Source organism: Myripristis murdjan, chromosome 9, assembly GCF_902150065.1.
Source record: "Myripristis murdjan chromosome 9, fMyrMur1.1, whole genome shotgun sequence".
In the NCBI taxonomy this organism is placed as follows: Eukaryota; Metazoa; Chordata; class Actinopteri; order Holocentriformes; family Holocentridae; genus Myripristis; species Myripristis murdjan.
In genome coordinates, this window is record NC_043988.1 from 30,266,197 (window position 1) to 30,393,794 (window position 127,598).

The following is a 127,598-nucleotide window of genomic DNA, read 5'->3' on the forward strand; positions in this document are numbered from 1 at the left end:
GACTCTTTTCATCTAAATAAACAAACTGCAAACTACTTTTTGATCAAATAGTTCTATAACAACCACATATTTATCCAGTAACATACAGTATATAGTCTTGAATCCTTTGCTTTCGTTCTGGCAGGGGAAAAAAAAAAGTCCTTTATTTTGATAGATATAACCGGAAGTCAGTCTAAACAGCGTTTTAACGGTTTCCTTTTACTGCGATAGCCGGAAGTCCTTGTTGTTTGTGATTCTGGCCAGCTTAACCAAGCCGTAGCAGGAAGACGGTTTATTTTACTAACATCTTTTAAGCCAAAGATGCGCTATTTAATCACAATGGACGTTTGCCACCGTGTGCAAAGGTGAATAATGGCTGAATCACTTCGTCCGCAGTGAAATATTTCGTGGACTTTATCGTCGACGGAGGAGAAATGGGGACGTTAAGGGGAAGAGGAGCGATATTAGGCGAATCCTCCCCCTAAAGTTCCAAAGGTAACGGTTTTTATATTGTTTTCAGACCACAGAACAGGCTGATAACGTCGCCTGTGATGATAAATGAATAAAACTGTTAGCAAATAGCTTAACAACCACTGCTAATAGTCTACGTTAATGTTATTCTGACGCATGTAGGTGTAAGGTAGCGTAGTGTTAATTAAGGCAGGTGTAGCCCTCTATAAAGGATGTAACGTTAGGATGGACGGCGATAAGATCACAGAAGTTTCCAAAGGTGATAAATAATAAAACAGCATCTAAACCGAGGGGGGTTATCAAGGTTGGCAACAGTGTCAGCCCACTTGAAATGATTATCTCAACAGGGTCGTTTTGATATGTAGGCCTGTTCTGGAAGAGAAAATTGAGAATCATCTCATGACCCCTCTGATCATTTGTGCATATCTGTGTTGCCACGCTAGGACACGCCTCCGAGGAGAACAAGACCCTATCAGAGACGGTTATGGAGGAAGATGGATGCCTCCACAGCGAATCAGAGTCAAACACCCTGTCAGCAATGGGCGGGCCAGAACGGCTGGTCCTCTGCATCAGCTCCAGGACCCCCATGCAATCCTGTACCCAGGTTTCAGCATCTCGGCCTGGGCTTGCCTGCTGACCAGAGGCCCTCCTATGTTGACCTTGAGCCGACCAATCGGAGCTACCAGAGCAACTCATTGTCCACGAACCAAACTCATCATGGTGCTCACCAAAGCCCTTACATTTCATCCATGGTTCCTGTTGCGAGCCATGGAAAAAATATACCTCCATCCTCTCTTCCTGTAACAAATCACCCACCACTGCCGGATGGACCTCAACACATGTCACCATGCTCCCCCCATGGCCATTACGAAGCAATACCCCCTCCTTTTCAGCCTCCATACTCACCCCAGGGTTTAATGAATGGACTTCAGTCAACATATCAAAAAGATCTGCCTATTAGCCCACCATCAGTTGGACAATGTGTAACCCAGGGGCCACAGACCACACGACAGCCTGCTTATGGGAGCCCAAATGTGCAGTCTCCTCCTCTTCCTGCTCCTCCTCTGGCTGGTGGTCCTGGATACACACCCAGCCATGTCTCACCCACCTCGCCTATCCAACAACAACCTCAGTGGACACTTCCACCGCACTACAGGGGTAAGCTTTAAGCTAATTTTAAATACCTGCCTAGGAAAAAAAAAATACATTAACAGATTCCATCCGAAGTCATTTGCACCGACAATCAGAGGGATTGGGTAACAGGACAGCTGATAAACGGCTGTCAGAGAAACCACAGCATGTTACCATCCATAAATGAACACCATCATACAAAGCATCTCATGTTAATAGCACAAGTGATGCAAGGCTAAAACAGAGGGGCCACATGCATAAAACTAAAAAAAAAAAAAAAAAAAAAATTACACAATCAGTGCAGCTGGTTCTCAGCCTAAACAAATGACCAATATTTCACAAAAGAATTCCATCTCTCACCATATATTTTGTCTCCACCTCATCACAGCACCATCAGATTGCTCATGCAGTCTAAATACTGCATGAAATGGCATATGCATGGTTTTTGCACGTACTCATTGTTTATGCATGTTAACAGGGCAGCAACTAACAAATATGAAAACACAGTCAGTTAGTGTGTTGATTATTTGTGAATTGACTAATCGTCTATGAAATGTCAAAAATAGTTTTAAATGGCTGTCACCATTACCAGAGACCAGATTTAATTGTGTATTTTTCATTTTATGATGATATAAAATGGAAAAGGGCAAACAAAAATAAGAATTTGTGAAGCTGTAGCTAATAACGATTATGTGTTCTTCACTTATAAATGACAAAAACATTCTGATTATAGTCTAACGTCCTCTTCTCTTCCTCAGGAACCATTTATGAGCCAGTACCTGACGCAGATGCCCATGGTTACAGGGAGCCATCCCAGGACGGGAGCATCATGCCGCCGGTGGGCAAAATAACAGCGGCAAAAGTGGCAGTGTACCTTGCACTATCTGGGAAATGTAGGAGGTTACTAACTCAAGCAGAAATAAATGAAGTTGAAGGGAAAGTGGGTACACCACAAAAGGAAATTCTAGCACTTTAATTCTAGGACTTTAAATCCTTAACTTATTACATGGACTTACACCGTGTATGCATCATTTTGGTTATGAATAATCATGCTTTTTCATACAACGCCACCTTTTCATTCTAGAAAAACAAAATCTCAGTCGGGAAGGAAATGTTTAGGTGTGTTGGCGTACAAATAAGTTGTGCTGTTTTCTCTCTGCAGTCCCCCAGCTCTGAGTCTCGCTACGGCCTGGACCCTAAGCTCCTACCCAGCGCTGTAAGCCCTCCTTTCATTCTTATTCTTCACTTTTTGTTTTGATCATCTGCTGTTAGGTTCCTTTTTCTCAAATTCTCTGAAACTGCATACACTGTGCCTGCCTTCTCTGATGCTGTACCATGAGATGAAGCGTTAAATTTCCCGAAATGGGCAGAGTGTTAATTTACTTCCAAAAAATCTAAATTAAAAAGGTGAGACAAAGAGTGATAGCATCAGATACACACCAGGGTTATTATTGTTAACGAAAACAAAATAACGGAAACTAGGAATGAAAGAACATTTTCATCAACTAAAATAAAAATAAAAGCAAGGCTATACAAAAAACAATAACTAACTGAAACTGTATAGTGACTTTACAATACTAACAAATAAACTAAAACTATTGAGAAAATATCTTTAGTTTTCATCTTTGTCAGTTTATTTCATACAGAAGCCTAGTACTTTTGGTGGATACAAAATCTATCCCCCAATTTTTTTTAGGTGTGCCAGTTTTATACCAGCAGATGGCTGATATATTTGTGTCACACAAGCAAGACCTTTTGGAATCTCACCCCTGACGAATTCCTCATATTTCAAAAAAAGTATAATACTAACATTGAAACTAATAAAAACTGAACTAAAACTAAGCAATTTCAACAAATAAAAACCCAACTAAACTAGCACACACACTTTAAAAATAATTCAAACTAAACTGAAAAAAAAAAAAAAAAAAACTAATGAAAAATGTAAAAGTATAATAACCTTGATACACACAACACTTCTTGGTTCTGGCTACTGACTACAGGCTGTTTGAGACCTGAGGCTTGTATCTCGAAGCAGGATTCAGGTTTTAGTGAGATAACTTCAGGCTCCACTCAAGATTTTCACCTCATCTGGATAGGAAACTATCCTACATAAAGCACCACCCCCTGGCCAATCAGCTGTTTGCCAAAACGTGGCTTGCCCAATCATTGAGAATCCCATTGAAGAAGGAGCCCAAATAGTTAGGAGAGCATTACGGCGTGAAAGGATTTTCCTGAACTGAAGCAGCTCACTTTAGCCACAGCTGCCTGCTATACAGAGCTGGCACAGGCATTTCACAACATTTTAGGGACATTTAAAATGGCAAAGTTAATTAGCTCTAACTGGTTTTGGGGGGCAAATTATTCCTGGGTAAGAGAATGGGCGTAATTGACAGTTTGCTGATGCAAATGTGAAAAAGGATCATTTCTACCCTTCATTCAAGAGGGCGAGTCGGCCTTTATATTTGCCTTTTGTTCCTGCTAAGTTCTAATGCAGCTCAATATATGATTTTATTCAGGCTATCAACTTGATGTACTGATGTGATTGAACTGTAGCGTCAGCTTATAGATTTAATATAGCTTGTATAACGTAATGACATGAAAAAGGCAAACTTACCAAATGCAATGATGTTCATTCATTCATTCATCTTCTAAACCGCTTATCCTCACTAGGGTCGCGGGGGGTTGCTGGAGCCTATCCCAGCGCTCATAGGGCGAAGGCAGTGAAACACCCTGGACAGGTCGCCAGTCCATCGCAGGGCAGACAGACAAACACTGACATTCATACACACACTCACACCTAGGGGCAATTTAGCTTCTCCAATTCACCTAACCTGCATGTCTTTGGATGGTGGGAGGAAACCGGAGTGCCCGGAGGAAACCCACGCAGACACGGGGAGAACATGCAAACTCCACACAGAAAGGACCCCGGGTGGGAATCGAACCCAGGACCTTCTTATTGTGAGGCGACAGTGCTAACCACTGCACCACCGTGCCGATGATGTTCTTGTGTTTAATTTTTACTTGTTCCCACGTCTTTTTAACCCCTGAGGGGTCACACCTGGAGGAATTCAACTATACCTGTCATACACGCAACACATCTGTGCAGTGCAGTGAGTTCATGGGTTTCAGTGTAAGGTGTGGACTACTTGAGCCACTGATGTGTAACTTAAGCATTTATGCAGTCGGCAATTCGTTGCCAAGCATTCTTTCTTCTCTTCGCGGCAGCCACGGTGTAAATTTTGTTTTTCCTCCTCATACTTTTCCAGGACAATACACTGCTCCTCCGCCGTGAAACACGCTGTTGTTTTTCCTTGTCACTCATGTTTGTGATTGGTTTGCTGCCTCGGAACCTGCCCCTTATACGTGTGTGTTCACGGCTCTTGATGAGGCAAACCTGGATCGAGTGAGCGAGTTGATAACCGGCGTTGTGATACCGCTTATCCATGATCACCATGATCTCAATTAGTGTAGCTGGATAGGTCTGAGAAATCCAGGGAAAACTGAGCTTGCTTCGTGATACAGGCCTTTGGTATTCACTTTCAGTACATATTGATAATGCTGCACCTCTCTGTTTCTCTCTCTGTCTGTCTGTCTCCCTCTCCCTCTCTCTCTCTCTCTCTCTCTCTCTCCCCCTCTCTCTCAGGTGAAGGTGATGGCCGAGGACAGGGTGGAGTGGGAGAGCAAAGTCTTTGTGTCGGAGCCCAATTCCCCTCTTCCTCCTCTGGCAACCACTTCCTGTATCATAGAGGATAGGGGTAAACACACACACACACACCCGCACATGCACATGAAACTTGTTTGTTTAATCCAGATTTACTCATCAGCATGTTTCTATTAACGTGATGCTTCCCTCCATGAACTGTATCCCTTCCCTGAATGAACTGTAGGTAACGCAAGTCCCCGGGCCATCCGCTGCACCTCGTACTGCGTGCCCTGCGAAGGCCAGATCGCCCTGCTGAGCCGCCTGCCCCTGGGAGCCCTGGTCACGCCTCTGGCAAGACAAACCAATGGAGAGGTTGGTATTTTGTTTTGTAGCCTCACTCTTAAATCATATGTGCGAACAAATTTATGGCCAAACCCGGCTACAAAATGAGTTCTATTGATTTCATGCTGGATTTGCACAGTGGCCAGCCAGAGTTTTCTCCAAGACCCAGGTCAGCAAACACTGATTTTTAGTGGGCCATGACAAAAAAAAAAAATGACCCGATTTTTTTTTGCCCAATACCTGAGAGGCGTCATTTGAGTGTTTTTTGGTGGATTTTTCTTCATTTGTTTCCGTTAAGAACTGACAAGAAAAACTGTGTCAAGTTTGCTGTAAGTCATGTTAAATTTTTCATGTTTTTTCATGTTTCATGTTTCATGTTTTCCAGATTTTCCAGCTGTGTGCATGAAAGGGGGAGTAGTAAACCAAAAGTTTATTTTAAAGGACCAATTTGACTAAACCATGTGGTTTTGTATGCTACATGTAATCAGTCCATTCAGAGCAAAGGTTTCTATGAAGGTTAGTTTGGCTTTCTTAATACGTAACATTTTGTGTGTGCGTACCTGTGTGTTCATGTTTGTGTGTGTGTGTATGTTTGTCCCCCCCAGCATCCCCTGCCGATATGCAGTGAGTCGGAGTGTGTGAGCGGTTGTGGATTCTGTGGAGCCTCCATGTGCCCCGCCATGAGCTGGCAGGACTGTGGCCAGAGGTTTTACTGCCCCTTCTGTGGTAAACTCAGCGAAGGTAGGATGCACATCGCTGCTTTTGGACAAAACACTGGCATGTTTACAAAGCACAACTGCATTTTTACTTTTACCTCACAGTTTTTTAAGAGTTAATTAAAGGATAGCAACAACAGTTCTTGTGACGTTTTACCTACAGAGTGTAGTTTTCAGCTGAAAAGTTACCCACAGTACTCTTTCATGGGCCTTGTTTCCAGAATGAAATTTTGGGCATCATGGCACATAGCTCATAGAGGAATGTGTACACTTAAAATTGAACTTACAAACTGTAGTCAAGTCATGATCATTGCGTATTTCTCTTCCACTGATCAAAGTTGCTAGTTGTTCTGAAAAATTCAAGAACCATTTTTATTATCAATCAAACTGTTTTTCAATATAGCAGCTTTGCAGTTGCACCTCACATCTCCTGGCATCATAACTGGCACTATTGCAGAGGCACTTTGGAGAGGCGGCTGTGAACAAATAATGGCTAAATTTATATATAAATAAATAAATTAAAAAAAAAAAAACATTTAATAGTAACAGCCAGGCAAAAAAGTGGTTACACCTGAAAAGACTGCTCTGCTGTGGGAGCTGGTCCATTCAGTAATGGCAGAAGTGTGTGTTCGAATATGGTAGATCTGTTTTCAGACACAAGTGACTCATACATAGGAAACAATCTTCTTTCTAAACTTAGCACTTTGTTTCTACTCCACTCTTCACCACTCTGTTGTAGCTGAGAAGCCACTTCAATAAACAGTTAACAACGTTTAGCTTTGTTGCAGTTTCTTAACAAAGCAAATTATGTTTATATTAAAATACACCTACTAATAACTACTAATGTTTGCAACCAGCTACCCAACGCTGCCTGTTCTGCAAATCTGCTGTGGTTAGCCAGATAAGTAGATGATGTTATCCAAGCAAAAAAAATTATCAATTTGAAATGATCAGTTCCAAGTTAAAAATGGCGCAGAAATGACACTTGTTTCATTCTGCTGAGACAGCCAAAATCTAAGATAAGAAATTTTCCACTATGTCCCTTGAAATCCATGTGTAGAAAAGAGACTGCATAGGTTACTGCCAGTGTTAGAGCAGACAAATGTACCAGCCACAATCAAACTTCAAAAGCCCAAAGCTCATGGCTGGTGTTAATTCGCCACCCTGGTGTAGATTCTCTTTCACGCAGCAGCAGTGATCTGTGTTTCCTCGCATCTCAGTGCCGTGGCAACACTACCAGCCCACCAAAGGAGTGGAAGGCGTTCGAGTCGACCGAGACAAGAGGCCTGAACTCAGTTTGGGATCCTATGAGATACTCAACTCTCAGAAGGTAAGACTGTCTCTCTGCTCTCACCAGTCGTGTGTATATGTGTATGTCTGCCTGTGCTGCTACAGATGACCTGCTCTTGTGTATGTGCATTGGACATCTGTCTGGTACAAAGTGTGTTGGATTGTTCAGACGGGTACATAAACGTTTTTATGCTCAGACCCAACAGACTCCCACTGATAACAATTTATTTTGGAGACCCCCCTGATTTTCCAAAATTAGTAAAATAATAGCAAAATTTAGCATAGTTTAATTACCCTGAGAATAATCTGGGAGCCTCTCAAGGACCCCTTGTAGTCCCGGAGCTCCAACAGGGCCCATCCCAAACATTTTGGTACCCTAAACCAGGGGTTTTCAAACTTTCAGGTTCTGGACCACCAAGCTGACTTTTAATTTAAGTATTATATGTGTTCAGATACTATTCACAAGCATTAAAACACAAGAAATCTGATGTCGATCTAGCATCTGATCTGACATTTGAATATTTAATTTTAATATAGTTTTCTTGTCATTTTAAAAATGATATTAAATAATTATCTCTCCCATTTTCTCTGTTGACCACCTCCAATAAACTAAATTCAAATAAATATGCATGAATAGTAAATAATCATTAACTTTAACAAAACCCAGTGGAACGACCACTTTTCAGGGATGCTTACGATGACACTATGTACAAAATCAACAAAGCATACATATACACTATCACATAGCAACACAGCACACACACACATTGGAAGCAAAAATGTTGGGGGGGGATGTGAACAGATCATAGCAGCAGTAACACAGGAGTAAAAATACACCTGAGAGTTGTACATCAGCTGCCATGACACAAAATAGAGGAGGGAGAGGAAGATGAAGAGTGAGAGATTCCAGAAAAACAAAGTGTGGGGAGCAGGGGTGCAAAGCTTTATTTATATATATAATAAGTGATTACTTCAGGACAGAAAACGATAGAAGGGCAATCAGAGGGTGTCCTTGATACATGTTTTGTACTGTTTCTTGTTTATTTTTACTAATAATTTTTTAAATAAATTGGGATGACACTCTCTGGGATGGTACGCCATAGCCCTGACAGCTAATTGGCCGTGTTTTTGTGTGTGGTTGTTTTGTCCCAGGGCGAGTCTGCTGCACTGCTCCTAGCCATAGATGTGTCTGCCTCCGCGCTGAGAGGAGGACATTTGGACTTCGTAACACAACAAATACACACTCTGCTCACCTCTCTGAATAGGTACATCTCACACACATGTACACACACACTCTCTCTTTCACAGGACAGTTCACCTTAAATACAAAAAAGATATTTTCCAACCTTAGAAAGATCTTTAGGCAGACTGGAAACCTCACCCAGTGACATCTGGATAGATAAACTGCACTGCGAGTAAGTGGGAAAAGATGTTTTTGTGTTGTGAACTGGGTGAACTGTTCCTTTAATGGTCTTCCTATGCTGCAAAGTATGGATGGTATCATTTTCTGGATTTCTGCATTTGTACAAATAGTCATGAGAAGCCAAGGATTTGGTGGACAGTCTAGTGGTAGAAATAAACAAACTATTTATCATTTATCAAGTATGAAAATGGTGGATGAAGAAGTTTTTATTTTTTATTTTTTTGCTGTATCCTTTTACTGTTTTCTACTGCAACAACAACATGACATGATGTCTTTTCTGATTCGTTGGAGGGAGGATGGTGCTGCCCACTCAGACGTTCGGGTTGGCTTGATGACGTATGACAGCAGGATCCACCTGTATGACCTCAGCCCCTCACTGTCCCGCCCACACATGCTGGTCATCATGGAGATGGAGGACCTGCAGCTTCCTGTGAGGGAGGGGCTTCTGGTGTCCCTCAGAGACTGTTTACACAGCATTGAAAGGTAACGGGCGGATCGACTGGCAGCTTTGACAGGTGACAAATCTGTTTTTTAAATGTTGGGGCTGAACTGCCATGGTGGAAATACTTTATTTTAATCATAAATTCAACCCCTCTGTCTTGTTATATCTCACCATAATAAGTATTAGTTTTAAGGTAATCTTTTACCTAAAACAAAAATGCAGCATTGTGCTAAATTTTTATGTAAAAATACACGTTTTGAATCTAAATCATAGCGTTGGGCTGCAAGAGACGAGAGCGTCCCATCCCTTTTAGTAGAGACGCCATAAATTTGCCTGCTTGCCCAAATAAAGTTCAGGTTGTCAGCTAAGGTCACTGGCAGAAACTTTTCTCTGTCCACATGAACTGATCGAAATCAAAATTTAAGAGAGAAATACAAACTTTGTTGAATGAAAAAGAAAACACCTTCTAACATTTAAAGTAACGGCAGTAGAGGATCTAAGAGGCCATGAAGAATTATAAAATGAGTAACATTGCCTCTGTGCAGTAGTTGCACAGTGCATTTTTAAGTATTCCTCAGTATGACTGTTTGCTTTGTGTGTGTGTGTGTGTGTGTGTGTGTGTGTGTGTGTGTGTGTGTGTGTGTGTGTGTGTGTGTGTGTCCAGTGTATTGCAGCTTCTTCCTCAGTTCAGTCCAGAGGGTGATGACTCCAGTGGAGTTCCCATGGAGCTGCCTGTCAAAGCAGCTCTGGCCATACTGCAGGTAGGTACCGAGGCTGCACTCACTCAAGATGTCGTGATCTCAGCTGTTCCTCTCTAGGATTTGTGAGCGAAAAGTCATTTTACCGCAATGTTTGCATCCTCTGTCAGCATCTTGACTCTTATCAGTGACAGTGTGGATCTATCTATCTATCTATCTATCTATATATATATATATATATACACTATATTACCAAAAGTATTCGCTCACCCATTCAAATGATCAGAATCAGGTGTCCTAATCACTTGGCCTGGCCACAGGTGTATAAAATCAAGCACTCAGGCATGCAGACTGTGAAACAAGACATTTGTGAAAGAATGGGCCGCTCTCAGGAGCTCAGTGAATTCCAGCATGGAACTGTCATAGGATGCCACCTGTGCAACAAATCCAGTCGTGAAATTTCCTCGCTCCTAAATATTCCACAGTCAACTGTCAGCTCTATTATAACAAAATGGAAGCGTTTGGGAACAACAGCAACTCAGCCACGAAGTGGTAGGACACGTAAAGTGACGGAGAGGGGTCAGCGGATGCTGACGCGCATAGTGCAAAGAGGTCGCCGACTTTCTGCACAGTCAATTGCTACAGAGCTACAAACTTCATGTGACCTTCAGATTAGCCCAAGTACAGTAAGCAGAGAGCTTCATGGAATGGGTTTCCATGGCCAAGCAGCTGCAGCCAAGCCACACATCACCAAGTGCAATGCAAAGCGTCGGATGCAATGGTGTAAAGCACGCCGCCACTGGCCTCTAGAGCAGTGGAGACGCATTCTCTGGAGTGATGAATCACGCTTTTCCATCTGGCAATCTGATGGACGAGTCTGGGATTGGAGGTTGCCAGGAGAACGGTACATTTCAGACTGCATTGTGCCGACTGTGAAATTTGGTGGAGGAGGAATTATGGTGTGGGGTTGTTTTTCAGGAGCTGGGCTTGGCCCCTTAGTTCCAGTGAAAGGAACTTTGAATGCTTCAGGATACCAAAACATTTTGGACAATTCCATGCTCCCAACCTTGTGGGAACAGTTTGGAGCGGGCCCCTTCCTCTTCCAACATGACTGTGCACCAGTGCACAAAGCAAGGTCCATAAAGACATGGATGACAGAGTCTGGTGTGGATGAACTTGACTGGCCTGCACAGAGTCCTGACCTGAACCCGATAGAACACCTTTGGGATGAATTAGAGCGGAGACTGAGAGCCAGGCCTTCTCGACCAACTATTTATCTATATAGATAGATAAATAGATATATATATATATATATATATATATAGATAGATAGATAGATGTCGATATATAAAATAAACACCAGCTGCTGAATATTTTTATTGCTGACTAATATAGTTTTGTGTTTTTCATCAGTTTTTATTTTTATTTTGTTTTTAATTTTTGTTTTCCTCAGTTTAGTTTCAGTTAGTTTCCAGAGTGTGTTTGCTTGTTTCAGTTTAGTTTTTATTGTTCAAAAATGTCAGTTGGGTTGTTATTGGTTTCAGTACTGGTTTTAGTTTTTAAATTATTATCCTAACAGGTTGTGCTCACACATATGACCACACTGACAAAGACTAAAACTAAAGACATTTTCTGTGTTTTTATTTTATTTTATTTATTTTTTATTTTATTTTGGTTAGTTTCATAAGTGCACAATATGATTTCAGTTAGTTTGAGTTTTTGTCTAAAGTCTAAGTCTGACTAAAATGTTGCTTCACAGCTATTTTTAGTTTTTAGTGTAGTTTTAGTTAACCTGGGCCTGGTCAGCAGCCAAAAAACAAACAAACACAAAGTAATTTTATGTCTTACCATCTTAATGAAACTGTTATCAGCAAACATTCAGGATTTGTATTTGATGACTGAAATGACTGAAACAATTGATGATCATAATCATAACAGATTGAATTTCTGTTGATTGACTTATTGAATAATTAACTAATTGTTTCAGCACTAGAAAATAATTATATTTTAGATTTGATTATACAATTTTGAAGGCCTGGTATGCATTATTTGGCCCTGTGATACACAAAATGTTGTAGAAGCGTCCATTCTGCACTTTATATTTCCGTAAATAATTTTGTTCATGCTGTTGATGTTTCTGATGGTTTCCTGTCACAGCAGGCCGTGCAAAGAAAACGATCATGATCATTTGTGCTTTGTTGAAGTGAGAATCTCAAGGCTTTCATGTGCTGGTTTCCAGGTGATGAACTGTCCAGGCAAACTGCTGATCTTCCATTCTGCTCCTCTGACAGAGAGGGGACACACACACTCCTCCTCAGGGTTCTTTGGCTCCAACAAACCAAAGGTAGCACATACACACACAGACATACACACACACACACACACACATAAATATATATGTATACACACACACACACAGAAACAGGTGAAAAGAGACCTTCCTTTACAAGAAACATTGGTGTGTCATAATTTATTTATTTATTATTCATATATTTATTTTTTTCCACAGTCCATCTTCCAGCCATCAGAACTAGCTCTCTCATTGGCCAAGGAGTGCATCAGTCAGGGCTGTGGTGTGCACTTGTTTGTCCTCTCCCAGCAGGATGTGGGCGGGGCCTGGCCGGGCCACGTTCCATATCTAACAGGTGGCGCTCTCCTCACCTACAACCACCTCCAGGTACAGCAGCCGCTCTGCCTAACAGTGGAGTCAGTCACACATGCACCTCTGAACTGGTATTACATGTCAGCATGTTAGTCTGTCTGAAAGCAAGTATTGTATGTTCAACTGACAATCATTTATTGGTATAAATACATCTGTAACAATACAGGCAGACCAGTTACTCAGCCAAAAGTCAGTTTCACACCAAAGCTGAAGATGTCACACAAAAGGAAAAACTAACTGAGCAACTCTGAAGTGACAGTCTTATAATAAAAGGTGTTGCTATAATAAGAGAGAAGGAATCGCTCATTCTTTTTTGACAAGAAAAGCCAGTAGGGGGCAGATGACTTGACTTAAAATCACACAATTCATGCAGTGGGTGGGGGGGCTGATGTACATAAAGTTGTCAAGGAATAGGATTGTTTGCCTGCTAATATTTGTTTAATACAAGGAAAGAGTGCAGTGAAACAGTCCCTCCACCAGAGAAAATAGTACCCAGGGAAATGTTTGTTTTACACAGCCAATCACCACTTCTGCGGTCAATGAATGTTGACCAGTTTGTTAGCTACAGAAGCAGAACAATGCAAGGAGTTTTTTTTTTTTTTAATTAAAATTAAAAAATCAATGGGTTTTGATTCTGTGTTGTGAAATCTTTAATACCGCTGTATGATTTGCAAACTGGTTTGTTGCAATGTAAAATGTGGGGAAATTGTGGTAAATTGTCCAGCCATTCAAAATCACTGATATGGTCCTTTAAGAATAATTCTTAAATAATCATAAATTATTTTCTCAGTCTTTCCCCTTAATCAAAAGTGAAAGTTCTGTGCAGTTTACTGACATCGTATCACAAGATTTGTGGGTATTGAAGTCCTCCAAAAACAAACAATTTATTGTTTCACAACAGGGGGAACTGGACCGGGAGCGTTTCAGCACCGATCTGAGGAGGACAGTGGAGACGGAGACGGCCTACAAGGCTCAGCTCAGGATTCATGTCAGCAAAGGTGACAGAGACAGACGGAAAATATTTTGTTGATTTTTCAGCTGATATTCCTTCAAAATCCCTGTGATGATAATACAGTTTCCTGTGTCCCCAGACTTGCGTGTGTCTGGCTGTTATGGACTGTTCATCCCCGGGCCAAGCCCCAGTCAGGTTGCCATGGCAACCCTTGATTGCCAGACAACGCTGGCTGTTGAACTCACACACACCAGAGCCCTTGATGAGAAGAGGGGTGCAGCCATACAGGTGGGTACAGTTGAATTTGGATCAGAGTATTGGATGCTGTCTTTATTTCAGTCTGTACCCCACATTAGTTTTCATCATAAGTGTGTCGGATTTACAAACTGGGACTTCTGATAGAACTTTTATTTTTTAACAGTGAAACAATGTCATGCTTTCAAACTGAGATATCCACTCATATTTATTTACTATGATTGAAGATAGATCCATGTTTGACATGTAATAAAATTTTACAGACTCTGTGCTCTCCGTATTTTTATGGATTAATTTGGTAATGAACTTCAAATGAGGATATTCATTGTTTTGGAAGATGAGTTCAGTTGCCATTTTATCACTGAATACAGACGTAGGTAGGTTACCACCATATAAACCCTCCTCCTTCCTCCTTGTGTCCCAGGTTGTCTTGTCCTACAGCACCCAGACAGGAGACAGGAGGACCCGCGTTCACACTCTGACCCTGCGGTGCTCACGCCACCTGCTGGACACCTTCCGCAACTGCCAGGCTCAAACACTGCTCACCTTTTACTGCAAGAAGAGTAAGGAAATCATGCTATAGACTAATGACTTAAAAAGAAGTAAAATCTATGCCAATAATGACATCAGCATTATCGTTTTGAAATTTCTGTCTGAAAACACTGTATAAATATTTTACTACACAAACATGGGAAAAAATGCACGCTTTGAAATTAATAGCTTTGCATCTGAAAGTTTTGCATACATAAATATACATACACGATGTATTAATATCAAGCATGCAGAATACATTCACAAGTATGCAACCTGCTTGAAACTTTAAAGGAATACTCGTTTACGTTTTGGGCAAAATATTTTTTTTCCAACTTACCCAGACCAAGACAAGATGTTGGGTACCATTTTCACCTCTGTGTGTCCGGTGGTTCAGTCTGTGGGTAGCATTTCCTGTTAACTTGATAAATACTTGAAGTCTATGGGAGCTGTTAGCTTGGCTTGATCAAAGTGGAAAAAAAAATAAACCTTACAGCAACTCCGAAGCTGTCTGATATACAGAACAAGGTAAAAATGGGGTCAAATGTAATAAAATAAAGCCACATTCTCAAATTTTACAAAATACAGCAAGTAGTACAGATACATCATTAAAGGTAGTATGTATGGAATTATTAAGCATCCATGCATTGTAGTCAAATTAGTAAAACTATGTTATGATGTATGTAAACAAATAAGACCACGATCAGAAAGGATGGTAACCTCTGTGTCATGTCAGCGGTGTTGTTAGAGCTGGTGTTTCTCAAAATTAAGATGTTAAGGATTAAGGATTTTGTGCTCGAGGTGAATGCTCAGGAGATAATAATAAATTCGCAAACGATGCCAGTTTCTAATTATGTAAAAGCGTACGTTTTATTTCCATATTTTTTTGACTTATTGTTTGTATCGACTACTGAATTTCTGGTATCATGACAGCCCTACCTTCCTCCATCTGCTGCTGCGAGAAGCTGAAAGCTTTAACTAAGTTTGTGCTTATAGAACAGCACCTTCTCCCTGTTTGTTTTGTACCATAAAGCAATCCAGCAGATTTAGTGCCGAATCCAACCCAGTAACACAACATGAAATGTAGTGTACTCAGTGTGGCAGCAGGCAATGTGCTACCAGTCTTGGTAGTCATGGTCCTGTTTATTTATGATAATCATTCTTAACTCTGATGTTAGCCTAGTAAGGCTACATTAATTTGTTTTTTGTCTATGCAGTGTACTGTGCAGCACTGGAGCGCCCTCTACCGGAGCTGAGGGGGGAGCTGCAGACGGACGTGACAGAGGCTTTGGCTTCCTACCGTAAACACTGCAGCTCTGCCTCAGTGTCTACAGGACAGGTCATCCATCCAAAATATCCATTCTAGTAAACTTTTTATACTGTCATTTAAAATATTTTTCAACACTTAATCTGCACATAATCTTCATTTTACTCCTGGCTGTTAAAATGATTTTGCAGTGTTGACTGCCTTTCAAAGCACATTTTACATCATCTACCATCAGATATATCAATAATTATGATAATGTAAATGTTGTTTTAGCATGAAAATGCATGTGTAAAAAATGTTTTAGCAGGTTAGATGCTTTGATATGTTTTTCACTTCTATCCTTTATTATATTCTTGCTCTCTGTTACCCACCCACATCTCTTTTCTTTGCTGCTGTAATGACTTTACTCCCAATCAAGTTCATCCTATTTTATCTTTCAGTATCTTCACCTCGAAGCCAAACTTAACTAGGCCACGAGTTTAATTTTGACATCAAGTGTGTGTGTGTGTGTGTGTGTGTGTGTGTGTGTGTGTGTGTGTGTCCTAGCTGGTCCTCCCTCAGCACCTGCGAGCCCTTCCAGTCTACATCAACAGTCTGAGGAAGAGTGAGGTGCTGCTGCCCGGCATGCGGAGCTCCGTCCACCAGCGGCTGCAGCAGCGCTGCCAGATCCTCAGCATGGACGCCAGCAGCACTGCCACGCACTTCTACCCCCTGCTGCGGCTGCTGGTCAGTGTCAAAATGTATACACAGTTGTCCTCATTAGAGCCACACCGATATATCAGGCTGATATTCTGCCCTATGAAGCTCAAGGGCAGCAACTGCAAATTTGATGTTGGCTCTTCAGTGTTGATATATGGAAATACTTAGTGATCTCAAGTTAAAAAAAAAAAAAAGTCAGATGTCAAAAAATCAAAGTAAGTAGTACATTTTAAGACACATAATGAAGTAAAGCTGCTTTTGCCTCTTTTCATTCTTTTTACAAACTATAAATGATGCTGAGATGTTGGAGTGGCTCCAGTCGCTAATTTAGATTTTGCTTGCAGCCGCTGTCAGCTGATGGCTCTGGTGACGTTTGCCCTCCCAGCCTGGAGGAGGCGCTACGCTGCAGTGCCACCAGCCTGGAGCCCAGGGGTGTGTATTTGGTCCACGGGCCCCTTGTCTTGCTGCTGTGGGTGGGCAGCCATGTCCCAGCATGCACCCTGGTGCAGCTCTTCAACACCAGCTGCTTCTCATCCCTGCCATCTGGAGAGGTGAGAGATTAGATTACATTAGATTAGATTAGGTCAGGGGGTGGAGAGTCAAGTCAAAATTCAAGATAAATTTATTTACAGATTAACTAATAAATAAAAACAATAAAATCACAAGTGGGGGCGAGCTCACAGCTTTGATCCCATGTCTGCCAGCGTGTGAGCGTTTGGACATGGAATGGAATAAAATAAAGTCACCACCACCACCACCTTTCAAAACAGAGTTTACACAGTGCTTTGACAGACGCAACAAAAGCAAAATAACAACAGAAAGCTGTACAGAGAAGGCCAAACAAGAGCAACACAAAATGAAGGTAAAATCAAGACGAAGATTTAAACAGGAAAACAAACGATGCAAAATACAGGAGAGGGAGAAAACAGAAGGATGTTGAAAGATAGAAACGGTAAAAGATTTTTAAAATAAGCAGTAGAAACATAAGAATGAATATAAATTGATAAGTAGAACCACAAAAATAAAAGCAATAATAAATGAATAAATAAAATTAAAAGGTCGTCTGTTAAGAACAGCAAGAAGCCGAGCCGCTGCGCTCTGAACCGGTTGGAGGCGAGATACTTTTGGTTTACGTCAGAAAGGAGGGAGAAAATAAAAGTGGGATGACTTTCTCCAGGTGAGAGTGTGAGAACTCCTTATCTGAAGGCAGCAGGTCTGTGCATCCTGCAGCGCTCAGGAACGGCCTCGTCGTGTTCCCTACATCGGCACGGCGGCATGAACACCAGCTTCTGACAGAAACAGAACGGTGGATGGGTTTGTTTTTTTTTAGAGTTTTGAAATGCACCCTGAATGTTTTTTTTTTTTTTTTTTTTTTTATTGTGCATTTGTATATTTTTGTGCTCTTCCAGACCAAACTGCCTGCGCTGGACAATCCCCTGTCCAGCAGTGTTCGATCCCTCATCGACTCGCTGAGCTCCCAGGCGCCCTGCACCCGCAAGGTGAGCCCCCGACTGTCCCGACACTAGTGAAGGCAAAACCATTTCAGCAGCAAACAGCACAGATTAGTACCAGACTAGCTGACAGAGCGGTCTCTGTGATTGCCCAGCACTTGCTCCACATCGTAGTGGATTTAGCAAAAACACAAATGGCAGATTGAAAAAAAAACATCTTTGCCATCCTCCGATAATGATAACTGCAAGTGCACGTTGGCTTTTTGTGGGCTCTGATATCTTCCACTTGGTGTTACAAATAGTAGAAGTGTGTCAACATGGGTAGCAAACTAGTGCTGAAATGTTATCGATTAGCCAGTCAACAGAAAATTTTGCATAATTTTGATTCATTTGTCAAATAAAAAAGTCAAACATTTTATCAGTTTCACCAAGATCGCTGAGATGCTGTAGTCGTCTTCCTTTTCTGTTTATATCATTACAAAATGAATCCTTTTGGTGTTTTTGGCTGCTGGTCAGACTAAGGAAAACATTTGAAGACATAGCTTTGGGTTCTGCTTACCTCCCATGTAAATAATGAAAATAATCATTAGTTACAACCTTAATCAGGACTGTAATGGCCTAGCGATCTATGCCGCAGCTCAGTTACCCAAAAAGAGAAGCGATGTTCGCTGTTTGCTTACATGCAGTGGTAGACAGGAGTGGCAGGTGAGCAGAGGGACGTGTGTCAGGGCCGATGGAGCCATCACACCCACCTGTCCGTCACTCACACCTCCTCCTCCGCCTGCCCTGTCACCTCCTCTTCACACAGCGCTTGACGTTCAGACTTGCCCCGTGTCAGGATAAATGAAATAAAGCATTTCCTGACAGCTGATGCCACCGCCTTTTGCCCCTGACACGGCTGTGTGTGTGTGTGTGTGTGTGTGTGTGTGTGCGTGCACGCGTGTATCTGTATGACAGTGTGTCTCCAGGACCTTTATCAAAAGTCTGAAAACATCTTAAATGGTAGAAATTCAAGGTCTTAAAAATATTTAAATGTTGTAAAAGCACTTACAGTTTTAAATTTTTCTCTGTGTGACGACTAATACAGAACAGAGTTTGTAGTAAGAATCAGATCTAGGATTACACATTAGGCTATGCATAAGCATCACATAATATATATATGCATATTTTGCATCACTTCTGCTTCACTAAAAACAACTGGACTTGATGTCCCTTAAAGGAACAGTTCACCCAAAATACAGAAAAAGACATTTTACTACTTACTCAATTATAAATGAATTCATCAGACTGGAAACTTTGTCAAATCACACAAACTCTCTGGATGGATAGATTGCACTCGAGGTAAGTGTAAAAATATCTTGTTTTGTATTTTAGGTGAACTGAACTTTTAACAATTAACCCACTTTTGTCCTTTTTTCTTTCCCTTTCATAATCTTAGTTACATGTCTTCACTTTCATCACTTTCGCCAGCTTTATTGGCACATGAGACGGCAAATTCCCATGACTGCATTTGAGTGTTGTTCATATGCGTGTGTGTGTGTCTGTTTCCCCAGCTGTATGTAGTGAAGCAGGGTGACAGCTGCGAGGAGACCCTGCAGCGCCACCTGGTGGAGGACAAGAGTCCCAACGGGGGAGCGTCCTATGCCGACTTCCTCTACCATCTGCACGTCAACTCTGTCAGGCTGCTGCAGTGACCAGACATGCACACACACACGCACACACACACACACACACACACACACACACACACACACACACACACACACACACAAAACCCATCAATATTATCCTTATTATAACTGGAAAGATCCAGGCCACAGCTGCCCAGTTATCAGAGCATAAGCAATGCATGGAGAGATTTTAAGCAATACAGAGTTTTACAGTATTTATTTCACTGATTACAGAATGAATACTTCCTCTCTGTGTGTGTGTGTGTGTGTGTGTGTGTGTGTGTGTGTGTGTGTGTGTGTGTGTGTGTGTGTGTGTGTGTGTGTGTGTGTGTGTGCGTGTGTGTGCGTGCGCGCGCGCGTGCGTGCGTGTGTGCGCGTGTGTGTGCCCGTTTGTGTGTGCTTAGTTAGGTGTCTGGTAGGTCTGGTAAAGGCCTGAAAATGTGTTCATGATGTTAATTTATTCCACTGTAATGACAACTCTCTGATCCTTGCCTGAGGTGCGTGTGTGTGTGTGTGTGTGTGTGATTCCTGTTTACTGCTGTGTACGTATAACTACTGTCATCTACTGGAAAAAATAAAGACAAACTTCAACTTAACCATCACTTCTGTATGTTTAGTTCTGAGTGAGAATATTATTTGTTAAAAGTGCGTCTGACGTACAGTAATCTGTGTCGGGGGAGGAGGAGAGCGCTTTGCAGTGTTTCATTAACAAGGATTGTAACTGTTTTCTAATTAATGGTGGGAGCGGTGAACCCAGAGGTCATGTAATCCTGCAGCTGCAGACTTAAGAGGCGAGGATGGCTGCTGCCTATTGAGTCCTAGTGGCTAATAAAGTTAATTGGAAGCAATTATGTTGCATCAGTCGTGGCTGTGAGGCTTTTTATTCAGCGACAGGACGGGAGAGGAATCAGTCAAACATGGAGGGTAAACCCCTTGTAAACTCAGAAAACACTCCTTTTTTTATTGGTGGATTTAGTGAACACCTTTGCAGCTTCACACTAATTTTCATAAGTGCAGTTCATGGCAGGCATCATAACAAAAAGGGTCCAACTGACGTAAATTGCACTACAAGGGGGTCTTTAATTTAAATAACAAGCACACAATAATAATCTCTGAAGGTATGACTGTTTTTGATGTCATGATGCACTGCAGGATGAACATCTGTCCAGGTCACCCCTGCCACACCATCAGCTGTGGCCATTTCACTGTGAATTCATGTCTCCTTTAAACATTTTGGGTCACACTAATGAGATTTGGACTGTCAAACCGCAAGCCTGTCTTTAATTCTGAAGCCAAGTGAGGAAACTCTAAGGTATTTTTTTGTTATTAAAAAAAAATGGGAGAAATGTCAGTGGGTCAGAGTTGGTGTGTTTATTAAGAAAGAAGCTGTTTAATTTCCAGATACACCCACATGACGCTTCCCGCGTGTGATGCCTGTAAAAAGAAAGTGCTGCGATGACATTTAGCGGAATTATGCAACGCTCCCGAGTCAGTGATAGTATTTCTATATCGATTCATAATTTCTCAACGGTGGAGCATTTGCTGAAACTTTACTCTGTGGTATTATTATTATTATTATTTTTAATTTCCTATGATATCTCCATAATGCTTTTTATATTTTTGCTGTGGTCACTCTTTTTTGGCTGTGCTCGTTGTGCAATTCGTTAGAGTATTTCTGAAGCTCTGTTTGGTTAAATTTCGAAGATAAACCATAGATACTCGATACGTGATGAATGAATCCACACAAACACGTGCACATACAACACGCATGGCGCACATTTTGAAAGCACGAGCCACCTCACGCTCATATTTGCCCCTATTTGGAAGTGCGCACTGTGCCGGCGGGAGGTGTGTGTGTGTGAGATTACTTTGCCCGCGCCTGCAGTTGCGCACTTTGTCCGGCAGAGGGCGGCAGAGAGCGCTACCGCGGCCAAGCTGCAGTCCCAAAACGCGGACTGCGTCAAGCTAGCCGTACTTAACTAGCATGACACCGGAAACGTGGTGATTTTGTCCTTCAAAATAAATCTTAAAAAAAAAAATCAGGTTGATTGCCATGAAGGTTGAAGAACATACAAAGAATTTGTCTTGGTATGTTAGTGCAAGAGAAGATGTAGAGATTGACATAAATAGTAAAGATAAATGGGAAAAGAATATAACGAAAAGAAAATAAGATGTAAAAATGGTAAAAAAAAATAAAATAAATAATAATAATAATAATAATAATAATAAAATATGTTTACAAAATATTCAGCCAGAGAACCAAGAGCTTATTTACAAGTATTGCTGGCTTCATGCATAGTGTTCATGTACAGACTGCACGGTGATCAACAAAAGGCAAATAATGACCAATGTAAAAAAAAAAAAAAAGATAATAAATTAAAATAGATGTGTAATTTCAGGAAACGATTACGTTTTCCTCCACTTGCATAGGTTCGATGTTACTTATTGTCATGTGTGCTATTAATATCTACCAAACAGAAGAAAAGCATCAACCTAAAAGTGTGCTTGGACACTTGTGAAAATGAAAATATGAGTAAACTGAGTTCAGGTGGTTTATCATGCACTCCAGCGCTGGTATTTGGGGTGTGCAGAGCACCCAAAATTTAACCAATGTACTCATTATTATATTAACTTATTATTTAGCAAGGTTCATTCCTTTGAGACTGAGACAAACATAAAAGACAAAACAGCATGGGAAATAATGGACTGTAAATACTCATTTTTTATGTAAAGTAAACACATTTTAACTCATTAATTTGCAGTTTCGTCAGTATATTCTCTCATTGTAACTGCTTTTGCTTTCTCTTCACTGCTCTGCATTAGTCCTATTTTTTTTTTTTTTTTTTTTTTTTTTTTTTTTAAGCTGTGATGGCCCAGTTTCTCCACAAAAGATCAAGCTTCATCCAACCTCGGGTGTCATTTGGGTTGAGAGAGATATTGCTCTCTCCACACCTTACACCAACACAGTTAACATTTGATCTTCAACATTACAATGGAGAGCAAAAATTCTCTGCAGTGTATAGGAGTAAATAACTAAATAAATACATAAATCCTTCTAAGATTGCAGTTTGGTGACCTATGAGCCTAATAAGTCATCAAATGATGTTCAGATAATATAGTTTTAAATAAGATGAAACATGAAAAAATGTAAAAATAAAAGATAGTGATCCTCATGAGGAAATTTTGTCTAATCACCCACAAGTAATAGGATACAAATTTCATTATTGATTCCCATAGTCGTGGAGCTGAACTGAACCCCTGACCGCTTCTGATGGGCAGCTGTGCACTTCGCCATCAGACAGTGTGTGAATGAGTGTGTGAATGGGTGAATGTGAGGCTAACACTGTAAAGCACCTTTGAGTGGTCAGTGTATTAGAAAAGCACTATAGAATTGCTGTCGATTTAACCAAAAAGCTCTTTTTTTCATTCATACGGTACAAAAGCATATATTTTGTAATTATCAATAGTTTGTGATGATAAGAAACAGAGAAAATCCAGCAAATCTACACATTTGTAAAGCTGCAAAAAGAAAATATTGTGTTTTTTGCAACATGATTCACAGACAACCTTCACTGTTGGTCTGGATCTCTGTGTGTGTGTGTCAAGCTAGAAAAAAAAAAAAAGTACTTCGTCTACTTCGTCAAATGTGCATTGAGTGTAAATTCCTGGGAATTTCACATTTCAGAGTGACAATTATAAGGTCCTTGCCTAGGTTTTCCAATTGCATCATCCAAATCAGCTCTAAGACAGACATTTGGACCTGAACTTTGTTTGAACCGGGACTTAAACGACTGATAACTAAATTTTAAGCACAGCTCTGAGCCACAGATTTCTCTCAAGTCAGTTCTTAGCAGTGTAATTCTGAGAAACTTGATAAATACGAGGCCCTGTTCCCGTCCAATTCAACTCCCGTGGTCGAATCTAATCGATTGATTCGCTGTCAGATGATACGAGGGAGGCCGGGCGTGGCTCTTATTCTGAAAGCTAGAACCGGACGTTAGCGTTGTCATGCCGACGAACTTGACGGCGGTCAGTCGAGCACGGCGGCGGATAGATAGCGGAAAGAGAGAGAGAGAGAGAGAGAGAGAGAGAGAGAGAGAGAGAGAGAGAGAGAGAGACACCCACCCTGGCCGCTGTGCTCCTCCAGCTAATATCAGACCCTCCTTCACCGCCTCGCCAAAACATTTCCCGTCTAGCTGCTAGGCGGACCCGCTTTTAGACGCACACACACACATACACACACTCACACACACACACACGAAACACAACACACACGGTATTTGGAGGGGAAGAAGAGGGAGCAGCAGCAGAAGAAGAGGAAGAAGAGGTAGAAGAAGAAGAAGAGGGAGACATCTGTTTATTTTTACATCTCCAACTGACGAGAGAGAGACAGACAGACAGAGAGACAGGCAGAGAGAGAGAGAGACATGGCCACGACAACCTGTACGCGATTCACGGACGAATATCAGCTGTACGAGGAGCTGGGGAAGTGAGTGGAGCCCGCTGTTTGTTTGTTTGTTTGTTTGTTTGTTTGTTTGTTGTTGTTGTGTGCAGTATTGTTGTTTAATTGTTTGAAGTGTCAGTTGGACGCAGCGTACAGTAGCGAGCTATTTGTAGGCAGAGCGGCGCGAGCCTGCAGGCCAGCAGCACTGTGTGTGTGTGTGTGTGTGTGTGTGTGTGTGTGTGTGTGTGTGTGTGTGTGTGTGTGTGTGTGGTGACGCTCAGGGCTTTTTCAGGGTGACAGCTCTCAAAATACGCTGCTCTCTCTCTCTCTCTCTCTCTCTCTCTCTCTCTCTCCCAGTTCAGTTCAGTTCGACTGGCTTTATTAGCATTAAATCATGAAAAAAAAAAAAGCTCACTAAAATCAAAAGTAGCTGTCTGAATAATGTAGGGCTGCAACTAATCATTCATTTCTGTGTCACTTATTTATTTTTTTAAATAAGCGATCAGTCACTTTGTCTCTAAAATGTTAAAAATTGTGACTAATTCCTGTCACAAGTTACCACAGCTAAAGACAGCATTGCAAAATTACCTATACTTACTAAAAACACCCCAAAGTATTCATTTCTTGATGATATGAAGTGGAAATTAGTTCTGTGGATCAATCAGTCATTCATTAACTAATTGTTGCACATGGAATAAAGGGTGATAATAGTGCAGGTGGTGATCATATGCAAAATAAAGACTAGGTGGAATATAGTAGATAATGCACAGTGCAACAGGAAATAGAGTAGAAGGTGTGAAATGAGAGAAAATGTCATAGTGGAGTATGCTCATGCATGATATTTTTTTTCCCGTGGATTTTCCTCTATGTAACACGTGCTCATGTGTTGAGATAGTTTTCGTTATATATTCAAAAACTGACCTAAAAAATGAATTTGGGTCAGTGACATCATGTGCGCTTTTTTGTGTCCCCAAATAAACACGTGCACATATATATATATAATAAACACATATGTCAAATTATTCTAAAATACTGCATGTTAGACCGCTGTCATTTTGTTGAAATGTGAGTTGTTGTTTTTTTTTTAAATGTGAGTCCAAAAACGTCCAGTAGTGCAACTGTTCAGATCAAAGCTGTAATGAAGATGCTTATTTTTTCATTATAATTCCTAATCATATGTTTTTTGTTTTTTTCTTTTGTTTTTTTTTTTGGACACTATAATCATTAAGGTTTGCAGGTTTTCAATAGTAATGCTTGAGGTGGAAGTGCATTGTTGAAACTGTTGGCTTGCACCGCTTGTGGTAAGGTCACAAAGGTTAGAAAATGAATTGAGGTCATCCTAAATGCTGTATCACAAATGTGAAAAGAAAAAAAAAAAAAAAAACGTATGCAAGCACAATTCTGGCCAGCCCTCCCGCCTGTTGAGCCAACTGCATATGAGAAACATGTTTTCATATGAATACAAGCAGTCTGCCGTGCTGACAGCTGATTGGACGTGCGGTGAGGAAGTCATGCTTCTGTCTTCCACGGGAGGCTTTTTGCAGCGTTGTGGTGGCAGATAACACAAGATAAGACTTCCCAAGCTGGCAAAAGGCAAAAATGAAACCCCATCTCACTCTGTCAAGCCTGTCCCTCAAGCCAGCGTGTTTTCTTCAAGGGCCCACATGAGTTGAAGATTTGACTAAGCAGAGCCTCAATAACACAACAGATTTTAGAGGGATAACAGACAGATATCACAGTTAAACATCACATGTACCACTGAAAATCCTACAGTAATATCATAAGAGAGAGGAAAAAAAATGGAATTAGTACAACAAGGTCACCATGAACTTATAGTGTACCACTGCCAGACCGTCAGTCCTCGTGTTAATACAGACACTCCTTTTTGGGTGTTTTATTGGAATATTATAATACTGACACAAGAGGTGAAAAAATATCATGACCCTTTGAATCCCAGGAGCTTGTGGCAGGGCGTTTATTTTGAAAGATTGTATTTAACCCCTTGAACAAAATTAACTTTTTTTTTCTTGGTAGTTTTCATTTGAAAAGGATTATTATTGTTATTTATATCTATATCTATTATCTGTTTTTTGCTAAATTTGCTAGGTTTATGGTAATTTAATTTTAATTATATAAGAAAAAATTAGGTAATTTGTTTTGCTAATTTTCTTTTATTTTTTGCAATTTTTTTTCAACAAATTCTTATGCTAATCTTCTGGTAGTTTTTAATTTTTTTATTATTATTTTTTTGAGGGGGGGGGCATTTCTGATTTATTGGTCAGTCACAGAGGAGACAGACAGCTAGCGAAAGGCAACTTTTTTGGATAATTTTTGGATAATTTCTCACTAATTTGTTAATCACTTTTTTTCCCTCGTGTTTTTGAAAGAAATCAAGTGGTATAACATATATAATCACCATAGCCTCACTCTTGAGCACCACAGACACACTTAAAGTCCCTGTAGTCGCACCATGAGAAATATAAAATAGCATAAAGGTCAGTAAGGTCACTAAATTGACTGCTGGACATGTGATACACACCGTAAGTCTGTCTGTTTTCTCTTAGCGCCGTGGCTGTGAGGGAAGTGATGAAGAAATCACTCATCATTAGCTGTATGTTGTTTACATTGCTGCTGCAGAGCGTCATGCATCTCGCCGGGGTTGTCTGATTATCATGCATATCACTGGATATTCACTGATAGCTTGATTGGTTGCACGCAGAGGAACCATAACTGTGATGATAACTGTGCAAAAAAAAAATAATAATAAAAAAGTCTGGGTTTTATTTCATGGAGTAGAGGCGATTGTATGATTTCATGTTGAGAAACAGCTGGAGAGACATTTTAATATTTCCTCTAAGTTCTTATGGTATGTGTGTGATACTCAGTGGAGAGTTTATAGTGACATTATTGTACTTGATGGGATTTTCTCTCCTTTTCTAAGTGTATATTCTTCCTGCGGACTTAGGGTTTGTTTCTGGTGCTTGATAGTGAGGTTGAAGTGGCCTTAATGTACTTGATGGTTGTTGTTTTTTTTTTCGTTGTGACCTAATATCAGCGTGTGAGCCCACACTGATATTTCGATAAGCCCCAGTGTCATCTCTCGCTGTTAAATAACAATGACCCTGATTGTGAATCAATGAATAGCAATGATAAAGGTTATGAATAATGCAAGGGGCACCTTATGAAGCTCGTGTCTCCCTGCAGGGCTATTAGCATGTCGTTTTGCTGTCATCTGTGGCTCGGCTTTGAAAGTAAATGAACCGGCTTTTGTCGGGGCACAACCGGGTGCAGCACTCACACTCGCTGACTTGTCGCTCCTTGTCAGGGCAGGTTATTAAAGGAAACAGTCATCGTTCTATCTGCGATTTTCAGTGCTTTTCAAGAGTTAATTTTCTGTTGCAGGAACTTCCCCTGGGACTAGGAACCTTTTGAGGAACTCATTGTGTTTCCACTGCAGGGACCAGGGTCTAAATTAAGTTCTCGGTACATTATTTTTACCCCAAAAATCTGTGCTCGAGGAATGTTTTTTTCAAAAGTACAGGAACTTTTGGGGTGGGGCTTGCAGTGCTGAACATTTCTGATTGGTTGAGTCCTTGCAGCATTTTATTTGCATTGCCATTTTCCTGCAGCCGCAAACCAGAATGAATTCCTTGAGCATATAAATATAGCTAGCTGCACTGTATTGTGTCCAAGGTCACTATATCACTGTGTCCTTTGCTCAGAATGCAAAATATCCTGTAGTTGTATTGCATTCTGGGTTATTGAGGCTAGTGTCAGTGAAGGAATTGGTATTATTGTTTATATCGATTAAATATTTTTTGTTGTTAAATATCTCAGTATTTATGTCACGTCATCTATGTGGGATGACATGTAGGAATAAAAAGAAAAATCTCCACCAAAAAATGCAAGTAAGAAAGAAATGTGGGACACATCACACTTATCTGTATTTTAGTATTTTAGTGAGATTCAGGATTTTTCCTCTAACATTTTCTATCCACTGGCTGCAGTGGCTGATGGATTTCAAAGTTAAGCATCTGTCAAATTTAATGCTCCTGTGATATGGGTTTTTGAAAGCCCATACCATTATTGTTGGATTAAAGCTGCCAATATAAAATATTTTATGGCAGTTTTCGCTGTTTAAAAGTGATTTATTTCCATTTGATAGTTTTTATGCCCAAACTAGTACTCAGTGTTCCCCCCAATTCCATCAACCATCACGGGACACTAAAACTGTCCTCTGAAGCCCAGACTAATTAATTTGTTTTAGGGTTAGCAGCTCTTTAAGGCGGGGTGACCCACCACACCTGTTCAGTGGCAGGTGAAACTCTCCCGCTGCCTCTAAAGGAAGAACTAGGTTACAGAAAACATTACTTAACAGTTAAATGAATAAAATTCAAAAAGAACAACATGTTCCATTGCAGGTTTTACAAACTGTTGCTCTGTAGCTGTCGTCAGGGAGGAATCTCCAGCATATTTGGCTGCAGTCTAATTAAAGCCCAATATTAGCTTGTTATGTCGGTCAGCCTGTAATAGTTGGTCATCTGCCAAAGTGGACAATCTGACCTGCCAAATTTACAAGCTTTAACTTCCCTCATCCCGTTCCTTCCATCCCATATCTACTAAATTGTGAACAGGACAAGGTTTTTCCTGCCTCAACCCCATATATCTCTAATCCAGTGAGTGTTCCCGGCACTCGGTTAAAAAAATCACATTGGTGAGAAACGCATCTGATTATCCTTTAGGTGTTTTGTGCTTAGGTTGTGCATATTTCTCAGCCTCTATACAAAGCAAATGGCTTTGAACTGCTCATGCATTGGCACAAAAAAAGAAAAAAAAAGAAAAAAAAAACCTCGTGGACGGATCTTATTATCCACACACTTACATTGAGCTGAGAGGACGGAGCACAGGTGTGAATGATTTGGCATCCGTGCGATAACGCTTTTTGTAACATGGTAATACTAAGCCAGCGTCTAAGACGAGGTAGTCGTTGAGCTCTTACTCTCCCTTTTCTCTCTCTGTCTGTCTCTTTTTCTGTCACTTCCTTAGTTGAGCTTCTGGCATTAAAATGACTTAATTGTTCATTTGACGTCTTTGTGCCAACTTTTTATATCAGGGCGCCCACATTTGCTAAAGTAAATTCGCTCCCAGTTCACTTTGACTTTGTGCAACATTACATCAGGCACTATTTAGAAAAATATAGTTTTTCATATGCCCCTATCAACATGATGATATTCAATATATTACTATCATTGTGTAGTTAGTGTAGGATAGCTAACTAATGTGGAGGACTTTATTACGGTGATGGAATACCAAACCAATGGTTGGACAAAAGGAAGGAAAACATTATATCAGCATTCTAGAAGATGATTCCTTGCTTTGGGAAAATATTAACAGAAACATGAAGTATATACATTTTGTAGATGGGGAAATTATGTTGCTATGATTTTGATTTAAACAAACTGAACAATAGTTTAAGTAGTCAAATGGGCTGAATTTGTAGCTTAGACATAAATTTAAATAATGCCTGCCAAAGACACATCCATCTTTCACACAAACACCAAAAGGAAACCTGTACTTAGATTGACCTTGTCAGATATTTATTTTCCACCTCACTTTTGTGACATCATTCTCAGTTGGACTGTAATTTTTATGGTATGAATTTACAAATCCTACAGCACTTTATTGGTCCACATTACAGGAACCATGCAAAGCTCCAACAGCATGCCAAAAATTTGACTTATCCGGTTACAAGAGGCCCCAGTTTACCCCCTAAATAATTTGGGGACCCATTTGAATTTCTCCATGTTCAAGTTCTGGGTGCCAAACCAGACATTTAAAAGCGCTGAATGATTGCCTGTCACTCTGTCTAATAGAGTGTGTGTGTATGTGTGTGTGTGTGTGGTTTAGCATATTTAGCCTTGACAATAGATACTACCTCACCTCATCGAGTGTGAACTTTCCAGGCACAGCTGTGGGGTTTGGTGTCACTGACATGTATACGTGTGTGTGTGTGTTTGTGTGTGTGTAAAAGTAACTTCATGAATGTGTGTGAGAGTGTATGTGTGTGTGCGTGTGTGTGCAGTTGATTTAGCTCATGCAGTCCATGTCCACAACTGTTTATCAGTGTGTCCCGTCATATCGAGTTTACATGCAGCTCGCTGGTGTGTGTGTGTGTGTGTGTCCGTCTTATTTCCCAGTAGCCTCCTGCCATGCCAGCTATGTGGGGCGAGGTTTATCGGGGGTGGGGGTGGGGGTATGGCCCACTCTGCCCCCCTCAGTCAATTGACATGGAGTCTGGGGAGGGAAAGGTGGAGTTATGTGACTATAAATCACTTAAAACGTCTCTAGAGAGGCTCGCTAGGCGGACACGGCCACTAATGAAAAGCACTTTGTTAACACATTGATTCCTCACCGCTGGGCAAAGCAGACAGGCCAGACGCCAGGATCTGGCGCTTCAGGCTGCTCTGATACAAGCGTGATCTCAATGCCGGTCTTTAGGACGATGCTGAAATTGCCCTACGATGCCTTGATTTGTTTTTGTGTTTTTTTTTCTTTTTTTCTTTTTTCTTTTTTTTTATACAAAGCTGCTTCCCAGTCCTTGTTCCTTTAAGTCTTTGGTCAGCCGGACACATGGCTGTCACCTTTGACCCTGACCTTGTCGTTAGTCTATATTCACTCTGTCTCTGTGTGGAAACAGATCAGTGGCACCAGTCAGCCTTAAGAGGCGGTCTCACTTGTCTTTCGGTGATCCATTAATTTAAAGCTGAGCAACGACACAAGGACAGGAAAAAATACTTAGGCTATATCCTTCTGCAGAGAAATACAAATCTTCAACGTTACTGAAACCCTCGGCTGAAGTTCAAACAAGAAGGAGGATCTAATTTCAGCAGTTTTCCACCATCCAGATCTGTACACCCATATTTGTTGAGGCAAACAGATTTTTTTTTTTTTTTTAATGAATCAAACGTAATGCCACTGACTCCTCACACTGTTAATGAGACTGGGGCTGATCAAAACCAGCATGGCCAGAAAGCTGCTGTGCCTTTGAAGCCAGTTTAATATAGAGCAAGGAAACAGTGATATTGATTTCTGAAGGCCAATACAGACATTTTTTTGTACAAGTTCCTGATAATGTAGTCAAATTTGACCTTCTTTATGCCCATAAAATTCCAAGTATTCAGTGTTTCTCCCCAGAACTGTATCCTTATCAGAATGGAAAATCCTGTTTTAGTGTCCCATGATCAAACCCTATAAAACTGTCCCCTGAAACCCAGTCAAATTGAATTAATTTAGGGTCAGCAGCTCCTTAGAGTGACCCTGCACATTTAGTCAATGGTAGGAAGACTCTGCGATATGAAAAATAATGAGCAATTAAATGAAAAAAAAAAGTACCAAGATGAAATTTCATTGCAGCCTTTACAGACTGTTTTCATGGCAAACTGATATTTTGGGCAAAACCTACTTGCATCACTGGCCAAACCCAATAATAATGAAAACTCAAAGCTTGTGAAAGCATAAATGAGGGATTTCATAACATAACACAACAGAGGATAAAAGCTAAAACTCATTTTTACTGCTGATCAAGAATATATGCATAGACACATCATATACATCATCAACACATCACCAATTTTATGTACAGTACATACATGTCCTGTTTTGGGAGTTTTTTTTTTTTTTTTACTGTCCCAGTTAAATAATCTGTGGACGGTGTTCAATCCTGACCTGCCGTCCTGCATCTGCACCACGGCAGCCAAACTGGGACTGATAGCCATTTCAATTTATTACTTCTGATAGGTGGAGCTGACTATGGGCTTGATGCAAGTGTTACACTATCTCTGATGGGTGGTGCTGAATACAGGCTCCTTACTCTTGTACTCAAAATGTCAGCGATGCAGGGAAGGGCCACGGCCACGCAGCAGCAGTGATGAAACTTGGCTGTTGGACCAAGCAACGGGGGCTGCATTTACAATATGTTTCTCTAAACGTGAATCAGTGTTTCCTCTGCAATTTTAAACTGCTGTGGACTTTTGAGTGATAATATTTTTTAGTCATAATATGGGTATACCAGTATTCATTACTTCCAAAACAATTAGACTACACTTATTTTAGATAATTGGCAAATTGGCTAATGTTTATTTTACTTTTCTGTTGTAGTGGTGGTGCATCACAGCTTAATGAATACACAGGAAACACCGTGTGGAGCATAGTCTAGCCCTTACAGCCATTACAATGTCTTTCCCTCTGTAGTTTTTCATTGTTTTGTGCTGCATTTAACTTTTGTAGGCCTGGCGAACATGTTTGTGTATCATGACAGGTTTATTAAGGTTATGCCCAACTCACTGCAGCCTGGGTTAAATGTCTTCCAGAGCCCTTTCCCTATATTTTAGCTCTCTATCTCACATGCCACGTGTCTTCACGCCATTTAGAATGTGCTGACTGCGTTTTGGGAGCCTCATGGGAGCCTATTAAGCAGACAAACCATGGCAGCGTAGTCTATTAATGTAGCCGTAGCCACACTTTAGCGTGTGAGCAAGTGACATCGAGTCTGTTCTGTGTCAGGCCGGCAGAAACGCCAGCTGTGCAGAATTGTCCCCAGAAAAAAAAAAAAAAAAAAACTTAGACTTTATGCTAGCAGAGATCCTTCACCACTCTAATTGTTATTCCTCTAGAAACTGCAGGTGTACCAGTGATGGCTTTCCATTAAATGATGTGTGAGGCAATTAGAGAAACCATAAAAGCCACCTGGCCTCCAGAGAAACCATAAAGTATTATTTACACCCCAGCTTCAGAGGGGAACCTGTTTGACTTTGGCTTAAAGCACTGAGAGCTGTGCGTTTTAGCGCTGAACCAGAGCTTAGTGAACCTTTTTGTCTTTGTGTCTGTGTTCACAGGGGAGCCTTTTCAGTGGTGCGCAGATGTGTGAAGCTGTGCACAGGACAGGAGTATGCTGCCAAAATAATCAACACCAAAAAGTTATCTGCAAGAGGTAAGCACAAGCACATTCAACCTTTGTTGTTGTCAAACTATATTTAATGTATTTGAAATCAACATGCTACAGCCAAGGGGTTTGTAAAGTCTGGCCTGGGGACCATCAGGGGTCCTTGAAGAGGTCTCAGGGGGTCTCAAACAGAAGCAGGTAGAGTTTAATTTCACTGCTATTTCACTTACTAGAAGAACAATTAGAGACTGTACAAGAATGACTAATTTGTTCATAGTTTCACTGTCCCAGTTGTTACCTCCCCGCCTACAGTGTAGACAGTTATATAATCCTGCATCTAAGCCATATCTAATAACACAGTCCTCTCAGATGGCCTCCCTGAGGACCAGGTTTCCTGTGAAATTGCCCAGGTTCACCTTTCACACTGCTCTCATTGTGAGTTATATTAATCAGTAAACTGATGTCATAATGGATTAACTGACTTTCTTTCAGTGTAAAGGTGCAAAGACTGTGTGGGTTTTTTTTTTTTTTTTAAGACACATCTTCATACCACAGTGCAAAAAAACTCAGATGTCACAGTAGCTTGCAGTTTTCCATTGAGGCTTCACAAATAACATTTGCCACATGAAGTCTCAAGTCTTTCATAACCACCTAAACAAAAGAATCAAGCGGAAATAGAAATGCCTTTGCTACAACACTCATCACATTAATCACAGAAGTAAATAAAGAACTATTCAGTTTTCTCTCAGATTTCCCTCATGTTTCTCCTTCTTGTCTATGTGGTTAAAGGTAACAGAGCTGACCTTAACTGTGCACAGAAACACTTTTCACTTGTGGACAAATATGCTTCTGTCATACAGCCATCAGTAAAAAAAAAAAAAAAAAAAAACTTTTTTATCTCTTTTTTTTTAAATCTCTTTTTAAAATTTTTTTTTTTCACTCTTACACAATCACTTCAAGGTCACAGGAATATTGTAAAGGCGCTAAGGCCCTTAGCTTTGCGCTCCTTAATATCAGTTGTTTTATCTAGGAATTGAAGCTTCGCTCTGGATGAGTGGGTCAGCTCGGTGCCTAAAACATTAAAATGTAAAATAATGTTCTTAGTAGCATAGTCCCCTGTTTGCTTTGGTTTTTACCAGAGATCAATGTGCCATTTTTCCTCATGAATTAGAACCTCTTTTTTTTTAACACCCTAACTAGTGTCACACGCTGTCCACCCAGTAACGGTTTTAGCCAGAGCCAAGGCCAAATGCCGCAGCAGTTAGGTCCAAGCCGGCTCCACAATGGCCGCCGTGGCTCGTCACACCACCAGTTGCCCAGTGTAAATCTCCTGCTGCCCCTACAGCCTCGTAACTGGAGCCCCGCCGCCGAGGCTCTGCCAGGTGGCACCGCGCTGACACTTGACTGTCACCCTGCCTTCACGCACGCACACACACACACACACACACACACACACACACACACACAGAGACCACACTGCCTGTGTGTGTTGACTGTGGTGAGCAGGCATTTTAACAGGCATTAGCAGAGGGCATCAACCTAGAATGTCAAAGTCTGGTTGGATCTGTTTGTCTCATTGTGCGACACGATTACAGCTACAACTTTAAATCACCTGATCATTTTAATGCACTTTTAATTAATGCATTAGAATTCTACATTTTGACTATTTCCAAGTATGGCAGGTAATTTGACATAAAATGCTACACTGAGAAAACAGCTTTGGAGTTGTATAGTTTGTCGGTGTGCACAGTGCGCTGTGTCTTAAAATTCAAATATTTTGCTCCATACACAAAAGAGAGAGGAAGGATTACATGGAGGAGACACAACTAGAAACAGGCACTAGGTCACAACGTTAAATTAGTGTGGCAGGAAGTAAACGTGTGGAGGTGGGTTGCATTATATTTCATTCTGATGACCTGGGTACAATTCATGCCAAGAGGTTTCCGCTTTGAAAAGTTTTTCGCATACAGCCAAAACCAAAACCTATTGCTGTGTTAACCCCAACCTCAACCAAAGTTTTAGTTACATAATCAGAATCCCCAGCCTTAATCAGAGCTGTTTCCATGGTAGAGGAACATAATCTGTACTGTTTTGTCCACATGATCTATGTTGAGAGTTTGGGTTCATTTCATACAAGTGTTTTAGACTGTGTTGTAAAATGACAATGTTTTACATTTGTACATGAGTTGTAGAAATTAATACTGCAATTTATGGTTATGGTTAGCTTTAGGGTCTTATTCCGTTTGACTTCAAAAGTGTTTTAAACAATTTACAATTTTGAAAAATAGCCACACCACCACCCCACTGAATTAACAGGCTCCACACTTTCTCGACCTCGGAGCTCAGGGCAGACTGATTTTTACCTGATTTTACCTCCCAGTGTTTCTCCAGCCATAGAATGACAAATCAAAGCTGAAGAGTAATAAAATATAGAAACAAAGAGCTAAAACCAACAGCAACAAAGTGTGATGATTAAAAACAGAAAGATGGGATGCAATTACTTCTTTGCATAAGGGAGATTAAAAAAAGCTCAGGGGTGGCTTATAATAGAATTTTACTTCAAAACAAAAAACAAAACAAGAAAAAAAACAAGAAAAAAAAACAAGATGACAAGCAAAATCATATTTAGTTTGGATATGTAGAATCTGAATGACAGTCTGGTGGAAAATGGTACAACAACAATAAAAACATCAGAACTGACTTGGATTAGTCCGCTGATGAAAATTAGAGAAAAAAAAATCATCTTGTGTCTCATGTAGGCTGTATCCCATCATCCCCTGCAACAGTTATGTCACTCCTGTCATGTTGTGACTCCGTGTCAGTGCAGCGAGCAGCTTTTAATGAGATTAGCTCCATCACCAGATTATCCTGCTGCTATTAGCGTGAGACTAACAGTTAATCCCAGCGATTGGCCAGATGAGACTGTATACAACACACCGTGCACACACGCACACACGCACACACACACACATACACACACACAAAACAAAATTCTCCCATAGGTTACACTATAGGTAGGTCTATACGTTTCCCAGCTTTCCTCCACGTTTCCGACTCTTATCTCCCTGTTTCAGTATCGGGCCTGACTGAGCGCTGTGTGAGGCTCGTGCTGCGCTCCTTACTAATGGATGAACCGTGTCCCATGAAACAGCGGAGCGATGTTAGAGCCGGCAGAGCTGCTGCATACTACTTCTACTCCAGCTCCTATTTATAGCTGCATGACCTATCTGACATAGGCTGCAAGCGCCGGGTTTTATGGCAGCTCCGACTCGCTGCCCCACTTTAGAGGTAGAGTTTGGTTTAAGGCAGGGGTTTTCAAATGTTTTTATGATCTGGACCCCGAATTCGACTCTCATTAAGTCGCAGAAGGGATTTTTGCCAAGGGTCTCTGACATGAAAAGGTATTTTAATTGGTTTGAGTTTCTTATGGATTTGCCTCATTATCATCCTTGTCAAATACGTTCAAAGTGGTAATTATCACTAATACATATTTTTGTGTTGTATCCAGTGACTGGTGAATTAAACCTTTGAAACCTGAGCAAATTCACTTGATTTTGTTTCCAAAACATACAAACATAGAAAATTAAAAAAAAAAAAAATACCGGTACATTAGCCGAAAATTAAAGAAAAAAAAATTAAAGAAAGAAAACTATACAATTATTAAAATTATATATTTAAGCATCAGATCAGTGTTGCTAGATTGACGTCAAAATTCTTGTCTTTAAATGCTTCTGAAAGACATTTGAACGCAGCCTCACGCTGCATTTTAAATATAATGAAATTGGTCTCTTCCTCATTTTGCTGCAGACTCTCTGGACCCTCTTGAAAAGCACTAGTTTAGGGGACACTGCGTCTCAGATGATGTTTGTTGGCTGACAGGTAGGGCTGGAGAGCGCACGACTTCAGAGGAGCGTTTTTGTTCAGGATGGCCAGATGGAGACGGTAGCAGAGAGGGGCGGGAGGGGTCAGGCGAGAGAAGGCACCCCAGGCACTTGGCAGCTGAGGGCCACGCTCCTGTACGCCTACATGCCTTTAGCACGGGACTCTCATCTGACTCTCTCTTGCGCACACACACACACACACATATACAAAGACCCACACACATACACACACAGAGCAGAGCAGCTAAGGCGGTGATCCATGGCTGCTAGATGAACTCACTTCCCTGTTACCACAAGAAATGACAAAGGATTTCGTTTTATATTCTGGGATGAACGCTAAAAACTTTTCACCGCTGGCAGTCTCAGTGATTCACTCGCTCAAATGTGGCATATACTTGGTTATGATAGTAGACGGACCAGTGTTTAGCTAATAATAGTATTAGCCGACCAGTTGTAGTCAAGGTGTGAGTAGAAGCGAGACAGTCATAGATACTATGAGAAAAAGACTGCAAAAAGACTGCACATACCATAACTTACGACACACACACACACAGCCTGACTCCTCACTGTAATAGCAGATGACTGGTAGCCTGAATCCCCCCTCCCTCCAGTAGCCAAACGTTTAATACCGTCCGCCACATGTCAACAGGAAATGTGGGGCGGGTCTGTTGGGCACGGCTTCCAGCCAATCACAGAGCGTGTTTATCAGCGGGGTACGCTGGACAGGGGTTGCCAGAGGTTGCTGTGTGGCTCTGCAGTATACCATGGTCAGCTGTGTGTAAATGTGTGTGTGTGTGTGTGTGTGTATGTGTGTGTCTGGTGTTTGAGATTCACCTGCAATGCAGCAGCAGTGATCTGACCTGGTTTTGGCCGGCCAGCTTTATGTCATTGGGCAGCGCAGCACTGGACTAGGTCAATGTCAAACAACCAGGACAAGCTGGAATAACCTCAGTTTCTACATATTGAGAGCTGTGTTATACAACATCATCTTAGCTTGAACCATTATGTGTCCATTTGTGGAAGTCAACCATGCTTTTCTCATGTCTCCTACCAACATACAGTCTAATCAATGTATTGAAAGTGTAAATAGCATATCGATATCATCATGTAAAAACCTTGTAACTCCAGCTTTGTTCATTGCCATGTTTTTACTTAAAGGTGACCGATGAAAACAGAAGTACACAGGTTTCCAGTTCCGTGTAATCTGGATCCTTCTTGTGGCAGTAAATTAAATGCTGCTTGAAATGTAGGCCTACACTTCTGAGCGGATTCCAGTCTTCACATACAAAGAAAAACAGGACAAACAAAATGTTCACAGAATCATGGAATTGTCACCACAGACAACTGGCTTTGTAATGTTCACAATAATGCAGGGAGTTTTGTCGGTGGACATGTAGGTTTAATCAACATTGTGTGAGCTCATTTGGCATTAGCTAGAGCATGACGAATGTTCGTCTATATTTAAAAGTTTGGTGCTAGCATAAATACTTTGAAATTGCCACTAGCATTTTGCTCAGTTGAAAATCTTGTAACTCTAATTTTGTTTACTTTGAAGCTTTAATTTCAGTCAAAGGATTAAATGCTTCTCTATGGGACCAGAAAATCCTACCACCTTTGGTCAATGGATCCCTTTCAAAACATACAGAATTAGCTCAGAAATATGAGGTGGTGAAGCTGAAAACAAGGCTGCATTTCTTAGCTCTCAAAAGGTTGGCGTTTCAGAAATGCAAGGCCTTCACTCTGTCCTTATATAGCATTTGTCTTTTTCTTAGCTGAATCCTACTTTTGCTGCTTCAGTGACCTATTTCCCCCATGTGATCAATCAGCTTTCATCTTATTAGACTCTGAAATGGTTCAGAAACCATCTTTGCTGGCATTACTATAGCTTAACACGTAAGAGACAAAACATTGAATCTCCAATCGTGACTGAGATTTTTAAAGATGGCAACCTTGTGGATTATTTTTTTCTGTCCTCCCCGACAGCAGTGCAATCCGCGCTCAGCATTTCCCAGCTGGCCAGCTGCTTATGTTTTGATGTTGGGGCTGGGAGGGTGATGGTGTTAAATCTGGAGGTGGCCGTCTTTCTACATGTGCTCCCCTCTTGAGACTTCCCTCCTCATTGGTGTGGATTAACCTAAATGTAGGCTATTACTGTCCTCTCCTCGTCTCCTCTCCTTGCACCAGCTAGAAAAGTAGTTAATATTGGAAAAACTTGCAAAACTCAGTAACTAACAGTTGCCAACAAACACACTTCAGTCGGCTCCAGTGAATCCTGTGCTTGGGTTTTCTCACTAAGTGAGCGTATCGCTTGTGCTCTTCCCTACCATCTATCGTCTTCTCCTCCTCTCTCTACCTCTTCTTCATCCCCTCAGGACCACTCCTCATCCTCCTGTCCTTCCCTCATCTCTTATTTACCATGCTGCATCACAGAAAAGCCAAACATGGAAGTTTTATTATTACTGACTGGCTGGCTGTATACCTGCACTGGTACTGTTAGGCTACTGCTGCACTGAATGTTTAAGCAGAAATAATCAAGTTAAGAAGAATGCTTCAAAACAATGGCAAGTAGGAAGCCAAAGTGAACTTCCTCTTAGTGTTTTGAGCAGATGAAAATAACAAAAAATAAGGGGAAACAAATGAAGCAAGTAAGGATTTGTAATTTTATTTGAACAAATGCAGACCACTGGGTTTGAAAGGATATCCATACTGTAAGTAGCGCTGCATGAAGCGAAAAGCTATACAAGCTGAATATAATGTGAGATTTATGCTCAGAGCAAATATTGTGTACGTCATGACAGTGCTGAAAATTGCTTGTTCATACATGCAAGCATTTAGCATTTAGTAATAAGTTATTTATTTTTTTCTGGGCGTCAGACATGAACGCTTGAGTTTTGTAGATTTGCTTTAGAAACCCAACATGTGAAGACATTTTGCTCTGTTTCTGTAAACACATGCAGAGTTTCTTTTTGCTGCATTTTATGGCACTCAACCCAACAATTTATTCATCCAACTATTCATTCAACCATCCATCCCTCCATCTATCATCATCCATTCAGCCAGTCAACTACTACTGTGTCAATCATCAATCCATCCATCCATATATTCATCCTATCAACTACTCAGCCCATCTATCTATCCATCCATCCTTCTATCCATCCAACCAATCATTGAATTACCCAGCCAGCCAATTATTCTTCAATCCATCAGCACCTTCTTTGTCCTTGGCCTGTATAGAAGCTAAAACAAGCATTATTCATTATTCAGCTGACTCGCTGTGCAGAAAAACACCTGTAGTGGTACCATCATTTACTGTCGAACAGGATCTGTATTGTCTCGACAGTTTGTCCCTGTCATGTGTCCACATCAGTTTCCTGTACGCTCCCTCCCCCCTTGGGCTACCACACACAGACCATATGGACAGTTGTGTTTCTTTATATGCAGAGCTCAGCAGTAGCGGCCATTACAAAACCTTTACATGAGCGAGCTGCCATCGGCCTCCCATCTGTCGTTCACAGTGTTAGCTGTAGGTTTATCTCCCATTGATCCAGCAAGGCCGGGGGATAAAGAACTCCAGTAGCAACCTTTCCTGTGGCAGAGGAGGTTGTATATCTCATCTTAAGTCAATCTCCAGCTGTTAATCCCAAGACACCAGTTTTCTGTGACTGATAAAGTTTCCTCCAAGGAAGAAAGAAGTATAGCTGTGGAAATCTCAATTTTAGTTTTAACAGTCAATTACAGAATATTAGTATTTTAGCAGTATGGAATCATTTAATTTAACTTATAATGCAAGTTTAAGTGATAACTCCATATGAAGAAGAAGAAGTTCAAAATGAAGCTTTTTTTTAATTAAAAAAGCTTTTTTTTAATTATTAAATCATCATTGCTAAGAATCATGATTAATAATTATTATCACTGCATCTAGAAAAGTAATCAGGATTTTTGCTTTAGCCATGTTCTTGCAGTGCTACAAAGAAGTGTGGATAATAAAGACTCAACCTGGCCATCTGTTAAGGCTAAACTAAGATGAACCATAGTGCTTACTTAAAGCCATTTCCCTACTTGCACACTGTAGAGCCTTGATGCCAGCAGAAGCTACACAGTGTGACAGAATGAAATGCGATGCATCTGCCTAGGACATGTTCGACACCATTTGACATTGTAGCATGCTGTGGAACTTGTTTGTGAGTGTTGAACACAAGGCGACAGTTGGATATATTAAAAAAAAAGAAGGACAAAGCCAGTTTGGCCAAAGTGAGAGCGTGTAAAAAGGAGAGATGCATGCTCTTGACAAAAGTTGTTTTCCAAAATGTTCACTTTTTTATACTGAGTTGTGTTTAAAAGTGCATTTGCTTTTTTAACATGTTGATCTATTGGATTTGCGCCCAGTTGTATTCTCATTAAGAATAATTTCTTGTGTTAGCGATGCTCTTTTTTCAAGTTAGAGAGGAAACTGTAAAAATGTGATCCCCACAAATTATATAGTCCTAAATCTGATTTATGGCTTAATTAATGTGATAATGTGACCTCTGGACTAATCAGTTACAGATATGTCACCTTGCTTTGACCTGCGGTTGTGGTGCCACCTAATCGTAAAGAAGGTTGAACAGAGTGGTGAGATGCATCACCCTCTCAAGTTTTGTCAAAATTCGATCTGTCTGAAGCGTTGCCAGTGATAAATAGAGGCACAAATGAACAGTGTGGCGCCCCTGGCAGGCTATTCATCGTAATACTGAAAGTGTATGAGACGCCTCAGTCTTCTAAATTTTGCCAAAATGTAATCAGCTCCGATATTGTTTGTAACAGACAAACCAACAAATGAACAAACAAATGAAATAGAACGAAGAGACCTGTGTACCACCACCCACTCTCACACCCACACGCGCACTCACGCACACAATAGGAATCTTGATAACAAATGAATGCAGAGAGACAAACACCGGGGGGTGGGGGGGCTTTTGACAGGCAAATGGATCAGTTGAAAGGGAAGTGAAAAAGTGCAAAAGAGGAGACGAGGACAGAGGAAAAGAAAGAGTCAGAGGCGAGAAGATGAACAGGCGGTGGTAGGAGGGACGACAGCAGCAATCAGTGGCGTCTTTCTGCTTCGACAGCAGCCGGGCTTTGTGTTGTTTAATCGCCCCTGCCTTCCCCCTCACCTCCCCTCCTCCATCCCCTCTTCCTCCTCTGTTCCCCCTGCACTCCTCCACTTCTTCCACCGCCTCGCTCCGCTCATCTTCTAAGACTATAATCACTAGGTGCTCACTTCACTGTCACTCCTCAGTGTGCACCAGCATGCACGCTTGTGTGTTTGCACGTCTGTTTATGTGCTTGCATACATATATGCACACGTGTGTGTGTTTTCTGCTTTTGCATACGAATATGCGTGGGCAAACATGCATTGTTGTGATACGTGCTGTCCATTTTCGTGCTCTGCATGTATGCACATATGTGGTAGTACATCCTCTAGTGTGTGTGTGTGTGTGTGTGTGTGTGTGGGCTGATATGCCTGCTTGCTTGACAGCCATGGAATCCAGGTTGGCTAGCATTATTACTCCATTACATAAGCACACACATATACACACACACACACACATCTAAATATATACATATGTATTTTTCTCGTCAGTCGCTTGGTTTATTCTAACAGTATTCTATGTGCATGACTATGCATGTAATTACATATATAATGGTATATAGCTATATAACTAAGTAAAGCTGTATTCTGTGTTCTAATGCAAGAGGAGAGAAATAATATGATTGTGTTTTTTTTATTTTTCTTCAAACCAAAGCAGTGGCATTCTCTTTGTCTGTGTCTGAGAAATCCAACAATCCGTACAAGCTACCTAAATTAGCTTTAGAAACAAAATATGAAGTTACAGGTCGGTCTGTTTCTTTAACCCTCCTGTTATGTTCAAATTTTACTAACACCCCTTATGTTTGGGGTCAATTTGACCCCAGCAGTTTAAACCTCAACAAAATTATTATAATTAAAATTTTTACCAAAGTTTTTGTGTCAGGTACTTTAGGTTTCTTTGTTGACTACCTAAATAGTCCTTTAAATAAAACATAACTCCCCCCCACCCCCACTTATACATCCAGTATTCCTATTACGCGACTATAGAAAAATATGCAAATCACCATAAAATCTCACTGATTGACCTAAAATTGGAAAGAAATATATTTTTGGTGTTTTAATGGCTTAATAATATTTCTAAGAACAGATTTCTGTTATTTGTAACATTTGGAAAGAAATCAATTTCTATTATCAAGGATAGTAACATGTCTTATGTTCGGGGTCAATTTGACCCCAGGAAAAAGAAACACAACTTCTGAGTGAGTAACCCAATGTAGGCCTGCAAATGGGTCACATCCAAGTCTTTCCAACTGTCCCCACACACACACCTCCCCTCTAAGTTTGTCATCACAAGTATTTCCTTTCCAACTTATGGTGTTACAAAGAGCTCAAATGCTGATTTTATGTCTTGGACATGGCTGACAGCATATCTGCTGGGCCCTGGAACCATTTTGATGACATTAGCAGCACTAAGTCTACCCTGTTGTTCATGTGGGGAGAGGGACCATGATAAATCTCCATTTTTGGAAGGTAACGTGTCTGCTGGTGGTTGAGAGACAACAGGAGGGTCAGAACTGAGGGTTTCATTCTCATCAGAGGATGCCTCATAACCAGGGTCCTCCTCAACATGATCCTCTGTCTCAGACACATTCTCCTCTGTGTCACTTCACTGTCAAAGAGCTGTGACAAAACCTCACTGGCAGAAAACCTTTGCTTAGTGCTCATATTCAACTGAGAGAGAGCATAAAGTGAGATTACACAGAGCAACAAGAGAAATGATTTAGAAGGCTGCTGTGCAAGCATTTATATGTTTGCTCCTCCCCCATGTGGTGGGAACTATCCTCATGTCCTCATGGGAACCATATTTCCCCACCCTCACAGCATGGGAAATATCGAAGTTCTTGTAGGTATTATGTTTCCCCTCCCCAATATCTCCCCCCATATCCACCCATGTCAGTGGTTCCCGTACTACTTCAGGTATGGTTATGTTAGGTTAGGGCCCTAAAGCAGAGGGAACTTTTATGAAGAATATCAAATTGCATGTTATAGTGACCTCAGTATCATCAAAAAAACCAAAACAAATGTGTGTAAAATGGTGTTTTTACACCTAAAACAGCCTGGGGTCAAATTGACCCCAAACACCACCGATGCGTACAAAATGCGTACAGGACACTGAAAACATATCATCATGTGAATTTCATGATTACAAGATAGTATCCATTAAATTAGGAAAAGTCATAAAATATGAAGCAAAAAAAAAGATGTTAAGCATTTATTTAGAGACGTTAAACATTGATTGGGGTCAAATTGACCCCAAACATAATAGGAGGGTTAAATCCCTGCACATTTTTATGGAGTTCCTGGTTACTGCATTTCATGGCCTTCCAATTGCAAATTAGATTTTGTGAAGCACACGCATGCCTTGGATGTTTTGTGCAGGTTTTTGTACGGTGCATTTCAGTAATCTGATCTTCTCATGAATCCAGACTTCCGCCGGTCCCAAATGGGCTTGTTTTTAGCCGGATTTTACCGTATTTTCTTGCTCACACACAAGCCAAGTTGTTGTCCCCCATAATGAAATCAGGGCGACAACTATGGACTGCACTCCTTCTGTTTGTTCATTTTTTTGTCAGTACTTGTTTGTCGCTTTTCATCCACATGCGCTATCCCAGACACTGCTGATAGGATTTTGACAAACCTTGGGAGAAAGATGCACCTCACTGCTGTGTCTCAGCATTCTCAAAATTACACTGATTGCCCCAGGGCTCAGTGGTACAATCACATTGCGACATAAGATGACATATTTGTTACTGATTGGCCATGAGATGGGCTGCATCTTTTACGGCATGCTTACCGTTCAGTTTATCAATTCAGACAGTCATTCAAGGATAACTCCTCTCTCCCTTCCCTCTTTCTCTCTCTCTCTTTCTGTATCTCTGCCTGTCTCTCTCTATCTTTCTCTATCAGATCACCAGAAGCTGGAGCGAGAGGCTCGGATTTGTCGTCTACTGAAGCACTCCAATATCGGTGAGGGCCTGTCTTTCTCTTTTAGTACTTTTTCCTCCAGAACTTCCTGTAAGACCCATGTCGTCACTAAAAAAATATGCCCATGGATTACAACGTAAGACAGAATAAAGCCTGTTAACAACCTGCCTCAAAGAAAGAACAGTTTCTTACTATGTGCTAGAAAGTATGGCCCATTAAGCAGTCTTTACTAAAGTAAGGCCATTTATTACTACTTTCTGAAAAGTAGATACATGTTTTACTGTTACTATCTGTTACTTCTAATTACAAAGTAAGATCCATATATAAGACCAATTTATTCCCAGAATCCCCCACCTCAGAAGTGGCCTTGAATTCAGATTTCACACTGAGGATTTAGCCTACTGTGATTATATATGATTCAAGAAGCAATTATTGTGGCTCCCTGTGGTTTCTACACCCCTTTATGTCACTATACCTCTCTCTCCTGTTCTCCTCTCTCTCTTCCCCTGTCTCTCTCTGGCCCTCATTTCAGGGCAGCCTCTTTACCGTCTTTTTATTAGAAACCGTCTTGCCGAAGCGATGTGCATTTTAAAAAAAAAAACAATAAACAACAGATCATATGTTCCAACCATGATGAGACGATGAATTAATAATAATCAAAGCTAAAATAATAATAAATACATTAATAAGTAAGCACTTCTCTCTCTCTTTCTCTCTCTCTCTCCGCTCTCTCTCTTACAGTTCGTCTTCATGACAGTATATCAGAGGAGGGTTTCCACTACCTCCTGTTTGACTTGTAAGTCATCCATCTCTCTCTTCTTCTTCATCTTCTTCTTTATCTTCTTCTTCTTCCTCTTCTTTTTCTTCTTCTTCTCTTTCCTTCTCTTCCATCCCCTCTTCTCTTGTCCCTTCCCAGCTTCATGCCATCCATCTTCTTCCTCTTCCTCCTCCTCTTCTTTTCCATGCCTTTCCCCACATATGCAATTACATAACTCTCTCCTATATTTCCCCACCACCGCCCCCGACCCTGCACATCCATCTCTCGGCAGTTCCCTCTTGTTTCCATAGTAACGGTGTTGAAAAGGGAGGAGGTGAGGATGGGGGTGGAAGGGGGAGCGGGTTGCCGCGGGAAACAAGAAACAAGCAGGGAGTCCTTGCTTCATAGCTTGAGCAGCCCCGCCCCCTTTCTACTCTATCCAGTGATTGACTTAACCCAATACTAATGTGTGTGTGTGTGTGTGTGTGTGTGTGTGTTTGTGTGTGTGTGTGTGTGCACGCGCAGGGTGACTGGAGGTGAGCTGTTTGAGGACATCGTAGCCAGAGAGTATTACAGCGAGGCCGACGCCAGGTAGGAACGCAGCATTCACCCCTGTATGTCTGGAAGGGCTTTTCTCGTCCTTTTATGGTCTGTGTCTTCCTCTGTTGTCTGCTCTTGTCTTCTTCTCTCCTCTTAATTTATCTTTTCTAAATCTTCTCTCAGCTTTTAGTCTCTTCTTTTCTATTATTCTCTTCTTTTCTCTCCACGTTTTGCCTATTCTTTTCACTTTTCTTTGCTTATTTGCTTTTCTCTTATCTGTTCTCTTTTCTCTTTTAATCCATTTACTACTCTACATTTTTCCCTCTCATCTCTCTTCTCTACTTTTATCTGAACTTTAGCTTTTCCTTGTTTTTTCTTCACTTTTCTTTCTCTACTCTTCTCTTCTCTTCTCCTCTTCTCTGTGTCAATTTCAGCCTCTTTTCCCTCTCGTTCTCTCTCTCTGCCTATTTTCATTGCCATATTACTCATCCCCTTCCTCCCTTCTGTCATTGCCCTCCTTTTCTTGTTCCTCTCTCTCCCTCCCTCTGTCATCCTTTGCTTCCTTCCTTATATCACTGCTACAGTAGTTCACCACTGACACCAACACCAGGACAGATCTCTGTCTATTAGAATTTGAGCAAAACACGTTCAATACCAGTGCCCCTATTTTGATTGAAAGTGTTGCTATCGATTGTGGCAAAATACATTTTATCATCCTCCATCACCAGCAAAATCAGCCTATACAAAGTTTATGAAAATTTTGATGACATTCTCAACGATTGTTGCCTGGTAGGTCTTTCCTGGAAAAAAAAATCCTCTGGCGCACAAAACATGATGCGCTTTACGTCCAGTAGCAGCAACACCAGTTGAATTGGAATAAATCGAAGAAGAACTGAGTCATTAGCGTAGGTATCAGACCAAGAAAAGAGCGCCACCTGCAGAAACTCAAACTCCATCAACAGAAAATAAATAAATAAATAAAAGTAAAAAATGAGGCTCTTGAAGGATACTAATTTAAATCTGTCCATGCAAAAAGCATCAGGTATTCAGTGTTGGCATTTAAGCATGGGACAGTGACACATTGAAACCCATGGCATTAAAAACAATAATAATGATCATACTAAATGGCATCATATTGGTGCCGGCACAGGGTGAATCCCAGTTTCCTTCCTTTCCTTCATTCTCCTCTTCTGTTTTCACTTACTCGAACAGCAGCAGAAATAAAAATGTAAGCACAACAGAGAAGAAGTTGCCCTGCCCACTCACCTGTAGGGTGTGTGTGCGTGTGTGCATGTGTGTATACATGCGTGAGAGATGTTTGTCCCACTTTTTCTTTCCTCTCTTGCCCTCTCTCTCTTCTTTTCATCATCATTTTTTCTTCAGTTCTCTTTCTTTTTTTTTCTCTCCTCACCATCAACACCCTTGTTGCTGTGTATCTCACTCCCACCACTCATGCTGACTCATCCACAAACACAGTGTACTTCAGCTGATGATGGAGAAGGATGTGTGTGTGTGTGTGTGTGTGTGTGTGTGTGTGTTGGGTAGGGGAGTTGAGGGGTGGACAGACAAAAGGCTGGAGGATGAGACAGATAAAAGATAGTTGTGGTGTGGGTGTTGGTCCATTCAGTAACGTTTTAAGTACAAGTCAACAGTTTTAGAAAGAGTTTTTTTTTTTTTTCTTAACTTGGACACAGTGAGCTATCTCGTCCTCAGTCTCAGTCTCTGCTCCAAAACACCTGTAGCTTGAGAGGAGTCAGCTCAGTTAAACTGAACTATTATCATTAGTCAAGCATGCAATTATAACTACAGCATACAAATACCAGCCACTGTTCAATCTAGCTTTGAATAGATAGATAAGCTAGTGTGCAAATCCGATTTGTTTAAAACATGATTGTGATGGTCAACTGACTAGATAATTAGTGCCCGATCAATACAGGACTTTTGAGGCCAATACCGTTTTTAGCTGGAAAAAATGCACTGATTACCAGTATGGCCGATATAGTGAATTTTTGAGTTGGAATGAAATTAGACATTTTCTATGTGGATAGTGCACTGATTTTGCATTAATATTCCTTTGCAAAGGTACTCAGAAGGCCGCTCTCTTAAAGAAATAAATTGAATAAAGATCATTCAGCATTATTATACATTGCCAAACATTCCAGAAATGAACCCTGAGAAAATTAAGAATAAATAAATAGCTTAATAAACATCAGTATCAGTCAATTGCCGATAACTTAAATAAATAGATTTATGTGTATATATTTTAAAATGGTCTCACTACGGAGAAGTGGCTACAATGGGGGCTGACATCATCAAACATGAATAAAATTGGGCTCAAGAGTCTCAGCTTTCCAGTCAAACGCAATTTATGCAACTCCAAGACTGTTATGCCCCAGTATGCAGAAATACACTATTCTAGAATAGCATTTCTAATGCATGCAGTGGTTTGCATTGAATTAGCCATGTCATGTCAAAACCATGTCAAATATCATTCGGCACCAAGGATAGCAAACAACAGACTCTGCTGGCGATCCCTTCACATCCCTTTGTACATACTTAAAAAAAAAAAAAAAAAATTGGAATTTCCCCTTGTGGGGTTAATAAAGTGTACTTACTTACTTACTGATTTACTTTAGTTCAGGCTTATTTTGTACAGGAAAAGAGTTCAGAAAAAGGCCCACAATAAGTTAAAAAAGCTTCCCAACCAAGTTGGCGCTCTGCTGGGTTAGACTGAATATAGAATAAGTTTTATAGGAAGCTTTAAAAGGAAAACAGATTCTGATTCTGATTATTTTAAACATCATAATTCATAATTAATTTAGTTATCTCCATTTGTGGTGAATTGCACCTTATTTTAGGGAGACCAGTTGTGTTGCTGATTCTACATACTGATATGAAAGTTAAAAAATCTGCAAAAATATGCTATCATTCATCACCTTCCCTCCAGTATGCACTTGTGTAAATCAACGGCATTCCTCTTAATTTGTTGGGTGAAACAGGCATATATGGATCACCTTTGCCTACTTTACCATGAAGACAGAGCGGTTGTTGATAGGCTGAATCCTGCTGGGAAATTTAATGGTGCCAGCGTGTCTGAGCCAGCCATGGAGAGATGTACAATATAGAAATCTGATTTTCCATCATTGAGTTTCTGTTCTGTCAGGTGACTCAAACTGATTAAAAAATAGAAAAATGACAGCCCTACATCCTGCGGCATAGCAGAAGCAGACACATTTACACACACATGCACCCACACTCACCCACACACACACACACACACACACAGACACTGTCTTTTTGGAGTGCCCTTCGCACAGTATGCGCTGTATCTGTGCTGCTCAATCTGATTTTTTTTTTTATATTACTCAATGTATTTCAGGCTTCATACAGTAGTACAGTTATTTTATATATAATGCCAAATCATGTACAAAAATATGACAAAAAAAGGAAAAATATGTCAGTAAACTTTGAAAGTCTAGTAACAAGTTTTTCATTATGTAATATACATTAGATATCTCTTATTAATTAATAATCAACAGATTAAAGAATTACAAGATGTTCGTCTGTTATGCTGTCAGTTAATTTCCCACTGATGTTGAAGATCCCCAGTGTCTCTGGCCGTGAAATAAGGTGTTTGCCACACACATTTCAATCTCACTGTTTGAGTTATTGAATTCGCATACTGCAAAAATGTAATTTAAAAAGGTCTTTATTGCATATATTCACAGGAGACATTATGTTCCTTCACACTGAGATACAGTTAATTCTGTTCCTACGTTTATTTTGACATTCAGTTCCATATTTTTTCCACTCTGTTGCAGTATAATCGCTAATATGCCAAAGCCAGTATGCACACACATCTGCCCTATTGTTGCTGTGAACCCGGCAAAGGCCAATGCAGGCGAAACTCAATAGTTTTTAATATTTAAGCTTTTGCAATTGATCTCCAGGAGTATCACTTTGCTTGATTCATGCACCTTGGAGGAGCTAGAATCTTGCAGCAGATTTTTTTACCCTTTGCATTTGGTTGATTAAATTCCAACAAAGGTGTTAGATGAAAGGCATGACTTGATCACAAACAAATAAGGCCAACTTATTCTGTTTTTGACACTGTCAACAGCATGTTTGTTAATTTTTAAAAAATTTTGCTGTAAGTTAAAGGATTTAAGTGTGCTAATTATCTCTGATTTCGCCTGTTCATCTCCTGTTCCCCTAAGAAGGCCACTTTTTTTGTCCAAACTGCAGATTTATCCATCCCTGACAACTGCCAGCACATGCCTTGATGAGCTTTTTTGGCCTCCGTCCACTTTTAGACAGTTTTGCCAGCTAATAGAGACTGAATAGGTGACACATAATTTAAGCGTGTTTGATGCAGAAATGTAATGGCTTTGTTCTCACTTTGGTCACTTCAAAAATGCTATTAGGTCTTGATGTGACAAATTACCAGAGCTGAGTTTTGACTTCAACACTTTTTCATACACAAGAAGTTCTATAACATTTATGGAAAAGGAGGTCATGTATGTCAATGTCAGTGCACAGAGAGTTCAGTTACTTTGTGTGTGTGTGTGTGTGTGTGTGTGTGTGTGTGGTGGTGTGCATTTGCAGGCTCACTCCCATGTATCAACAGTATGTTACAGTACTAATGACTGCCTATCCAAAGCCCCTAGTGATTACTGTCTTCACCACCCACCTTGTAACCCCTACAGTGCTCCGCCCTGGCACACACACTCACACACACACTTGCGCACATGCACACTTTCCCCTCTGTGCTGAATGTCAGTCATCCAGGCCAAGCCTGCCCCCCCCCACCCCTCCTGCTCCCTTGGAGACCAGCAAGAAGTGGGACTTTAATTAGCTCCGATAATTAGTTGCACACACAGGCACGCATGCAGACCCCAAACTGTGCCACATCACACCTTGTCTTGTCTTGTCAGAATCTGTCAGAGTTTCTGTTCTATTGTGTTTGAATGGAGGGAGGACATTATCAGGAGGACTTTGGAGTCAATTACACACAATTTTGAATTCAGCACATTGATGCACTGCCATGACGTACGCTTTTGTTGCCATGGCAAAGCAGCAAAAAGGACTAGGGGATTTTTTTTGTGCACACTTGTATTTTTTATCCTGAATCATTTTCTACTGCAGTGATTCCACGTTGGTAACAGTGCAGGAATGGTGGAATATTTGCCATTTTGACCCCGGAAATATTTTGACATTACGCACAAGCTATAAAATGTCTCTCTTCAGTGTAGTACACTTTCAGTACTGAAAGCACATGTAGCTGAGTATGAGGGAGTGAATTAGTGCCCTCTCTTGACACACAGACTGGCTCTGTGGTTGATTTTTCGGTCCTGCAGAGAACAGTGGGGCATTGTGGCTCAAAGTGCTGAGCCAATCACATTTTTTGGCTGGTGCAAATGGGGCAACTGCGCTTCTTATCTCTCTTTGCCTCAGCGGGAGTCCATAAACAGATGAGTGCATTGGAATGACATTATGGTTTTGAAGAGGGAGGGAGAGACAATGAGATATGAGGCAGACACAGTTAGACAAATGAGACAGAGGTGCTTTGTTATTTCCAAGCACCATACTCAGAGCTACTGTAGGGTCAAGCAATGTGTGTCCATATATTCACTTTCCTTCCTCTTAAATGTCTTAGGCCCGTGGGTGTGTACATTATACATACCCGTCACCGTGTCTCACAGAGCAGAGGCTGGCTCAAACAGCAGCACAGGAAAGTGTGACAGTAACTGAGCACAGGGTCGGTCTTGGTGAGGAAATGGAGCAGAAAAGTGGGTCTTTCTCTGTGGCTGTTAGTCTCTTATCTGACTGAGTCTGAGCCACAAGCTGCCGGAAAGAAGATGGGGGGAAAAAACAGGGACTGGACCCTATTGTCACTTTCGATGTTTGACCAACATGGAGAAAAAATGACCTAAACCGACAAAAGTGCCCACTGTGACTGTTTTGCACATGCATTCCTGTTTCCCTTCGATGTCACCATCAGCTATGACTACGGCTCGGTCCCTCCCTGTCATTTTCTGCTCATTCATCCAACACGCACAATATCTAGAGATGCTGATGATTAAATTTTGGCAAATCCTAGAGCAATGATGCATTTCCCTAGTGCATTTCGGCATTTTAAAAGTAGGCCCAAGGTGGGATATGCATTGTATGCATCTTACCATTGCTTTTCGGCGTCTTTTAAATAACACTGACTTAGCCAACAGGGGGCGCCACAGGTATAGATCAATACAAGGTAACTTTTTTGTTATATCGGCCCGGGGGGGGGGGGGGGGGGGGGGGGGGCGTCGTTTGTGGAGCACGGCGTGTTCATTGTCTTTTAAAAATGTATTTCCTCCAAACAGCCAATGCATTTGCTGAGGTGGCTGTTGCTGCTTGTTGGCCCAGCTCCAATTCTCAGCCTTCGTGTCAAATACATGAGTTCAGTTCTTCTTCCACTGCTGAGTGACGACCAGGCGCTTTCTGTCGTTCACTGGGTCTGTGCAAGGCTCTCGCTTTTGTGCCGTTTTGATCAGTTCTCTTGCTTAGCCTGGTCTTAAATCTCTGGCACTGCTCTTGGACTACAGAATGGAGCTGTTAATACAGTGAAGAAGGAGGTAGCTCTTCACTTTGGTCAGTGTGTGTGTGTGTGTGTGTGTGTGTGTGAGAGAGAGAGAGAGAGAGAGAGAGAGAGAGAGAGAGAGAGAGAGAGAGTTCTTGTAGTTCTGTCCTTGTGAAAACAGATCTGAGTTTTAGATTTTCAAGGTGAGGACTTTTATATTCAGGGAAACCCAACAAATGACCCCTTATGAACAACAAAGGCAAGAGTTGTGCAGGAACCAACAGGGAAAAAGACAATTGTGTTTTTGGCCGGTCTCCACCTCAAGTTTAGGGTTAGAAATTAGGACTAAAGTTACAGTTAGAGTTCAGATCTAGGTTAGGGTTCAAGTTAAGGTTCAGGATAAGAGTTTGGGTTAGGGGTTGGGGTCAGCATCAGCAGTCAGTTAGCTTATTAACAATTTATTAAAATAAAAATGGTAGCACCATCTGACTGCTGACTGTCTCCATGCAATGTTTTTTTTTTTTTTTTTTTTTTGTCTAAGACTGTGCTATTTTTTAAATGTACAGCATATCTTGAATCTGATTGGATGTGCTTCAAAAGGTGGCAGGCAACCGGGGTCAAAGTTGAAATATATTGAACTTTTAGCGCAGTCAAAGTGGAAAATCCAAGCTGTTCATGCTGCCACAGGTTTGGGTGACACCATAGGAAAATAATGGCACAGAGCGGTTTTACCACTGATAATGTGTAGGCAGCTCTGTATGTGTATAGCAGAGTGTGTGTGTGTGTGTGTGTGTGTGTGTGTGTGTGTGTGTGTGTGTGTGTCAGCATGCACATGTGTGTGCATATATCTCTCTCTTATTCTATCTCAGTCCTCCTACTCAGTAGACACTGCGTGGGTGTGTATCCTGCAGGCCGCCTGTCTCCATGCTCCTGCTATTAGTCACATATTCTGCACATTACACTCTCTCGCTGCACCAAGCCTACACACACACACACACACACACGCACACACACACACACAAACACACAAGAGGTTGATATATATTTAACTCTTTCAGTCCACACACTTACATATTTTCCCCTTTCAACAGTGGAAAAATAACCTGGCATCAGCCCACTGCTCCTCTGTGATTCAGTTCCTTCCTATAACTAATTGCTCCATTACTTTTGTCTGTTATCTTTTCATTGCATCTCATAGTTCACCATCTTCCACCCCTCTATCATATACTTTTCCTTTCCTTTATCCCTTTTCTTTCCTTTCCTGTCTCTCATTTTCACATGTTCTCTCGCTTTCTCTCACTTTTTCTTTTTTTTCTTCTGTTTGCTTTGTCACCCTTTGCTTTCTGTTGTTTATCCTATCCTTCCGCTGCATTTGTTTTCCTTTCCCTCTTTGATTTTTTCTCCCTCTTTCCTTTCCATTCCGTTTTGACTTCCTTGTTCTGTCTTCTTTACTTCCACTTTCTTGCCTCGTTCCTTTTTCTTTGCCTCTTTTACCTTCATTTTCTTTCCTTACTCGTCTCCTCTCCTCTCCTCTCCTCTCCTCTCCTCTCCTCTCCTCTCCTCTCTTGTCAGTGTTGTTGTGATGTTGTCTGGCAGGTTGTTGCTGCTGTGGCCAGTCTTGTCTCCCATCATGTTTTAAAAACCAAAAAAACGTTTCTGTCTCCTCCACCTGCACTTCACCCATCCATCCCTCCCTCCCTTGTACATCTCTATCTGCATACCTCAATCTTCCTCCTCCTCCTTTTCCTCCATTGCTGTCACTCTGCTCTCCTTAACCCCATATTTCCCCATTTTAAAAAATAAAAATCTCCTGCACCTCATTCATGTCTCATCGGGATCCACCCTGCCTGTCACTCTGTTCACCTGCCATCCTCTCTCCTCCACCCTTCACCCCCCCCAAACTCCCTCCCTGCCTCCCCTCCACATACACCACCCCTCCTCTCTCTGTTTTGTCTTCACAGTCACTGTATCCATCAGATTCTAGACAGTGTCCATCACATTCACCAACATGACATAGTGCACAGGGACCTGAAGGTTAGTATATGTAGAGGAGCATCTGTACCCCCCCCAACCCTCCCTCCCACACCTTGCCTGCTCCCCTCCCCTCTTTCCCCTTCCCTCCTTCCTCCCTTCCTTCCTACTTTCCTTCCTTCCTTCCTTCCTTCCTTCCTTCCTTCCTTCCCTCCTTTCTCCTCCGTCTCTCGTCTGTCTGTGTCGTCTGTCTGTTGATGCTCTGTCCGCCTGTCCGACTTGTCTCTTGGTATGCTCTTATGATTTTTTTTTTCCATAATCAGAGGCCTGCCTCCCCACACCCCCTCTCACCCCCTAAATCCCTTCCCCACCTCACCTCGCCCCTCCCCTCCCTAATCATCCTTAAAAGAAAAAAAAAAAGAAAAAAAAAAAATCAAACGCTCCTGTTGCACTGACTGACAGCCGGATCGATCACCCAACTGGCCTACCTCACCCTGCTCATACACTCCCCATCCAATTACAACCCCCCCGACCCCCGTTCACCCTCGCCGACTCCTACCGTCTCTCTCTTACACAACACACACACACACACACATACACCCACACTTACACACACCACCAGCAAATTTACCCTAATGGGCTAGTTCAAAAAAAAAAACAGTTTTGTTTACCGTGATGTGCATTGATTTTTTTTTTACTGCTCCTCCTCCCTCTCCGTCTTTTAGTCACTGATTTATTTCGCGATCGATCCCTCATCTCTGAATTACCAAGACAGCCTCACTCTTGTTTAACAACAACAACAATGCATTTAGATAGTATTTTTAGAGCCTGGGGAGAAAAAATGCAGCATAAGAGCCGCATTGGGCTTAAAACAACAATAATTTGTTTTTATGAATTATCAGTGATTCTTTCTGGCATCTCCTTGGCTGGTGGTTTGTGTATGGAGTTTTTTTTTTTTTTTTTTTTTTTTTTAAATCTGCAGCTGTATTAGCAGTGTCATGGTAAACCCTTAGGGCAACTACACAGGATGCTTTAGTCTCTCCAGTATACATTACATAGTTGTGCAGGGAAGAACCCCCTGAACTCAGTTTACCCACGTTTTTATCCTGACACAGATCTTTCAGTTGCAAATTCACAGGATGCAGCTTTGCAAGTAAGGTCAAACTGAAGTAATTTATGGGTAAGGGAGCTTTGAAGGGGAAATGACGTATAAATGAATACCCTGTGTTGTGAAAATTGAATTGATTTTTTTCAATAACAATGATGGCTTTCCTTATGATAATCACCAGGTGTCCTTAGTTCAGCAACTTTTTTCTAAGTTAAACTACATGCTTGGTGTTAACATACAGACTAGTGTTGAAACAGCAGCCTCTCTATTAGTATTTTGTGGGAAGAGCAATTTGTACTCATACAGTGACTGGTGTGATCATTAGTTCTCCCAGTGAAAAATCAGGGAAAAATCAGTTCATAATGGTATAGACGTCATATCATGCAAGACCCAGTGATGCTTAGAGGTAAAAACACAAGGATAGATCTTATGTACCAAAATAAAGTTTTGATTCTTACTTAATTGTCATTAGAATCACAATAAAAATGCTAAAATAACGTCACAGGGATTAGTAGTACTAGAAGCAGTGGAAATAGTTAGTAAGTACTATTGTTTTGTTTTGGATATATACTTAGATATTTCTAGATTGTTGGTTATACTTGAGAATATAATCTGAAAAATGCAGATCCAGTTTGCTTTCAAGCCATACTTCAATAATAATTCATTGTACTTATAATACACTTTTAATTTAACGCAAATATCATGCGCTGCAAGAAGACTTAAATTAAAAAAAAAAAAAAAAGCAGCTGTTCAGCAGCTCACAGAAAATGACGTCCTCAAAATTAACCATTTACAAAACTGGTTAAACACCTATTTTTTCGTCACATATGGTCTGTCCTTTCACTGTTATCCTGAATCAGCTTGAGTAAAAACCAAGTTCACGTCCTGTTCAGTCCATTGGTGCATTTGTGACGGTGACCTACTCTGTGACCTAATTATTAATTATCTGCCTTTGTGGTTGCCTTCATCTCGTCTGTGGAGAATACAGTAATGTAAGGCTGACTTGGCTTGCTAGTTAATATTTGCAACTGAACCGTTAACCGTTAAAACATATTGTGTAGTGAATTAATTAAATGATAATGATGATGATGTCTCTTCATTCTGGCAGGAAATTTATGTTGTATATCATCGATATCTGGCAGTGTGGAGATAATACATGTGCTTTATTACAAAGTGCGAATATATTTGTTGTCTTAAGCTGTATCTCACATAAAACAGCTATATCTATAACTGTTTAGCTGCAGTCCAAGCAAACTAGAAGCAAGAAGTAAGTTTTCCTGTCCTGTGGTGTCGTCCAAATCTATTTGCAGATGATTACATAAGATTTAAATTGCAGATAAGCTAGGAAGATTTACAGTTAAAGTTCAGTTTTCACAACAATGCAGGTTGTACTTTGCTGAATTAATTATATACTGCTCAATAAAGAACACAGCTGATTTGTACAAGGTGTTTTTACCACACCAGGATGACATTTGATACTGTGATTCAGAGATGGAGGAGGTAAATTTGTCAGTTACCCTTGCTGAATTTTGCTCTGGAAGAAAAAAGTGTTTTCAGTGTAATTAAAAAAGGAAAACAAGACAGGTGAGGGAATACTACGGATTGGGCCTTTAAAATACAGAAAACACTAGGTGTGATATCCAAGGTATGGCCATCTGCATCTGCTAACTAATACAGGAACGCTTGGGATGATCTCCCTCCTCCACACAAATGCACACACACACACAAACACACACACACACACACACACACACACAGGATTTGCAGCGGCGAGTCACAGAGCAACAGCTGACAATGGTGGAGGGGATGGGTACACATGCACACAGCCACACACACACACACACACACACACACACAGAAGTGTGTGCATACATACCCACATGTAGTCGTTACACTTAAACACACACTGGTATGTGAATGACTGTGCAGGCGCTTGTGCGCGCGCGCGCACACTTACACACACACACACACACAGACATGCACATTTCCTAAGTGGAAGTAGTTTTGGCCTCAGCCATGCACCCGCATGATCTTGTTGGCTCTCAGTAATCACTCAACACATGCGCACACACACAAACCCACCCACACGCACCCACCAACACACACACACACACACACACACACACACACACACACACATAGCTCTTAGCATTTGGGTGGTGGATGTGACCTGCCCAGTATTTATTCATTGGGAGACCTTTAGAAACAAGACACAGGATTCTAATTTATAGCCCTGAACTTTACAGCCATGCCAGTCCATCACTCTCTCTCTCTCTCTCTCTCTCTCTCTCTCTCTCTCTCTCTCTCTCTCTCTCTCTCTCTCTCTCTCTCTCTCTCTCTCTCTCTGTCTTCTCTGGCTCGTTGTTATAATACCACACAGGCCAGTCTGCCTCTTGCTTTATTACAAGCTGTGAAGTAAGTGTTTTGAGGCAATGTATGTGTTTTTGATTTAAATTGTGGTTCGCCACACCCTATTTAGAGCTTAATAAATGCCATTATAACAAGTTGGATACCCTGTGTTTGGTAACACAACAGTATTTTCTTGAGCATAATTTTACTAGCTCAAATTATACATTTTGTGACTATTATTTATAGGTTAAGTTTGTCAGGAACTATAGACCAATTTTATTTCCTTTACATCTTTCCCGTCTATTAAAAGAAAAATACACCCTTTGATTCTGTTACCCAGTTACATATCATCAAACTGTGATTTTCGGTGAATTCAGTTACTTTGTGATATATTTTTTTGGTGTACCCACTTTACCTCAACTTGCCTTCTCTGCCTCCACATCAGTTAGTGATTTTCTGCGTTTCCCAGAATTCCTTTTGACAACCCCAGAAAACTCTGTGGAACTTGAATTATTCAGTACAAAAAAAAAAAAAAAAAAAAAAAAAGCATAGTAAGAACAAGTGAGAATGAGAAAAAGGGAACAGTTAAGTCAGAACACATTGCTGCATTGCATTATGGTCTGTTGAGGCTACTGTTGATGGAGAAGTTGGTGTCTCTGCCTTTTCTAAAATGGATTTCCCCCTTGGGTCTGGTGAGTCTAGAACGAAGCTCTTGCACTTTGATCCTGAGTCAGTGACAGTAAAACTTGATGTTTACCATTGCTGTTTTAGCTAGATGAAAGATTTTCTACTTTTATCCAGTTATCTAGAAGAATACCAGAGGAAGACTTCTAAAAAAAAACCCGTATGGCTTTTTTCTTCCGCACTGCTGTCCTGTGTTTTCTGTTTGATTCCAATTTTTTTTTTTTTTTTTTTTTTTTTTTTTTTTTTTTGTATTTTGAACAAATAAATTAAATCAAATCATCTCAAATTAAAAAAAAAAAATGGCTGCAGAAATACAAGGTACATTGCCAATGGCAGTTAAAGCATTTAAGGGTGGATTTTTTCCTTTAACTTTATTTAAAAAACTGGCTTTTAACACACACACACACACACACACACACACACACACAGACATTTATCTCTGAACCCCGCTATTGTCAGTGCACAGGCAGCACACATGCATGCTTAAGCACTTACCCGCTCACACACACACCGCCGCATCCCCTACAATGTAGGTGCTTATGTGTGTGTGTGTATGCAGCACCGCACCAGTCTACAGCACCTCCCACAGCTGGACCCAGGCAATGTACATGGCCCTACACACACATGTACATATTGTCTCTCTTATAATATATCTATCTCTTTCCACCTCACAGATATATGACCTAGGCTGTGCAAAGACTGTCATCTCTTTCACCCCTTCAGCGTCCCTCTCACAGTTTTTGACTTTTGGGTTTTTATTATTGGTGTCTGGTGGCTAACAGACATCAGAGTGACAGCTCCAGCAGAGGCTGGCTGGGCTGGCAGTAGAGATGGCGTTGATCCCAGACACATGTTTTAAATGTTATTAATTGTACAATGACTCACTCCTTCCCTAACTTCCTTCACCCCCGCCCTCCTTCCCCTCCCACCCCCCCATGGACAGCCATTTCCTCACGCACTCTCTCATCACCTGCCGACCTGCTGGCTAAAACACGGGAGGGGGTAACGCAGAATCCACCTGCAGCCAACTGGAGAGTAAAGTGCTCTAATTGACAATGGTGTCGCCCTAGATGAGTACTGAGTACATCTGTTAGTTGGAGAACATAATGACCCAAAGGAATCTACTTTGCAAAGGACCCACAGCTTTGCCTTTCCAGACTGGCCTCGTCCAAATCATGGCTACAGCAGAGTCCAAAAAACTCCACTAATGAAGGCCACCGACAACCTCAGCTGCTGTACTTTCTGTTCCATAGACCTTCTTGTCATGGTGGCCATTTTGAACTAAGGTCACTTTCCATGCTGGAAACCCCACTTGGAAAAGCAGTAGCAGTCCAGTTATGTCTCACTGCTGTGTATCAAGCCTGCCACTCTCACATCATACAAACAGTAAGAATTTTGCAAACATTTGTCATTTCACATATTGCTGTATTAGTATTAAACCGATCGCAAGAACCCAGAGCGGTGTAGGTTCACATTTTAAGTAAATATATTTGGCCTGCTGTGGTTTGCTACAGGAATGTAGCCTAGGTAGCTCACACTGTGTTAATTTCAAATTGTTGGAACTCCTCAAAAATGAGATCCTTTTTGTGGGGAAAAAAAACAAACATCCAACTTGGAACTACAAATTAGAAATTCAGGTTTCATTTCAGAGCTCTAGTTTCTCTGATTTCAGTGATGCCAGAGCACACAAAATGGCCGTTTGTTGTTTCCAGTGAGAACTGAATCAGTATAACTGTGTTTATTTATAACCTCAGCAATATTGCTGCATACACTTAAGGCATTCCCCAAGGAGGAAAATGAAGCGTTTATTGTTGAAATGCATGAATGCAGTGTTGTCACAGTTTTGGAAAATTCTGAGTTCTGAGTTGAAATGAATGCAAAATAACCATCCAGGAAGCCAGCTTACAGCCCAGCTAAATACAAGCAATCAGGTTCTGGCCATGAGATCTCTCCCTAAGTTAATACAGTACCTGCTAGTTAGGAGTTTAATAGTTCATTCATTGTATCAATGCATCAATTATATATTGTGCTGATTCAGCTGAATCAATCGGCCAAAAGCAATGAATAGAATAATAAAAAATAAAATAAAATTAATAATGTTAAAGTAATTCTGTTGCCTGATTTCTTTACATTTCAGAAGAACAAAGAAAGTCTTATATTATTGCACATTTGTTAATGGATTAGAATTTTGGCTTAAAGTGCTGGATTGAAATGTTGACTCAGATTGCATTTTACAAACTCGAAAAATGTATCGAATGGTTCCAAAAAGAAAAATCATTCAATCAGATCTCCTGCTTTCCATCTTTACTGTTAGACCTGTCTAACAGTAAGTCCTAACTTAGTTGTTTATTGTTGGTTTCAAATACTCATCTAACAGGAAGACCTTCCCATCCTGAGTGAGACAGAAGTTCAAAATGATGGCTGTGTGAGGAAGGTCAGTGATGGACATCCTTGTCTAGAGATTTAGCTAATAAAGCAAATCCCGACCTGCTGCCTCTTGGTAATCCTGGGTGTAGGGTTAGCCATGGGTCAGGTGAGGCCAGTGAAAGGCAAAAGTTGTGAGGTCTGGCGACAGAGGAGGCCTTTAAACCAAACCCTACCCCTTCACACCCACACTCCTCTTCCACCATACCACTCCCCTTCCCCTCCACTCCTCTCCCTCTCCCCACTTCCCTTCCCTACCCTCCCTTCTGGCCTGTGCACGGGATTGTGGCACTGCTCAGACTAACATGCGCCCCCCCCCTTCCCTGGTGTTTGCATGCAGTCATTGCATCCAGCAGATCCTGGAGGCGGTGCTTCACTGCCATCAAATGGGCGTGGTGCACCGGGACCTGAAGGTGAGTGATGGCTATCACCTTGCTGTCCCTTAAAAGTGTGCTTGTATAGGTGTATTTATGTTTGTGTGTGTGTGTGTGTGTGTGTGTGTGTGTGTTCTTTGTGCAGTTGTGTACAGTGTAAGTCTGATAAGTTTATGAGAAACTGTCTCTCTGTGCCTTTTGCGGATGTATTTTCCCTTACAACCTCTGTAGTCAGGCAGGGCTTTGAAACATTTCCCATGAATGGACAGCTCCTGAAATAAATACAATAGCTCTTTTGCTGACCTTGCACTGTGTAGGCTTACACCACAGCTGGTTGTACAGAAAGACAGCCACTCTGAATCAGTTTAGGCAGGCAAGCAGGCCTTATCTCCACTACCCAGTCAAAATTTAATCAAACTCTGTGGCTTTGTGTGGAGCACACAATTACACTGTCCAATACCACCTTTGACCTTTCTCTGGGTCTGCCCCGCCAAATGCAGCCTCCGGCTCTCTGTGGTCACCTCCGTCCTTGTTGTCTAAACACCACTTCCCCCTGTCTGTGGAGATATCAGGCATGCAACACTGGTCATGCTAGCTGACTAATGCCTCAGCTATGTAAGTTCCTTGGAACAGGATCTCGATTTCAACTCCTCTGCGACTGAGCAGCCCTTGTTTAGTCGATAAGAGGACATCCATCAGGGCTGGCCTCGGACGATTATTAAACTGACCTCTGTCTCATTTACCTGTCAGTAAGAGTTGTTAGCTATTGATTAACAGAAGCCCTGTGTCATTTTGATTACCCTCATACATCAGTTAATGGGCCTCAGTGCCGCTAAGGTGACAGCTCATTTTCCGTAAATGGCCTTCAATTGAGTCTTAATGTCATATCATTTGTTTGTATTGGCCAGAACACTTTGCAGTGATTGGCTGGCAGGGCAGTCCTTTTTAGGGTTGCAAACCAAGAACCAGTTCCAAGTTTATTAGCACTGTGGTCTTGATTGAAAATCTATTCTGCTTATGGAGATCTAATAGCATAATTCAAATGCACTTGTCATATGGCTTATTTGAGCAGTTATCTTGCTCTGTAGAATTTCTTTACCGTGTTTGGATTGTATTTTCAGCTAAATTGTCTTACAAGCAGTGATGACAGCACCTAAATCAATACTGCTATATTTGCAAAGCTCAATAGAGTCATTGATGACTGACCGGACTGACTGACAACTGCCGTAAAGTTTGTTCTAGCTTTGCAGTGGTTGAAATTGGTTAAATGCATTACCTATAGAAAACTGCAAAGAAAGCAACACCACGAACATGAGCAGAGGCTGATCTTAACTGATACAATTCAAACAATCCCTAGTCCTCATGTCCTGTCTCGTCCAGTGGTAATGTTTGTCTGTGTGCATGCCTGTACATTGCATCTTGTTTTGCATGATGCTGTTTATAAAGTAGGCTCTATGCAAATGTCAGTCCCAGCATTCCAGCCAAGGCGTGCTGTGTTTATCAGAACTGTTGTGGCTATTTCTTTATTTAGCCGACACGTCTATCCGGTTTCACACCCAAGCATCGGGGGGCATTTCATGCAATAGGTCATAGTGTGATGACTGAGGACAGCCTCTGTGCCAAGATCCCTTAAATTAGGAATTGGGTTATGGCAAATGAAATGACAACACAGTGAACATGTATATGTGTGCCAAAAGAACAGACACAACCAAACTGGCATATACAGTATGTGCACATGATACACTGCTTTTTGTCATGTGTGAAATCAAAATAACATGTATATCAGTTTCAAAGTTGTTATTTTTAGTTACACATAACTTGTGGGTGTAATTCAGTTTCCATCAGTTGAAACAAATAATATAAAACAAATCCCCTACCATAGACACAGATATTATCCAGGTGATGTAACTTCTTCAACCTCTGTCTTTATAAGGGTAAATTGACGTAGAGACTGGTTCTGGTTTCACACTACAGCCATCTGCTTAAATTGGAGTGCCCTTTTAATGTAGGCCTGCGTCTCCTGCACTTCCTGTGAAGGAATTTGAGCAGAAGCTTGACAGGAATGCCGCAGCAGCTCCCTATCTCCATGAGAGAGAGGGAAGGAGAGAGAGAGATGGAAAGGGAGAGAAAGAGAAGGAGATGGAAGTCATTCCATCTGAAACACCCACACATGACCTGCTCTGAAGCACAGCTTTCTCTCACTTCCCTTTCCATCCCTGTCTCCCTCTCTCTCTCACTAAATCACTTGCTAGTCATCAGTGTGCTTTGCTATGTGCACACAGCTTTTTGTACTTGTGTGTGAGAAAGACACAAAAGAGATGGGGAGGGAGGGAGCGTTTGTGTCAAAAAGTGATAGAAATTGCTGCTGTTATGTGTGAACATGTGGCCTGGATGCTGTGCATTGCCTCCATGCACCTTTTTGATGAAAGCTCATGCTTCATCAGAATTTCCGCCCACAACCGTTTTCACGGATTATCTTACTGCTGCAGTGTTGGCAAGTTCTAACTCCCCCGTTTACAAAAGAGTAAAGCCTAACCAAGTGGTAGAGCAGGGAGAATATGATGACACGAGGTAGGCAGAGCGCCTCAGGATTACTCGCTCACTCATTCCTGGTGTCTCTTTCTCTGAGTCTCTCTCTCTTTCCTGCTCCCTCTCCTCTACTTATGAGCTCAAAGCTTAGCCTTTGCTGCTTTAAGTATCTATGCCTTAAATATGAAGTATTCCTACGCCTCTAAACAAATTAGGAAGGGAGCGAGAGAGTAGGTGGAGAGAGAGGGGGGGAGGCCCAGAGTGGGTGTTGTGAGGAAAGAGAGGGAAAACCAGTGGATGCAAAAGACCCAAGCTGCTGCAATGCAGGGGAGGCAGCGACAGAGAAGCAGTCTAAATATAATGTCCCTACTCCCCCAATAGGTGCGAGTTTTTTTCTATGTTCATGGTGGTGTATTTCAGGACACAAGTGCACAAGGTGAGCAGCAGGGAAGGGATATTTGATCAAGTGATATTGTCGAGGCTCTCCTAAGTTACCCAGAGACACAGAGCAAGGTCCCACCTGGGATATGGGCATGCTAAATCCACCTAAAATGAGGTTGCACAATTATAGCATCACACTTTGTGTTTACTAAATACAACCAATGTGTGTAGATGTAGCAGTTTGAAGTTTTATTTATAGAAACACTTCTCGGAGGGAGAGCTACTCTGGATGCAGAAATAATCTCTTCGGTTGCATTAAACCTCAGTGGGCAGAGCCAGAGAATCTCAGGTTTTCTGGCTAAGTAATGCAAGACTGGAGCCCAGTGGAAAATGCAAAGCGTAATACAGGAGTGAGCAAATATTAAGCCTACTGCTCTTGCTACTAAAAAAAATCATTGTTGGCTACTCAGTTTAAGTTACTTAGATTATTATAGTTAGCCATGCCATTGTCATGAATGAGTCAGCTAAGGAAGCTAATCATATTTTATTTCAGTTTTGAAAAGAGTTCCCTCTTTGCCGTACCAAAAATCTCTTTGGTTGTGCCCATAGAGATCATTTCAGCCCCCAGAGCAGCTCTGCCTCTGAGAAATGTTCGTATAACTGAATCTCCAATCCGAGCAGATGTAGACCAGGCGGCAGATACCAGAGCAGAAGCCGGCTCAGTATAGCAGTTTCACCGTGCCAATGAAGAAGAGAGTGAGAGAGATGTAGAAAGACAGAGTGAGAGAGAGCCGGGGCCAGTGGGGATAGCAGCCCATTATTAGAGGCCTCCTCTGACAGAGAATAATGAGGTTGGCTGCCTTATCTGGGCCACAGAGATGAAGCCTATAGACCACAGCACACCACAGGGGGCTAGGACAAAAAGGCACAGACTGTTCTATTGGAGGGTTTAACACTCTGTGGATATTTTTATGTGTACATGTAAGTTTCCAAATGAGGTGCGTTTATGTGTGTGTGTGTGTTTCATATGTTGATAACAATGTGGATCAGGAGCACCTGCAGCCTGAGTTAAAGCATATCCTATATGAAGCCCATCCCAAGCTATGTGTATGCACAGTTCACCACCTCAAATTCTCCCTCCTGCCAGGAGTGTGTGTTTGTTTTCTAGCCCCTGCCTGCCTTTCATTTCAAAGAGTTTGGTAACCTCAGCTCCCTCCTGCTCCCTTCTCTAGCCAGAGAACCTGCTCCTGGCAAGCAAATGCAAGAATGCGGCAGTGAAGCTGGCCGACTTTGGCCTGGCCATCGAGGTGCAGGGCGATCAGCAGGCCTGGTTCGGTATGTACTGCAACCTCTGTCCATGGGTAGCAAGTTAGGGCCCTTTTCCACTGCACAACAAGAAACAAGAACTAGACTAAATGGGCGCAAACAGGAATTGGTGCTAGGTCTAGTTATTGTTTTTGTTTCAAGCATCCTCAGAGGAAACAGTAAAATGTAGTGATGACAGGAAAGAGGTTACTGGCATAGTAGATAGTAAATAACCTCTTTCTATAGTTACTCATTTTTTATTTACATGTTTTTAAAATGTTTGCATCATTATTTTTATCCAACATTGGTCAGGATCATGCTCATAGCCCAGCTCCTTCAAACACAGAAATACTTCCTCCTCTTTTCTTTTCATTCCAACAAGCTCCCAACGAATCTCCTCCTCTGAGCAAATGACTATGAGCTTGGGCCTTGTTGTGTTTTTGTCCATTTGACTACCTGCCAAATGCTCATCAGCAAACAATAAAATGCTTTTATTTTACCAATTTTTTTTCTTTGTATTTGTTGTTTTCGTTGGCTATTGGCTCTCTCTCTTAGTTGCTTAAATGATGCACAAGTGTGTAAACAGCAATAAACAATGCAGTAGTCCTTGGCAAATGGAAAAACCAAAGTTGTCTCTTTTTTTGTGCCAAAGAGGTTCCATTGCAGTGGAAAAGGGCCCTTAGTCATATTTTATATTTTGTATTTTAAGTGTGTAGCTGATGGTGTTGTCCAAAGTGGCTGTCAGTGAGTACAGCAGTAGAATATGCATGCATTATTATATCACTGTAATTACAAGCAATGGTACAACAGTCAGAGCTCCACAGTGTCCAGGCAATATTGTTGTGAACCTGGAACAGTAATGCAATATGGAAATGTTAGGTAAAAAAAAGAAGAGAAAAAGTTAAAACTGAGCTTGTTGAGGTTGCTGGGTATTTTAGGAATTAATCAATAAATTGGAAAAGAGTGACCCACACTTGTCAGGTTTTCATCCACATGAATCACAAATTTAAAATGAATTTTCAGAAAATCAGCAAAAGAAAAAGCGAATGAAAGCAGGCTTCCGGTTTATGCCTTTTAACCTGAAAATGAATGAATGACCTTGTTGCTATGGGACGAGTAGTTTGCTGCTGTCGCGATCAGATGCAATCCTCTGTATATGCTAAGTAGTTTGCCCCCTTTCCTCCTGCCACAGAATTCAATTCAGTTTAACTCAGTTTTATTTGTATAGCGTCAAATCATAACAGAAGTTGTCTTAAGTCACTTTACAGAGACCTAACAAATTTTGATTATCCCATGAACTAAAATTTCCCCCACGACCAAGCACTTGACGACAGTGGCAAGGAAATTTGTGAGAAGTGGTGAGATGGTGACATGTAGTATTTGAAAAAAAAAAAAAAAATTAGCTTACGATGGAAGATGTGGAGTGCTTTAGCTCTTAAGTCGCACTTCCCGTAGGTCACCTGAATCTGCTGCATATATCTGTGCCAGTCAGTCGTAGGATTTGTGCTTTTCCTCAAGAGAGAAATTTGCCAGCCCTTCTTCACAGTCAACAGGTCTTAAGCCCTCAAATCTGTCCTTAAGATCTCAGACCACTGTGTGGACAAATAAACCCCAGCTCACCAAAGATTATCTTGCTTTCCGTACAAGCTGATCTAAGGATAGCAGTTACACAATCTGGAGCCAAAGTAATTTGATTTACTTAGCTTAGAGTATGCCAGTCAATTGTGTGTGTGTGTGTGTGTGTGTGTGTGTGTGTGTGTGTGTGTGTGTGTGTGTGTGTGTGTGTGTGTGTGTGTGTGTGTGTGTGTGTGTTTTTCCTGCAGGATTTGCCGGCACACCGGGGTACCTGTCCCCTGAAGTACTGAGGAAGGAGGCATATGGCAAACCTGTGGACATCTGGGCCTGCGGTGAGAAGTGGAGAAGGACACACACTCTTTTGCACGTTTCTCCACAAAATTGTGGAAATATGCTGAAATACACACTCTTACAAGAAGTCTGTATGTGTGTGTCTCAGGGGTGATCCTGTACATCCTGCTGGTGGGTTACCCTCCTTTCTGGGACGAGGACCAGCACAAGCTGTACCAGCAGATCAAAGCTGGAGCTTACGATGTGAGTCTCCTCTCCTCTCCTCTCCTCTCCTCTCCTCTCCTCTCCTCACCTCTCCTCTCCTCTCTTCTTCTTTTCTTCCACTCCTCTTCCTCTCCTCTTCTGCCCCCTTTTCTCTCATGTGTTCCCTCCTGCTGTGATGCCCTCCCCTCTCTTCCCTCTGCCCTCGTTCCGTTTTGGAAGCGACGCTTACGTAACTCAGTCACCTCATTCATATTTCAGGGGGTGCAAGAGAGGGAACCTAACCTTAGATCACATTCAACTGCATGAGACACACACACACACACACACACACACACACACACACACACACACACACACACAGAGAGAGAGCGAGAGAGAGAGAGAGAGAGACACTATGACTGCCTGGTAGTGATTCAAGGCTCAGAGGACACAGACCTCAACATTTATGCCCAAACACAACATGGGCGATGGGTACAGAGACTCACTAAACAGCTTGGGGTTGCATTAAAATGCTATCCAAACTTTACTTTTCAAAAACTATTTATAATGTAGCGTTAGCAGATCATGATCATCATCAGAAATTTGAAGGTTTTGCAGGCAGCCTGAGCCCCTCCAAATGTCAGAACCGTTAGCAGGGTCTTGGTTAGCACTGGAGGAAGGTTTTTTGCCCACTGGCCCCCGAGGCCAGCCCTTTTCACTGTTCCATCAGCAAAGTAGGATTTTTATACTTGAAAGAACCACAGGATAATGGTTAGAGTAGAAAAAAGGTAACAAACATGGTCACAATTTACGACTACTTAGTTTGTGGTTGATGCCAGGCTCATATTTTCTGCCAAGCTGCTAATGGGGCTTGATACTGAAGGAGAACACCATAGCAGTTTTTAATATTAGTCTTACTTAAAGCATTAAAGTGCATTAGTCATCTCCAAAGTTTACATTTTTCTCGAATTTGATTTCATTTCTGGTTTGATTAGCAACAGCATGGAAAAAGGTAACATTGGGGGAAAATGGCCATATCCTTAGAGGATGTATTCCATGTTTTCATTAAACATCAAAAGGTTTTGGAAAATATATGTGCTTTGGTATTAAAAAATTTACAGCACCACCTGGGTCTAGTTCACTGCTGTGAGCCAAGAGGGCAGATTGTACAACAAGAGTGTCAACTGGGATTTTTTTTTTAATGGTTTGTTGTATTTGCACAACAATGAGCAAAGAAGTGATAACTGATTAAAAACAGAACAGATGCAAATTACTAATTTGTGCAAGTGAGATAGTAAAACCCTCACAGGGCTTATAAGGACATCTCACCTCAAACAAACACAAAAAATGAGAGACACAAACAGAGCAAAGCAACAATAAAAATTCCAGATGACAGAATCAGAAGACAACAGATGGAAACTTGTCACACATTATCCATGAAATTACGAGGGAAATGACGTCTTATAATAAAGTAGACCAAAATGAAAACCCTGGAGAAGTGTGACAGTGGGTTCGGGTGTGAGAGTGCGACATTGAGTGTCCAACAACCCCGTCTGTTGCTGAAAGCTAGCATTGTGCATTGTTAAGCTGAAAGCTTGAGTAGTGCAGAAATTATCTACGTTGGGTTATCAGTTTGACATGCAGGTGGATGTGCAGCACAGAGAATAGTTAGTAGAAATAAAGCAACTACAACTGAAAAAGTTCCACTCCAAATTACACCGGACTGGCAGATTTTTGGAAACAAACAAACAAATAAATCACTTTTGCCACTTATGGGAAAAAGAGTTGAGAACACCTGTAGTTTTCTAGACCTGAGTTTGGGTTACAGTGGATCACTTGTGTTACATTAGTTGGTGCAAGCAGAGAATGAGACATGTATAAGAAAAAGAGTTACATTACTTCTTTAAATGTTGCTGAAACCTGCAGATATCTTGGTTTCTTGTCACTGTAGTTAAATGCCCATTTGTCACCCACCAGTTCCCGTCCCCGGAGTGGGACACAGTGACCCCTGAAGCGAAAAACTTGATCAACCAGATGCTGACCATCAACCCAGCTAAGAGGATCACCGCCCAGGAAGCTCTCAAGCACCCTTGGGTCTGCGTAAGTGTCCCCTGCCTTCAGATAGACGGACAGGCCGACCTATATTTACTGCCGGCCTGAAAGCACACACACGTTTGTATCATAAGTTACACACATGAATGAATATGCACACATCTGTTGGCTCAGAAACACACACATACACACACACTCACTCACTAATACAGGGAGACACATAATTAAATCAGTTTTCATGCATGCAGCATCACACGCACACACTCACACAACGGAAGTCTCACTCATATTAACAAGTACAGTGCTTGAATTGAGATTTCATTGTCTGTTCTGTTACAATGAATACAATTATCTTGAATAACTTTGAATTTCTTTCCTATTCCTCACACCCCTCTTCTCTCCCTCTCTTTCATCTTTCTCCCCCTCCTATTTCTCATCATCTCCACTCTTCCTCCCTCTCCTCTTCCTCCTCCAGCAACGGTCCACAGTGGCTTCTATGATGCACAGACAGGAGACTGTGGAGTGTCTGAAGAAATTCAATGCCAGGAGGAAACTAAAGGTTTGCACGTATAAATACCCCCTCCTGTATCTTCCTCGCTTCCTTTTCTGTTAAGCTGTTACCTTGAATAAGAAATCAGTTCTGTGCTGACCTTAGCTCCTGTTTCTCTTGTTTGTTCTCCGAGTATTTTTCTTTCACAGTCATCCTAGGGTCACAAAAACATTTCTCGGGGCACTGTGGAGCTGGCCTTTGTACTCCTTAGCATTGTTAGCTTGAAGTATTAAAGATGTAGGAATTGAAAAGTATTTCACAGTTGCATTCACTGTTAGTCAGTGTGGATAAGATTGTCAGCTAAATGGCCTAAAGTGCAAAAAGTAAAATGTGATTCATGCAGATGGCATGCACACCAGTGACCTTCCTCCTGTCTGTGGCGCTGGGAATTATATGAACAAACCCAAAGATTTAGATCCAAAGAAAAGAAAGTTATCCTCCACACCCAGATACTCTTTACACTGATTTTATTGCTGACGTTCTTGGTCAATGTGTGTGAATACAATAGCCGTTGGAGCACATCACTGTTACCCTGCTGCTTTTGGCCAGTCAAGGCATGGCTCAAATATCAGCGCAGCAGGAACTGGAAGACCAATGTGGGTGGTTGCAGACAAATGTTGGACCATTCAACCAATGTGCTGCCAGCATGAACCAATCGCTTCTGGCCTTTCACTTTTGAAAAGAAACGCTAGAAATTCAATTCAGCTCCAAGCAACAAAAGACGAAACAAAAACACAATAAAAACACAGAGAAAATAACACAGCTATACAATGTAGACAGTTAATGGTTAAAAGCAACCAGCAGGTCAGTAGTTCAATTAAGTGCTTGCTTGCAATTAAGTGAGATGAGACATTATATCATTATTTATGCAAATGAAGCAGTTTAATCTAATATTGAAATATACTGCATGAAATAATCAGGCCAAACTAATCTTTAGCATACCAAGTACTGTGCATTGTTTCCTCTTAAATTATTCATTTTGATCTTGGTGTTTGACAGTTGAAGGGGAATAAACCAAACTTTTTTAATAGTATTTGAAGACTACAGTATTTACAGTATATGTTTTGTGTGTTAATTTTAAATCTCTCTTAAAACTTAAATATTGTTTTAAGAAAAAAAAAAAAAAGCTGTCTCTGATGAACCTTACATTCCTGGGTGTATGTTTTGTTGTTTGTGGTGTATTTTTCTTGTTCCCATTCAGTGGGAACAACGTGGATAAACGTAATATAAGGTATATCCAGTACAGCTAAGCTTGTTGTCAGGATATTCTTCAGCTATGTTTCACATAGCTGAAGCTGAAACATAGCTGATCATATTTTAGTGTCAGCCCCTCACAATCAAAGAGCAAGAGTTTCTTGCTAAACTCACCATTTCTCAAATAACTCCTAGAGTCCACTGATCATCACAAACAGATATATAATAGTGTCAGACCATGTGAGAGTGGATATTTCCTTAAATCAGCTCACAGTCTCTAGCTGCTATCACTGTAGAGTTGACTTTAGTCGCGTCATCGCTGCATTGCCGGAATGCCAATTTGTCTAATTTGTTTCACAGTCTGCAGACAAAACTAACAAGTACAAGAATATATGAGGACTTTTGTTCCAAAATGAGACATCAACAAGTGATGACGCCATTGGAAAAAATTGACACCTACTCTTGTCAGCTCCACGAAAAGCATTTTTTTCCATTTCAGCCATTACTTTTCTGGCTGTGCTGGCTCTACTTATGGAGTTATGGAGCCGTGGTACCACCTCCTCAGTCTTTGAGATATTAAGTGTAATATCAGCCTCCACAGCTCTTGAATCCCATGGCCTACTTGCAATCTAATATCATTTTTATAGCCCTCGTAACATTATCACCTCTGTTTGCAAATTATCTGTTCTGGGAAAAAGTGTCAGGATTAGCTGCTTTACTCAGATCTGTCGCTCTCGTTCCCTTTCTCTTTTTCTCTCTCTCACTTCAACTCTTGCACTTTGTCTCTCTTTCTTCCCCCCCTTCTCTTTTCTTGCAAGTTGAACCATTTCTGATCCTGACCTGACTTATACTTTGCTTTGAATGGCGGTCCTGCATGTTTCGCAAACTCATCCCTTTCTCGGCTGACACGTTAAATTTGATTGATGTTTTTAATTCCTTTTTGATACACACTGTAGAATAGTGTAGGGTTGAGCTGAGGAATAGGGATGATGGTGGGGGTATCCATATTATACAACATAAATATTACACATAAATATTATGTGCAAGTCCACATCACACTTAAATTGAGTGAAATTCTCAAACACAAGAACCCAAGATGCCATTGTTTTGTGGCTGCAGCATTACATCAGAAAGAAAAAATCTGCATCATTTTACGCACATTTTCATATAATTCAGCAGGTCATATTTGGTATCTTTGGAAATTTAAGGATCTCCACTAGAGTTTAAAACAAATATTTATGGGTTTGAAAGAAACTCAGCTCCACAGCAGTGACCACCCCACCGATGGAAGCAGCAAAGTTTCTCTTTGCCGTTGACCCTGTTAAATGTTGGGTAGTTAAATCTTAGGAAATTTGACTGTTTATGAAATTTGTTACATGTTTACACGAAGGTAAGGCTGTGCAGTCACCATAATGTAAATATGTATGACACAAAGGATCTCAGTAAATTACTTTTTTATTTTGGGATTCTCCAGGGCCATATCCTCTGTATTGGAATGTCCACTGTGTTTAACAGTGCTGACATACAGTGTGCCGAATAAAATCAGTATCAACATAACAGAGAACATCACTGTTGACTATGGCATTTTAATCACAGCTATTTGCACTCTGCCTGAGAATGGCTTTCATGCCTCCCCTGTGGTTATATTTTTTGAAATCTTTTGTCTGTACTGCTTTTTTTCCCTGGTCTTACGCTACATCTCATTATATTTCGTTAATGAACATTGTTGTTGGATTGCATGCTGCGTAAAATCACAATCACAGTGCGACCTTGACCAGTTTTATATCCGATTTTGAAGATCTGATAACCACATGAGCAGGAAAAAAATCATCACCTCCGGACGGGTAACTATTTGTGTCTGATGTTGTGGGATGATAAGTCACAGTGAAAGGACAAGTGTAGCCTTTGTGATTGAAATAGAAAAACGGTATTACAGTCATTTTCTCAAAGTGAAACATTATTGCCCCAAACACTGGAAGTGATAATTGACGCTTGCCCTTTGATGCTCTTAATTTGAAGCCTCCATGGCGCTCTGCAGGCTGGATTTTGAAGCATGAGCAGCACTGACATTTGTATTTCACCACTGTGATGGTGTGATGGATAACATCATTAGATATTTTCCTGTAAAGTGACATATAAGATACTTCACTACTGTCAGCTTCTTGTCTTTTTAGACTTCAGTTAGTAGGCCAGTGTTAGGACAAAAAATATTATTTTTACTTGCTTAGTGTTCAGGCATTGGTTTCAGAAATGTTACATTTTCATTGTTTCAGGGTTCCATTTTCATTGCTCTGTTACCTTGATCTCACATTGTCCCAGGTCGGAGGTCACTACATTTTAATTTGGTGCTATGTTGTAGTTTCGAAATCCAACTAGTTGAAGTAGATGGTGTTCAGATAGGTATCACTTAACATTTTTCATTCCCATTGGACTATTCAAAAGAACAGTCATCTCTGAGAGCACAACTGTTGCTTCCAGTGTATCTCTGGTTTAAAGTGATAATCCGGTACATCCTCGATTGTTTGCTTTATTTTTTTTGTCGATGAAATTTGAGTTTATGTTGTTGTTTTGTTTTGTTTTTTTGGTCTGTTCAGCCACAGTGGTTCATGCTAAATACCCAGTTCTTCTTTTGATAATTCCAAGCAAAATACTGTTTCTACTTCTGGAAATGTCAAACAAATCTCTTCCTGTGCTCCAGGGGATATTTCCCTGAAAGACTAACCGGACACGGCCTTGCTACATGTTGAATGACTATTATAGTATGTCAGTTGGCACTTCCCTGATCTAGATTGTTCTCAGTTTGGACTTGAACACCTCTCACCCCTTTTTTCTTCTCCTTTCAGGGGGCCATTCTCACCACCATGCTGGTTTCACGAAACTTCTCTGGTAAGTGTTTCCACACTAAGCATAAATACTTCTTTCCTTCATTACTGTAAGCCTAACTATTCATGCCAATGGTGCATCATCAATCAGTATATCTGTAAACATGCTAAGGGCAGGAATTTCAGTGCATGGCTTCAGATGGCTGTGTTGAAAATGGACTAATATGTTTGATAAATGGAGGTCTGTCACTATGTGTTTGGAGCACAGTGACTAATGATTATGTGGAACATGCCGCCATGTTGGATGAGACTTTTTCCTACTTTGAATTTTGATTTAACCCCTTACCATTCCTCTGCTTCCTTGAGACACATTTTAAGGGGGTGGACTGGGGGGGAGGGGCATAAAGGTCAGCATTGTGTGTAAAGTTATTATAATCATGAATATGGCATTGTGTTTTGCTTAGGCACCTATTTTTTTTTTTTTTTTTTTTTTAGTGTATAATAGTTAGAACATCATGATGGATGTATATAATGACCACTACCGTGCTCAATTATGTGTCATAAGTGCAGCTATTTCTGGGTTGACACCATTTGTTATAAAGATAGGGTGCAAAATATAACCATTTGAGACCACTCAAGAATTGACAAACATGGTCAAAAATCCCCCCCCAGAATAGACATCAAGACCTTGAGGAACACAATAGAAAAATAAATGCTGTGATTTGGTGTCAAAAATTTTAACGTTTGGAGATTTTTGTAAGAATCACTTTTTTGGCAACTGGATGGTAAACACTCTGTTTTGGAAACTGCTCAGAAATTCCCTCTTTTTGTCAATATACCAAGGGAAGCCATTCATCCTCTGAGTGCCCTAGGTCTCTAGTCTGTGGTTGTAAAGTTTCATGAAGCTTTGATTATCCTGAAGGTCTCAATAGGCCGTTTTATCAAGTTTCAAAAAAATGGTCTCAGGAAATTATTTAGCTTTATTGGTCTCAGGGCAATGTTTAGCCCCTTTGCTGACAACATAGCATGACATACTTGGTATCAGTTAATTCCTTAGGTTGTCTAGTTTCATATGATTTAAAGCTATCTTTAAAACTGAGGCTGCTACAGCCTCTAAAGACAGTATGTTTTTTAAGCTTGCCGACAGGCTGTCGTTAAGGGATTAAACACCCTGCCACCACACTGGAATGTGACATTTTATCATTATTGCCTGGAAGTAAAAAGTGATTTGTTTGCAGTTTTGCTGTCAGTCGTCCAGCATGATGGCATGTGCCTCGTAAACACTGCTAAGTACTCTAAACATTCAGCGGCAGGCCTCTTTTGGTCAAAGAAACTGGTGTAAAGAACAATGAAACTAATGGATAGTCAAAAGCAAAATCATCCATTCTCATGTCACTTTGATGCCAGTTTGCACAAAAAGCTGTTTATGTGTATCTGTGTGTGTACATGTGTATGTCTTTGTATCTGTGTATGCCCTAGCTGCATTTTTATTATTGAGATCCAAAGTTGTGTTAAAATCTCCATCACACTTTAAGCTGGAAAATTAGTGTTGATATAGTAGAGTACATTTATCCACATGCCTCCCCTGCCCTCACTGATGCTGCCTTTTCGCGAGTTCCACTAATTTTCTTTAGTGTCAAGAATTTAAACTTTTTTTCCTTGATCAAAAAATTCCAGTGTTTCTCAGCAAATGTGTCATGGGTTGTTATTTAGTCTTCTGTCCTCAGCACTGTTGTGGTCAGTGAAGTTACATTGCCAGTGAATGATTTTATTGTTTTCTAACATGCAACAAGAAGGCAGATTTTGTTGACACTTTATATAAGACATTGGATGAAGACAGTTTTTTTTTTAGGTGTCTATGGATTGTAAAAATTCAGAGCGGCTCCTTGTGGATAATGCTGTCATTTTAGATTTTTTTTTTTTTTTTTTTTAGTATATATACATAGTGCAAATGACAACAGTGTGCATTTGTGTATGTGCACATGTTGCAAATACGTGTGTGTGTTTGTTTGTGTGTGTGTGTGTGTGTGTGTGTGTGTGTGTGTGTGTGTGTCTGGGTGGCGTTCATGCATTTGTGTGTATGTAAGTGTGCACACACCTGCTGCTTTGCTGAACATGACTCACAGCAGCCATTCCGACACTGCAAGCTTGGTAATGGGAAATGGTCTGAACATCCACTGGTGAACATCCACCTCAGCTCCATGTCTCCCACACACAGACACAAACACACACATACACACATGTTCACACACACACACACCAGCACAGGGGCATTGGCCGCTAGCCCTGGCTGTGTCACCACTCTCCAACACCTTTCTCTCTGTCTCTCTCTCTCTGTGTCTCTCTCTTTCCTCCTCTTAGGAAGTGGCACTCCATTATTCGAGTGAGGTCATCCAGGGAATGAGTCAGAGAGAGAGAGAGAGAGAGAGAGAGAGAGAGAGAGAGAGAGAGTAGCAGAAAAAAGATGAAATAGAAAGATAGTGTGGAGAGGAACATTACATCAACACAGCAGCCAAAAATCAGTGCTTAATGCAATGGATCAGCGTATGATTCTTGCCTATTCTCTTCATGTATTATGAATCATGTATAATCTAGACCAGTGTATCAGTGTTTCTGTGCTAACATGCAGGTTGATCTGTTTTCCTTTACTTGTCGATGCAGTGTCTTTTGGTAGTTAATCGCATTGAAAAGATGAACTTCCGGCTTAAGTTTCAATCATCTGGAATTATGGAACAGTATTTTCCCCTGTATATTTAGAAAAGCTAGAGGTACTTTAAAGGAACATACCAGTGATTTTGAATGTTTGTCCAATTCACCACAGTTTATCCAGATTTTACAGTGCAACAAACCATTTTGCTAATAATGTGGAGGCAAATCTCTCGGTTTTCAAAGATTAATATAATGTATAATATTATATTATGATGTTCTGCTTCTGTGGCTAACAAAGTCGTGGTCACTCATAATCCATTGTAACTAATAATTTGCTGTATAAAGCAAATGTTTCCCCTGGGACTGTTTTGCAGCAGAGGGACCGTTTCACTCTGCCCAAAATACAGTACAGTTGCTTTTGGGAAATGTAACTTTTATTCATGATGATGATGATGATGATGATGATGGAAAAGATTAGCATAAATACATCAATACATTTTGTAGATATTGCACTGAACATGCAAAATCATGGGAAATAAATCCTTTAAATAAATGATAATATATTAGTACCATATGTATAGATGTAGTCATTGTGGATGTCACACTTTTTTACAGCATGTTTGCTGAACTCTTGTTGCATTTTCTTACAGTAAGCAAGACAATGGAGTGTTGCTTTGAAATTGCGTCAAATTTTGCTTTTTCATTCAAGAATTAACTTGTCATTGCCAATAATGCAGACCTGATATAGTGCAAATTCATAAAGGGGGACCTCTACAATGGCTACCACTGTACCATGTCATATATAGTGAATTTCCAACAATGCTGGTATACATGCATTGTATTACAGTATTCTGTATGGGCAGTAAGCTCAAAGAACGTTGGCAAACTAACATACCCATGTGCACTCATCACAATACCATTTCTCTGAGAATGTATCTATAAAATACAAGCATAAATGACAAGGAGCTTCACATGAGAGTTGAGATTCATGTCTGTCACTGACATTTTCTTCTGGTGACTGTTGTATTAGAGCAGCTGGTACATACAGAAAATGACAGGTTTTTGACAGTGGTCTGTATGTGTTTATTAATTCCTCCTCTTCTCTAAACTAATGAGCATTGTCTGTTTCCGCCTTCTTTTCTTCTTTTTCCCTCCCTCACCTTCTTTTTTTCCCCACCCTCTCTACCTCCTGACACGTCTCTGACTCACCCCCCCCCTCACTTCTGTTACCTTTCCCTTTGTTCTTTCTAAATGTCACTCTCCCTCCTTTTCTATCTTTACCCTCCACCTTCCTTGCCCCTCTCTTTCTCTCCTCCCTCCTTCCTTGCCTTGTACCTCTCTCCATGTTGTGACTGGGTATTGGACACTAACAGTGGGCAGCAGGCAGACCACCGCTCCAGCCTCTGTCACTGCGGCCGCCGCAGCAGTGGCTGCAGCCGCCGGCACCACCGCAGGGCTGGTGGAACAAGGTAGCACCGTGGCTCGCCCAGGGCATGCCACACTTTCTCCCCCACTCTCCCCCTCTCTCTTCTTCTCCTCCTTCCTCTTCTTCTTCTTAGTCTTTTTCTTCTTCTTCTCCTGCTTCCTCTTCTTCTTCTTATCTCTATTTCTCCTCTTTCATTCCTCTCTGCCTCCTCCCTCCACCCTCAGCATGGGAGCTCAGAGCATGATGGCTGACCACATTACTGGCCACATCTCCCATCGGCTCATCAGCACCAGCAGCATTAGCTACGTTTCCATCCAACTGTCAAGCTAATTTTATGCAACCTTTTGAAATGTCACAAAAATAACAGTGGGGTTGAAGAGAATAACAAGGCTTCCTGAATGTAAAAGTACATATCCATAAAGAGTTTTTTAAATTAGTTATTCAGTTGTGGGTAGAGGTGTAACAATATATCCTATCACAATGCAAAAATGTGGCGGTATGCATTGTCAGATGTTACCATGCACATTGAAGAGCTGAACTCAGTTTAATAAACCATCTAATAAAATTAACAAATGGCATAACAATTCAAACTACAGGTTATACTAATGGGGGCAAGCCCTGATCATTATTTGGAGAGAATAATTTATCTACAGTACCTTGAATGCCTAGTTTGCACAGTTTAACAAACAACATCCTGGTGACGGGAAAATGGTCTCCTCACAATGGCTACCCTGCAGAAGTGGCCGGAGGAGGTGGCTTTTCTCCCACAGGCAGAACGAGGGAGGACACCCACTGCTTGTAGGAGAAAAATGCTGTAAAAAGTGTCAGAGGTTGATATACTGGAACTTCAGCTGAATACTGAGAGTGTTTTTTCAATTGTACCTTATGTCCATTTAACTTCTCTAATTGGATACATCAGAAATCAAAAAGCACTCGGATGGAAATCCAGCTGCTGTTGTCCTTTCCACATCGGCACGTCTGGCACATCCTGTCTTGAATCTGATAGGGTGGCTGCAGCGCCCATCATTGCCTCATGATCGACACTAACCCACCTTCATCCTCTCATCTTCATTATCATCTCTCAGCAAAGCCAACGGAGCATGGCCGTGACCCCGTCAGAGCCCTGTCCTATCCCCCTCTTTCTCTTGTTTTCTTCTTCAGTCTTTCCTTCCCACCTCACCTCTCATATCACTCCATTTTTCCCCATTCCTTGTCTTGTATTCTCTCATCCTTACCTCTATGATCATTTTATGCTCTCCCCTCTACCATTTCACCATCATCACTCTATCTTTCTCATATTTCTATTAGCACATTTTCATTTTCTTCCTGTCTCCTTCCTCCTCTTTCCCTGTCTTTTCTTTTCTCTGTCTGAGAATGACACTGGAAAGTTCACCCCTGTCACTTAAAGGATGGAACTGCCTGAGAGCTGTTGGCGAATGCTGCATGGGGCACTGGACTGGTGCATGCGCTGCAACACGGGTGCATGGTAAACACTGTAGAAGATGCAAGGCTGGGCGGGTTCCCGAGAAAATTACGTTATAATCTTTTGCGGTGGTTGCTTGCCTCTTTTAAAAATGTAATCTGTGAGCCAGTTGTGGGACGTTGTAAAAGCTATATCCAGGAAAGCTACAGGTACCAGTATCTTGCATAGGAGATGATCTGCAAATCACAATTATTGACACACATAGTCATGGTGTTCTGTGTTATTGCAATACTTTTAAGATGTGCTGAAATGATTAATTACAAATACACACTGAAACAATTTCATCATGTTTTGTATCGAAAAACACAACTTTATTTATGAGCATTTTGAAATGCCTGCATGAAAATAATAACAGTGCCATACGTGAACAAATGAAATACACAACATAAGCATGTTAAAACAATTGGATTTTTTAACTGATTAGTGTCATCGTCATGAGAGGTATGCACCTTTTGCACATGGCTTATAAGGAGATTTGATTAGCTGATACTCTGGTTGATGCAAGGCAGTATCTATAGTAAAAAAAACATGACTTTTTAAAATTGCAGTAATTGAAAGTGAGTATCATGCCAATTAAAATTTGATAGAGTATATCTCACTGTTGAATATTTTATCATGCTTTATACTAAAACTGGTAACCGTTCCATCCCCGTCTTCCACTGAGGATAATTCCTCAGAGTGTATAAGAGTTCACGTGCAGTGAATTTTCACTGTGACTGGTATTTATACAAATGATTTCAATGGACAGTAAGCTCAGTACACATAATCAAACGGATGCCCGGTAGAGTCCATTTTAAATACATGTGTACCCAACATAATGTCCTTGTTCTTGGTACGCAGAGAAGAAATGCAGGCATAAACGACAAAGAGGCTCACATGACAGTCTAGCGTTGAGTCAAGGAGACAGAAGTAGTGGCAGTGTCCTTGTTTCTGTGGCCCACTGGGACCCCGCAGTCCTCTCTGTGTCCCTCAGCCTCCACTAGGCTCCAATCAAATATTTATAGTGGGCTGCCTCCCCCTATCAGCCTCACTCTGCCTCACTGGCTTTCTGGAGGCCACGCTCTATCTCCCATACACGCACACACACACACACACACACACACACACACACATATATACATATATACACCCCCTAGTAGACATCACCCACCCCTCACCAGGGAGTAGGGTAAATGTATCTTTTAGTGTCTCTTGGCATTCGGTGTGCTGTGTGTAGGAAAATGTCTAGAGGCACTCTGGCACCTGAGTGGGTTCCCTGAATAGCCAATCAGTATTCTATCTTGCAAAAAAATGTCAGCAGTGTGATTACGAATGAGTGAATGAAATTTTTACGTTGTGCTGCCAGTTGATCATTCATGTGAATCCATGCCCATCCTTGCCTCTGTCCTGCAGTCGTGCATCTCGCAACTGTTTTAACCAAGTATATTTCAGTGGTACCTTTCTTTTAATCTCTCCCTCCTCTCTCTTCTTGCTTCATGTGTAATTTGTGGCAAGGTAAGGAGCGTCCCTTGGTTTCCCACCCTGGGTTTAAACTAAGCTACCTCTGACCTCACAGGTTTCCACAGAGAGCTCCTCTTCCTTGCCGGAATCCAAGTCATAATTTTATTTTTTTTTTTTTTCTTTAGAACATTCTGTTTGCCACTATATTAGAACAATCTTGTTGGGAAAAACAAACCAGAGTACCCTCCTTCTCTTCTTCTCTCCTTTCCTGTCTTCTCATCTCTTCCTTCTTTCCTGTCCGTTCCTATCCTTTCTTTCCAAGCCATCAGAGAGTAATAGAAGGTGGACTTGACACTGCTCTGACTCCGTTTTTTCTCCTCAGTAACAACAAGCGTTTGGAAGGGGGACTGAGGAGCAACAGCACAACAATCAACCATACACAAACTCTGACAACCCTTTCGATAACAATAGCAGCCTTCTTATCACTGCCTACTGCTCCTTTCTCAAATGCTGAATACGCACCTCTTGGCTTCAGAGTGAGATACTGTATCAGCCAAGGCAGAAAGGAAAGGAGATAAAGGAAGGAAGAAGGCTAGGGCAAGAACTGTCAGTGATGCATTCTCCTACACTCCTTTTCTCTCCTACACCTCTCTTTCTTTGTCAATGTGCCTCCTTCGCCATATTAGCGCTTAATAGAGTGCACTTCTTCTCATCACTGGGCCTCAATTGCACTTTGAACCAACCTTCCAGTGATTGAAACTCTCACTCCTAATTGCCCCCAGAAATAACTCTTGTGGCAATCAGTCCACAAAATTCACAATAGTTGGTTTGGCATGTTAGACATGGGAAGCAGGAAGAGCAAGCGAATAGAGCAATAGATACAGAGGGTGAGAAGAGTGAGGCAGAGAGAAAAGGAAAAAAAAGCCCAGACTGCCAGAAATAGTGTTTTATGTAACATGGCTGGCTGCTGATGTGATTGGATCTGATTAGACTTGAAATTGCACTCAGCCCCTTTAAAAAGTCCCAGTAAGGATTACGTCGATGGGAATAAGAGGAACAGGATGAGGGGATCAGAACCCATCGGACTTACCGATGTTTCTCAAAGTTGCTTCTAGGGACCTCCTGGGGTCCTTGATGCAGGTGCCCCGGGGGGTCCTCAGAAAAATGAGGAACCCTTTAATTTGGTTATACTCCCCAGCAGAATCAGCATACCAGAAATGTCATTCTCCCCACTGTGGCTACTAGCCCACATGCAGTATCGGCAGGTTTGTAGGTCTATACTAAATCATAAACAACAGAAATCCTCTCACATAGGACAACTTAGGACAAAAGCTTTTCAGATGGAGTCTGCAATCTAATCTGCATCTATTTGTGGATGAAAAAGTTTGATAATCCCTTCCATATTTAACCCTGATTGACATGATGGGAGGATGAAGCCCCTGAAGAACTGGTCAGGATGATTAGTCCCCTCCGTTTCTTTATCATCTCCTCATTAACCAATTAACCAGCTCCCCTTAATGAGTTTTTTCTGTTGCTATTGGTTACCCTGATTGACAGTCCCCAGGCCTCCTCCACCAAAGCGAGTGGGTGTAGATTCAACCCAAGAATCTATAGATATATGAGTGTTATATGTGCTTGTATTGCTATACTTAGAAGGATCAGTGTTTACATAAAAAAGGTCATCATTTGCTTTTACTGGTTGGGTTAGGTTTTAAAGTTGATCAAGTTAGTCAAAATCAGTCAATCACTTCTTAATGGAGTTTGAGTTTCTGTAGGTGGCTCTCTTGTCTTTGACTGCTCAGTCGTGGATGCAGTTGCTGCTCACGCTAACTAGTTCTCAGTGGATTATCTTTTTGGCTACCGTGTTGGGGTCAGTAATCTGAGAATTGTGTTTTTGTAGGCCAGCCGTTTACATGATGTAATTTGAAGAGAAAAGCGCCGAAATCAATGGAAATGATGCAGTGGTATCTCCTAATAAGAACATTAAATGCTGCTGTGCCTTGTTTATTTTTACCTTTACCCTCCACAGACCGCTTAATAAATGTTTCAGCAACTAACTGATTAATTTCCTTTCCAGTGATTGATTCCTGGAATCCAATATAGAAGCTGTATATCAAAATTCCCAGTAATGTAATCTGGATGATAGTTTGAATCTGCAATCAATATTTATGTGATAGCTGAGCTTTCTAGAGACTGTGCTTTGACACATGGACTGCGCAGGTTTCTGTCTTTCTTTTTCTTATTTTTAAGTGCAGGAAATGGTAACCTTCCAGTGTTCACGTTTTACTGCAGTCAGAAGGCAGCACATCATAAGAAATGAAAGGACCTACAGCATTATTCATAATATGATAGCCAAACAGATAATGCAGGTACATCAGAAGTGTAAGATGCATCACTTCCTATGCACCAGTGGTTTGACCTTTCAAAATTCAGGTGTTCAGAGCAGCAAATGTAAAAAAAAAAAAAAAAAAAAAAAAAAGACAGGCTGTTGGTTGAATTCCTGTTACTGTTATTGAATTACTGTTATCATTGATGGAGAGTTATAAAACAGGCACATAAAAACATTAGCGAGTAAAGCATCAACATGGAAAAGCCTAGTTTAGGATTAGAGAGAAGGTGCAATCAGTAGAAGAACCTCACAAGTATAGTGATACATTACTCCCTCTGTGTGTGTGTATGTGTGTGTGTGTGTGTGTGTGTGTGTGTGTCAGCGTGAGTGCACACAGTACAGTATGTTCACGGAGGGCGCAGCAGTAAATATTCACATGCTGGTACATCCACTCTCATCACCATCTAGCAAGTGTACATCCACACAGACTCTCCCACAGACTCCGCCAGTGCTGACAGACACACACACACACACACACACACACACACATCCCTGCTCTTATTGATTTGCTCCTGCGGTTGCACATGTTTTTACCTACCACATCCGGACCACCACGATGTCGAAGCTTGAGCAATGCAATCTTCGTACAGTATACACCCTGTGGGCCATCTACGTCGTCAGCTCGTAGTTTCCACTGTTGTGAGGGATTATGGGTATTATGCTAATCAGAGGACTGGGTCTACAGTATCAGTCTTCCTTTCCTAGCCTCCCTCCCCTCTCTCATTACCCTTCATTAGAGAGCAGACTGAAGACTAATCCTCCTTAAGGCCCCCGAAGAGTTCTTTAAGGCAGGGCTTAATGTTGGGTTTAGGCCTCACATGGCAGCCATCTTTGTTTCAGCTCTCTCATGGACACCCAGGGACATTGGCAGGCATATGAATTGATATGAAACAAAGAAACAGACCACATTTTCATTTCAGTGACAACAGTGTCTTTGTGTTTTTGCGAGGCAATGCATTGACTTCAAATCCCGTACCATGTAGCTGTTTTCGAGAGTGGCAGGGAAATTAAATACAGAGATGAATGCAGGGCGGAGGGATGGATGCTACACCAGAGATGTGGTGCGATTGGATAAAGATGTCTAGAAACCCTAGTCTACGTGACAAGCTTTGGCCATTAGCGTTGAACACTCTCGAAGAAGCCTTTCTGTCAACCACCTTGGAAATGCTGCAGGTGGCAGGGAGGACTGGTGGATAGAGAGACTGTCCTGCAGCTGCTGCCTTGGATTCCCAAAAGAAAGATGAGATTGTTTGGAAGCTTTCACAGCAGCAGTGTACAGAATGGATGTGACGCGTGTCTCGTAAAAGCACAAGTACAATGCTAGGGCTAAAGTGTTAACTTGCTGTTTCAACATTAATGTTGTGCAGAAGTTAGAGCAACATAACCTTAGAGTTTCAGTTCCCTGCAATCAAAGATCAAGTAAAGGACATTTCCTAGATTTACACGTTAGGGAAGCTTATGTTGGAGCTCAGAGAAGCGCCCCCAGTTTTCAAATAGGAATTACAAATTGGTGTGCCGTTTTCGGAAGTAGGCAAATAATCCCAGTTGCTAGTAGTCATTAATGCAGCATGAGCCCTGTGTCAGCAAGTATTTGTCCTGCTGAACTGCCCTTACACAAGCTATTAAAGCAATTTCAACTCCAGGGAAAGTATTCTGCTGCAGAGGCTTTGTTTTTGCAAATAGAGAGTTCCCCTACAGTGATGATTAAAGAAACACACAATTACATCATGGTGCCAGATGAACATTGGGGTAGCTACATACGGAGGCCAATGCATGAGCCCTGTTCCTCTTGGTTTAATTTGGACAAGCGCCATGAGTACAGCTCACCAAGTGTAGAATGTAGACCCAGCAGGTGTTTGGGGCTGCTGCTGGGCTGGTAATTCGGTGAATCTTCATCTCTGACAGTTTCCCTCTCTCTCTGTGTGTTTGTCATTGCAGCAGCCAAGAGCTTGCTCAACAAGAAGGCAGATGTTAAGGTAAGGGTCCTCACACACCATTTTCCTTCCCCCTCCTGTGCTCTTCACTCTCCGTTGCGTAGTTTCCCTGGGCTCCTCTTCTTCTCTTCTGTGTTTCTCTCTTCTGTTTCTTCTTTTCCTCTTTCCTAATCTGGCCACTCTCTCTCTCTGGCTAATCTTTTCCATGCCTAGCTCACTTGTCTTTATATAACTCGAACGTGTTTCTCCCTCATTGACTTTGTGTGCCATGTCGTGTGTGTGTTTGTGTTTTACTGTCCCGTCAGATGTGTCATTTGTCATTAGAGGCGATAGCTGTGTGTGGAGATGATGCTTTTGTTTTCAGATATTGTACTGATTGTCATGTTTGTGTGTGTGTGTGTGCTGGGGCTGTTATGTTTTTTCTATTGATTTTGGGCTAAAAAAAAAACAAACAAACAAACAAACAAACAAACAAACAAAAAACAATTTGTCCAGATAATTTTTTTTTTTTTTTTTGAAAAAGCAGCAGCCATAGTGTGTATAAATGTCTGTAGATTTATGTGTGTGTTTGTGCGTGTGTGTGTGTGTGTGTGTGTGTGTGTGTGTGTGTGTGTGTGTGTGTGTGCTTTTGTGCTTGTGTGCCAGCCTGTGTGTGCACCTGCCAGTGCATGAGCCTGAAGTAGCACATCCTCCTGAAAGTACTCTTTATGATTTGGCATTATTCAGCTCATTGCCACCTCTCCATCATTATTAAATGTAGCCATCTGTCAGCCCTCCCCATTTTTTTGTGCTCATCACTTCCACTCCCTCTCATCTCTCCATTTCTGCCTCTTCCTCCTCCATCAGCACTTCCTTTTCCTGCTCACCCCATCTGGTCTTTAACCCCACATTCCTGCTCATCCTTAATGAAGATCTCTCACCATCCCACATTCGCACACACACTGCAGTGACACATCCCACACACAGCTTCCATGATTGTCTGTGTGTGTGTGTGTGTGCTGCGTGCATGCATGATAGTGTGCGACATAGCTTGGAACAAGATGTACAATGCAAGCAAATGTGTTTGCTTTTGAGCATTGTACATTATGTTAATTAGAGCTTGCACCCATGCATGCGAAGATACAGGTGTGTGTGTGTGTGTGTGTGTGTGTGTGTGTGTGTGTGTGTGTGTGTGTGTTTCACGTCACATTTGCTTGTCAGATTGCAGAGAAACTGAACGCACAAATGTGGGTGTGCGCATGCTTGCAGTGTGCGTAAGCGTGGGCGTCCGCATGTGTGATTCGCTCGTGTAAGTTCATGTGCAATGATGTGTGTGTGTGTGTGTGTGTGCATGCTCCCCTCCCCCTCCCCCTTTCTCCCTGCTCGGTTCAGCAGGGAATGTGACTCCGGTTCCAGGAATAGCTGCCAGTCTGGACCCTGGAAACTCAGACGACAGAAATAGACGCTTACTTCCCCTGCGCTGCGCTCATCGCCTAGCAACAGGCTCCCCACACACTTGCCCCAAACCATTTCCAAAGACTTCTCATTCGTTTGGTGCCGTCCTCCCTTTCCTCCTTCCCTTCTCCTCATCTCTCGGTTCTCCTCGTTTTGCTTTGCTCCTCATGTCCTTCAGTTCTCTCAGCGGCTCTGACCTCCTCTCCTCGGCCTCTGTCCTCCTTCTCTTTCTCTCTTCCTCGCTGGTTCTTTAATACGTAACGGCACCTGACATTTTCCAGTCCTAGCACCTGCTCAGTGCAGGCAGGCAGTCTTTCTCACCGTCAGCCTCCCATGCTGCCGGCTCCTGCTCAAAAAACAGCTCCATTCAGTGATTCATGCAGCGCTCTTACTATGATAACACGTCCTGTGTGTTCAGCATGACTCTCAAAAAAAAAACAGCCCTCTCCATGTCTTTGCTTTTTGAAGGTGTTACATGTAGCCTTCTTAAACATCAGTGCATGACTGTAACATTAATAATGTTGCATTGATTTGATTTCTGTAAACAAATGCTCAAGTTGTACAGTAGACTCTATCCTCTGCTATTGGTTTTGTTATTGGAAGTGTGTCAAAATTAAGACCACATTTCCAAAAACTCCCTGTGTTCCTGTCACAATGAGGATATCGCTACTTGCTTTGTTTGCGTCCTCTTGGAAGGTTAACACCCTTCTCCCGTCCCTTTTTGCTGTCAAGCACTGCAACAGATTTTCCACCAAATCAAAAATCAAAAATACAGAGGAAAGGTCATTTGAGGCTACCAGTCTTGATGATGTGATGGTCTCATTTGTTGATGTCATTATCTGAATTTATTGATGTTTCAAGTGTTAGCATCTTCATCATTATTGGATTTTGAATTCAAAATAAGGACTGGACGACTGCTTCAGTTACTCAGCCTAAATAAATCAAAGTTTCCTCTTCTTTTCTTGCAAACCCTGTCATTCCCACTCCTTCCTTCTTGTTACCTTAAGCATTGTCTGTTGACAGAAGAACAGTGGACAGCGGCTTTGCAGTCTGCACAATTCCTGATCTGCTCCCTATTCTTGTTGCCCTTCCTGATGATTTCCACTTTATTCGCCACACCTTGTCCTCTGCTTGCTCTTCTGTCCTCCCTCTTTTCTTGGGAATCCTTCAAATCCCATTTTGATGAAAGAAACACTTTTCCTGGTGCTTCCCCCTCCCTGCTGGCTGCACAACAAACTTTCTTAGTTCTGTGCTCATCCAGGATCAAAACCCCCGGTGCCATCAAGGTGTACAAATTTTGGTTTGCTTCGACATGCTCTCTCTTGTAGTTTCTACCAGTGCATTCACCTGTTGTCATTGGTTCTCTCTCTTCCCCCTTCTTCTGCCATCCATCCATATATTCGTCCATCCATCCATCAATCTGTCCATCCATCCATCGCCTGGGGACAGAAACGCAAGTCCAGCTCTACTGTCCAGTACATGGTGAGCATGCTATTTATGCAGTTGCCCACTTGTTCCCCCACTGCACCTCTATAGTGTTAATTCCCCTTTTCACCTCTGTCCTCTCTTTCCTCCAGAGTCAAATCTCTGACAGTTCACTTCAATTCAATTCAAAGTAATAATCATTTTCATAGATAAATGTCTGTTTTGCCACGTTTATGATTATTATGAACATTTCTACATTTGTTGCTTTAAGCATTCGGTGGCTAGTAGGTCTTACCCTGGAAAAATCCTCTGCTGCACAGGAAGTGATGTTTTATACTTGCATGGCAGCAGTAACTGAGGTTCCTTTGGGATAAATAGAAGAAGAATTAGGTAATTAGCATGAAAAGTGGTAGCATAAGTCATTTAATGCCATTCATGACTGTCATATTAGTGTTCATTTCAGCATTTATTTCCTACATTTTCATCAAGCAAACGACTGGCTTATTAAAACATAATTCTCAGGCAAACCATTTGGTTCTGAACAGATAATCTACCAACACCTGCAGCAGCAGCATTTTATTTCAGATGATTAGAAGGAAAACAGGGCCATTAACGTGACTTAACTTAATTAACAGAAAATCCAGTCAGAGCCGTGTGCACCACTGGACACAGTTGGATTCACAAGTGATATGTGGAAAATTCTGTGCAAAAACAATACTGCAGTAAGAATTCAGGAACAAAGACAATGTTGGAATAAATAAAATGATAATAATCATAATAAAAATAATAATTATAAAATTAAAAAAAACATAAAATCTGACAGAAATTCAGAATTCAGAGTTTTCACATTAAAGAACCATCCTGGAGTTTTTGAATGTTTTAGTCCTTTTACTAAAATTCACATGTAATATTCATTACTACTGAACATTTTCTAAGGCAAATTGTACTTCTTTACATGTTTGTTTTCTGCCCTGCAGACAGATGTTAATTTCCATTTATTTCAGTGTGATGTGAAAACCAACTTGCACATATTTCTGGTTTCCACCAGAAATATGGTCCCTCTTAAAACAGACATGGCATGCTTTAGAAAATGGTCAGTAATGATGCGGAGCATATGTGCAGTGTAATAAATGGTTTGAAAGATGCACAAACATCAGTAAGGTCATTTAGATTTAGATTTAGATTCAGAAAAGCCTCATTGTCCATTAAATTTAGCACACATTTACCATTAAATTGAGATTTACCTTTGGCACAGCCATATTGTAAACATATAGCCTCAATAAGACAAAAACAACAAAAACACATTACAGATAAATAAGTGTTAAAAACAGATAAATATATGATACAAATCAGATGAGATAGCTTCACAATAACCTGAACCAAAAAAGGACTGTTTAATAGAAGCAGATTTCTGTTTTCTGTTTGAGCTCATTGAATTGTAAGGGAATTTGACTCCTAACCCCCCACCTACACCACCCCCCACCCCCAACCCTCATCTTCTGCCTTGTTCTCCTCTCCACAGCGCCACCTTCGTCCTCCCCTCTCCATACAGTGTTATACCTCTGCTCCACCTCCTCCCCCTCCATTCTCCCTGTGCACTTCTTCTTTCACCACCTGGGGGGATCGCCCCCCAAATGGTTTTTACCCACTTTCCCTCTTCCTTCTTGTTGATAACAATGCAAAATGGTATTGACTGTGAGAAGATGAAGTGTGATCTCATCCCAGAGTTTGACCTTTGATGACGTGCAGTGATCCATTGTCTGTGCTGCAATGCGAGCTGAATTGTATTGCCACGGTTCTGCTTTCAGTAATAAAGGCTAATGGATCAGCTGTTCAGCTCTGGGCTTCAACAGTTTTCTCCGCCATTGGAGAACCTTTAGTCGGGGCTGCTGCCTTCATGCCGGTTCTTTGAGTGTCCTCTAGGGATGTAAGGGGTTTCCTCGCCACACACAACACAGATGCTAAGACCCTAACTTGATATTGCAGACAGGCTTTGACTGAGACAGCTTGGACCCTCTAAACGTGGCTTTGACGAGGAAAGCGCCGCTCTGTTGCTTCCTCCCCGCGGAGGCAGCAGCGTGATGGCTGACGATGGCTGTTTTGGTTTGTGTGTGTGTGTGTGTGTGTGTGTGTGTGTGAGCAGTGTCTGTATGTCAGCTTATTGTCAGCTTACATCAGCTTTTACTTCATGGCAGTTTTTTGTGTGTGTAAATTGTGTTGTATCCCTGTATTTGTGTATGAGCTCTTGTTCGTTCTCTCTCTCTCTCTCTCTCTCTCTCTCTCTCTCTCTCTCTCTCTCTCTCTCTCTCTCTGCTTCCCCTTTCCTGCCATCCTTCCTCCTCTTCTTTACTTTACTTCTCTTCTTATCCTCTCTGTGTGAGCCCAGCGGCTTACATATGGTGAACACACACACACACACACACACACACACACACACACACACACACACACACACACACACACACTTTGGGGCATCTCTAGGCCCTCCAACACTGACCTGCTCTGTAACCCTGATTCAGCATCACTGGATAACAACAATAGCACTGCTATCCCACACCACTCTGAGATATTATGCACGGCAAAATCTCTCTTAAGTCATTTTTATCTTAAATTCAGTCTTTTGCCCTCAAATAAGTGGACACATACTGTAGTGTGAAAAAAGTGCACCCTTTTCCAAGACAATGGCCCGTATTCATAAAACTTGGCAGTAACAGCTTGCCGCTTGTGTGGTAATTTGAGGTGATTCCTAAAGTTTCTGTGGTGCTGATTAGCACAGCGGAGTCACTTTACTGTGGCGTTATTGGCAGGTCTATCCCAGGCGATAACCAGTGAGAGTCAGCATGTTAACAAGCTTATACTTATTTAATATCCACTAATATCAGCTGAGTGTGGAAGCACAATGGACAGTGAACAGTCAGAAAGAAGAGAAAAGACAAGATTTTCACCAGCAGAAATTTAAGAGAAGACAATGTATCTCAATGTATTAATTATTAGCTGGAGTAAGACCCAACCTGAATTAATCTCCAGTACTGAACTTGAACAGGAATAACCATCTGACAAAAGCTGGTGGTGTGTGTGGTTTTGTCTCTTACAGGACATGCAAATAAGCAGACAGAGGTGGTAGTGCCAAAATAGTGGAGGCGGTAAAACTCCACAGTAAACCTTTTTTATCAATGAGAAGAATACCTACCACCACAGTAGTGCACCCTTACGCAGTGCTAAAACTGTAGCCTTAGTCTTTTATGAATGCAGGCCAGTATTTTGAAATAAGGCACATCATTCCACCAGCATCAAGGAAATATTGGTTAAAACTGTTCAAACAAGTTGGTTTACAATTAAAGGTTCAAAGAGTCAAAGTGTAGGCGCAAGGTGCAATTTTCTAGCAACTTTTGCAGATTTTTTCACTTATTTTTAGAAAAATATTTTCAGACTTAAAGGAGCAGTTTCATTTGGCGATGAGTTGGGATTGCAACATCACAGCCAGGTTTCTCATCTCCTCCTCTCATCCCCCAGTCCTACAGTTGCCTGTTAGTGGCACAAATTGTTAAATCACATTTTTGCAATAGAAATGAGTAAGGAAGCAACAGACCTAGTGAGCAAGCAATACATGACGATGCAAAATACTGAAACAATCGCACTGCTTTGTCATTTGCTCATTTGCCTTGAGAATGAAATGCCGTGCTGCATCGGTTACTCACTCAAGGCTCCATCCTCCATCATTAAGCCACTGAAATACGGAGACGGAGGGAGAAGGACACCGGTTGTGGAATTTTGTGGGGTACAGGCCAGAATACCAGATTTGAATACCAGAAATCTCAACAAAGTAATTGTTGATTAACAACCCACAAATATATTATTGTTGTTTTGTGCTGTCAAGCAGCAAAAATCTCACTCATTGCCACAATACTGAATGACTCATGGCAAGAGAGTGAATCGTATTCCCCTCAGGCAATTAAGATCTATGCAAGGTTAGCTGACTTCTTTGAAAGACAGGGAGTCACTTTAGTGAATCACTTGATAAACAGAACCCACCTCCCTTCCACACACTCAATAGGATGAGAAAACTAATGTTGACACAATGCAAATGTCATTATGATCCAACTAATCTAAAAAAGATTAGCGTCACTGTGATGTTAATTTTAAAAGGCACAGTTGACAAAAGCCCCAAAATGTGATTCATCATGACCAAATGGTGCCGCTGAATTGGGGAGATGTGAAGTCCCAAGCACAGGAAGTCACCAGTGACAACATGATGATGTCACGCAGTGTCACACATGTCACCTCTTAGGATGATAGGTCAGTGTTGTGAGTGCTATGGGTAATACACACAGGCCTTGCCGACACACACCTGCGTTTGGCCAATTCATAGTTCTGTGTCAACGCACCGTTACAATGGCAACGTGACAACGTGTTTGGCCAACACAACACTGTGAGAACTGAACTGGTCCACTTGAATGCTTTGTATTTTACCTGTTTTCAGCTGAATTGCACTCATAAAGAAAATAAAATTCTGCCAGATGGAGAAACAAGCTTTGAGGTTCAACATTACATTTTTTTTGATACTCCCCCTTTCCAAATTACAAAGATTGAAAGATGAGAAAGATATATTTACAGTGAGAGGTGTCCCTCAACTTTGGTTTGGTCTAGACTGAATGTTTCTGAAAGCTTTAAAAATGTTTGTATCAATGCTTTGTTAGCACAGAAGTAATGAAAGCTACTGCCATCTAGCAGTTCGGTAGTCTATGCGAACTCCCCAGTGCAGTGCTATAAGTGCTTGTATTGCCATACGTAGCTACCGCATACATTTTAACAGATAAACATAAATCAGCCTTTACTGTGCTAATGGCAGTCTCACATTATTGCATTCATTCTCTAAATCCTAACCCTAATTTAACTCGGTGCACTACACACCTAGTCTGTACGTAATCCAAATTATAATATTAGCCTAATTCTCAAACCTAAATCCCAGTCCGATGCTAATGCAGACTTGAACCTTGAGCCTAGAAACGGGCAAATATTATAAGATTTACTTCTTCCAGCTGCTTTTTGCTCATGAAATGTTAAAATGTTTCGTCAGCAGGTATTTATGTGTGAAAATTTTGTTTTTTTTTTTCCTTTCCCTTGAACAATGAAGCAAGCAAAATCTGTTATTGTGGAATGAAATGAAACATATTTCTAATCATAGCCCTAAATCTATGTCCTAACCCTAAACTAACCTTGCCTTTAAACACTACCCTGATCTTAACCTAACCCTAACTCTGAATTTAAAGCTAAATCCAACTCTGACTAACCTCTTGAAGAAGTGGAAGGAGGACCTCACTTTGAATAAAAAGTCCTCAAACTGTTTTTTTTTTTTAAGAAGATAAAAGAACAAGGACACACTCACACATACACTTGCACATGTACACACACATGCATGCACACGCTCTCACAAACCTACCTCTTTTTAACACTCTTGTTGTCTCCTCCCCCTCCTCTCCACTCCTCTCCTCTCCTCTCCTGTCCTTCCCCTCCTCTCCCTTTTTTTCGTCTCCTCTCCTCTCCTGCACAGCCTCAGACAAACAGCACCAAAAACAGCATAGTCACCAGCCCCAAAGGAAACATCCCTTCACCTGCTCTGGTATTTACCTCCTAACCCTCCCTTTGTCTGTCTGTCTGTCTGTCTGTCCAACCGACCGACCGTCTGCCTGTAAGGCCCCCCACTCCCTCTCCCTCCCTCCTCCCCCCTTCGCTCCTTCACCTTCCTCTGTCTCTCCTCTCTGTACGTCTTGTCTGTTTTGGTTGCTCTTTGCGGAGCCGCTGCGACGGCCGCGGCGCTCAGGCAGGTCCCAAACTGGCAGGTTGTGTCAGGAGACGTTTCCCCGTGGCAGGTGGGGATGCTATTTGACTTGTACCCTGGTTGATATCGTGCTGCCGTGTCGTCTCCTCTCTCAGTCAAAGTCGGGCAGAGAGGAGCCGACAGCCGATGCCTGCCGGGACTGTCAGTGCGATTTACCCCCCTCCTCTCTGTTTACGCCTCTATAAGAGCAGAGGTTCTCGACCATGTGCCCAAGAGTACGCAGGCTTTCCTTCAAGCCAAACACGACGCCAGCTGATGTTAATGGCGAGTTCTTCCAGTCTGTTAGAAGTTATCTACATCAGTGACATTAGCTGCTGTTGTGATTGGTTGAAATAAAAACTTGCATACTGTTGAGCCTCGAAGGCGCATGGCTGCAAATTTATGTTCCACTGAATAGCAAGTGATGACTAATTTTTGATTCTGATAGGTGTTTTGTGTTCTGCTGGAGGCTGAGTGCGTTTACACTTTGGAAGGAAGTCTAAAAGCTCGCGTTGGAGTTGTGCTTACAACCATCAGGCCTCCAGGGGAGAATTCTAAGCAGCATGCCTTCTTGGAGAGAGTTTCCTTTTTTGATTTGTGTGAACTTGACGTGGCATTTAGTTTTATCTGTGGGTGAATTGTAGATGTGGGCATCGAAGCAGGAATTCCAGTTCACTTCAGTTCCAATTATTTGCAACAAGCAGTCATTTGTAAATCAGCCAACAATATATATTTGTTCACTCTGCTCATATTCCCATGGCCTAGGAGTCTTATCTATGACATCTGGGTGAATTGTAAATATAAAAATCAATCTGTAACTATCATTGAAGAATTGTATTTAACATCATGGAGATGCTGTATTTATTTTTCTTTTATTTATATCCTTAAGTTTCCTTTTTAGTCTCTGTGTTACACCCTATGCCTCTTTTCTTACTTTTACCAGTGCAAAACCAAGCTGATGAAATCCTTTCCCCGCTGCTTACAGTTCACTGTTATCATTGTTGAACTGTTGCAGCCAGTTTAGATTCTCTTCATCCTGTATGAAAAACAGCAGAAACCTGCATTCTTCCTTTGTTTTTCATGACTAGAGCTAGGTAAAGTGTAAATGCTCTGCCAGTCATTCTGGGTAAACCGCCACATGCGGTGACAGTTTCATAGCATATGTTATTTTCTTTTTTCTAAACTTTCACATCCACTCTGAGCCTCCTTCAGTCACTTAAATACTTACGTGTACTGTTTTAAACAAATCAAGAGAGAGAGTCAGTTGTTTCCGTCCTGAAACACACAACTATTTTGTAAGCAAACATATTAATTTAACTCCTTACTGTAATAGCAACCTCTAATTTGATTTATTTTATGCCAGGAGTAAGCAATTTTTGCAGCTAGAGTCAGTTGAACATTTTAATGTTGATATCAGTGTGTTACATCATACTGATGCCATCATGGCGCCTTTTACAAGTAACCATAGAACCACCACAGAAATTTAATTGAAGGCTTTCATTCCAAATGCTACACTGCATAGCCAGTGTGGACAATATTTAAAAACAAATAAAAACAACAGATTCTGCTCAGAAACACACTACTATATTGTAAGCAAACATGTTAATGTGACCCATTACTATAATAGTAACCCCTAATTTGATTTAGTCTTATACCAGCAGTAAGCTACTTTTGTAAGGGTCAATTACAGGAGATTGTCTAATTTTGGAATGAAAATATTCAGTTAGGCCATTTTTTTCTAATTCGATTAGAATTACAAAAAAATGTACTGCACATTATTCTGTCGTAGTTGCTGAATTATATCATGCGATCTATATGTCCAGACCAGCGTCCATGCCTGATCATAAATCAGCAGCTAAGACTTAGATGCCATACCAATGATGTCACCAACTTAGGAATTTAACTCAACCGTCAACATGAGCAGTTTTAGGTTTGCTCCTATGAACTCTATGTACTAAATATAGATTTTGCTGCACCAGCTATACATAGCTCTATCCTAGCATGTAATGACAGTATATTCTACTGTAGGCTGCTTGGTCAGCGACAAGGCGCTAATGTGGGTGACCCAGTGGAGGGTGTGCATGAGTAGCAATAGCCTGGCCTCAGCCGGGAACAGTGAACAGAACAGGCAACCCGTCAGAGCAACAGAGCCAAAGAGGAGGCAAAAATGACAAGCACTTGGCTATACCACACCCATGGGGCAACACATGCAGCCAAATATGAGCATATTTTTAGGACGGACCTTCTCACAGTTGTTCTTTAGTGAATGTGTGTCTGGTGGTTTGTGCGTGTGTCTGCGTCCGCGTGCGCTCAACGTAAGCTTGTGCACTAGCATGCGTAGGTTCCCTCTGCATATGTGCATGTATGATGTGTTAGCGGATGCATTCATCTCGGAGAGTGTATCTGCCGAAGAGCGTGCATGGAAGTGTGGGCAAGCGTGAGTGTGACCATGTAGCAGAAGAGGCTTTTTTTTCTGAGCCTTGAAGGGAATAGAGAGTGGGAGGGTGGCTGTGATCTCCATGCTGTTGCTAGGGACTTCAGCTAGCTACTGTTTAGCCATTTGGTACATTAACTCCTTCATTACAGAGTTGCCAGGCCTCACAGTCAAATCATGGAGAGACAAGCAGGCTGCCTACACTTTGATGGCCTAGTTGTTGCAGCCTGAGTTTTCTGGCCTGGATGCAGTGCAGTTGGGTGTTGGGGGTCTTGAATTTTTAGTACAACAGACAGAGAGAAGAATGCACATGTACGTAAATATTTTTGAGTGAATTGCTGTTGGGTTCTACTTCCAGAGGGAAAATGGCCATCTAAATGAAATACATAATTTAACTTTGCTGCCCTGATAGAAAATCCTTGCGAAGTGGCTTACTGCTGAGGTCAGTGGCGGAGCAAAACGGTCAAACTCTTCCCTCCATCTGATGGAGTGACGCCATCAGCTCCCCCTCTCCTTCAGTGCCTTCCATCTGCAAACCCCAGGTAGTTTGTTCCCGCTCGTCATCGTTTCCCAAGCTGCCACCGCTGCCTGTTGCCTTTGACAACGGTTACCATGACTACACAGCCATCATCGCCAGGGAGACAGCTGGCTGATGATTGGTCATCATGGAGGTGCCACTTCCTGGGCAGGGGGGGGAGCTGTGATGAAGGCAGTCGGGGGGAGAATCTGATATACATCGAGTGACAGTTCCTAGCAGAACTCACAGAGAGGGAGAGAGAAAGGATAGGCAGCAAGGAAAACAAAAGTGGCACAGTACATGCCAGTTTTTTGTCCGGTTCAAGAACTAAATATAAGTGTCTTTATTATCCCTTTCCTGACCAAAATAAAACTTAAAACCAACAGCTAGAATGTGATTTTTGTCTGTCAAAAGCCATTCGAGACATCAAAGCAAAGCACTTCCACCAGCATCTCATCAGCGACCTGCAGCATGAGGACACAAGAAGGCCACCAGACCCAGAAGGTTGAGCACTACTCTTAAAATAGCTTCTCACAGCACAGAGACAACATAATAGTCTTTGGTGGAAATCAAAAGACAGACATTTGATTGCAGCCACTACTGCAAGCTACAAATGCCAAGGAGCTTTTGACTCGCTGTGCTCTAAGTGGAAGTGATAAAGTTAGAAAAACCTGCAAAAATACAAAGGAGAAAAGTCATTAGGCTTATCCTGTGGAGTAGCTGAGCTGATTCCATGCATCAGCAATCGACAAATAACAGTCATTCAATTTTTTCCCTTTATTTATTTATTTTTCTACAGAGGCTGGGATTCTCAAATGATGGCAGTAATACCAATGTCTGCCTGGCAGTGTCTGCGTTTTCTGTTGAGATGAGTGTGCAGGAGCAAGATGACTCGTTTTGGCTTCATCTTGTGGAGCGTCTACTGTCTTTGTTTTTATTTGCAGGGCACGTCAACGTCTTGCAAGATGTTGACGATAGTGTTTGTCTTTGTAGCGTAGTGGAGTGGAGTGTATTTCATTCATATTGTATGGGCTTTGGGATTTTCTCTTCATCTGTCTTTATCCACTCTGTCATTTTGTATGTGTTTGCATCGTCTAGGAGATGGAAGGCAAATTATAATCTGTAAATGTATGCATGCACAGTAGTGCAGTGCTAAAAAAAAAAAAAGAAAAGTAAAAAAAGAACGTCCGTGCTCAGCAAATGTGCTGGATAAATAAAGGTTAAAAAAAAATGTCACAGTTCTGTGTGCAACTGTATGCTGTTCCTTTCCTCCGGCTATATATTTGTGTGTGTATGCACACACTTCTGTGTGTGTGCGCACGCGCGCGCGTGTGTATGTGTGTGTGTCTATGCATGTGTAGGGAACAGAACTGACTCCAAATTACAGTTTTCAGCTCATCCACCCACTCTATCGCTCTGGAGGATTCTTCCCTTTCTCCTTCACCAGCCTTAACAAGCATTTTCTCTCTCCTCATCCAACGTTCGTACCGCTCTCTTTCTCCCTCTTTGCCCACTTCTATCCATCACTGCCCACCTTTATGTCACAATTTTCTCTCTTTCTTTCCCTCCCTCTCTCTCTCGGCCCCCCCTCACCCCTTTCTGTCTTTTGCTATACCTTCCTCCCTTTCCCTTCCTCTTCCTCCAGGAACCTCAGACTACCGTCATCCATAATCCAGTGGACGGGACGAAGGTACACCATTCTCCAGTCCTGACCTCTTCTCTTTCCTCCTCCTCTTCCTTCTCATCCTTCCCTTCCCCCTTGATATCTCTTTCCCTCACGCATCTGTGTGAGAACAAAATCACATCTGTTTACTAATAGCTGTGTGTTTGTGTGTATGTCTGCGTGTGTACATGTTGCTCCAAGTTGAACTTTACAAATAAAATATCCACATATTATCAAAAGGCTAGGTGGTGGACAGGATAGCGAATGTTGCTTACCTTGTTATCCGGTGCCCTGTTGAGTTCACTTACTGTGTGTTAGTTATGGACTAATTATGCCACCTAGGGGACCTGCCACAACCCAACATACATAGTTACACCACCTCTAAAAGTTTAAATAAACACCTGTAAATAATGATAAAATGAAGGTGACTAAAATAGCATGCATAGTAAGGAGGGCACCAAAGTCTCAAAGAAATACTTTTAGTCCCAGCCAATGAAGGAGACTTTGCAAATTCATCCACACAAAAACTTGACACTAGTGTAGATTTTGGGATCTAGGCACCCAGTTGATAATGCATGCATGTGTGTGTGCGCTTGTGTGTGTGAAGGGTTTTGGGGTTCTGCATGATCCTGCATGATTTTTTTCAGTGAGGCCACCTCCTCGTAGACATGACCCAACATATACGACGCCTGTGTGTGTACATCTGTGTGTGTGTGTGTGTGTGTTTGCACAAGCCGTTTCTGCTGTGTTGTGATGTGCACAGCTGAGAGCGGCATTAGCATAGCTTTGTTCCCAGGCTGCAGCCAGGCTTTTCATCATAACGTGGTGACGCTGGGGCTGACTCACCGACCCCCTCTTCGGGTTGGTCCTCAGAGCATAGTGCATGGCTTCGTGTTGTGTACAATGACTCTCGTGCCTTATCTCCCCTGTCGTTTTGTGAGGCCTGTGCTTATTTTGGGGCTGCAGCTCTCAGAAAACCCTGAGTGAAGCTCAGGATTGAATTTTTTCTGGGGAAAGTACAACTTCAGGATGAAAAGTCCTTAGGCAAATTCACACCAGGTATGTTTGAAGTGGTTTAATGGAACTGCATTGGAGCATTCACTCCTGTAGTGCAGTTCATGTGGTGAGGTTGAAAACGATGCCATTTAAACTTGGGTGCCACCATAGTAACTGCACAAAGATGCCTGAATGTCGTGCATGTCACTATCCTCTTCTAAGTGAACTGTGGTTTGCTTCCTTCAGAGGGAGAACTTAATCTAAAACAACTGCGGGAAACTACCTCGTGCGTGGTTTTAATGGGTGTAAGAGGGATGTTGACATCTCATAGCCAGCAGTTTCTCCTGGTTGGAAAGGCTCGTGTAACAAAGTGAATTGATGTCAAACTTGGAGCAAAGGTAAAATGAGGTAAAATGAAGTGAAATACCTCATCGGTATATCGGTCAAGGAATGAATGTGGTATAAATACTACAAAAGGTAAATTACAGCAAAAAGCACAGGCAAGTCCACCAGGAATTGTGCTTGTTTTGAATCTAACCTGGCAGGCAAAACTGTCTAATAAACAGGCCGCTTGTAAGTATACCTTTTTATTGTCATTATTATTATTACAAGCCCTGCTTCACTTGTTATCGGGCAGAATGAGCCTTTCATCCAAATACAAAGCAACAGTTAATGTAAACTTTCCGTTCTGGTTCATTTCAACAAAAACAACACATAAATGGTTGGTAGGTGTTATCACACCTGGTGTGGTATTTTCTGTTTGAGCACGTCCACACACCACATCTCTCTTTTTCTCTGTCCTTTCCTCACGGACATTCCTTTTTTTTCTCTGTCTTCAGGTTATTAATTGCTCTTTAGAGGGCTGGGAAACACACATGTGCTTTTCATGTTCCCGCTCGTGTGAGAGTGTACTTCTAATGAGGTCGCCAAGTCTCTCAACTCCCATCTACATGCAAGGGGAATTTAGGCCCATTTAATCTGCTAATTGGTAATCAGAGGGTAACTTCTCCTCTAGCGAAAGTCTGTGCAGAGACAGGAAGGTAGAGAGACAGGTAGGTAGACAGACAGATAGATAGCTTTATCCATTGTCCTAGTGATAACGGCCACTAATTGGCTTCAAAGAATCCAGTCTAGCTGCTGCCAGATGGAGCAAATCCCATCAGTTCTATATCAGTTGTGGCAAGAGACAGGTGCAGCACACAGAGAGAAGACGCCATTTAGCCATGTGCAAATGTCCATGCATATTAACACACACACACACACACGAGTGTGCATGTGAGGATCAAGCAGATGGAGTTGGGTTGGAATGGAAGAAGCAAAGGGGTTTGAAAAGGTTAAAAGGTCAAATATGGAATGACTGACAGGTAGGTGGCTAAGGCGATGTCCACACAAAAACCGGGTACATTTGAAAACACATTTTTTTCCCCCTGCATTTTAGTCCTTTAGCAGGGAGAAAATTTGTGAGAGCTTTTTGAAAATCTTGACGTATCTAGGCCGTAGTCTGATATTGAGTATCAGCAGTAAGTATTGTACGTGCAATCCGTGCACATACACCTGAGCATGCTTGATGGGGGACAAGTTGCATTTAGAAGGGTTTCAGTATGGATGAATGGATGAAGTTTCTTTTTTGTAAATCTGGAAACGCTACTGTGGTGTAGTGTGGATGCAATACCGAAACAGAATTACCCAACTTCAGATTTACCCAACTTGGTGTGGACATGGCCTAAATGAGCTAAGTTGGATCGGACATGGTGCTTCTTTGGCATGTTTCGACTTTATGTTTTGTCAGTTATCGGACTGACTGGTTTTGACTAACAGTAACTGTGTTGTATTCATTTAGGATTTTACTGCCATTTGGTTTTATGCCTTATTGAGTCCTTAGTGACTGATGTCGATACATTTGATGCATTGTGATCAGTTTGCTCAGTTTTGTGAAGACGGGAAGAAGGGAATTTTCCTCTAGCAGGGTTGTGATTTGAGTGTTAACAAATGTGCTATTGTTTTGTTTTTTTTCCCCCCTGTATAGCACGTACCTGTCTCTGTGTATTCGAGTATGTGCAATGGAGTCATGGCCCAAACTGACTGATTCTCTCTGATCTCCAGGAATCATCTGACAGCAGCAACACCACTGTGGAGGATGAGGATGTGAAAGGTAAGAGTGCAATTATGCAAACAATAGATAATAATAATAATTATTATTATTATACAAATCAGAATTGAAGTTCTCAAAAGATTTTGGCAACAAGCAGCAAGTACAACGCATATGAAGGACACAGAGGACCTCAAAGACACCAGTATCATGCTCAATACAGACGTTTTAACTAAAGCTACAGTAGGACCTTGATTATCCAATCCCTGAAGGAACCGCACAGCCGTTTTCCTTTTTTTTTTCCTTTTCACTACAGGCTGCACATTACTCTCCAGTAGCCTACAATACAGTAGCAGCAGGCACACACATGTCTTATGTGTGGGCTAATGTTTGTGCTGGTTTAAAGGCTATTTGTTTTCCAGTAAATCAGTCTATTATTCATTGGCCAGTTTGTTTCTGGATGCGTTCATGTGTGCACTGCAGCCACACTACTGTAAATTATTTTACTGCCACACCTACGTATTTGTTGTATGGTTTAAAGGCTGTTTATATCTCAGAAATGTTTGGAAACATGTTAATAATATATGTCATTAAATAGAATTTCCCAAGAGCTTTGGTGCGTTTTTCAAATTTCAGCTATCCAAAATCCCGTTCCCGAGGGGTTTGGATAATCGAGTCGCTGCGCAGGGCCAAGATTTGTGTATTTGAAATGTGAAGAGAAGGTGTTTTTTTTTTACGTTTGAAAATGCAAATGCTTTAGGTGTAGCCATTTTTCTTGCCTCGTACGGTTTGAGACCAACAGAATGTGCAGCATAACCAACATCAACCTCCAAACTACAAATGAAGGGACGTTATGCTTCAGTCACCACATAACATTCCTGCTATACCATCAGCTTCCTTAGCTGTGGCTGCTCAAGGAACAGCTTGTGTACTTGGACATACACACATCCTGGATGTGATACAGTATGTCCACTTTTTATTGAGAGAATTTTGCTATCATGCAGCACTCCCTGTTTTGACTCTGTTCTTCAACCCTGCAATATTCCTCTGTGTTTACCTTGATGCAATGGTGATCCCCACCGATGATCTAAGCAAGTTACTATTTTTTTTTTTTTTTTATAATTATCCCGATGTCACGATGAAAGGCGTATTATTTGAGGTTTGAGATTTTGATCCTAATGATGGCATTCAGAAGCACTGTATTATCTCTATAGGCCTCAGGATAGAAGAACCCCCACCCTCAGTTAAAGCAATCCATGTTTTTGTGACCAGTGGCGCAAGATTGTCAATCATTTGATTTAGTGGCTTTGAATATCCAAGAGGTGACGGAACAATTGAGCATGACCAGAGAGGAAGAAAAACAGCTGCTGTAACTCAAGCAATTGGAGAATTCCACCATGAGATGGCGGCCACGGTAGTAAATATTGAATGAGGCAAGCAATAATTTTTCAGAGCAATAGAGGTATTAAAGCTGTGTTGCAGACAAGTCTTTGACGAGTCTATTTGGTGAACACTCAACCAAAAAGCAGAGAAGTGGCTCCTAGTAGAGCTTGTTGTTACAAGCTCTCAGTATGTTACAATTCAGCAACACACCGAAAAATAGATTCCTCAATTGTCATGCAGTCAAAGATATTCATTTTCTGTGACTGCTAGAAAAGGTTTTCTCTTTGTGAAATTTGGGTACCTATGCTGTTACTTTCAAATGTTGAGAAATTATGCCTAGATGTTCTCAGAATCCAGAGCCTACAAGAGTGTTAAAACCTCTGATGACTGATGCTCTGTTTTTTATGCATGAGCTACCTGCTTTGACATGGCAGAATCACTTCATGCATTTTGGTGCTGGCTGTCGGCCCTGCCACTGGCTTTGTCCATGCAGTGATTAAATGGAAAGCACCTTTTCCCCAGTGAGATATATTTTATAGTCTGAAGTATTTGTATCACTACAAGTACATGAAGAAAGTTATAGGACAGAAAGAGAACTGTGCCATCTAAGTCAATAAACGAAGTCATAATGCTGCAATCCGGCAGGGGAAGCGAGGAGAAGCTCCCTAATAGTTTAAAGTTATGGCTCGTATTACTATTACACTGGGGAGGATAAAGTATTTATTTCACTGTAACAGACTGAACCTCAAACTAGAACGAGAGCCAAAGCAGATAATTGATAAAGCAGACAGTGAAAGTGAAACAACACAATAATCAGAAGTCGGGAAATCAAAAGAACACTTGGGGAATCCCCCTCTGCCTTGCACATCACAGCCTCACTACATCTGGAACCCGACAACCCCCCCCCCCCCCCCCCCCCCCCCCCCCCCACAATTGTAGATATGACAGGGTTGCCATATTAAAAATACAGGTGATACCTACACTAAATATAGGGTAGAAATTGTTTAAATACGTTTCTATTTAAGTGACTGGGCAGTCACCCGGCTAATAGCTGACCTCTTGCTGACCCCTCACGGAGCCTGGCTGTATTGCTTCCTCTTGTCGTTGTGCTACAAAGCATGAAGGGGGTGGGGCGTGGGGGGCGTTGGACGGTTGAAATGTAAGAGGGCTTGTAGTGCTGTTGTGGTTTGGCTTTCTCAGAAGTGTTGGCATTTGGCTGAAATCGTTTTACTGAGAAACACACATGCACACACACCTCTGAAATACCAGCAGGCCTGTGGGATGTTGACTTGTAGAGATGTGCACTTGTGTTAGGCTCGTGTGTGTGTGTGTGTGTGTGTGTGTGTGTGTGTGTGTGTGTGTGTGTGTGTGTGTGTGTGTGTGTGTGTGTGTGTGTGTTTGTATGTGTGTGTGTGTGTGTGTTGCTGGAGGCTGAATTTGTGAAATAAATGTCTTCTCAGCGCATGTCATACATATCAGCGAATAACTTCACAAGGCGCCTCCAAGTTCAGCCTCCTTTTGTCCACTGTGTATGCAACTGAATGACGGTTTGTGTGTGTGTGTGTGCGTGTGCGTGTGTGTGTGCGTGCTTGTGTGTATGTATGTATATCGGCTCTTCGTATCTATTCCAATGCACACACACACTCCTATACTCCACATCGGAGCTGAGTATAATGCATCTCCATAATTCGGGTCATGAATGCAGCAATTCAATGCCAAGCGAACAGAACAGAATGTGCCCCTTCATCCCCTCCTCCTCCTCACTGTAGAGGCTTTGCAGCTATATCACAACATCACAGAGGGCTGATAGATAGACTGTATGCTAATAATGGAAAAATAGGCTAGGAAAAGAGCTACCTGAAAGACATTGTTGTGGTGTAGCTGTAGGTCTTCATTAATATTACGTAAAAGTAGAAGATTTGTCTCCAAATGTAAGGTACTATGACACTGCTAAATGTCTTTTTGGTCAGAGCATCTACTTCAAAGCAATATGGGGCATTAAAGGCATCGTCTAAGAGGAATCACCATGCTCCCGCCTCACTCAGAGTGTCAGAACCAGTAAAATATTTTTATAAAAAGGAATGCTTTGCCCTCAGAAAAAGAATGACTTTCCAAGCCTTTCAAAACAACATTTTTTATTCTTAAGAAAAACAATGTCCCTGCTGCGTTGGTCTCTAAAAAGGTTTGGAAACTTATTTTTCATTATGAGTGTGAACCATTCTGTTTTATTGAGGCATTAAAGGGATTAGAAACACTACAATATATATATTTTTTGAGGTGTTAACTGGTATCTAAGCATTGTTTGAGACAGACAGCAAAGCATACAAGTTGTTACCTCAACATGGAAGTGCATTATTTTGGGTTGCCCAGATTGTAGGTGCTAAATCGACATTTCCTTTTCTCCCAGAAAAATCAAAAACAAGTGAATGTATTGGATGTTGCACGGAGTTTACTTTACTTTCAGTTGCCTGTGAAGTTACTGTAGATTAGGTTTTATGTGTTATGGCGGTTTAGATTTATGATAGCCTGATGTTTGCTATGCTACTCATTCTTATGGTTGTGTAATATTCTCTGACACTCTGAATTGTGCCCCTTAAGGAAGGCTTACCCTGTATTATCGCACAAGGGATGGTAACATCCTACCTTGTGTATTGATAAATAGTTCAACGCAGCATAATCAGGTTGATTTGATAGCTGCTCGTCCCTGCCCCGCCCCCTCCCTTTCCACCACTTCTCTCGCCCAGGGCAGTGCATTTTTCAGACTAGTGGAATTGGAGGAGAGAGATTGAAACTGACTTGGCCATCAAACAGAACTGGACAGTTTGCACATTTGAAATTACACAACATGGGGTGCAATTACACCTTTGTTTTCTGTGAAAGCGATTGTTATTTCAGTGTTTGCAATAATTTGGTGCCGCTAGATGATAGTTTTCTCTGAGATTTTGCCTAAATTGGAAGAGTAGAGTCTGTGTACCAGTGACGTTGTTATGCATATGCAGAAAGAAAAGTCTCATCTCATTCAAAGGCAAGCTGATGTGCCTCAGTGGCATTACATTACATTACATTACATTATGCCTTTTAGCAGATGGTTTTGTTCAAGTCAACTCACAGTAAATACATTTTACATAAGTACATCAGTAGTCGATTGGTATATCACATCGCGTATCTCATCATTCATCAGCTAAGTCTTCTATAGGAATAAATAATGCATGGATATTTTTTAAAGTTGTTTTTATAAGGGAGGAAGTCTATTATGATAAGTCAGTGTGAGTGGGGTACAAGGGACACAATATTGGTAACAATTTAACTTTTCAGACAGAGGAGAGACGATCATTCCACCGTTGTGGTGTGAGAGATAAAAAGTCACGACAGGGAATAAACTCTGAGACCATGTAGTGATGATGGAGGGGTGAGGTGATTTGTAAAGATGGAGGAGCGGAGTGAGCAAAGTGGGGTTGACGAGAAATTTTGTGACTTTTGAGGGGCAGCTCAATGTTCTGCCAGCAAGTCTTAGATTTGACGCGAGCAGGGATGCATAGCCAGTCAGTGAAGTGAGTGGAACTTGGAGGTGGAAGTGCCTGATACAGTAAAGTTACTAATCTATAATCAATTATTAAAAATTCTCTTATGGAAAGTAGGGCAGCCAGAGGGTGTGTTACATCACCTGAATGCATTGTACAGTATACCCTCAGGCTCTACTGTATCATAATGTACTTTCCCTCTGTACGCAGTGGAGGGTATTATAACCCTCCCCTCCCCTTCCTTTCCCTTAACGGGTCCCAAATCTGAACCACACAACCCCCCTCTGATCCCCCAGCAAGGGCAAGGGCACCTTTGGGGGGTTGGGGTATATGGGGGGGTGTCTATATTTAGCCCTATGGCAGGAAACGGAACCAGCTTGCCCACAGAGGAGTTAAAGGCACCCTGCCCTGCTACTGCCACTCTGGGTTAGCATTAGCCCTCCACTGTGCTTTAAAGACTCTTGCATTCGAGTCGGCAGATAGCTTCGATGTGGCAAGAGAGAAACACAAGAGCCAGGTGAGTGCTGGGGGGGGCTCGTGTCTGGACCGAGTAGTTTGTGCCACGTTGACCTTTGTAGTGTCTTGTCAGGTCAGTGCGTGTTGGACAGCTGGTTTGTAACCCAACGCCTGTGCTGGCTGATGGAGCATCTGACCACATAACTTTTCTGTTACTCTCAATACTTTTATAGTAGAGAATATGTTACAGACGCCGGTTTCTCAGGGCTGCTCATTGTTAATGTTTGGTCTTTCAACAGTTTTATGGTGCAGATGACCATTTGTTATGGTGATTATAATTCGAAAAGGTTGCTTACTGCGAAAGTTTAAGATACAGATTTTGTTTTGTTTTGTTTTGGTGACATCTTTGGCTAAGTGCTCATCGCTGTGGTGTTCCTGCACTGCACCTCCCAGAGATCACCTGTCAATCAGACAATGCGGCGGGTAGTTAGATGTCTTTTTTCTTGGATTTTCTCTTGATTTTCTGCCAGTATTGCTCTTTTCTTTACCTTTTTTCTGCTCCTGTTAACTACCAAGCTCTTCCTCTATTTATTTGAGACATATCACCGGTGCTGCTGCCAGAAACATTTAACACATCACTTCCTGTGCACCATAGGATTTTTCCCAAGAAAGTGTTTAGACCATCAAATGAAAAGATTTTCATGATGTAGGCATAATTTAAATGACTATTGTATAATGAGAATTGGTGATAGAGAGCAGAAAAATGCCTAAAGAAATGAATTTACATTTATTCATGTGAAAATGTTATGGATTATTACTTTACACTTTGGTCTGTGAATTTAATTTGTGCAACTGTGAGTGGATAGATTCTCCATAATGTGGCCATGCAGTAAAAACTCCTTTTATTCTCTCTTCCCGGTTCTCTCGTGCCCTGCCCTCTTTTTTCCTATGGGTATGTTTCCCTTCTCTCTATTTGTCAATGAGTGTTCACATGTTGCGTTTCCCCAGTTGCCAGCTGATTAAACAGATGAGCAGTAATGAGTAACATCCAACTCGCTCCCATTATCATGGTCATCACCATTGTCATAATCCTCGCTCTGTTCTCCAGCAAGACTCCCATTAAAAACCCAATAAAGCAGATGCACTAGCAACCACGATTGTAAATCCTGCTGAAATTGAGCCATTAACCATAGAAACTAGCAAAATTCTTCTTTTATTTATAAGATCTGGTGACTCAGGACTGTCAGTGAAAAGATAGCTGTAATTTGCCAGAGCAGAAAAAGGATGAGCGGGTTATCTTTTCCTATTTTTCTTCATGCTGCCTCTCTACTTCACACCCTCTCCTCACTCTTCCATTCTTCAATGTGACATTTCTGTTGTGCTTTTTGTGCGCAATATGTGTGGTGGGTTGTTGTGTGTATACTTGTGTGTGTGTTCTCTATATGTGTGTGTGCGTGCACACGATCAGGGAAGAGTTTAGACAACAGTCCCGTTAAGACCCAGTCCAGCACAAGCTCCCAGCCTGATACCTCTCAGGGCCCCTCACCTGCTGCCTACTGTAAGTCAGCATGGCCCCTAATGCAGCCTGTCACACACACTCACACACTCACTTTGTACTAGCATTCCTCTTGACTAATGCCTGCCCTGTATATATTCCACTCTAAGTCTTTGTGTTTCCAAACTACAGCTGCCATTCACTCCTATTAAACCTCTGAAGTGCCCAGCCTTGTACATCGTAACCTCCACAGTATCTATTCAAACTCAGCCCACACACTTCCTCCATTTTATTATCAGACAATTCAAAACATCACTTGACAGTATGACTTTTCAGACTCCGCATTGTGGCTGACCAGCCCATTCTGAAAAACGCTGCAAGATGATCTGTGTTACTTCTCCTCTACTTTCCCATCCTCCTTCTTCCTCTTCCATTTGATCTGGACCCGTCCTGTTCCACCCACGCCATGTGTCTGTTTACAATGACTCGCCGTCTCCCTCTCATGGACATAGGTGGAATAGCAACAAAGTACCCTGCCATAACAGCGTGTGTCATTGTGCATCTATTTTTTTTTTTTTTTTTTTTTTTTTTTACATTTCTGAGCATGAAATGTTGCTATGCGCCTTTTCATGAGTGGGCTGTTTTTCAGTTCCTGTCATTGTCTTTGTCTGAGTCAAACTGAGTCTTGGAGAGCAATTTGGCAATTTTACCGCAGCCATTTACAAGATGCTGCAGTGACTGAGGCTTAATTGCTAACCATGTTTGGTAAATCTGTCGTTCCTTCTTTCATATTTGGCTGGAGGCCTTCTTGTCTTAGCTCTCCAAGGCGAGGTCTAATCATCAGCACAGCCATGTCTGTCGTAAACCTTCCATTCACTGTCTTCCATGTCCCTCCCTCCCTCCATAACTCAGCTGCTGCAAAGTTTGCTGACCTGTTGGGCTCAGTTCGTAGGGGCTCAGGGCCCATATCCGACGGGGAGGGGCGATCCAGCACCCCACCTCCAGCAGCCCTGTCCGCCCCTTCCCCTCCACACACCCCCGTCGTCCCTATGCAGAGTAAGTAGAGAAGCACAGGAAGAGGGATTATACGTAGGAGGCATATCCAGGCCTCCATCAAGCATCTTAAAATCTCCCCTTGCTGTGTTGCATGTGTCATGTTTAGGAAAGGAAGGGAAAGGAGTAAGAACAGCTTCATTTTTAACTCTAAACAGATAATTGTCCCATATTCTGTGCTGCATGGTCTCTACATATCAATACGTTTTTTTTTTTTGTTTTGTTTTGTTTTTTACTTTTATCTGTCCCTCCAGGATTTATTTGTTTATTTAATTTTACAATGACTTTTCTCAAAAAATGTGGTACAGTTTGCACATTTTGTGTGTTGCAAGCACTAAAATAGTGAGAGTGTGTAAAAATCACAAGTCAAGAGGAAAATGGTTCAATGGTGGCACTAAAGAGATACCGCAAATGCTTAGACCATATCCAATTAAGGAGTCATATAATCATTTCCTCTGGAAACAGTCTTGCTGTAAGTCACAGAAAACACAGGAAATATTAAAGTTATTATCCTTTTGTTATCTAACCAGGGGAGAAAAAAACATAGTTTCCAAATTTACAACAGAACAAAATGCTGTACCTGAACTGTACTCCTTAGAAAATAAATATACCTCCAAGTCAGCTCAGTGTTAATTGTCACAACCACAAATTCCTGGAGGGACTTTTATTTCCTTCATCCCTTCTTTCTCTTACTTCCTTGCTCACTGTTTCTCATCTGTTTTTCCATCCTTCACACTCATCCTGCCTCTCGTCTGGCCTGACACTCAGTGTCCAGACTCACAGACCTGGTAAGCAGTGTCCGCAGGGCGCCGGCAGCCCCTGCACCTGAAGGTGATGCTGCCCCGGCACCAGCTCCCATCGCCAGGCCCACCCCCCCACCTGCACACACCACCTCCCCACCTCCCCCTCGCTCTCCCCCCAGCCCCTCCCTCTCTTCCTCGCAGAGTGAGTACTGAGCATGAACTCCCATGACCTGCCACATGGTAGCCAATCAGGGCCCTAATCAAGTGGCACTGCAGTATTTCGGTGCAGGCCTGTGCGTGACTAAGCGTGTTCCACACAGTTTACTGTCTACAATGTAAACAAGGACAGTGTCTAATGTGCATGGTGTAAACTGTTGTTAAATTGGAATAGAAACTATTTGTGTTGTTTTTTATACTGAGCCATGTTAACCCCCTCTGCTGTGTGATGCAAACAGAGCTGCAGACTGCAGAGGGATTTAAGCATCTTTAGAGTAAAGAGGTCACTTTTGTTCAGACTAGTTCCCCCTAATGCCTGCGGTGATATGAAGAGACATCTTGTGTGCTCATGTTATATATAATATTCTGTCGATACTGTGCTCCTGCTTCCCATGATGAGCAAATTCTCTATTGCGGATTGACTTAGTTTAATTTACTTTGCAAGTGTGCACACTAAATGCATTCCTTAACAAATTCACAATATTGCACTAATAAAGTACTTGGCTGTTTTGTTGAGGCTTCACAGATTCACACTTTTGCCACATAGAATCCACCTTTTTCAGTAGATTTTTTTTTTTCAAATGACCAGAAATACACATCTGAGTTCATCATATAAAAGACAATTAATCATAAAATAAAGTTACATAACAGATTCTGTGTATGTTTATGTATGTTGGGGTCCCACCTGCATTTGTTTAGCTGCTGTGTTGGTGTCTGTCTATAACTTGCAGTGATTTGCAAACTAACTGTCTTTGATTGGTTCAATCAACTGATTTATTTGTCTCTCCTGTTATGACTGACTCTGGTCTGACTGTCTTGTGTAGCACGTAAACAAGAAATCATCAAGATCACTGAGCAGCTGATAGAGGCAGTCAACAATGGAGACTTTGAGGCATACGCGTGAGTTGGTGTTTTTTGTGTGTTTGCTTTGGGGTTTCGAGAAGTTATGGTGGAAGTGTTGCATCAGCATGTCCTGTGTTTTCTTCCCCAGTAAGATCTGCGATCCTGGACTGACCTCATTTGAGCCGGAGGCACTGGGGAACCTTGTAGAGGGCATGGATTTCCACAGATTCTACTTTGAGAACCGTAAGAGCTGAGGACTTTCAGTTACACATCACCACCTAGCCGAACCAGACCCACCATGATTTCAATTTTTTTATGTAATTATTGTGGCTGAAAATGCATGAATTTGTAACAACTGTTCCCCAAATTTGCAATGCAGTTTGCAATACTTTGTGCTTGTTTGTCTGTTTGTATTGTGTGTTTTTTTTTCAATAAAACTGTAAAACAAAGTTTAAAAAAAAAAAGAGAGAGATGGTGGACTCCTGGAGCTGATGAACACTGTGGTGGCACACATTCCATACAGTCCAAACTAATCTAGAGAAATCTGAAAGCACATTTCATTCTCCATTTTACCCTTCCATCCACATTAAAACAGCATCTTCCACTGCATCTTCTAGTTTTCTGAAAACACTCTGCACAGTGAATAAATTTGTAATGTGGGTAGCAAATATGACATATGATGTATTAAATATGGTTTTCGTGTGATTCTGGCTGTAGCCAAAACAATCAATGTGGGGCAAGTGAAGTAATACAAGTGTTGTTGTTGCGAGTGGAGATGGAAAACAATCTGACATGGTGATGTGTTCAGATTTATCTGACTTAGTGTGGACGTGGCCTGAGACGCACCAGCGGCAGCCATAGCTGAGGAAATCCCTGTGGCCCAGCACCTGTTCCACTGACCTGCCTTCAGGGACTTAATCTCCCCATGATCACCGTGACAGTCGATACTAAACCTAAACTAAACTAAAACTAAACCCGATATCCATCAGATTTGTCAAGACTGGCCCAAAAATACCAGCTCTTATGACCTTTGCAGGGATTGGCTTAATTTGTGTTAATCATTGAAACTGCAAAATCCTGGAGAGTCTGTTGAACGAATTATAATCTTTTAAATCACTTTATGTAATGCTTTGGATTTTTCTTACTTTTTCATCTTGCATCTTCCTGTCCTCCTCTGTCCTTGCCCATACCCCTCTACCCCTTCAGTTCTGGCTAAGAACAGCAAGCCCATCCACACCACCATCCTGAACCCCCACGTCCACCTGATCGGTGAGGACGCAGCCTGCATCGCCTACATCCGCCTCACTCAGTTTGTGGATGGCCAGGGTCGGCCGCGGTCCAGCCAGTCGGAGGAAACTCGCGTCTGGCATCGCAGAGACAGCAAGTGGCAGAACGTCCATTTTCACTGCTCAGGTGCGCCAGCCGCGCCACTACAGTGAGGTATGGAGTACAGTGATGGCAGAAGTTTTGAACAGCCCAACATTTATGTGTGTGTGTAAATATATATATATATATATATATATATACATACATACATAAAAACGTGTATAATACCGTGCATTATTAATAACACCAGTTTGTCTGTTTGTTTTATGGATTTCAAATTATATATGTTTTGGAATTTCACGTTAATCACAATGGATTAATAATGATTAATCACATATTTAAAATGTTTAAAACTACTTGCTTGTTTCATTCACTGTTGTGTAATTTGTGTATTCTGGAAACTGTTACTCTTCTGTTACTGTTACTCTTCGAGGGGGTCTATATGATGGACAGGCCGACAGTCCATAGAAATCCATTTAGCAACTGCATCGCTCACCTCTGCTGTGCCAACAGATTTGTCCCTTACAAACTCCACAAGTGTGGTTTGAGCACCGCTGCATGTTGCACTGACATTACTGCTGCATTGGAAGCACGAAAAAACATGTTTGTCATTTAGCTGATATTTTAAACTCGCTGTGCTCTGACAGAACGATAGGTCAGACTTGCAGGCCCCAGCTTTTCTTGTTATTAGTTTTTGTTTGTTTATCAGTGTTCAGCAGCTCCGTTACACATGATGCACTGCGTCATGTGTAACGTCATGTGAGGTTAAGGGTCAAAAACAGTTCAAAGTTCAACACTGAGTTCATTTGCGTGAATTATTTGATATTATTTGATTTGATTGTTTTAGTTTGGGGCAAAAGTCATGCAGTTTTTTTTTGCATACAGTACAAATGTGTTACTTATTTTTGCCTATTCTAAAATGTTGTATTCCTGCATGTTGGGGACTAAAGTTGCATAACTTGGCTTTGACTGGAAAGCTGAGACTTGTGTGGATTCAATGAACCACATTCGATTCATGTGTGATGATGTTAACCCCCATGGCAGCCATTTCACTGTAGTCAGACCATTTTTTTGGAACCTGACATCAGTGTGTAAGATGACCTTTAGGATAATCACAGCCTCATGAAACTTTACATCCACAAACTAGAGGATAATTCAAAAAAACAAAAAAAATCACAATAAATCGTAATATCAAATCAAATATATACACTACTCACAAAAAGTTAGGGATATTTGGCTTTTGGGTGAAATTTATGGAAAATGTAAAAAGTTCACACTACAGTGATATTATATCATGAAAGTAGGGCATTTAAGGAGAAGCATACACTGGTGATTTCCTCATCTCAAACAATTTCTTGAAACAAAAGCCAACAACAGTGATGGATATACCACAACAAAAAATGTCAGTGTCAATAACTTGTCATGTGCCCTTGAGCATCAATTACAGCTTGACAACGACGTCTCATGCTGTTCACAAGTCGACTTATTGTCTGCTGAGGCATGGCATCCCACTCTTCTTGAAGGACGGCCCTCAGGACATTGAGGTTCTGGGGTACAGAGCTCCGAGCCTCTACACGGCGACTCAGCTGATCCCATAGGTTTTCTATGGGATTCAGGTCTGGAGAAAGTGCAGGCCACTCCATCTGAGGTACCCCAGTCTCCAGCAGCCGTTCCCTAATGATACGACCTCGATGAGCTGGAGCATCAAACACCTGATGTGAATTTTGCCGTTAAACTCCTTGTTAGAGAACAGCAACTTGTGCAAAAAGTACTGAAACACTGAACAGTTGGACATGTGCATTCAAAAGTTTACAGAAGGTCACATTAAGTTCACCTGTAAAGGTTATAATGCATTTTAGGTTCATCCTGAAATTTCACCCGAAAGCCGAATATCTATATTTGTGTGTGTGTGTGTGTGTGTGTGTGTGTGTGTGTGTGTGTGTGTGAAAATCATTGAAGCCATGCAAGTGTTCTTATACACATGTGCAGTCTGTCTTTTGCTACCCACTAATAATGCAAATGATAATAAACGAATAAATACATAAATAAATAACGGTTTGACACTGCTTTTTCTTCTCCTTTCAGGGTCGAATGCCATAGCTTTGTCTGTCAGGAGTGCTCTGCTGGAGTGAGAGAGAGGAAGAGGAGGATGAGGTGGAAGGGATGGAAGAGCAAGTCCAGTGTCGGGGGAGGGGGTGGTGGGGTCTGTGGCCCCTCACCGGGCACCTGGCCTCAACCCCCAGCATGCATCTCTTCTTTTACTTCTACCACCCCCCTGTCTGTCGCCTGCCCTGCCACAGCCAACCACCGACGACCATCCAGCAGCGACTCAACTTTGCCAACAGCTCAGCATCCTTCACCTCGCGCTCTCCCTCCGCCCTCACTCCCCCTTTTCTTCCCTCCGACACACTGGGTGGTTTGGGGGGGTCTTTTTTGGAGGGTGGGTGGGGTTGTGGTGTTTTCAAAACTCAGTGTGTGTTTCCTTCTTCCTGTGGTCTCTTCCCCCTCCCCACAGTTTTGTGACACCACCCCTCATGTCCTCCGGTGAATCCACACTTGTGTGACATAAACACTGCACTGGAAAAACAGTATGTAAAGTTTTAAGTAAAATCTATTATTATCATTACTATTATTATTATTATTAATATTATTATTATTACACAATTGCAATTGTATATGTAATTTGTATAATTCAAAATTCTTGATGCCAGTGATTTCTAGAGTTGAAGAAAATCTTTATTCTCTATCTTTTTAAGGAAGCATGTTTTTTTCCCCAATATTCACAGTGGCTGTTTTTTATTGTGGCTATTAAGTGGAAAATGATATTGGCAGTTTTTGTAATTTGCTTCTTGTATGTTATCTATTATACTGCGCCCAAACTCATGTTGAAGATTTTTTTTTTTTTTTTTTCGTTTTTCTTTTTTCTTTTTTCTTTTTTTTTTTTGGAAGGGGTGTATCTGGTGGGGTGTCGAGTGCGAATGTAAGAGAGCGAGTGAGTGCTTGTGTCGCGTGTTGGCCATGTTAGGCAAGCACATAGTGTGTGCTCGTCCAGAAATAATGAATTTTGTACAGTTTGTGAAAGCTTTGTTTTATTTTTTTCCTTGTTGCAATGTGAATGGCTAGAGAGGGGGTTCGCTAAGCCTGGTGTCTTCCTGCGTCAAATCATGAACATTTCAAATATATTTGTGTTAAAAGGCATCGGAAGGAGAGTGTAAGCGTATAACCATGTGGTGTTAGTATGCTCTATAGCTCTCCTACTGGCAAAGTTTGAAACTGCAGCATCACTATGAAAATGCACTGATGACTGAAAGCATGCTGCAAGTATCACATGTAGAACAAATACATGGCAACTTTTGCTTAGTTCCATGTTCCCATCCTAGTCCTTACCGTCCCTTTGCCTTGCACTTCTGCCTTGTCTTGTGCAGCAGGAAAAGGTTTATAGTAATCCTAGAGAGCAGCATTGCAGCCTTAGCCCCTGTTTTTACCGGGAACCCATTTTTTTTAGGCTAGGGGAGGTGAAAAGATGCATAAGGGAAGCGTTTCTTTAATTGCTAGGCGACTACTGAAAACCTTGTTTTTTTTCCCCTCCAAGTTAAAATATGTTTAACTCGCTTAACTTTTTGTGCTGTCCTGAACGCAACAGCAGGCCATATTCAGTTCAAAGTGTCAAGGAAGAGAAGCAGATGCTGTAAAGAGAGGGTCCCTGTGGAGTCATAACCTTTCTCACTTCTGAAGCCATAGTGCAAAAAGCTGGTGCTACTGTCCGTTTTTCTATACACACCACATAATATACAGCTCGCTTGGGAACTTCAGAGTACGGAAGCGTCCTTTAAAGCCGTGCTTAGGCTTGCTTCAGGGTTTAACACAAAGTTTTAAGGGTCTGTCTGCGTTGATGGCCCTGAGTTCATGAAAGTGACATTTTGGTTTGCGCCACCTCTGTTCAGTGGTCTGGTTTCTCATGTAAGGATAGCCATATGCCACAGGGTGCAAAAGGTGTTTGTGTATGTGTATGTGTGTGTGTGTGTGTGTGTGTGTGTGTGTGAGAGAGAGAGAGAGAGAGAGGGGCAAGATGTAGTCGTGTACATCCATTGCTCTCAGATCAAGCTCTTTAAAACCCTGGGGGAGATTTTGCAGCGTGTGGTATGAGAGAGGGAAGTTGGAAGGCGAAGGCTTTATTTCAGAGGACATATCAGCCCTCCGCCTTCAGTCCTGGACTTTTCTTTATAATTTGATCTGTTTATGTGTTTTGTTTCTGATGTTCTTCCTCTCCTGCTCTTTGATTTGTGTTACCATCAAGTGTTATCAGCTTTCGATGATAGAACACCATGTTCTGGTGCCAGGGCTGTCAGGAATGGACAGATGGACTTTGCAGAGCTGAAAACTGATTTTTGGGGGGTTTGACTTGCAGTCGGCTCCACAGTCCTTTGCTCGTCTGCCATTGGCTGCCTTCAGAGTTGTCTCGCCCCTATTGGTCAGACCAAGACAGAAGACGGCAGGCAGTCGGCTGGTTTGGTGGTTAGTCCTCAGGTTTATATTTATTTGGACTATTTATTTATTTATTTTACTGTACATTTTTAATATGTTTTCCTTTTTTGTTTTTGTTTTCCTATTGTACAGCTCATGCACTTGTGCAAGTACTGTCTGTCTGTTCAAAGGGACATGGCTCTGTGGAAAAGATGAGCATTTTCAATGGGATAGTACACCCAATTTGCATCCTGCACGTGTTTTACTGTAACAACCGACCAACAAGGTGTGTTTTGTTTTTCTTTGCTGCTGCTTTTCTGTGGCAACTTGATAGTAAAGTTGCTTTTGTCATGAGCATTTTTAGTGTGTTTTGACTCCATTTTTTTCCTCCCCTCAGGCCATGATTTTCAAACAGCTTTGGCTGAGGGGAAAATGTGTCTCTTAAAGCTCATATCAGACAGGTTTGTGTTTTGTGTGAACTATCCCTCCCATCAGAGGCTCTGTCACTGTGTTCCCAGTGACAGAGCTTTGGAAACCAAGGCTTTTCAAGGTGAACCACTGAGCTGTTGTATTGTACTCGTGTGTCATCCAGTGACCATGTTCATGCCTAGTTGACCCTGTTCTGATACTAAAGAGGTCGAAGGTCATCTGAAGGCGTTCATGCGTGATCGTGTTAACCAAACATGACCCCCCCGCCCCCCCTCCAAAAAAGAAGAAAAAGCAGCATGTACAGTACAAAGGTGTTGTTCTTCTGTTCTTCTTAGTGTGTTTACTAGCCTTGAAAATCAGTATAATAAGATTCACATATTTAAAATGAGGGAGTACACAGTATTACACAACTGCAACTAATTAGCATCGTAGCTGACATTTTCTTTGCATGACAAACAGGACACTTCTTTTTTGTTGGTGTTTTCCTTTTCATTTGCTTTTTCATTTTCTACTGAATGCTGGTATACTAAACCTTTATCTATTTTCTCAGCTTTTAAGTGCATATAACTATTTTTGTCTGGAGATGATATAATAAAGATGATTATGAGAATGATTCTAATAATGACTCTGGCACTGAGGAGGACTATAAGGGTGATGGTGGTGATGGTGATGGTGATGATGATGATGATTTAGCATGCTTTTCTATGGAGCTCTGTGTTGTCAGTGCAGAGCGGCTGCCTTTTGTACATAGCTAAGAGAAAACGAGGAGCACTTCCTGAGCAGAAGCACCAAGGCTGACTTGTACTTGGCTTGGCCTGCATGTCACCTTGAGGACATGCCACCTGAGTTCACACATTAGCTGCAGCTGAAGGAATGAACCAGCCCCAACAGGGGGCGCAGTCACACAGACTAAAGCACAAGTAGGACACAGATGGATGGCAGACGGATGTTTGGAAGGCAGCTGCACAACAATTTGATTTTTGCATCAAATCCAACAGCAAAACAATATTTTATCATTGGAAAATAAAAAACAGCTTACATTTTAATTGTATGATTAGAGCTGCACAGTTGTGGCTAAAATGATCATTCTCATAGTGTCTTAACCTCATGATCAGGTTTCTCTTGATTTGAGAAACAAAATGATTGTCCTTTTTCCCTCCTGTGTCGACACTTTGACTATTCTCAGCCACATTTAATTCAATCAAATGTTTCATTTGCACCAAATAACCAGTGTATGAATTATCCTGACTAAAATCAGGATATCCTATCAGCTGTGCAGCCCTACATATAATGTGCAGCAGCTGTCCTTCTCTGGGCTCTTGAGGTCACTTCCAGCTCTGCTGCTTTCCAGCGGCGGAGCGAGTGTGGACTCTGATCCTCTGCCATCTTCTTTCTCTGTCCAGTGACTACTACCAGTCGCACTGACAACACTGAGCTGCTTCTCTTCGTAGGCTGTCTTTCACTCTTTCTCCTAGTCCCTCTGTTTCCAGCCTTATTCAATCATTTCTCTGCAGTTGGCTCTTTCTAGTTTCCCTTGTCTTTTTGTCAGTTTGGGTTTCTTCTGTATAATAATATTAATCCTCTAGTTCTCCGATTCCTGGATTATTGCTCTGTTCTCTTACGTGCTACACGTGTTTCTCTAACTTCAAGAAAATGTGTTAAGGTGTTATCAATAAAATGACAATTTAAATAGAAAACTGATTGTGTTTCTGTTTTTATACCTAGAAAAGACTGAAACATACATCTGATTTTTATTGGCAGGAGTAACTGAGGACCTTGGTTCACTTAAAGATATTTGCATAATTAGTTTTATGCATGCAGGTAGGAAGTAAAAAACAGATGTTTTTGAGTTCAACACCATGTGAGGTCAGAGTGAATATTCAGGTCTATCCAACATGCACACACACACACACACACGCACACACACACACAAACCCATGCTGTCAATTAAAATGTCACAAATGAAGTGAAAGTTAGATAAGACATACAAACATGACAGTGATGGAGTTACATGCAGCGGCTCAGCCTTTAGAAATGTTCTTGTTAGAGAAGTGAGAAGTAGTTTCTGCTCCACACACACCAACATAAAGATGTGGCTGAAAGAGACTGAAATTTGGACTTTGGAGTGAACATCTTAATAAACATGCCATCATGTTGTGATGGAGATGTTGTCTGAAGGTTGTCTTCAGGCCAATGAGGAAACAAACCTGCAGCAAGTGATCATTTGTACATGGAGGATAATTTGATTTTTCTTACATTTACATGTCATGCATTGTGTTTAAGTGCACCTTTAACAAAATTGGAGATTTTCGTACTGCTCAGTCTAAAAATAGTCTACCCTCTGTCCCAAGGCTTGGCAGAAAAAAATCTGCAATAAAACAGTTACCTTTGTGAAATATAACTCAAGGTTTTCAGAATCATTTAGCCAAAAGAAATCAGCATAAATAGACCATCTTATCCCACAACACTCAAAAGGTATTTGATCACATTGAGTGGCCTTGTAGGTTTGAGACACTGAAACGATTTGGGTTCAGGAGGAATTTTACAGCACCAGACGTCCCAGGCTGCTCCAGATGGAGGTCTCAGATGAGGTCTGGGTCCACAATATTCCTGCAGTTCACCTGACACTGATGGCCACGTCAATGACAGCCAGGAGGCACTTGACTGAGTATCCTGATCCTCCATCAATGATCCGTGGGGAGGAGGGGGCCTGTAGTCAGGAACCAAAGGGCTCTCTTTAGCAGATTTGATGTGGGCCACATGGAACCTGGGGTGAATCCTCATGGGTCTGGGCAGTTTTAGCTGGACTGCAACTGGATTGATGACCTTGGAGACTGGGAAAGGACCCACCTGCCTGGGGATTCAATTTAAACATAACATTTGTGGAGGTTAGGGCATGCAGTGGGATGGCAACAGAAGTGAAATTTCTGGTCAAACGATTGTAAAAATGAGCAAACCCTAAAAAACATCTTAGTTGCTTCCTACCTGAGGGAGTCAGGGGGCCACTCCTTGACTGTGCTGACCTTGGCTGGATCCATTTGCATGTTGCCATTAGAGACGATAAAGCTAAGGAAGGAGATGGAGGAAATGTGAAATTCACATTTTTCTACCTTCACAAACAGATGGTTGTCCAGGACCTGATGCACATGTCGAATGTGGGTTTCCTCAATCAGAGGAGACGATGAGGGTTTCATCCAGAGACACAAAGACAAAATAGTTAAGCATGTCTCTGAGAATGTCATTCACCAAAGCCTGAAACACAGCTGGAGCACTGGTAAGTCTAAAGGGCACGACAAGGTACTCACAGTGACCACTAGGGGTTTTGAAGGCGGTCTTCCACTCATCTCCCTCTCTGATCCTGACCAGATGATCAGCATTTCTGAGACCCAGTTAACTGAAAATTTTAGCTCCTTGTAGCAACTCAAATGCAGAACAAATGAGAGTCGCTGCAATTGTTCATGGCCTCCATCTCTGCAGCTAAGAGACAGTAGAGGCGGCCTCTAGGGGGTGAGGTGCTGACGAGCAAATTGCTAGTACAGTAATAGAGACCAATGGAGCGACAGAAAGGAGGCATGAGCTTTGTTGAACACCTCCTTCAGACTGAGATAACAAAGAGGCACTTTGGAGATGTCTGGAAATTGTGGTTATGAAGAATCCAGGGCGAAGGATGTGGTTTCAGTGTAAGCTACAGGTTCTGGAACTTCTAGTGCAGGACGTGGAGCCAAAGGCAGCGGAGACTCAGGGACAGACGGGGCAAGTGGCAAAACAGCCTTGTCCCCAACTAGTGCCCTCCCTTGTGGAACGGTCCATGTGAGGGTTATGCTTGGTCAGCCAGGGAAAACCCAGAATGAGAGCGCGTGAGGTCAAGTCAAACAGGTGGAAACTCATATTTTTTGTGTGCTTACCAGTGATGGTCATCTGGATGGACAGACACGGCACAGCAGGCGGACGTCCAGAGCATAAACCTCTATTGGTTTAGGCAAAGGAATACTTTCAAGTCCCAGTTCCTTAACAAGTCTGTAAAGCTAAACTGTGCTCTAAACGACACTCACTTTTTGGGAATCTGTCTTGTTGCTCAGTTTACTGGCTCCATATTCTGACAGGTTTACAGAGACACAAGAGATTATCTTGGTGCTGATCCTTTGGCTAAACTCACTTGTCAGAGCGGCTCTTTCAGCTCACAAACAGCTCCATGTTCACTCGTTTACATCTCTGTCAAAATCAATCTGCTCCAGAATATTTTCACTCACCATGAGAACTTGTTCACATCCTTCACTTGTTTATGTGAATGAATCTTACTTTAACTTGAGAAAAAAAGAAATGTGCATGATATTTATTATTAAAGTCTTTTCAAATCTTGAAAATAGCAAGGCACTACAAACATAATGCAAGCAGAGCAAGAGATGAAATTACAAAAAAAAAAAAAAAAAAAAAAAAGATATCGGTAATTGAACCTCACTGAACCGGATTACTGAACCTGAATCAAATGAAAATCATTAAGAGTAGAAAACAATATGTATCAAAGCATAGTCCAGTACACTGCAACATTGCATTTTGAAACATTTCTCTAACATCACAAAAATTAGAATCCCATTTTTATAACAAAATATATCCTCCTAAATAAAATATCTTTTTACATGTCCACAGTAGTATGTACATAATTATTTGTACAGTATGTTCACTGGTGCAACAGGATTTCAAACAAGCAAACAAATAAACAAACAAACAAACAATGTGTTGAGATCCACTGCTGCAGGTTGTTGCACGTTGGGATCCTCCATCTTGTGTGTCTGTTCTGTGTCTTATACAATGTTTTTGACTGGTACCTGCATGTTTACTTGGAATATCACCTGCTGCTGTATTTCTGTACTGATGATATTTGATTCCTCTCTTATGACAGGATTTTACATTGTTTGTTCAAAGTTTCTTTTTCTTCCACTCAACTATTGTTAATACCATTACAAAATATTTACCATTAAGTAAGATCATATCTACACATACATTTGCACATGGATGCTTTTTAAAGTCACGTAAAAATAAATGACTGCTGACTTTTCTATATTCACACATCATTTCCTGCTTGTGAACTGGAAGTGAGAATGTTGTTGATTCCAATTCTGGCTGTACTCACTAATCTATAACAGCTACAGGCTCATATCTGTTCATGTTGGATTGTCTTGTGATTGTTTTTCTTAATTCTGAGTGAACCTTTGAGACAGGGAAGAAAAGCACTTTCAATATTTGAAGATTTAAAAGTCCAACACACACACACACACACACACACACACACACACACACACACACACACACACGAACACACACACACACACACACACACACACACACACACATCAGTGTAAAATCACTGAAGGCTCAGCTTGCAGGACTTTGATATCTTTGGTCTTTGCATCAGCAGCTTTTCCAACAGAGAAATATGGGTAGAGTTTCTCAGTGAAAGTGTCTCTGTGATTGCAGATGTTAGTCATATCGTCAGAGTCGTAGAAGGAAACCTTCCCTCTGTCATAGTCCAGCTGGACTCTGATCCTCTGGAGACTCTTCTTCATTGTAACAACAGTCTTATTGAGCCCATTAGTGTATTTTCCATTGCTGTGCCACAGACACCAGACTCCATGTTTTGGAGAGACAAAACGCTTTCCCTTCCTGTCCACTGACTCTTTAGCCAAACCCACAGTCCAGACTGGAAGGTCTCCCACCTCCACCTCCCAGCTGTGTTTCCCTGAGTTGAAGCCCTCAGAGCCCAGAATTTCAGCGTACATAACAAATCTCTCTGGGTTGTCAGAAAGCTGCTGATTTGTATCTTCATGTCTCACACTAGTCAGGTCATCAGACAGAGAGAGTGATCCGGCTGCAGTGTTTGGGTCCAAGATGACAGGACTGAACTTGACCTTGTCCTTCATCTTCTCCCAGACTCTGAAGGACAGGTTGCCCAGGTGTTTGGCCACATCTATCAGCGCTCCTGAGACCAGTTGTGGATCCGGCTGTGAGCACTGGGCTCTGGCGCTGCTCTGACTGCTTTTATAACTGCTGAGGAACGGCACATTGTGTTTCTGCAGGTCTTTTTCAACAGCAGAGATGCTGTCTGACAGAGAGGAGATCTTCTCTTCAATCATCTTCATCTCTCTGGTGACAGTCTTCCTCTTCTGCTCCTCTTCCTCCCTCAGAGCTGCCAGTCTGGCCTCCTCTTCCTCTTTCAGGAACTGGTGAAGCTTGTTGAACTCTGCTCTGATCTGCCTCTCTGTGGCCACCAGCTGCTTCTTGGAGTGTTCAACCACGTCTTTGTATGTTTTCTCAGCGTCTTCATACTTTTCCTTCTTTTCCTGTAGAGACTTCAAGTCAGATTTCAGCTGCTCCTTCAGCTCACTGACTGCTTCTTCTATAGGGACCACCTTGTGACCGTGGTGGTGAGGGAATTCAGAGGCAGCACATACAGCTCTCTGTTCCTCCCTACAGAACCATTTGCGCTCTGCTTTATGTTCTCTGCACACCACCTCCACTTCCTCCTCTCCTTTTTCTGTCTCAGATGATGCAGCTTTCTGTCTCCCAGCAAAGGAGTCAGCCAGTCCTTTCAGAGTTAAGTTTACATCTAGATCTTTTGAAGATTTTCTTTTACAAATGGGACAGTTTTTGTTTTTTGTTTGTTCCCAGAATTGTTTCAGGCAGCTGGAACAGAAGCTGTGGTGGCAGCTCAGAGACACAGGATCTCTGAAAGTCTCTGCACACACATGGCAGTTCAAATAACTTTCAAGAAGAGCAATTTTCTCAGCCATTTGTTTTGTATCCAAATGATCTTTCAGTAACAAGACTCACCAAATCACCTCCACTTCAGCTTTCTGATTTTAATTCTCCGAGAGTGTCTTTTCAGGAAAGATGTCACACCCTGTAATGGTGGCTGAGTTCTGTTTGACAGTATCAAAATTTACTGTCAGTTTCACTTTCCCCTGCCAGGGTTTAATCATTTATCGCGGGAAAATGCTGTCATTTAATTTTGTTACCAGCAGATGGTGCTGTTCTTTTGTATCTGACAGATTTGAGCATTTCATTCTGTAGTCTATCCATTTGCCTTCATGTTAATTCACTATTCAAAAGGTAAACCACTTCATCTGAACATAAAATCAGAAAAATTGTGATAATTCAAGTTCAAAATAATTCAAGTCATTCTTTGATCATGCAAACAGTTTCTGCATCACAGGAATAACTTTCATAGTTTCTTGAACGATGGATGACAGCCAGCCCGCCACCAGCACGATTTGAACGAGGCTTATGAATATACCCATAGCCCGAGGGTGTGGCTCGATTGAGTGCAAAAAAAAAAATCATGATCATTCTTTTGCCATGTCTCTGTCATACAAAGGATGTGGATGTTTCTGTCAGTGATGGTATAATGGATTAAAAGAGGTTTATTGTTAAGGGACCGAACATTCTGCAGCATGAACGTGGCAGCTTTGTTTGTAGCAGAGGCAGGAAGAGTCTGAGGAGTGAGACTGTTGACAGATACCAGGGGGCGGAGATTTCTCACACACACGTGGGGTTTGTTGTGATGACGCCGTGGAGGACTAAAATTATCGGTGAATCGGTGAATCGGTGAATCAGAGCAAATAAACTTACCTCTAGAGCCCCTGTGTATGTACCGTGACCAACACCACCACTGGAAAGCAAAACCCCCAGAGAATCCAACGTTTCCCCGACATCAGGGTAGAGAAAGTCCAAACAGAGCGTACCACAGCTGGAGATACCAGGATTGTTTAACCCAGAGGAACACTCGACTCCGAGCAGGATTAACGTGACAGCGCAATAGCTAACTTGACCGGTGGCTACCGGCAGCAGTACCTGAACAATGGAGCGGTGAGTACAGAAAATTGTCCGATCATTAAACAGCGATAATAATCCACATGTTGAAAGCCGTTTGCAGTGAAGGATCATTGGAAAAACACCAAAACAAAGGTTTTAGCCCAGTTTTTAGCCCAGGTTGAGGAGCGGCGACACACACGCCAGAGGCCCCTCGCACTGTAAGTTTAAGTGTAAGAGAGGCATCACGCAAACTCCCGAACACGGCATACAACTGCTGAATATGTTCATCCCATGAACTGGAATAGACAGCAATGTCGTCCAAATAAGCTTCGCAGCCTGACAGACCTGACAAAACCGTATTAACCAAGCGCTGAAATGTCCCGGGAGCGTTACGCACGCCAAACGGCATCACTGTGTACTGCAGGAAAGCGTCAGGAGTCACAAAGGCACAGATTTTATTTGCCCGAGAAGTTAGAGGCACTTGCCAATAACCCTTCAGCAAATAAAGTTTCGTGACCCCATTCACTTTCCTAAAATCAGTGCAAAAGCGGTCTGAGCCATCAGATTTATTAGCTAAAGGCATGGTGAACTCCAAGAACTAGAGCTCGGCTTTGCAATGCCGTTCTCCAACATATAGTTCACCAGCTTTTGCAACCAGAGACGTTTATCAGGATTTACTCTGTACGCATGTTGTTTTATCGGCGGAGAATCCCCCACATCGATGTCATGCTGTAAGGTTAAGTTAAACCTTATCATCCCACAAGGGAAATTCATTTGGTCAACTGTCGCACTCCATTGTACCACTTGCGTCTGAGTAGGCACATCTGAAAACAGGGGCAAGTGAGATTCAGTCAATTTGACCACATCCTCACGATGCGGAAAACAGATGGCAAGTTTCGACAACATTTCAGAGTTTTTTAGCCGTCTGTGAACAACAGCACTGGACGGAGCAACAACATCTTCAGCAAACTCAGACAACGCTGACCCAACCGGCGGCTCACTGGAATCAGCACTGGATAGCGCCACGACCGAGCGGCCTTGGTCAATGGTTTCAGCACTGGACAGCGCCACGACAGAGCCGCCCTCATCAATGGTTTCAGAACTGGACAGCGCCACGACAAAGCCGCCCTCATCAATGGTTTCAGCACTGGACAGCGCCACGACAAAGCCGCCCTCATCAATGGTTTCAGCACTGAACAGCGCCACGACGGAGCCGCCCTCATCAATGGTTTCAGCACTGGACAGCGCCATGGCAGCCTTGACCTCTGCTCTGACAGGAGACTGAAAACCAGCGTCCCTCTCCAGGTACGGCTTCAGCGTGTTGATATGACACAGTCTACTTTGTCGCCTGCTTTCTGGAATGGTGACAATGCAGTCTCGGTCACTGACTAGCGAGTCTGCTGGCTGTGGGGCAGGCGGGTGTCTGTGTGTCAGGGTGAGAGAGTGTGTGTATTCTTGAACCTCCCTTATAACCTCTGTGGAATTAAATTCACGTGTCGATGGCTCCACCCCCTAAGGGTGAAGGCAGGTAGGAAAGAGGCTGAAGAGAAGGGCAAAAGAGAACATAGCAC

General features: G+C 41.7%; 3 protein-coding genes across 8 annotated transcripts; 2 read left to right on the top strand and 1 right to left on the bottom strand.

Moving 5' to 3' along the window:
• Positions 1-228: 228 nt before the first annotated feature.
• On the top strand, positions 229-20,213 carry LOC115365914 (protein transport protein Sec24C). The gene is made up of 21 exons (XM_030061126.1): positions 229-474; positions 894-1,608; positions 2,340-2,419; positions 2,744-2,797; positions 5,225-5,336; positions 5,469-5,596; positions 6,172-6,307; positions 7,503-7,612; positions 8,725-8,837; positions 9,287-9,478; positions 10,102-10,198; positions 12,375-12,479; positions 12,645-12,812; positions 13,699-13,795; positions 13,889-14,037; positions 14,429-14,567; positions 15,753-15,874; positions 16,349-16,528; positions 16,846-17,052; positions 17,911-18,000; positions 19,506-20,213. Exons 2-21 carry the CDS (start codon positions 945-947, stop codon positions 19,644-19,646), a joined length of 3,084 nt encoding a protein of 1,027 aa, XP_029916986.1. The 5' UTR covers positions 229-474; positions 894-944; the 3' UTR covers positions 19,647-20,213.
• A 3,757-nt stretch (positions 20,214-23,970) lies between these two features.
• camk2b1 (calcium/calmodulin-dependent protein kinase (CaM kinase) II beta 1) lies at positions 23,971-119,909 on the top strand. Of its 6 annotated transcripts, XM_030059677.1 has the most exons (25): positions 23,971-24,111; positions 32,961-33,055; positions 44,927-44,986; positions 45,686-45,740; positions 46,227-46,292; positions 61,677-61,749; positions 65,853-65,955; positions 67,749-67,832; positions 67,940-68,034; positions 69,952-70,074; positions 70,502-70,585; positions 74,614-74,656; positions 78,615-78,710; positions 85,918-85,955; positions 88,797-88,829; positions 94,324-94,392; positions 99,187-99,231; positions 102,304-102,352; positions 109,118-109,207; positions 110,057-110,200; positions 110,966-111,142; positions 111,981-112,056; positions 112,148-112,242; positions 113,206-113,439; positions 115,411-119,909. In XM_030059677.1, the coding sequence occupies exons 1-24, from the start codon at positions 24,050-24,052 to the stop codon at positions 113,436-113,438; spliced, it is 2,088 nt and encodes a 695-aa protein (XP_029915537.1). In that variant the 5' UTR covers positions 23,971-24,049; the 3' UTR covers position 113,439; positions 115,411-119,909. The 6 variants fall into 6 exon arrangements, with proteins under 6 accessions (XP_029915537.1, XP_029915533.1, XP_029915531.1 ...); XM_030059673.1 differs by lacking the exons at positions 61,677-61,749; positions 78,615-78,710; positions 94,324-94,392; ... (1 more) ...; positions 110,057-110,200; positions 110,966-111,142 and adding an exon at positions 54,762-54,834; XM_030059671.1 differs by lacking the exons at positions 78,615-78,710; positions 94,324-94,392; positions 109,118-109,207; positions 110,057-110,200; positions 110,966-111,142.
• Positions 119,910-123,540: 3,631 nt separating this feature from the next.
• On the bottom strand, positions 123,541-125,008 carry LOC115365332 (nuclear factor 7, ovary-like). Its single transcript, XM_030060288.1, has one exon. The coding sequence runs from the start codon at positions 125,004-125,006 to the stop codon at positions 123,570-123,572; it is 1,437 nt and encodes a 478-aa protein (XP_029916148.1). The 5' UTR covers positions 125,007-125,008; the 3' UTR covers positions 123,541-123,569.
• Between the last annotated feature and the right edge of the window lie 2,590 nt (positions 125,009-127,598).

What these genes read in the sequence shown, in the direction of transcription:
- LOC115365914 (XM_030061126.1), top strand. Translation starts at nt 945, where the DNA reads ATGGATGCCTCCACAGCGAATCAGAGTCAAACACCCTGTCAGCAATGG. An exon ending in ACTTCCACCGCACTACAGGG is followed by an intron (nt 1,609 to 2,339) that starts GTAAGCTTTAAG and finishes TCTCTTCCTCAG; the next exon opens with GAACCATTTATGAGCCAGTA. An exon ending in CTGTATCATAGAGGATAGGG is followed by an intron (nt 5,337 to 5,468) that starts GTAAACACACAC and finishes AATGAACTGTAG; the next exon opens with GTAACGCAAGTCCCCGGGCC.
- camk2b1 (XM_030059677.1), top strand. Translation starts at nt 24,050, where the DNA reads ATGGCCACGACAACCTGTACGCGATTCACGGACGAATATCAGCTGTAC. An exon ending in TCAAGCACCCTTGGGTCTGC is followed by an intron (nt 70,075 to 70,501) that starts GTAAGTGTCCCC and finishes TTCCTCCTCCAG; the next exon opens with CAACGGTCCACAGTGGCTTC. An exon ending in ACATCCCTTCACCTGCTCTG is followed by an intron (nt 94,393 to 99,186) that starts GTATTTACCTCC and finishes CTCTTCCTCCAG; the next exon opens with GAACCTCAGACTACCGTCAT.
- LOC115365332 (XM_030060288.1), bottom strand. Translation starts at nt 125,006, where the DNA reads ATGGCTGAGAAAATTGCTCTTCTTGAAAGTTATTTGAACTGCCATGTG.